This window comes from Salvelinus namaycush, chromosome 19, assembly GCF_016432855.1.
Source record: "Salvelinus namaycush isolate Seneca chromosome 19, SaNama_1.0, whole genome shotgun sequence".
NCBI lineage: Eukaryota > Metazoa > Chordata > Actinopteri > Salmoniformes > Salmonidae > Salvelinus > Salvelinus namaycush.
Window position 1 is genome coordinate 41,781,150 of NC_052325.1, and position 132,399 is coordinate 41,913,548.

At 42.1% G+C, this 132,399-nt stretch overlaps 2 protein-coding genes and 1 pseudogene across 2 annotated transcripts; all 3 read left to right on the forward strand.

Annotated features, from left to right (window-relative positions):
- Positions 1-477: 477 nt before the first annotated feature.
- Positions 478-24,514, forward strand: LOC120063851 (protein Wnt-6-like). The gene is made up of 4 exons (XM_039014168.1): positions 478-557; positions 4,805-5,025; positions 22,386-22,696; positions 24,053-24,514. Exons 1-4 carry the CDS (start codon positions 478-480, stop codon positions 24,512-24,514), a joined length of 1,074 nt encoding a protein of 357 aa, XP_038870096.1.
- Positions 24,515-35,184: 10,670 nt separating this feature from the next.
- LOC120063852 (protein Wnt-10a) lies at positions 35,185-50,602 on the forward strand. Its single transcript, XM_039014169.1, has 4 exons — positions 35,185-35,246; positions 36,629-36,894; positions 41,635-42,008; positions 50,132-50,602. The coding sequence occupies exons 1-4, from the start codon at positions 35,185-35,187 to the stop codon at positions 50,600-50,602; spliced, it is 1,173 nt and encodes a 390-aa protein (XP_038870097.1).
- Positions 50,603-131,856: 81,254 nt separating this feature from the next.
- The window catches only part of LOC120064028, an 888-nt pseudogene continuing 345 nt past the window's right edge, over positions 131,857-132,399 (forward strand).

The following is a 132,399-nucleotide window of genomic DNA, read 5'->3' on the forward strand; positions in this document are numbered from 1 at the left end:
AGGCCAATACAATTTATTACTTTTGCGTTATAACGTCAACATTAATTGTCCACACGGAATCTGCTGGGTCATTGGGTTTACTTTTCTGCCCAAGGTCTGGCTGCATCCCATCATCCCCGGGCTGTAGTATCCTTGCTGCCAGATTAAAATCGCTGTGCTATTGGAATTTGTGTGTTTTAGTTAAGACGTGCTTGTCACTTCTTCCTCTGGCATTTGAGCTTTGAATCTGTCTGCCAGAGAGAGGACTATGAAGAGGTTAACACATTTCACCACGGATGTTTCTTCCCTCTTGACCGAGTAATCGAACGTTAGTGATGCACCCAAAGAGGAGTTCAATGGATTTTTTGCGCGTTTCGTGGAGGTTCTAAATCCTGCAGATCACCAATTCTGCAGGACGTCCCAAGAAAACAACAACACATTAATTGACGGCTCTAATTTTTGGACGTAACTTTTTTTTTTTGGTAGGATACTCTCATCATGACGATTCTATTATCTCGGACTCAACTTGCCCTGTTTTTCATTCTCCTATGTCCGGTCAATATCATTGGGTTATGGTGGTAAGTCATGCTACATACAATTAACATGTGCTTCCAGTTTAGTTGCAAATGGAAATTAGGTTTCTCAGAATAAAGTGTTTCTGTCATCTGATGTTTTGTAGGCTAGGTTATGCACGCGTGTCCATGTTTTTTGATGTTGTGTCCACTGCATATTGCACTAAAATACAATTCTGGATCCGACTCTATTGATACAACCACTATTCAAATAGCCTTGTATTGACAAGTGTAATAACATGGTAACACGTTCGATGACCTTGACCGCATTGTGAAGCTTTGTCTTCAATTACCTTCCAATTAAAGATTCTGGTTTTCTTAACCTCTCACCATATTGCAACCTTACTCAAATAAATTGTAACGATTGACAAAACAATCTCTGTCAGTCTCCCAACATTTCTTAATTTACCACACAATATTTTTCTAACCCGCATTTGTATTGTTGATAACAAACGAATCTATAAAATGTGGTTAATAAGTAAATAAAAAAGTTAAATAAAAACGAAAGACCCTGATGTTATGCCTTGGCTAGACAGAAAGATGCAGCTGCAACTTTTGGAGGTCTGCCTTTGTCTGTAGTAAAAAAAAAAAAGAGAAGATATTAGTGCTGTCAGAGATGGAATTTTAGGTGGACCTTGAGGCAGTGCCTATATGTCATCATAAAACAATTCTTTGTTCAGCACTCTGAGATATATGAGACTTAAAAAGACAGAGCCAGATTTGTTATTAAGTATAATACAGTCATTTGAGACATGCACATCTGAAGAGGGATGTTAAGATAAATCAAACCATTTCAAGTTTGCATCTCATCCAATCTCGATAATGGCCAGCTATTAGTACTGCTGAACTGTGAACATCTCTCCTCTAAGACAACATTGGAGCACTCAGGTGAGCACACCTGGAGGTCCTGCAGTTTGACAGGACAAAGATCCTTTCTGTTGAGAGCTGGGCATGCCATCACACTCCTGTCTCTCTACCCCTTGTCTTTTGAAGCAAATGATTGTCAGCGTGACCAGACAGACAGGATGTCATTTATGGGGAAGATGAAACGTCCAGAGATAAACCCATTTTTTCAGAGCTTCTTTGATTAGGCTCTAATCATTTGAACAGAGAGCAGTGAGACCAGAGAGTGTGGAATGCCTTTGCAGGTTTCAGGACAAGTAACCTCCTGATCCTCCTGGGTAAGTGTGGGTCATAGTCTGGCAGGCAGCCAGGAGCGTGGCCCACAGGTATGCATATAGCGTGTGCCATTCCCACTCACCTGGCTTGGAATGGGTCCTGGGCCAGTCTACAGCTCTGCATCACCTGCAGAGAAGCACTTCATTATACCAGATATTTATTGTTCTCACTCCCATTTCAAAGCAATACATCTTTCTGGAAAATTGCATGATTTCCAATCCAGGCCAGAGGGATGGGATCAGATAAAGATTCAATGAGAAGGCTTGGCCAGGGATACTATGTACACTGTTTAACCACAGAGTATGTGGCCTCTGCCGATTTCCAGACGTTAGGATTTTTCAGTGCACACGTAGGCCTCATGCTATCCTCACTTATTGCAAGACAAACATGTGACAGACAGCAGCGGTGCATCGGTGTCATGCAGGACCCCGGGTTCCAGTCACTTGATTTAGTGTTGAGTTCTAGCGATGATTGGGCCATGGCTCTGAGCCACGGACCACAGAGCTGAACCCAAGCCACTCTCTAGCTAGCGATCCAGCCCTGTCGTGACTGACTTCATATCCAGCATACTTAGAGGATTAAGGAGGATGAAATTCACTCGTTTGCAAATTGAAAAAAGGCCACATATCTACGGCCATGCAATTCATAATGTAACTTGAGGTACACATACAGCTAGAAGAACGGCTTATCTCCAAAGGATCATGTCGGCCTACATTGAGACTGATTATTTGGATACTTGTCCTTTTATCAGTGTTTCCCGCTCTATTTTGGTCTCTGGTTATCTCTATGCTATTTAATGCGAGGCGCTGCTTAGAGGGCTCTTGATTGCATAGATAGCGATACATCCTCATTTATGTTATGATTGTTTCAACGTTATCATGTCCAGGAGCTTTACTGTGACTGATAAATCAAAGGAATACAGACACATGGGCATGGACAGGGAAGATTGATTGCTTGATTTTGTAGTTCCTTTTACGTGTGCTTATAAAGAGCCCTATCCTTTATATTCAACACTAATAGCATCATGTTCCTCTTAGGGTCCTGTTCAGGTTAGTGCTGGTTTGGATTAACGCTAGAACACAGTATGGTGGTCAAGACAGACAAATGTCTTCATCTACATATTGCTGGAACCATACTCAGACTTGGTCAATGCCAGTGTTCCGGGCCGGCCCCACGGTTGCTATAGGGGGCCCGACAAAATTTTTGTATTGATTAATATTATTTTACAAAAAATGTTGAACTCAGTCCGTGTCTCAATTTACTGTTGAGAGTTAGAATAGTAGACTACACAAGGTGCAATTTGGAAATTTGGTTACGCAGCAGTTTTTCCCTTGTTATATCAGCAACATATCACTCAATTAGCCCATGTCAGCAACATTTTTGTAGATTGGTAAGTTAGTTTAGCCAGCTATTAAAACTTGACCCATGGCAAAATGAGCAGAATTGCATGAAGTTTGTTATAAAATAGCAAAACTTTCTCCGCACCATGGAAAAATGGGGGGGGGGCACACAACAACATTTTGCCTAGGGCCCCCAAAAAGCTAGGCACGGCCCTGTCATTGTTCAAGCTGCATCAGCTGCTCATGTGATATTCAAGCGTTTCTTTTGAATTGGGCTAGGAGGGTTTGCCTTTGACTTTAACAATGACACAGGACTTAGAGAAGAAACTCTGTCCAACATGGGCTGCTATTTTTTACGAGTCTACACCTACTGCAGTAAATCCTGGTCCCTTATTTTTGTGAGCAGCTCGCCGAGCCAATTTCAAAGCTGTGATCCTAGCATACAGATTCACGCAGGTTTGAAGGCCATGACACATCAGATAATCAGGGGTTGTAAAGACCCGGGGTGTCTGCTAAGTACTGCATCTGCAGATCTTAATTACACAGGGGTGTGGATTCATTGGAGTCAGATCTGTGTAGGAACACTAGAGCGTGCTTGAGATGTATTCCCCTGTAATTCGTTTCTATGGAGACGTTGTCAATACATTGAAGGATGTAGTCGTTGACGCTGGACTGTCGGAGTCAAGTTCTCACACTTCAGCGAAGATAACTCACATTGTGGGCATTAAGTTGCTTTTCACTCCCCACTTTTAGGACAATGTGAATTATTAGGCTTTTAAGAATTTCTATTTGCTTAATCTGTGCAGCCATTATGCTATTTTTCAGTCTTTCAAGGACAAGTGTACAGCATGTTGGCAGTTCAGTTTGTAGTTTTCCATGACGCTATAACTAAAAAAGGTACATCTAACTGTACAAGTAATTGGTATTTTGATTGAATCACAGATATACAGGGACATTTCAGACATTGATATATAAATGGTTTCTACTTCAATAAAGTAATTGACTTACTGGAGATGGGATGCATTCCATTTTAAGAGCAGCGGTCCCGTGTCTCATGCTTCTTATCAGACCGCCATGCTAGGGATTGGAAAGAGCGCTTGTTTGACTTGTTAAAACAAACTCACGAGGCAGATGAATGTTATTACTTAGAAAGATTAGCTGTGACAGGGGTGAGTGAAAAGCAATGAGGTATTCTCACTCACTCCTACTCCCACATAATGATAAAAATGGACTCGAGGTTTACGGATCACACCAGCTGAACTGGAGTCAGATGCAGAGTTGTTGAATAGAGGGAACAGGGGGATAGGGCTGTTCTCACATTATGTCATAGCAACTGTCATGGGAAGTACTGGTGAGAGTTCACAGTGTTGGACCTGAGGCCCGTACTCCCATTAGGAATTGAAATAAACAATTGACCTAAGTGTAAACATACATCTGTCAACGCGATGTAAGAAACACAGCAATTAAGATGCAACTTTCTCTCTCTTTTCTATGTTCCCCGACGATCAGCACAGCTTTACTATTTCTCTCCACACCTGAAATGTCTTTTTTGCACAACTATGTGATGTCAAGTAACCAAACTGCCTGATAGAAGAACACGTTCATTTAACTTTAGTGCTACTTCTAGGTAAGATACTTCTCTGAAATGTAACAAGACCTCATGATAATGTTATGCCACTGTAGTATGACACGGGAGTTGTAGTCACAGTCTATGTGTTGTGTGCTTCCCTGTAGGGCAGTGGGGAGCCCTCTGGTTATGGATCCCAACAGTATCTGCAGGAAGACCAAGCGACTAGCGGGAAAGCAGGCCGAGCTGTGCCAGACCCAGCCAGAGATCGTCCACGAGGTCGCCAAGGGTGCCAAGCTGGGTGTACGGGAGTGCCAGTACCAGTTTCGCTTTCGCCGCTGGAATTGCACCAGTCAGAACAAGTACTTTGGCAAAATACTCCAACAAGGTGAGTGAGGACTTGTCGTAATGGAAATAAATAGGAACCTTTAATAATTACCCCCTAGTTTTTCTAATACCTCAACACACATGCTGCCTGACATGGAGAATGATCATCTAAGTGCCTTTCTCATGGTTCAAAAGTGTATCACTTAGGATGTGACCCCTTGACCCTTTGAGAGCACAGCCAATGGCCTCACTTCAATTTCAGGTCTGATCCCAAGTACAGTGGAGAACAAGGCCATCTGTTGTACGTTAACAAGACAGATTTACACTTGACTGCTCCTCTTTTGCATTAAATTGCACACTCCAAATTGATCTCCTAAATTGCTTCTCATAACCATTGATCTCTCACATCAACTGTGCTCTTTGAAGTCAGAAATAAAAACGAATGTAGGGTCCTGCTACTATGCAACTATTGTCCTGCTTTTTGTACGATGTCTCGTCCTTTTTCACCTTTCAGTTCGCGGTTCATAGAGACCATTTTGTGTGTACCAACAAGGAAGTGTTTTGTCAACAAGCCACCGTTTAGATCCAATACAGTTTATCCTTTATCAGTTGTATCTTCTTAACTGTTTAGCTAATACATGGCCTTTAGAGGATGTCGTTCATCTTCAAAACAATTAGAGTACTAACGTACCGCTGACACTGACAAAATTCCTGTTCTTCATCGTCAGTAATCTGATAACAAGAAATGCCTATTCTAACTTTCACTTAAAGATTTTCTGTCTCAAAGAACCTCTACTTAGTTCTTAAGACTAAATTCTGAGTTAAACATATCTCATGCCATAGTCGAGCCATATAGGCAATTCCAGACGAAGCCTGTAATCTCCTGTGGCAAAGCTAAGTATTCTGCGGGTGCTTTAACATAATTTTGGTCGCACAATGAGGAAGATCTGGGTATTAAGATGATGCCTCCTAAAGTGCTAGATTACATATGTCATCTTCCTGTAAACTCTGGTTTGTAACTTTCCTGTTTTGTTGCTGAAGGCCAGCAGAGGGCAGAGTGCCTGTGGTGTGGTATGTGACCACTTATTGGACTGATCAGTTCATAGACAGTCTGATCTGAGTAGCATCTTTCTGGCTTTAGTTGAGTGTAAATTGAGTGAAGAGATTTTGCTGTCAGGATTAGGCTACAACATTAGCAACTCCTTTCACTGAGAACTAGAGAACTCTGTGAAACTGCTAGGTAAAATGGTAATTAATCGTAAATTCCTCCATGTCTTTAGGTAAGGCTTAAGTGCTCCTCTGTTTTGAAGCATTCAGCACAATTATCAAGATGTACCACTAATGACCATTTGTCAGTGCAGGGAGATCTGCAAAGACAGGTTCACTTTCTCACATGCACGCGGTGGGCTGGGGCTGCTGCACAAAGTAGCTTACATTTTTCTCCCTTTGCAAAAATAACTTGAGGCTATTTTTTTCTATATTTAAATTTATAATCCAGAGCTGTTGTTGTGTTGCCTTCTCGATGCCAGAGGTTAACTGCTATCCCTGCTGGCTGCTTCGACATGTTGTCTCATGGTTATAATGAAGTAGTTAGATGTGCTCGGAGACAATATGTGGTTGTGATTAGATATAATAATCATAATGTAGTCTGAATGTAATTTCTATTGCCACCTCAGGAATGCAACTCAATATTCCTTTGTCAGAATGTTCCTGCTCAATCATCATTTGGGAGCTTTGCATCGCCTGGCTTGGCAGAGATATTTTCTCCAGACTCCTGGAGAGAAAACAACCACCGCACGTTCTAGGTCCTTCAGTAGTCCTTCCTTATGAATGTGACACACTTAGTCTGAGTCCAAAATGGCATCCTATTCCCTATATAGTGCAATACCTTTGGGAAAAAGGTGTAATTTGGGATGCATACTTATTATTATTATTAGTACCCATTGCCTTGATGACAGCTTTGCACATGCTTGGCATTCTCTCAACCAGCTTCACCTGGAATGCTTTTCCAACACTCTTGAAGGAGTTCCCACATATGCTGAGCCCTTGTTGGCTGCTTTTCCTTCACTCTGCGATCCACCTCATCTCTAACCATCTCAATTAGGTTGAGGTTGGGTGATTGTGGAGGCCAGGTCACCTGATGTAGCACTCCATCACTGTCCTTCTTGGTCAAATAGCCCTTACACAGCCTGGAGGTTTGTTGGGTCATTGTCCATTTGGCCACTTTGAAGAATCTCAAATATAAAATATATTTTAATTTGTTTAACACCTTTTGGTTACTACATGATTCCACATGTGTTTTTAATAGTTTTGATGTCTTCACTATTATTCTACAATTTAGAAAATATAAAAAATAAGGAAAAAGCCTTGAATGAGTAGGTGTGTCCAAACTTTTGAGTACATTCGGAAAGTCTTCAGACCCCTTGACTTTTCCACATTTTGTTACGTTATGGCCTTATTCTAAAATAGATTAAATAGTTTTCTTTCTTCATCAATCTACACAGAATACCCCATAATGACAAAGAAAAAAGTTTTTTTGAAAATGTTGCAAATATATTAAAAAGAAAAAACACAATCACAAAGTATTCAGACCATTTACTCAGTACATTGTTGAAGCGCCTTTGGCAGGGTATGACGCTACAAGCTTGGCACACCTGTATTTGGGTAGTTTCTCCCATTTTTCTCTGCAGATCCTCTCAATCTCTGTCAGGTTGGATGGGGAGTGTCGCTGCACAGCTATTTTTAGGTCTCTCCAGAGATTTTTGATCGGTTTCAAGTCCGGGCTATGGCTGGGTCACTCAAGGACATTCAGAGACTTGTCCCGAAGCCACTCCTGCGTTGTCTTGGCTGTGTGTTTGGGGTCGTTGGCCTGTTGGGAAGTGAACCTTCACCCCAGGCTGAGGTTCTGAGCACTCTGGCGCAGGTTTTCATCTTTCCCTTGATCCTGACTAGTCTCCCAGTCCCTGCCTCTGAAAAGCATCCCCACAGCATGATGCTGCCACCACCATGCTTCACCATAGGGATGGTGCCAGGTTTCCTCAAGACGTGACGATTGGCATTCAGGCCAAAGAGTTCAATCTTGGTGTCATCAGACCAGAGAATATTTCTCATGGTCTGAGAATCCTTTAGGTACCTTTTGGCAAACTCCAAGTGGGGTGTCATGTACCTTATACTGAGGAGGGGCTTCAGTCTGGCCTCTACCATAAAGGTCTGATTTGTGGAGTGCTGCAGAGATGGTTGTCCTTCTGGAAGGTTCTCCCATCTCCACAGAGGAACTCTGGAGCTCTGTCAGAGTGACCATCGGGTTCTTGGTCACCTCCCTGACCAAGGCCCTTTCTCCCTGATTGCTCCATTTGGCAGGGCGGCCAGCTCTAGGAAGATATTGGTGGTTCCAAACATCTTCCATTTAAGAGTGATGGAGGCCACTGTGTTCTTGGGGACCTTAAATGCTGCAGACATTTTTTGGTTTCCTTCCTCAGATCTGAGCTTTATGGACAATTCCTTTGACCTCATGGCTTGGTTTTTGCTCTGACATGCACTGTCAACTGTGGGACCTTATATAGACAGGTGTGTGCCTTTCCAAATCATGTCCAATCAATTGAATTTACCACAGGTGGACTCCAATCAAGTTGTAGAAACATCTCAAGGATATTCAATGGAAAGAATGCACCTGAGCTCAATTTCGAGGGTCTGAATACTATTGCAAACAAGGTATATATAGTTTTAGTTGTTGCTAAAATAAAAAAAATAACTTTTTCCGCTTTATCATTATGGGGTATTGTGTGTCAATTGATATGGACATGTTTTTATTTTATCCATTTTAGAACAAGGCTGTAACGTAACAAAATGTGGAAAACGGGAAGGGATCTGAATACTTTCCGAATGCACTGTACCTTGACTTGGAAGAGTTTCAGTGTTGGATAGTCATAGCCAGCTAGCTAACATAGCATCCCTCTATGTTTGACCCGGGTGTTTGAGTAGGTTAAACTTGCTAGCTGCATTTGCTAGCTAATTAAGTGAAAGTGACAAAAATTACAAAATCTCTCTCTCGCTCTCTCTTGCTCCTCCATTTTTGAATGAATGAATTTGTTCAAAACTGTTCAACTATTGTCTTTCTCTCTCTTTGAGTCAACTACTCACCACATTTGATGCAGTGCAGTGCTAGCTGGCTGTAGTTTATGCTTTCAGTACTATATTCATTCTTTGATCCTTTGATTGGGTGGACAACATGTCAGTTCATGCTGCAAGAGCTCTGATAGGTTGGAGGTTGGAGTTGATATAATTACTGTGTAAGTCTATGGAAAGGGGTGAGAACCATGAGCCGCCTAGGTTTTGTATTGAAGTCATTGTGCCCAGAGATGGACGGAAGCTAGCTGTCCTCCAGCTACACCATGTTGCTACCCTACAGAGTGCTGTTGAGGCTACTGTAGACCTTCATTGCAAAGAAAATCATGTGTTTTAATCAATTATTTGGTGACATTAATATATTTTGTATCGTTTTATCAAAAAAATTATATGTATTATATATTTATGAAATTCGCTGAAGAGGATGGTCCTCCCCTTCCTCTGAGGAGCCTCCACTGATATACAGTACCAGTCAAAAGTTTGGACACACCTACTCACCTACTCATTAATAAAGAAGGTTTTTCTTTATTTGTACTATTTTCTACATTGTAGAATAATAGTGAAGACATCAAAACTATGAAATAACACATGGAATTATGTAGTAACCAAAAAAGTTTTAAACATCAAAATATATTTTAGATTCTTCAAAGTAGCCACCCTTTGCCTTGATGACAGCTTTGCACACGCTTGGCATTCTCTCAACCAGCTTCACGAGGTAGTCACCTGGAATGCATTTCAATTAGCAGGTGTGCCTTGTTAAAAGTAAATTTGTGGAATTTCTTTCCTTAATACTTTTGAGCCAATCAGTTGTGTTGTGACAAGCAAGGTAGGGGGCCCCATTTGGTAAAAGAGCAAGTCCATATTATGGCAAGAACAACTCAAATAAGCAAAGAGAAACAACAGGCCATCATTACTTTAAGACATGAAGGTCTGTCAATGCAGAACATTTCAAGAACTTTGAAAGTTTCTTCAAGTGCAGTCGCAAAAACCATCAAGCGCTATGATGAAACTGGCTCTCATGAGAACCACCACAGGAAAGGAAGACCCAGAGTTACCTCTGCTGCAGAGGATAAATTCATTAGGGTTAACTGCACCTCAGATTGCAGCACCAAATAAATGCTTCACAGAGTTCAATTAACAGTCACATCTCAAGATCGACTGTTCAGAGGAGACTGTGTGAATCAGGCCTTTATGTTCGAATTGCTGCAAAGAAACCACTACTAAAGGACACCAATAATAAGAAGAGACTTGCTTGGGCCAAGAAACACGAGCAAAGACCGGTGGATATCTGTCCTTTGGTCTGATGAGTCCAAATGTGAGATTTTTGGTTCCAACCCCCGTGTCTTTGTGAGACGCAGAGCAACACATGCGGACGATCTCCGCATGTGTGGTTCCCACCTGAAGCATGGAGGAGAAGGTGTGATGGTGTGGTGCTTTTCTGGTGACAGTGTCTGATTTATTTAGAATTCAAGGCACACATAACCAGCATGGCTACCACAGCATTCTGCAGCGATACACCTTCCCATCTGGTTTGCACTTAGTGGGACTATCATTGGTTTTTCAACAGGACAATGATCCAACACACCTCCAGGCTGAGTAAGGGCTATTTGACCAAGAAGAAGAGTGATGGAGAGCTGCATCAGATGACCTGGCCTACACAATCACCTAACCTCAACCTAATTGAGATGGTTTGGGATGAGGTGGAGGAAAAGCAGCCAACAAGGGCTCAGCATATGTGGGAACATCTTCAAGACTTTTGGAAAAGCATTCCTCATGAAGCTGGTTGAGAGTGTTAGGTTCTGAAACATGGAGTGAAAAACTAACGGACAACTAGTCAAAGCTCAAACCAAGTTTATTCACCCAATGGTTCAAACAGCTGAAAGACAAAGACATTTACACAAGCCCATATATTTATACCTTCCTCCTTTGCTTCGTCTCCTCCTTACACATCTGGACAGCCAATGCATCTCTGTTGCTAAACAGAATTTAGTGATGCGTGTTCTTTCTCACTTCATCTGACCTGACCTTGGCCCAAATTCCTCACTCCTCACCAACTCACGACTGTCCTGTTTACTGGAACCATACTGTGGCCCTCTCCATAGGATACCTGATATCTAACAATAACATGTTCTGACAGAATGTAAACTTTCTGCATTCCCCTCTCTCACTCAGTAGATTTCTATACCCTCGGTTCTAATATGATAACATGAATAGGGATATTTCATATTTCAAGTTTAGAATTTAGTACCCAACAGTCCCCCCTTCTGAACATTAACTCCATAACTTTCAACTCATTTAAACTTGGAATTACTTATAAACGAACAGGAAATTAAACATGATTAACATTCACAGTTGATTATTATGTTTACACCTCCGAGGCTTATGGCCTCTGATCTATAATTACACTATGCATCCTGCTATTTCCATCTCTCGTCGTTCAACTGAGAATGACATTTCAGCTGAAGCTTTTGACTTCCTCCATTTCAGATGGACCTTTTTACTTTCTCCACTTCCTCCTTCTGGTTCCTAAGAGAGTGATAGCACAAGACTTGAAAAGCAGAAAGAAACACAAAACATAACAAGTATTAATAATGTGCTACGCTATGCATAATTATATATGCAAAGACAAACTGAAGTTTGATAACATTACTTTTCCCACTCGCTCTTCACCTGACTCTATGCCTTTGGGATAATTTCCTGCCGGGTTCCTCAAAAATGAAGGCCCTAAAATACCTCCTCATGCCTCACCCAGACTTCCCCCTGTCAGGCCACAGGTTACAAGAGGTGTTCCCAAGCCATGTCATTTTCACTTCGCTCCCCATCTCCTTCTCGAGATACACGTGCGGTGGCCCTAATCAACTTTATCTCATCCTGAGGTAAATCAGCACTGTATATACGTTTCAACATCAACGCCTTCAGAAGATGATATCCCAACAATGCACTGATCGATCTAGGACTGAACCTTTCAGATACTCCCTACATGTCTCCCAACTCATACCCGGTTCCCTAGCCACCAACATCTCCAATGACCTCCTATATTCTGCTACAGTCGGTACCGTGGGTAATACTTTCCTGTGCTCCGGTTAGGTACACATCGCTCATCCCAAGGCCGATCCACACCCACCCCTTTGTGAACACCCTCGTTACAGTGTTTATTTTGGGTTCCAACGGTTGATAAGCAGCCACCTTCTAACACTTTCTGTTTACCGTCAATCCGTCTCAATCTTCTGGGAGAAATGTCAAGTGTTTGCTGGCTGTTAGAAATGTGGGAGATATTAGTGGAGTTGGAAGAGTATCCAACCTTACAAAACTCTGAGTCACATGAATCTTAATCACACACTGCAGGAGATGTGATGATACTACTTCAGTGAACTTCCCTTCCGGTGAGATGGCCTCCTGTATACAGGGATCTGGAGCTATTCTTTCAAGCGTTGTACCTTCTTTGACAAACGTCTCACTGAAAGTTGACAATAGTGTCTGAAATGACAACACTATCTCTGCTACTCTCACCATGATCTGGGTATGTGTGATGTTCAGTTAAACTTCATAGTAGTCTCTATATTGTGCACAGCTGTCATTCCTCCCCTACGAGCTATCCCCTGTAACAATATACAGAGTGGTATCGTTCACCAGAGACTCGATTACCCACTTCCTTAATTTATTAGCCACACAAATCTCCACCCCAGTCATATTAAATTCTGCTCTTCCAATTCCCTGTAACGTCAACGCCTTGGATTTTGGGACGCCTGTTACGGCTCTCGTTGGTGGAAGGAAGAGTGGACCAAAGCGCAGCGTGGAAAGTGTTCATGATATTTATTTTCAAAAACACTCAAACAAAATAACCAAAGTGAAAACGAAAGCGCACAGTTCTGTCAGGTACAGACACGAAACAGAAAACAAGATCCCACAAAACCCAAACGGAAAATGACAACTTATATATGATCTCCAATCAGAGACAACGATCAGAGACAACAGCTGCCTCTGATTGGGAACCACACTTGGCCAAAACAAAGAAATAGAAAACATAGACTTTCCCACCCGAGTCACACCCTGACCTAACCAAACATAGAGAATAATAGGGATCTCTAAGGTCAGGGCGTGACAACGCCATAAAATGCAGTGATATCGGTCCTGACAGAATCTGCAACTAACACTCCGTAGGACTGACCCTTGACCCCCTCATCATACCATTTACACTGACGGATTTCTATCTCAGTCACTAGTTCAGCCCCTAAATGTAAGTATGCCTTCATTTACTCATATGCATCTTCTTCACCCTGTCGCTTGACCATAAGAATAGTTTGGTTGTCATATTCACCCCTTAGGATGTTGTCCAGAGTATAATTACTCCAACAAGCTATCTTTCCCCAGGTTTGTGGTCTGCTGGTGTCTAAAAATTTCCCTGACCACATTTTGATCGTATCTAGCCCCCATTGTCAGATTAGTACTGTGACGTGGTAAGGTTGGACCCAGGTGCAGAGAAGAGACCAGACAAGGAATCAGTGGTTAAGGATAAGCATAATACTTTACAGAGAAACAGAAGCCGCAGGATCAAAGTACACTAGAAAGCCAACAAACACTAAGTCTCACAAACTCACTCAGGTAACAACCGCACACAGTAAACAATTCAAGCTTCTGCAAAGGACCACAGAAAACACACCTCTTTTAAGAGGGACATCATTAAAATAATAAGACACACCTGAGTAAAATAAAAGTCTCTAGTCTGGTGCCAGGAGAAACCATGACAAGTATGTAACGCTTCATCCATCCGATCCACATAATCGCGTATTCCTTCTTTCAGTTGCAAATTTTACTCGCATCCGTCTAAACAATACATTCCCAACTGTAGTTAAGAATCCCTGAATTTCATAATTTGCTGTCGCTGGGTCACATGCTTCGCGTCCCAAGGATCAAGCCGACGTTCGATATCCCTGTGCGAGTGCTGGTAACATGACCCTTGGCAAAAGCGAGCGTACAATATGATTGTAATCACCAGCATGGAACCCAAAAATTCCGCCCTGTTTCCTCAGACAACTGATAAATTCCTGTCCCTCCCTTACTGGATCTGGTGTCTCTTTCATAATACTACGCAATTTGCTCATTGGCTGATGGTGATGCTGAATTTGGATCTGTACTTGGGGATGTGCGTCATCAGGAATAGAGTTGTCCTCCCCTGGTAGTATTTGTCACGGATAATATGCAACTGGGGTCGCGTGTGTTCATACTGGGTGCACATCTCTACGATTACCTGGATAATGCTAATCACTGTCCAGTCCGGTACTACTATATCCAGACTCGTAATTTGCCTGTCCTCTGCCTCTCGCAACTCATATCGCTCTTTTGCCTCTTCTGTGACCTGTTTCACCTTATAGCATGTGGTGAACGGTGGATGAGGTGCAATTACATATACTCCTCCACACGTATTTTGATACTGTTGAAGCGCAACCATGAGTTGTTTTATTTGTTTTTGTCTATCCTCAAGGGCACCCTCTAATTCCTGGTTTAGGTTTTGACTCTTTTCTAGCGCAATGGCCAATTCCTGCTTTTGCTCATCTAATCCAGGGCTCTCCAACCCTGTTCCTGGAGAGCTACCATCCTGTAGGTTTTCACTCCAACCCTAATCTAGCACACCTGATTCTAATAATTAGCTGGTTGATAAGCTGAACCAGGTTAGTTACAACTGGGGTTGGAGCGAAAACATACAGGAAGGTAGCTCTCCAGGAACAGGGTTGGACACCCCTGATCTAATCTATGCGCACGGCCTTCAGATATGCCTCGTTTTTTATTTGTCGCCTCATTCTTGTCCACTGCCTGCTCCATTTTACCTCGCAAGTCTCTATTTTTCCCTTTTTCCAGTTTTATCCTCTGCTGATAAAATGCCATGGTTAGGATGCCTGTGTATTGTAGTTTGGACCGTTCTCTGATTTCAATATTCCACACTACGATTGCATCCATACACTCTTGGCTGGTTTTAAACTTTCCATCTACGGGATAATGTGTACCAATTTGGCTAATTTCCCCCACCGTTTATTTGGTTCTTGGTGCTGGTCATATGCCTTTCTTTTGCGCTTCTAATGCTTTGGTAACATTTTGCCCTTCTACCCATCCCACTCCAGGAGTCTCCTGGCTTCTAAAAGCCATATCCATTATCACTGACTGAGCGTCACCCCTCAACGGTGTTGAGTAGTAACAGCTTAGGCTATCAATAGTTTGATCACTACTCCATACTCCACCTTTTGGTGCTGGATGATACATTTGTGTCTGTCAATTCACCTAATCTGTCACATTTCCCCGAGGCACTAAGGCATAAACCAATCTCTCTTTACTGCTACTGCTAATACACATGAATCATCTTCAAATGTCCATACACACACACACACCCTTCGGCTTCATGGCCACTGTGGCTGGGACTTTCGTCCCTCTTTCAGAATTCCCCCACTAGGGACCTGTCCTTCACGGAACCTACCCTACACTGTAGTGACACTCATGGATCTCGCAGAGGAACACCCCCACTCGGGACCTATCCTTACGGAACCTACCCTACACCATATATTTACATGGATCCCGCAGAGGAACACCCCCACTGGACCTATCCTTACGGAACCTACCCTACACCATATATTTACATGGATCTCGCAGAGGAACACCCCCACTCGGGACCTATCCTTACGGAACCTACCCTACACCATATATTTACATGGATCCCGCAGAGGAACACCCCCACTCGGGACCTATCCTTACGGAACCTACCCTACACCATATATTTACATGGATCCCGCAGAGGAACACCCCCACTCGGGACCTATCCTTATGGAACCTACCCTACACCATATATTTACATGGATCCCGCAGAGGAACACCCCCACTCGGGACCTATCCTTACGGAACCTACCCTACACCATATATTTACATGGATCTCGCAGAGGAACACCCCCACTCGGGACCTATCCTTACGGAACCTACCCTACACCATATATTTACAACCGGTTGTAACACAATGGGACTTCTAAATATACTCAGGCTTTCTAGGTCCGTAGCCTATTATTGTTCAGCCTACGATTCTCATCTCCCGAAGATGTCAAAATGAGTGGTAACACAGTGCCTTTCAAAAGTATTCATCCCCCTTGGCGTTTTTCCTATTTTGTTGCATTACAACCTGTATTTTAAATAGATTTTTATTTGAATTTCATGTAATGGACATACATAAAATAGTCCAAATTGTCCAAATTGGTGAAGTGAAATGAAAAAAATAACTTGTTTCAAAAAATTAAAAAAAAAAAAAAAAATGGAAAAGTAGTGCGTGCATATGTATTCACCCCCTTTGCTATGAAGCCCCTAAATAAGATCTGGTGCAACCAATTACCTTCAGAAGTCACATAATTAGTTAAATAAAGTCCACCTGTGTGCAATCTAAGTATCACATGATCTGTCACATGATCTCATTATATATACACCTGTTCTGAAAGGCCCCAGAGTCTGCAACACCATTAAGCAAGGTGCATCACCAAGCAAGCGGCACCATGAAGACCAAGGAGCTCTCCAAACAGGTCATGGACAAAGTTGTGGAGAAGTACAGATCAGGGTTGGGTTATTAAAAAATATCTGAAACTTTGAACATCCCACGGAGCACCATTAAATCCATTATAACATTTTTTAATGAATATGGCACCACAATAAACCTGCCAAGAGAGGGTCGCCCACCAAAACTCACAGACCAGGCAAGGAGGGCATTAACCAGAGAGGCAACAAAGAGACCAAAGATAACCCTAAAGGAGCTGCAAAGCTCCACAGCAGAGATTGGAGTATCTGTCCATAGAACCACTTTAAGCCGTACACTCCACAGAGCTGGGCTTTACGGAAGAGTGGCCAGAAAAAAGCTATTGCTTAAAGAAAAAAATAAGCAAACACGTTTGGTGTTCGCCAAAAGGCATGTGGGAGACTCCCCAAACATATGGAAGAAGGTACTCTGGTAAGATGAGACTAAAATGTAGCTTTTTGGCCATCAAGGAAAACACTATGTCTTGCACAAACCCAACTCCTCTCATCACCTTGAGAACACCATCCCCACAGTGAAGCATGGTGGTGTCAGCGTCATGCTGTGTGGATGTTTTTCATCGGCGGGGACTGGGAAACTGCTCAGAATTGAAGAAATTATGGATGGCACTAAATACAGGGAAATTCTTGAGGGAAACTTGTTTCAGTCTTCCAGAGATTTGAGACTGGGACGGAAGTTCACCTTCCAGCAGGACAATGATGCTAAGCATACTGCTAAAGCAACACTCGAGTGGTTTAAGGGGAAACATTTAAATGTCTTGGAATGGCCTAGTCAAAGCCCAGACCTCAATCCAATTGAGAATCTGTGGTATGACTTAAAGATTGCTGTACACCAGCGGAACCCATCCAACTTAAAGGAGCTAGAGCAGTTTTGCCATGAAGAATGGGCAAAAATCCCAGTTGCTAGATGTACAAAGCTTATAGAGACGTACCCAAAGAGACTTGCCGCTGTAATTGCTGCAAAAGGTGGCTCTACAAAATATTGACTTTGGGACTTTTGGGGGGGGTGAATAGTTATGCTCGCTCAAGTTTCTTGTTTGTTTCACATTAAAAAATATTTTGCATCTTAAAAGTGGTAGGCATGTGTAAATCAAATGATACAAACCCCCCCCCCCCCCCCCCAAATCAATTTTAATTCCCGGTTGTACGGCAACAAAATAGAAAAAATGGCAAGGGGGTGAATACTTTCGCAAGCCACTGTAGGTGTAGGAACTGTGCCTACCTTGTTATTTTTTGTGCCGGTTCCTGCTCCACTGATTTGGACTCTCCAGTTTGACAAAAAATTGTGGTGAATCCTCCCGACAACACCAACTGTTAGGTTCTGACAAACGGAGTGAAAAACTAACGGACAACTAGTCAGAACTCAAACCAAGTTTATTCACCCATTTGGTCAAACAGCTGAAAAGAGAAAGACATATTTACACAAGCCTATATATTTATACCTTCCTCCTATGCTGAGTCTCCTGCTTACACATATGGACAGAAAATAGTAAAAAGAAAACTTGAATGAAAAGGTGTGTCCAAACTTTTGACTGGTACTGTATAAATATACACTACCAGTCAAAAGTTTTAGAACACATACTCATTCTAGGGTTTTTCTTTATTTTTACTAATTTCTACATTGTAGAATAATAGTGAAGACATCAAAACTATGATAGAAAATAGTAAAAATAAAGAAAACCCTGGAATGAGTAGGTGTATCAAAACGTTTGACTGGTACTTGCTTAATTAATTTGTTTAATATTATGGTGTTTCTATTCCAAGAAAAATGTAAAACCCTCTGGGTTTCCGTTAGGATGGAATGGAAAATATGACGATGTACAACGTGACGGTCGGGAGTACAGTACTGGGCTATTTAGCTAAAGAATCCCTGTTTTGTGCGGGAGACCGGGGTTCGATTCCCTGACGTTGAGGAAGGAGTAGGCTGTCCTTGTAAATAAGAATTTGTTCTTAACTGACTTGCCTAGTGAAATAAAGGTTACACTAACTTCAATATGCTCTTTAAATAAATAAGACCTACACCACTTTTAACAGCACATTACTCAACACTAGTGAGACTCATGTCGCCTATGGTAGGCCTACAGTATATCGAAAACTATGACGTGACTGTCCACCAATAATTACATATAGAGGATTGGAGGATATATCTGTAATTCAGTGATATTTATTCCCACAGTTTTGATGTGTTCACTATTATTCTACAATGTAGGAAATAGTAAAAACAAAGAAAAACCCTTGAATGAGTAGGTGTGGCCAAGCTTTTTACTGGTACTGTATATACAAAAACAAATGATTTAAAAACATACTTATTTAACATTGCACACATTCCTCTCTGAATGAGATGAGACATTGTGACATAATGTCATAATAATGTCAATGAAATTATCCCAGTTGGACATGGGATAAATTGGACAAATATAAATGAACATTCATACATTTTCCATACCACCAACACTTAAAGTTGTGTACTATTTCAACCTCTCACTGCTCCACTGAGGCAGACAAATCAAATCAAATCAAATGTATTTATATAGCCCTTCGTACATCAGCTGATATCTCAAAGTGCTGTACAGAAACCCAGCCTAAAACTCCAAACAGCAAGCAATGCAGGTGTAGAAGCACGGTGGCTAGGAAAAACTCCATAGAAAGGCTAAAACCTAGGAAGAAACCTAGAGAGGAACCAGGCTATGAGGGGTGGCCAGTCCTCTTCTGGCTGTGCCAGGTGGAGATTATAACAGAACATGGCCAAGATGTTCAAATGTTCATAAATGACCAGCATGGTCAAATAATAATAATCACAGTAGTTGTCGAGGGTGCAGCAAGTCAGCATCTCAGGAGTAAATGTCAGTTGGCTTTTCATAGCCGATCATTAAGAGTATCTCTACCGCTCCTGCGGTCTCTAGAGAGTTGAAAACAGCAGGTCTGGGACAGGTAGCACGTCCGGTGAACAGGTCAGGGTTCCATAGCCGCAGGCAGAACAGTTGAAACTGGAGCAGCAGCACGGCCAGACAGTTGTTAAGCTTACTGATTTTTCATGTATTTTCAATATAATAATTTTTTCACACCTGTGTTAAGGCACAGTGTGCATCCAGTGAACACCAATGTCCAGCTACAGTCAGAATACTCTTGAACATTCCTCTGGCTCGAAGTTGAGAGCTTGAGAGGAGCTTATGGCCTTGGACTCTGCATGATGAAAGAAATATGTTTTTTCGCCATTCAGAGATCAACAGAGCAGCTGCATTGAGTCAATTATCAGATTATAGTAAAAGCTATGCAATATAAGGCTATGCATAATTTTTAAGGTGGAATGTGTATAGTTTTGGAGTAAGTGTATTCGCCTATTTTGTGAATCTTTAGGGATTACTTGGTGTGCTCACTGTTCTATGACTTAATAGAATGGATTTCAGGTATTCTATTAGATATGTGCTGTACGAGACTTGACTGCGACACATGGAAGCAAAATCAATCAATGAAAAGTATTCACACTCGTCAGGCTTTGTCACATGTACTGCTACAGAGAGGGGCCCTGGGTTCCCTCCATTTTTTTTTTACCTGAACCCATGCGTCATTGACTCAAAGATTGAGTATTAAAAAAAGATTAGCTAATTCCTCGTGAAGCCCCTTCTGGCACCAAGTGATCTCCCAGGCAAGCCCAGGCATAGGCTGCTGGAGAAGTTTGGAATTTGTGTCTTGGAGGAAATTATAAAAGGGTGTTCAAATCAAGACATATACATTTTCATAATCTCCTCTCTCTCGTAGTCATGTAACTGGGGTTTTAGCATCTTAGTCAAGAGGGTCGGTCACATTGTACAACTGAACAGACACACTTTTTGATTGTGTTTGTAATAAAGTTTCGTTTAACTTTATGAATTGAACGTCTTCTATCCAATATAGATATGATTGCATTACACATTGGTGTAGTAGCTAAAGACAAGCGAAGCTAAGGGACATTAACTGAAACAACACTGTAACTTGTCTAGACATTGAACTCTTTAGAGATTCGGGGGGGGGGGGGGGGGGGGGGGCTAAACAGTTGTCTGCAGTTGTTTTCTCTAGTTCCACCTCTCCTGCTGAAACAGTAAACAGGTGGGACTGTTAGACGTCTCCCTTCAATCCCTCTATGGATGCTTCTAAAATGGCACCCTATTCCCTATGCAGTGCATTACTTTTGACCAGAGCCTTATGGGCCCTGGTGAAAAGTAGTGCTCTTTAAAGGAAATAGGGTGCCATTTGGGACACAGGCTATATGAAACCTCCTGCAACAGCAGCTGATGTGACTGGCCTGTCTAAGAGGAGTCTCAACAGAAGTTATTGAGTTAGTCAGCTCTACCCCTTCTGTACACTCAATTGGCCTGGGAGGAGAACATTTGTTTTCCCCCCAGATCTATACAGCTGGTTGAACCTGAGAACAAACAGTGATGGTGTGTGATAGGGAATGGCCTGCACAATGCACATGACAGGCAGGCAGGGAGGGGCTTTATTGGAGCAGTATGTAGGGAGGACTGAGGAGGAATCAGGATGAGGTGTGTTCAGGTGGGATGTTCTAGGGCTGGAGCTGGGCTGGGGCCGTTCAGGTGACTGTCAAAGCTGAGCTAGGCTGGGGCTGGACTGGGCTCAGGCTGGGGCTGGGATGGGCTGAGGCTGGGCTGGGGCAAGGCTCGGGCTGAGCTGGGGCTGGCAGGGAGACGCCATACACACAGAACAGGCCTGTATGGAGCCATCACTGGGTGTGCAGACAGACAGCTGTTATTCATATCACAGGGTGCTGGTCTGCAGGGCCCTCGCACAGCACCGATTCTGTTTCACTAGATTTAATGAATCCCATTCACTGAATCATGCGATATGGAATTGGCACAGGGCAGAGCGGTGACTGCACGCTCGTGTCTTCCAGCTCCAGAAAATAAGTCATTCATTTTAGCTTCGACACAATGGACTGCTAACTGCCTACCTCCCTTCCCCCAGTTCCTGAAAATATAGCAGCTAGAAACAGTGAATAGAGATGTTGTCGACAACTGGCCTAAAATACACCTGGATCTTTTCCAAAGTAACAAAGAACAGGGGAATCTGCAGTTGCAGCTGTACATCCCTCTGGGCCAGGGTGGTAAGCCCCCCTTCTACAGAAATAGCCCTGCAGCTGTGTCTGAGATACCAGGGGTATTGAGGATGTACCCCAGTGTTTTACCCAAAAGGATCCGACCTTTCTGTTTCCATCTACGCGGGCCGGCACCCGTGTCTCACTGGGCCTTGGCTCCAGCGGACCTGCTCTAAGTTGGAGCCAAGGCCAGGCCGTGGGTACTTTTCTGCTAGGATTAACATATCAATGGCTAACTGTGAACACCTTCGCACAAAGCAACAGTCTTGAATGCTGCAGAGGTTGTTGGTTCTTCTCGCCACAAGTCTGTAGTGTCACACTCTGGATTGAAACACAATAACACTAGTGCCAACATTAACATAAAACACTGGCGGCCCACTCATTTGTAGGCCGTCATTGTAAATAAGAATTTGTTCTTAACTGACTTGCCTAGTTAAATAAAGGTTAAATACAAAATAAATTAAAATTGGAAAAGCACTAAGTGCCCTGGGTCACTCTTTGTTCACTCCTCTGATGACACCCCTGTGTGTGTGTGTGTGTGTGTGTGTGTGTGTGTGTGTGTGTGTGTGTGTGTGTGTGTGTGTGTGTGTGTGTGTGTGTGTGTGTGTGTGTGTGTGTGTGTGTGTGTGTGTGTGTGTGATATCTTTCAGACATCCGGGAGACAGCGTTTGTGTACGCCATCACGGCGGCTGGGGTGACCCACGCGGTAACGCAGGCCTGCAGTATGGGGGAGCTGCTGCAGTGTGGCTGTGAGGCGACCAGGAGCAGGGCTCCCCCCCGGCCTGCCTCCTCCTCCACCACCACCTCTGGCGAGGGAGTCAAGTGGGAGTGGGGCGGCTGCGGAGACGACGTGGAGTTTGGCTACGAGAAGTCCAAGCAGTTCATGGATGCCAAGAGGAAAAAGGGCAAGAGTGACATCAGGACGTTGATCGATCTCCACAACAACGAAGCAGGACGACTGGTACAGTGAAACTTTTCTTTTTTTAATAACGGGTGTGGCAGTCCCACTCCTTTCGTACTTCTTCATGCTTTATTACAATGGATATATATAGGTAGGAAAGAACAGTGGGTCGAATTCGAACCCATCCTTGCAGTTGCACAATGTTAATGTGCCCCAGAGGCAGTAGCTTATAGAGCTCTAGACCTCCCCAGGCGGTGAGCTAACTTTTTATCATTCACTCCAAACACACTTCATCTCCTATGTTTTATTTGATCTGTGCTGATATAAGAAAAAGTACAGGCAATGATACTTCAGAAATGTTTTGGATTATGTTCACCTGATACATACTTTTAGAAACAACGGTGAAAATGAGGTTTAGATGCTGATAGTCTTAATTGTCTGACTGTTCCTCCTTTCATCCAATGCATCATCCAAGACAGCCTCTAGCCATAGTTCTATAACACCGTAAACTGATACTTGAACAAAAATCATGTTTCTGAACAAGGAAACAAGTGTGTGCCACACAGTTTGTTTTCAAGCCTTTAAGGCAAGCTTAAAGCTGCTAATATTTCTCCTTATAACGGTGATTTTCCCAGCTCTTTATGAAGGACTAAGTACATGTATGTTGACAAAGTGAAATATTGAAATACAATGACTTTCTTGTTGATAGGGAGAGAGGAACATTGCAACATTGATCCCGTAGTATTTTTTTCAGCAATGGTGGCAAGGGTGTGTGTGGGGTGGGGTGCATTGCTACTAGCGTTAGCGCAATGACATGCTAGCTGTTCCCATATACTTCCAGTCATTGAGCCAACGACTATCCATTTAAAAACGAGTCTCGGCAGAAGCGGTGGAAAGAATTTAGCAGCGGTGGTCCATCGCTGCTAAATGAATATAGGGGAAACACTGACTCAGTTTGGAGGTTGTCTGCTCTTGAGAAGGTAATTACAGGTTATTGCTCTGAATTTCCTGGGACTTGCTCACCCTTGTCAGTATTGCTTCATCACAGTATGTTACAATGTCACACAAGCCAAAACCTTTTCAAGGGGTCAGAGACAGGTAAATGGGGAGGAGTGGCTGTGTAGTTGGGCCAATTATAGTCTCAGGAGGACATCTTTGGAAAAATAACATACAAGAAGCAAAGGGAGCCCAAATGTAGAAACAACAACGTGATCTTAAAGAGCTACTGAGAGGTTAGGACAGTGCATGCTGCCAGAATGGGTTAATTAGCTCAAGTATAATTGAATGATCTCTGTTCTGTTCTGTTGTCAAGGTCTGGGAGCTCTGTGAAGGCCAGAGGCAGGAGGGGGAGGGTAAATTCCTTCTGTATAGCGTCTGCTTTTATCTCACCTATCTATCTCTGTGTCTTTACTACAGGCGGTGAGGAATTATATGAGGACTGAATGTAAATGTCATGGCCTGTCCGGGTCTTGCACACTCCGGACCTGTTGGAAAAAGATGCCTCACTTTCGGGAGGTGGGTGACCGCCTGCTGGAGAGGTTCAATGGAGCTTCCAAGGTGATGGGAGGCAACGATGGCAAGACCCTGGTTCCTGTGGGCCAGAACATCAAGCCTCCGGACAAACAGGACCTGATCTACTCGGCCGAATCGCCCGACTTCTGCTCACCCAACAGGAAGACAGGCTCGCTGGGCACGCGGGGCCGCATGTGCAACAGCACAGCCATGGACGTGAGCGGCTGTGACCTGCTGTGCTGTGAGCGTGGCTACCGGGACGAGACGGTGGTGTTCGAGGAGAACTGCCTCTGCCGCTTCCACTGGTGCTGCGTGGTGCAGTGTAAGAAGTGCTCAGTGAGGAAAGAGCTCAGTCTCTGTCACTAGCATTACCACAGAGGAACTTGGTTGGTTTCAGGCCTCTTCAGCCTCACAGGAATGATGCACTGAGATCAGGCTCCCACAGTTCCCTTCAGGAGCACGCTGAAAGAAGAATGTCTTATCTAGGATCATCTTGGACAGACAGCTGCAGTAACTCTCCTCTCAAGCTGTAGGAACAGTCCAGAATGGCCACTACTTCAGTGCTCACCACATAGAGCTCTATGACCCTGAACTTAGGCTCTTTTTAAAAGTTACATTTACAGCTCCCAGAACTTTCTAGAGCAGAATGCCGGGTCCCATGTCATATAAGACAATCAGAAAGTTTGGTACTATTCTCAGTCATCTGTACAGAGCTGTTAGCCTCTAAAGCAGTGGTTCCCAAACATGTTTGCACAGTGAACCACCCACCACAAGTCTTTAGAATTAGCCATTTACCCAGAAAATAGCATACCAACTGTTTCTAGCCTCAAACCCAATGCTAAGACCCAATAAGAACATGGGGCCTACAACCCACCATTAGGGAAACACTTTGCATAGTCAGTTAACCATGTAACTACGAGGGGTGACTATTGTAAAGAAACCATAATGACTTTGCATGTGGAAAATAAAAAATATGGTCATGGTGATAAATGATTTTCCTATGTAACATAAATGTCCTTCATGTGAAAGGTGAATGGACATGTTCAACATGGAATACAGGTTTTTTGGATCTAGCACAAAGTGTATAAAAAAGGGAAATGTGGGGTTGTGTTTTTGGAAGACGAACCCCATCTTGTTTCATGGTGAGGAGCTGAACTGACACCCGAGACTATTATTTATGAACATTTTATGACAAGACTACTCATAGTGATACGGTGAGGAACGTGCCTACTATCTCTCTGAAAAGCACTTTGGACATGGGAGCAATCTATGTAAACCATATGTTACATTTTGGTTTTGTTTGTTTGAGTAGTTTGCAAATTGAAAAATATGTTCAGACTTTCTTTTTTTGTTTTTGTATGAGGTGCAGTATCGAGAAAAGTATGATATTATGTTTATCTGTTTAATATAAAGGGCTTTTGTAATGCACTTTCAATTAAAGCATTTGTTACGTTAAGCTTTTTACTTATAGTCATGTTGTGCAGAATAGCCAGTCACAATCACATACAATGCTGACAATGAATCCATACATTTATTTGTCTCTTTGATAAGTCAACTTGCTGAAGTGAGTTGGAAATTAGAAAGACCATTTATTTTTACTCTCTCCCTACATTCTTTAGAATAGGCAGATAAGATCTTCTTGCTTGTTTTTGGGGGAAATAAAGCATTCACTGTGATTAATAATGATAACGATTCCTCGTGAGTTGTGTTGTACCCAAACACGCTGTACATTTTCTGTTGATGTGCATAGCTATAAGTTATTCAAATGTACTGTGTCGTACCCTTCTTTTAGAGTACGTTTTTTGTTGCAACTTACCTTTCAGGGGTCTGTAAGACAAGAAACCGTTGGCGAAACAAAGAGAGAGTACGATGAGAGATCACATCGCTATAATTTATTGCCAATATACCATGGTTTATGACCAGATGATTTCTTGCCAGAGGGTTCATAGTTAATATTGTTACCATGACAGTGACTACACACTGTACAGGATCACTCTATTCTCAGAGCTACTAGCTCTATCTGTGGAATCAGCAACATTTTGTGTTTAATTTAATCTATATACAGTTTTTGTACAAAAAGAATATCACTTTAAGGGAGAAAGACTTGGTAAAACCGAACTATTCTGAGATTTACTACAATATTAGGCATTCTTTACATACAGTTATGTTAGCAGTAGAATTGATCACTTTACCATGTTAAGTTTGGGTTGTAGTTGACCAAATTATGAAATCAGACCAAATGTGACATTTCATATGTGAGATTATATGCATGACTAAGCAAGATATTGGCCTATCCATTCCCCATAGAACAACTTTTGGACTTGTTGGGCTGCCAGGAGCGTTTTACTGTTACTGTATGTATGTTTAAACAGCCCTTGTCAAAATGGACGAAGGTTGTTTTGTTGTTTTCTGGATTCAAAGCAAGAGACAAGTTTAGAAAACATGATTTTGTCATGGAAATGTTGAATGATTTAAAGATAATTTCTTAGCATTTGTTTGGATTCACAGACATAATTTTGATATTCTCATACTTAGTTGTTCATTGATTAAACTTTTATTATTCTACAAAGTTCATTTCATGTCCATTTAGTTACTTTCCAGTTACAGTATTTATATACATTTTAATAAATTGACAATTGAGTTTCTGCATTTACTATACAAATAAAAAGTAAACTGTTCACTCTAGTTTTCATTTATTTGTATTTTTTGTTTTCTGGTCTGTGTAGCAATGAATTCAAATGTCATTTTTTTGTCTTGTTTTAGTGCCTTTCTTTGTTAGACCAAGACAAATCAGAGATTTAAATGCATAACCCTTTATAAACGGGTAGATTTATAGAAACGTATGTCACTTTTGCCTTCCGTTGACCTTCGACACGTTGTGTAAGTGTTATTCATATTAATTGTCTTCATGCTGGGTCAGGGTGGAGGGTTTCACCTCACTCCCTTCCAATGACCATTCTGGAAGATATATTTTCAACACTTCTGCTTCAACTATATCATTTTGCCACCCAACAAAAAATGTGTTATGAGTTATTTATGATGTAAAAATAAAAAAAACTCCTGCTGTATTAGTTTGAGCCTTGCAAGTTGACACAAGTACATTTTTTCCAGGAATTCACATTTCAGTGGAGCCAGCAGTGTTTAATACAGAGGTAGGCCACAGACAGGGAAAGCGCCAGGAGCGCTCTCTCCTCAAGCTGCCATGGTTCAGCGTGGGTAAAGCCAGAGGAACTGCATAGACAGTGGATAGATTTATAGAAGCCCTGGTATTAATGTGGCTGCCTCTCTCTGCCTGCCTGCCGTCTTTCAATGGAGAGGTGTACTTTTCCACGTCTCCCTCCGAACAGTGCCCTGAGGAATGTGGTGTATTCGGATATGTGTCTGCCTTTGCCCGTTGATTGTAAAACACACAGAGACGTTAATGAAGGCCTGCCACTCTAAGTGGCTATATGTCATGAGGCAGACACATTTCCTTGGATCAATCAGACCAATATGACTCCTCCTGGGGTAATGTCTGACTATCATAAGGGAAATGATGAATGAACTCCCGGTGGTCTAGTCACTGAGCTTAGAGGTTCTCATTAAAAGTGCATATTCTAGATACTGGAACCTTTGGCAATGTCCCAAATGGCAACCTATTCCCTATTTCCAACCCTACTTTTGACCAGGGGCCACATAGCTCTGGTCAAAAGTAATGCACTAAATGGGGAATAGGGTGCGATATGGGATGCAGGTTTGTCACAGAGTGTAACGGTTGACACGAGAACAATTGAAAGCCAGTTATCACGACTTAGACGTGAATCTCTTCTCGTTGGCTCCTTTCCTTGGGGAGATCGTTCTCTGTTGTCAGTCAGCTTGAATCTTGACCAGGAACAAAGGCGAGAGTAAGAGCAAGAGTAACTGTTATAGGTAATGTAACACCCATAATGTTCTGTGAACTTCTCTTGATCTTCACTGAGAGGCTCTCGACTCTATTCCCAAGCATTGTGTGAGGTTTGACCCGATCGTAATCCGTCTAATTATAACCCACATAGTGTAAACCTCTGCTCTAGTCATGTGTGAGCACAGTGTTTGGATGAAGCAATGATATTTACGAGAGACACGTGCCGCTGGAGATGGAAGTTCAGCTGTTGTCTGCCTGGTGGACTGACTGAGAGGGGCCCACCAAGGTAGGTGGCAATAGAGTACGTGAGTAGCGCAATTACCTCCAGTGTATCATTACTTTGTCCGGATGAACTCTCTGTGTAGTAAAAGTAGACCTCCTTGTTATCCTTCACAGTAAAAAAAAAAATTGCTGCTTGGTCGGGGAGCGATTGAGGAACCTGCTGTTTTAGGTTGAACCTGCTGTTTTAGGTTGTGTGTCATTTCAGGTTGACTTGGCAATGCCGGTTCAACAGAAAACAGGCTTCAGGACAGTCCCTCCATTGTCAATAAACACTTTTGCTTGCCAACACTCCATACGGGAATTTCCTAAATGCTGTTAAGTCTATGTCCCCAATCAAATGTTGATTTCGCTGTTTGAACACAGGCCTCTTGTTGAGTGTTTATTATATATGGTTCAATTTGATAGAGTCCTGGGGCTGTATGTATCAAGCGTCTCAGAGTAGGTGGGCTTAACTAGGATCCTGTTCCCCGTTTTCCATGTAAAAAAAGAAAGATACTAAATCAGCAGCAAGATGCAGTGCCAGCTCAGAGGACGGTATGATCTTTTAACACAAGATGGCGATGTTTGAACAGGGTGTTTTTTTTTCTCTCCCAGCTGTACCGTGCTTCAAAGACAATTCCTTGAAATGTTGTGTCATGAAACAGCTGGTTAATTGTAAGAGGGTTGACTTACAACACTAACACGTATGGGTTTGGAGCTTCTTGTTGACTGTTATGGGGCTTTCAAATACTCGACAGTATAGTTCTCTGTTTAAGGCCACTGGCAAGCCACAGTAATCTGTTTTTGCCTGGTCAGCTCAGTGCACTCACTGGTTGCCTCCCAAATGGCACCCTGATTCTCTATATAGTGCACTACATTGACCATAGGAGCCCTATGGGCCCTGGTTAAAAAGTAGTGCAGGGGATAGGATGGCATTTGAGACACGCAACCACTGTCCCGGTGGGCCAGGTGCTTCAACAGACTGAACTCCCTGCTTTCTCTCTCATCCTTATCTTCATCTCTGTGACCTGAGACCACTCCACTTAGAGGTCGTTTTGAAGGAAGCCCATGCATAGCATCTCTTCAGATCTCCATCTCCAACCCATTTCTCTCCTCAGATTGTTTATCAATAATGCCTCGAGCGACTCCTTTCTCCTTCCTCCGGTAACTTTCTGCACTTTATGTGCAGTTTACCTAAAGTTGTAAAAGTGCCAATCCTTATTTTGATGTGATCCTTGTCTTGATAAACAAGACGTTGGTGGATGATTCACAGGAAGCCGTGGAGAGAGACAGAGTCCAGATGGTCGGGTCAGCACAGCCCACTGTCTATAGCAGAGAGAGAGAGAGAGAGAGAGAGAGGGAGAGATAGAAAGACCACCATCTACAGCAGAGAGAGAGAGAGAGCTCACACTGTTCAACAACAGAGCAAAGCTCGGAGAGACTGTGCTCACGCATGTGTTTGTCATTTCAGTTACAATACTTATGCATTTAGCCAGCTACTATACTGGAAATCTTTGCGTAATTGCACAGCAATAAACATCAACATTATTGTACCTCTTATGTTTTCGACCCTACATACCTCTCTGGTTGTATCACCAGCATTGCTCAGATGTTCTTACACAATAACAATAGCACACAAACATAGTGTAATTATGTCAAATTAGGGAAACCCCGGATTAATTCAAGCTTTAAAGAAAATAAGTGATGCTCAGACTTTCCTCAATGGGTTGTAGAGTGCCTGAGCCAGCTGGTAGGTAAACCCCAGCACAGAGGATTCCCTGCTTGTTGCCCTCCAGTAATTAATACCACAGTCAATGCTATGTTCAAACCACAAACAACTACCTGGTCATGGGATGCCTTTGAATAGCTTGAGGATACCCAGACACAAGGCTTCAGAAAATAATAGAATAGAATAGAATAGAATTGAATAAACAAATAATAGAAGAGAATGAAATAGAATAGTGGAAATCGTTGCTTTTTTCCCCAAGAACATTTCACTTTAATAATTTGTGGACTGCATTCTGGATGACAGATATCCCAAAATGGCTTAGGTTATATTCTGTCTTACTCTACTGTCCAGAAGAGGGAGCCTCGGTTTTCACAACAGCAACTTTCCCAAAGTCCATTGTGTCCCCAGTCTTTTTGTAACTCACGGATGTAAAGACACTGTAACACCATGAGCTCTATGTATCTAGATACAGTTGAAGTCGGAAGTTTACATACACTTAGGTTGGAGTCATTAAAACTCGTTTTTCAACCACTCCACAAATTTCTTGTTAACAAACTATAGTTTTGGCAAGTCGGTTAGGACATCTACTTTGTGCTAAGTAATCTACCAAGTAATTTTTCCAACAATTGTTTACAGACAGATTATTTCACTTATAATTCACTGTATCACAATTCCAGTGGGTCAGAAGTTGACATACACTAAGTTGACTGCCTTTAAACAGCGTGTTGAAAATTCCAGAAAATGACGTCGTGGCTTAAGAAGCTTCTGATAGGCTAATTGACATAATTTGAATCAATTGGAGGTGTACCTGTGGATGTATTTCAAGGCCCACCTTCAAACTCAGTGCCTCTTTACTTGACATCATAGGAAAATCAAAAGAAATCAGCCAAGACCTCAGAAAATAAATTGTAGACCTCCACAAGTCTGGTTCATCCTTGGGAGCAATTTCCAAACGCCTGAAGGTACCACGTTCATCTGTACAAACAATAGTACGCAAGTATAAACACCATGGGACCACACAGCTGTCATACCTCTCAGGTAGGAGACGTGTTCTGTCTCCTAGAGATGAATGTACTTTGGTGAGAAAAGTGCAAATCAATCCCAGAACAACAGCAAAGGACCTTGTGAAGAAGCCGGAGGAAACAGGTACAAAAGTATCTATATCCACAGTAAAACCAGTCCTATAGCGACATAACCTGAAAGGCCGCTCAGCAAGGAAGAAGCCACTGCTCCAAAACCGCCATAAAAAAGCCAGACTACGGTTTTCAACTGCACATGGGGACAAAGATCGTACTTTTTGGAGAAATGTCCTCTGGTCTGATGAAACAAAAATAGAACTGTTTGGCCATAATGACCATCGTTATGTTTGGAGGAAAAAGGGGGAGGCTTGCAAGCCAAAGAACACCATCCCAACCGTGAAGCATGGGGGTGGCAGCATCATGTTGTGGGGGTGCTTTGTTGCAGGAGGGACTGTTGCACTTCACAAAATAGATGGCATCATGAGGCAGGAATATTATGTGGCTATATTGAAGCAACATCTCAAGACATCAGTCAGGAAGTTAAAGCTTGGTCGCAAATGGGTCTTCCAAATGGACAATGACCCCAAGCATACCTCCAAAGTTGTGGCAAAATGGCTTAAGGACAACAAAGTCAAGGTATTGGAGTGGCCATCACAAAGCCCTGACCTCAATCCTTTAGAAAATTTGTGGGCAGGACTGAAAAGCGTGTGCGAGCGAGGAGGCCTACAAACCTGACTCAGTTACACCAGCTCTGTCAAGAGGAATGGGCCAAATTTCACCCAACTTATTGTGGGAAACTTGTGGAAGGCTACCCGAAACGTTTGACCCAAGTTAAACAATTTAAAGGCAATGCTACCAAATACTAATTGAGTGTATGTAAACTTCTGACCCATTGGGAATGTGATGAAAGAAATAAAAGCTGAAATAAATCATTCTCTCTACTATTATTCTGACATTTCACATTCTTTAAATAAAGTGGTGATCCTAATTGACCTAAGACAGGGAATTTTTACTCTGATTAAATGTCAGGAATTGTGAAAAAATTTGTTTTAATGTATTTGGCTACGGTATATGTAAACTTCCGACTTCAACTGTAGCTATTCACACATTCTACAGTCAGTATAGGTACAACCCAAATAAATAGCACCCTTTTTCCTGTATAGTGCACTGCTTTTGTAGCCTGGTTTAAAGTAGTGCACTATAAACGGTATAGGGTGCCATTGGGAAAGCAGATTATATCTTCCCATGGAAACATGGGAACAACAAAAGGCAAAAGGCAATGTCACATGAAGGACTGCACTTGTATCTTCCTGTGCTCTTATGCATGTCAGACATTAGAGAGAGGCAGAGAGCGGCAATCTACGTCCCAAATGGCACCCTATTCCCTATATTGTGTACTGCTTTTGACCAGGGCCCATAGGACCGTGATTTGCGACACACCCTATTTCAGCCTGACCTCCAGCATGTCCTTTCCAGATAAATACACTGCATAGACACCACACTCTTTCTGCATCATTTCACCACACTTCTGACTCTCTTCGCTATAATCAAAACAAAACAAGCCACATTTTTCAAAAGCCCATAAAAAGTTTAAACCCTCCCCGAGGCGACAGATTAGTGTACCTTCTGTGAGTTGTTAAGACCGTCCAAAATAAAGTTCCACTCATCCCCAAACTATTTTCAGTCCCACAATGACTAGTTAATTGAAAACCATACTGTTCTTCCTCCCAGAAGATTGCAACATAGATACAGAGGAACAACAAGATCGGCCTAAACTTTCTATTGCACTATGCATCTGTTGAACAGTGCAGTTTCAATAAACATGATTATAACTATAATGTCTTGGCTTTTCATGAACTAAAAAAGTTCATTCCCAGCTTTGAAGTGTCCCTGTACACTGTAAGTCTCTTTATTTTTATTTGTATAGAACTTCTACAGAATTTTACTGTACCATAATCACTCAATTTCTGTAGTGGTTGTTACTATGGAGATGTACAGTAGTGTAGATGGGTATTCTCCAACTAGTAGAATGGCTTATTCTTCTATATATATTCACTAAATGTGTTTAATACTGTGAATAGTGGTAATGTAGTGCAAAAGTAATGAAGCAGTGTTTTCACAGTACGGGGACTGAAATTCACTCTGGGAAAAATCAAGTTATTCTATTCTATTCTAATATGATCGTTTTTTCACCGTCTGTCCATTTTTCGACTGGAAGGGAGAACATTCTTAGAAAAGGGATGTTCATTTGATAGCAAGAGTTACCATAGCATCCCTTCTGCTATTTGAGCGACAATGCAGTACAACCTTTCACTCAAATTCATGGCAGATTTTCCCCCTCTCCTCTGAGCCTCTGAACACAAGGGGCTTCTCCCAACAGAGACTGGTCGTACATTTCTAACGAGGGACATAAATACAAGCACAACTACTTATCTTCAAGAGAATGGTAGGTGGACAGAAAAGTTGGAATGTAAATATAACTGACAAGAAAGTATATTGGTGAATTTTCATATTGGTGAATTCATAGTGCCTATCCTGATATATGAATATAGTGTCAACTGAATTAACATAATAATAATATAATGATATAATCTACTGTATAAGCCTTTAGATACATGCTATTGGTAGGAAATAGCCATGGTTGGTCCCTGGACAGGACACTGTAAAGCATACTAAGTTTTAACTCAAATGACTTGAGGAAACTAATTGCCATGACTCATTTGAGAAAAGCAACACATTTTTTGTAAGTTAGAACTGGCCTACCCTTGGTTGACTTGGGACCGATCAATTTAAATGAACAGCAAATGGATTCCCCAGTGAACAATGGGAAACAATTAGGCTCCTTGTGTGAGAGTCCTGAGAGTCCTGACTGCAGATCTTCTTGGCAAAACCCCACGGCACACCAGATGGAAGCAGTATTTATTTTTTCTTGAGCTTCTAACATTTTGCTATTAATTCTCTGAGAGGAAATGTGTATATTGTAATGTATGTTACCCGAGGAAAGCAATAAGTGAGTAATTTAAGCAGAACAGTGACTCAGTCGTAATGGCTCACAGTGGTGGTTATCTGCAGTAGTATGAAGCAGAGAGTGGGACAATTGCCATGTATCTACTCCCAGTCAAGTAGAGAGGTTCAGACCATATGAGCTCAGGTTGTGACTTCACATTGTCAGAATGCACTTTACATTGATGGCGGTGGCTAAAGGTTATATGGTTTCATTTCTTCATCCCACCCGCTCTCTTAAAAGCCTAATATGCGTAATCACATGGCTTGGAACAACTTCGTATTTAGACAATACAGCTCTTAGGAAAATAAATCAATGGACATTCAAATTAGGGTTGAACAACTATAAAGTAACTCTAGTCAGGAAGAAAAGTTACAATGTCATCATATTTATTAATAGTATTATTGAATGTTATTCATAAAAGTGCAGTCCGATCACTTCCATGTCAACTCATTCTCTGACTGAAAGTAAGTCAATGAACTTTTTTTGTATCATCCTCCTCAATCTCATCATCATCATAAGAAAAGAGGACTAAAAGTATTTGCTGCTGTCCCAGACGGCCCCATTTAGACCTCTTATCTGGGAATCTCCATATCCCCTAACAAGACACTTGCGCTCTTCTGCCGCTTTTCTTTGCTCTGAGTGACGTCGAAGTGGGCTGGCAAAGTGCTAGGTGGTGTAGTTAGAATGCTATCAGTAGGCTATAAGAAAAACATCACAAGTCAACGAGACTCAAGATAGTGCGCGTTAGTACACCCACTGCTTTCGGATGTATTCCAATGCGTATATCTTGGCTTAGCTATCGTACAATTGCGCAGATGTGAGATGAAAGAGTGTTCAGTCAACTCACTTCCAACTTATCTTCATTCAATAAGTTCTAAGAAAGTGCAGTCAAACTTTTTCGTTCTTTAAATCACTTGTCCTGCAGTAGTTAGGAAACATCCAGCACTTTGTCTGCCTTTTATCAGATCTCAAATCAGATACACACTTGAACCCAGGACCTGTCATCCTCAAACTCCGTCGCCTGGGAACTCTGGAGTGGACGAGCCTTTGATAAAGCTGTCAGATTTTAGGGGGACATAAAACGTGTTATACGCGCTCTATCTCTGCACGTATCTTTTGTAAAAAACGAGCCATACAATGGATTTCTCATTCTGCCGCCTAATATGTCTTCTGATGGCTATCACTCTGTTCAATCAAAGGTGAGTTGAGAAGTTTAATTTACTTACTTTAATATTTTACCTGAACATTTATTTGAATAGTAGCTGGATGCCTTTTACTTTCACTGATGTAGTTATTAAATCTTCAAGATTTACTCATACATAAGTTAATAAAATAAATAATTGTGCCAGTGTTTATATAAAGTTTGTATCACAAGTATTTATACAGTTGCTACATTATTCAGGTGTGTTTTAATTACATAACCTAGCTACAGTTAACCCAGGCTGGTCTATGAAGGCGCAATCAGGTTCATTGTAGGCATTGCTTTTGTTTGCAAATCATATTGTGCAATTATAGTACTGTAAAATAAATAACTCAAAACAAGTTTTAGCTTTGCAAATCCTGCTCTTCTAACATTAGAGGGGTTCAGTTTGTTATAATCACATAATAAGTATAATATTGCAGATAAAACAGTCTTTGTTCCATGTTGGGTCAGTGTAGGTAGCTACTTTGGATACTGTAATAACCCAAAATTGAATGAAAGGGTTATTAAATATGTATTCATGCATACCTGTTTAATGATCAGGATGCTGTATCACAGATAGACTACATTTCAATCATAATAGACATACATGTTCCCAAGTACTTTTCTAGGATTTTTCTTTGACTTGAAAAGTTATCCCACACTTGTGGGATAAGTGTTTATTTTTTTATTCTTGCCAACATGTGGTTCCATCCTCTGTTGTGACATGCCCCTTCATTCAATACCACATTTCAAGTTTATTGTCACAGAGTGCTTTGAGACATGGTCAAAATGTGTTGGAAAAATGCAATCTGTTATTTGTTTTATTGGTGTTTTATTGGTACATGTTTATACATGTTTTATTGGTCAATGCTATGCTTACAGTAACAACTCAGCAAATATGAATGATTGCACAAATGGAATTTGATGTAATGAACTTCATGCCTTTGTGTGTGTGTGTGTGTGTGTGTGTGTGTGTGTGTGTGTGTGTGTGTGTGTGTGTGTGTGTGTGTGTGTGTGTGTGTGTGTGTGTGTGTGTGTGTGTGTGTGTGTGTGTGTGTGTGTGTGTTAGTGTGTGTGTGTGAGTTAGTGTGCGTGTGTGTGTGTGTGTGTGTGTGTGCAGGAGGCAATATATTTAAGAATGCATAACAAAATAATAATAAAACAAATATGTTTTATTTCCTCACTGTACAATGTACCGCTTTCAGACCTTCAAACGCTTCCTGACTCAATATTGTCAGAAACAATTTACAACCATAAACTCTCAGAAGTGTAATACTGTTAAACACCTGACTCCTGTCTTGTGAATGATGGTTGTTACACATGATTTACAGGGCACAGAAGTATCAATCATGTACTACAGAACAGGCACACCTTAACATCAAACCTTCTGTGTTCCAGGGTAGATTCCAACGAGATTCTAGGGCTGAAAATCCCCAATATTGACCCCATTCTCAACGCCAACACCGTGTGCTTGACCCTGCCTGGACTGAACCGCAGACAACTGGAGGTGTGCATGAGAAACCCAGACGTCACCGCCTCGGCCATCCAAGGGATCCAGATCGCCATCCATGAGTGCCAGCATCAGTTCAGAGGACACAGGTGGAACTGCTCCAGCCTGGAGACCAGGAATAAGATCCCATACGATAGTGTGGTTTTCAAACGAGGTGAGTCACCTTACAGAAAGTACGGGGTAGGGAACCCCCTTAGTTAAAAAGGGTGCTAATGATTATCACGCCTGCATCTAAAATGGCACCCTATTCTCTACAGAATGCCCTTCTTGTAAAAGGTATTGCACTATAAAAGGAATAGGGCTACCTTTTGGGACGTATACCACAGGTCCCCTTTACTCATTCACTTCACACACTGACTCACAAAGCTGTTTGTGATTGTTATTATTGGAAGAGTTGTTGGTTTTCTGGCATTTGGTTATGGATGGGTATGTTTTGCCTGAGGCATAGAAACTCTAAATGATAGATATTAACAGTCACTTTTAAATGAGGGGATTCATCCGCTAAGAAATGCATACTGAATTAATATTTTGTTACATAGTTGCAGATACATTAAAATATATTTTCTTGTACTACGTTTTATTTGAACTGGGCACCAACAAACATACAGCAAGTCCACTAGCCGATGGCAGAAATAAAGCTATTAAGCTAATGTGAGTCTTTGTTAATTTAGATGCTTTTATGAGTGGGTTTTACAAATGCAGCATATTATGCATGCCCTAACTAATTGTTTGTTTGGATATCTAATTTTACTACAGGAAACGGATGTCATATCCTCTTTACCTCAAACATATATCTGCTTGTTGATTTATTCTGACATACTTTATGGGGCCATATTTCTACATTAACCGGAATTAAAGCTAAGCTAAAAAGCCAATGAGACACATAAAGTGAGCCTTCTCGAGGCCTGGCTAATGCTTTTACTCTCTGCCAGTGCAAGTGCTGTGAATTTGCTCTCAGCACTTTCCCAACTCTCAGTGGCAATACATAAACCTGTTTAGTTGGTTTCTGTAAGACAAAGTGACAGTTTTCTTTAATCTTTAATTAATTTTCCCACTTCCTCAGCCATCAGTTCAGCCGGGCGTGCCTCTCATTTTAAATTATTTGTTAGACTGATTTGTTCCAGGTCTCTCGCCTCAGCCTGCTTGGGAGGAAATCTAAAACAGCATTTTCATGTCTGTGTCTCTGAACTGCATCTAAGTGCTGTCCTCCGCTCCCCATGGAATCATGGCAAGATGGAGAGGGAGAAAAAGTACTCTGTGTGTGCGTGCCTGCATGCATGTGTACGTGTGTGTACGTGCGTGTGCGTGAATAGGGGATGATCAATGAAACATCATCGACTATATCTTATGTATCTAAACCAGCGGTTCCAAAACTAGGGGTCGCAACCCCATGTGGGGTTGCCTGATTTGAAAATGGGGTCGTGAGAGATGGTCTTGAAAAAAATAAATAATTTGAGCTTGGTTCATAGAGCCAGGGTTACATCAGTAACCTCCGGTAGCCGCTAGATGCGGTTGTAGTAAACAGAGCGGTTTCTGTTTTCTTCCTTCAAATTTGGCTCTATCTTTTGAATTGTTTAACCTTTTACTGCAGTGGGCTAAATCAGGGCCATACCGAGTGATTCTTGGTAGTCTTAAACAAATCTACTTTGAAACAAAAGTATACATCTCACTCACGGATATGAGCTTAAAAAAAGAAGATACCTATACCATGTCAGATATAGAGTTGAAATGTTTTAAATTTTTGGTTTGCATCCCAATATTACACTTTATATACATCACAGAAGACTGAAATATAACAAAACCATTTGACAAAGAAAAAACACATTTTTGTAGTATTTAAAAAATAATCTTTATTCATTAGAAAATTAGGAAAAATATTACTAAGGCCAAAGATGGCACTTTTGGTCATCGACTATATTATGACAATCACTGAAAGATTAGACTCTCTGTTTCCCTACACAATCGCCACAAACCTCATTAGAAGAAACCAGGCACCCCCAGACTGGAGGGAGAAGATCATACAAGATCATACAAGAAGATCATACAAAATTATTACCTGAATACTTCCCAATACCTTTCTGATGCATTTCAATACTGTCAAAATTACTGTCAGACTGATTTGTACTAGACTGTCATAGCCCCAATTAAAAAAGTAAACATTGGCCGTTGACTCCATCATTTTTTTTACATGGTGGTGTCGTAAATTTTATGGGGGATCAAAATGGGGTCGCGGCCCAAAAAAGTTTCAGAACCCCTGCCTAAACCCTTTGGATGCATTTCTTTTAGGCATGGTAGCATTTTTAAAAACATGTTTTGTGAATAGTGCAAATTTCAGACATAACCGGTTCACACCCGATTGAACAGTGCAGTTTTTCATTAATCATGTGCTCCATCTAAGGTAGACAAAAAAGGGGACAGAGGTGAGGCAGCTTTCAAAGGTCTAATGAATCAAGCTCAAATCTGCAATGAACTCGGGTCATGGCCAGTTTAGGACTTGGGTCTGAGCATCTCTTTTTTTAAATGCTTTTATTTTTTGTAGTACTTTTAACCCCCTTTTCTCCCCAATTTCGTGATCTCCAATTGGTAGTTACAGTCTTGTCCCATCACTGCAACTCCCGTACGGACTCGGGAGAGGCGAATGCCTCGGGAAAGTCGAAGAACTCGGGTCTGTAGTGACGCATCAAGCACTGCAATGCAGTGCCTTGGAGGCCGAACTGAGCATCTCTACAATAGTGACAAATAGGGCTGTTTGGCTGTAAGATTTTGAATCAAACTGTAAGCTTTAAAGGGCAAATCAGCTGTTGAAACAATCTCAAATCGTTTATCCCGCCCCTGTTTCGGTAAAAAGCTGAAGGTTGGGTCTGGAGAAATGCAACCACTCTCAAGTTCATAGACAGAGCTATGGATGCAAGGACTGACCATCCATGACATCACATTATAGTTTTAACCATGTTTTGAGGCTATAGTGTTTATTTACATTTACTTTGTTTACAAACATTTAAGCAAAACAAGCCTATTCTTTGGGTTCTGATCGGGTATGCCAGTTTAACTAAGCTCATGAGGCATTACTAAGTTATATTATTCAAGAATCAATGGGTACATATCACTAATTAAGCCCCAAAATGGGTGTCTCAACTGCGGATTGCCCCTTTAAAGTCTTGAATTTAACAATTTATTTGACATATTCTAAGCATGTTTGTTTAATAACACAACATTTCTCTTCAGTAAGTTATTCTGAGAAGGGATGGTTTTACAGGAACTCAGGGAGTCATGGTTGCAGGCTATTAAGTCTGACCGGCACTAAGGAGAGTGCAGTATAGACAGATACTGTCTGTATGTTACCCTGTTACCCTGTAATTGGGGAGCACTGGACAGAGAAAGTCTAGGCCCATTAACTTGGTGTAACAATGTTAAGATTCTCTAGCACAGCTGGAGAAAAACCCTCAGAATCACCTTACACACGTGTGGATCCACTGTCAAAGATGTGTGGAATTATGACATATGTATATACAGTACGTGGGACAGATCCCTGCCCTGGGCATAAGCAACATAAGCTAGTGGCCTAGTTACAATTTTGACTTAAATCGGCTTGAAAATCTATGGCAAGACTTGAAAATGGCTGGCATTTATTTTTACGAATAATGTGCAAATATTGTACATTCCAGGTGTGCAAAGCTCTTAGAGGTTTACTCAGAAAGACTCACATCTGTAATAGCTGCAAAATGTGAATCTAACATGTATTGACTCAGGGGTGAGAATACTTATGTACATTTAGATTTTTTTTGTATTTCAATAAATGTGCAAAAATTTCTAGAAACGTATTCACGTATTCACATTATGGGGTATTGTTTGTAGATGGGTGAGCAAAAAATATATTTAATCCATTTTGAATTCAGGCTGTAACAACAATATGTGGAATAAGTAAAGGGGTATGAACACTTTCTGAAAGCACTGTACAGTATGTGTATTTACAATCCCCTTCTCCAAATAGATTACTAATTTACCTAGCTCTTATCAATAGCTCTTATCAATTTATCAATTACAGTACATGGAGAATGCTGTTATTTCTATCGGGAAATAATGAAGAAGGTGCTTTTTGGAACCGGCAGGTTCCCTCGACCTTATTCGTGGAATCTTTGTGCGTTAAGGTGGTGGAATTATGAGGGAATGAAATCAAGGTCAGAATACAGTGTATCTGTAGACACACCGCTGCTACACCTTCATTTCTTTGATCTCCCCCTCGAACGAATAGCGGTTGAATAGCATGCTGTTCTCATGCTTAGGTTCAAGGTCAGAATATGCATAGAGAGAAAAATGCATAAAAAGGGAATTGCCTTCCATTTACCCATGCTTAACTTGAATCGGAATCCCCCCGCCCCCCCCCCCCCCCCCCCCCCCCCATTTGAAAAGGCAGGCAGATCAAACGGCTGCCAACAGTAGCCAGGCTAATTGTAAACATGCTGGAGAGCTCAATAAAAGGAGAGCTTTAAAGGGGATTAACATTACGGTGCTCATATCTTCTGCACCACCATCGGCCACTTCCATCCCTGCTTATGATCACTGTCAGATCCTTGTGTTGAAAGGATGGTTGATGGTGGGGGTCGGTTCACATTCAGCCTCTGAGCCTGGAGACATGCAAGTTTTTGGGCTTAATTGCTATTGTCCCAGATGTTTCTCTGCCTCTGTTGTGAGGCACGGCGGGGGTTCATACTGGTACTGCAGTCTATGTCATCAACCCATCAGGGCTCATTGGACTTCTCCTCAGCTCAACAGATAGTCACCTGCTGCACTGTACTGTATATGCAGTAGGAATCAAACGGTGTACAGCAGGATCCTATCTCGATCTTAAACATGACCCCTTGTTTTTTTCTCCCCCCACCCCCCACACCCCCAGGTTTCCGTGAGAGTGCTTTTGCATACGCCATCGCAGCGGCGGGCGTGGTCCACGCCGTGTCCAACGCCTGCTCCATGGGGAAGCTGAAGGCGTGCGGCTGTGATGAGAAGCGGAGAGGCGACGAGGAGGCCTTCCGCGTCAAACTGAACCGGCTGCAACTGGAGGCCATCCACCGCGGGAAGGGCATGGTGCACGGTGTCATGGAGCATTTCCCTGCAGATCTGCCCGGGTCTCAGGACTCCTGGGAGTGGGGAGGCTGCAGCCCCGATGTGGACTTTGGGGAGAAGTTCTCCCGGGAATTCCTGGATTCGCGCGAGACCTACAAGGACATCCATGCCAGGATGAGGCTCCACAACAACAGAGTTGGCAGGCAGGTGAGAGGAGGCGTTTCAGCTACTGAAGGGGGCTGTTTGGAGGTGGTGGGTGGTGGGAGTTATGAATGTGTAGAGGGGTTTACAGTACAGCTCTCTTCTCTCTAGAGAAAATACTATTTGGGAAGGTCCGGTCACACAAATTTCCTAGGTGGCAAGGTCTGAATGCGTAGTAACAAACCCCCACCTTGCAACCCATGCGATCCCAAACTTTTCAAACCGTTCACACCCCTCTTGTTGGTGGAGAGAAATGGCTAATTTCCTGCAATTGTGCCCATTTTGCCACGAATAATGTGTGTTCATATGATACCAAGCGTCGAAGTCCGACTGAGCTCCAATTTATTTTACATTTTTTTGCCGGGATCCGTGGTCCGTACTGACCCCGTTCTCTGGGTCTGGATCCGGCCTGTAGACCACCTGTTGAGTATCGAGGACTTAGTTTGTGGGGGCCCATAGGGCTATGGTCAAAAGCAGTGCACTTAGATCACCATTTGGGACACATTCTTAGTTCACGGAGGAGTTTTTTATGGAAAAGACACAGTAATGCAGGTACAAAATGAGAGGATTACGACTCGAGTCCTAACGATAACGTCATTTTGAGGCACATGCTCTGATTTTATTGGCTCGGTTGTCAGTAGTGACCTATCAATACAGATTACTCAGTGATTTCTCCACATGATGCAATTGCCTTGCATCTGTGGTCTTTTGAGCCAGGCTTCCTCTCCCACTCAGTTCGTAATCAGGCGTTTGTAGCCTACAATAACAACCATGGAAGCAGCTGCGTATGCTGTTTGAAAGTACTCATAGTTTTAGTATGGTTTTTCAGATATCAATATAGGAAATCGTTAATGGATTGATATGAAATAAATGTCATAGCTGACATTTATTGGCAATGAAGGTGTCGTCACCACCCCTCACCATATACATTTTCCTACCATTATTACGTTTCAAAGCAAGAGGCCTAATTATGCTTTTTGTGGACAACATAGGCAGTTCTCCTGCCTATGTGATCTTGCAATTTTTACATGCTCAGTTTACTCTACTTATGTGTTCCTATGGGCAGTGTAGCATTTGGCTAATAAAGAAGCTTGGTTATGATGGCCATATAGCAGTGGTTGGGAATTCAAACGTAAACATTGACAGTTTCCTTCTAAAAAACATGCTTATCCTTAACTCTAGTTTAATTTGGTTGATGTTATGATACCATAAGTGATCAATTGAATAACATTAGCATGGTATTCCACGGGTATTTTCCCAGCATATAGTTGATTTCGTGGACAGATGGGGTTGCCATGGGGTTGCCATGGTGTTATTGGTCTAGTGTTAGACTAATTGGATAATATGAGTCAGATTTGTGTTGCTCCAGATGACAGGAAGAGTAGCAGGAGCATGGGATTGGTTTAGGGTTAGTCAAGTATGTTTTATGAAATAAGCAGAGAAGAGAAAGTGCCCAAATAGGAATTAGTTAACAGTAGAAATGTTGATATACTACAGTTACTACGTACCACTCCTACTCATACTCCTACTGCTTCTACTACTACTACTACTACTACTACTGCTACTGCTACTGCTACTGCTACTGCTACTACTACTGCTTCTGCTACTACTACTGCTACTGCTACTGCTACTACCACTGCTACTACTACGGCTACTGCTACTGCTACTACTACTGCTACTGCTACTACCACTGCTACTGCTACTGCAATTGCTACTGCTACTACTACTACTACTACTACTACTACTACTACTGCTACTACTACTGCTACTACTACTCCTGCTACTACAATTACTATTACTATTACTATAACTACTACTATTACTACTACTACTAGTAGTATTACTACTACTACTACTACTACACATACTACTACTACTACTACTACTACTACTACTACTACTACTACTACTACTACTACTACTATTAATATTGATATTACTACTACTACTACGATAATTATTACTACTGCTATTACTATTATTACCACTACTACTATTAATATTGCTATTACTACTACTACTACTATTAATATTGCTACTACTACTACTACTACTAATACTACTACTGCTACTACTACTATTAATATTGCTATTACTACTACTATTACTACTACTACTACTACTATTAATATTGTTTTTACTACTACTACTACTACTACTACTACTACTATTAATATTACTATTACTACTACTATTGCTATTACTACTACAACTCCTACTCCTACTGCTGCTACTACTACTACTACTACTGCTACTACTACTACTAATATTACTATTAATACAACTACTACTATAACTATTATTACTATTATTACTACTACTGCTACTCCTGCTCCTGCTCCTGTTACTACTGCTGCTACTACTGCTACTACTGCTACTACTACTACTACTACTACTACTACTACTACTACTACTACCTATTGTTACTGTAGATGATCACTCCCAGGCAGCACTGTTGTCATACACAAAAGTAGCAGTAAATTTCACATTGTTCAACGCTTCCTCCTGAGTAATTTGGTCTTGTATCTTTTCATCCGTTTACTTCTGGTTTCCTTGATTATTCAGACAAAACACAAATGTGGAGTTACTCAGCCAAGGAAAGAGAGAGAGAGACTCAGATGATTGTCCTGCTTTTCATGTGCAGCAGGGCCAGCAATAAAGCCATGCTCTGCCCAACACAGTGACCCATTCGTGTGTCCATAGTATAGGCACAATGAGCCATAAAAGGATTTGATTCTTGGCCAGTGATATACTGTAAAATCAGATGACATACATTGAAAAAAACCGAATGTCATTTCTAAATCAACAGTCCATTTAATCCTCTTAAGAATTTCAGAGTTTCTATGTCACGTACCACAAGGCTAATGTTGTTAGTTGGATGAGAAGACCAATGATATATGATCATTGTTACACCCCTTTGTTTTAGGAAGTTGCAGTGTTATGACAAAAGTATATCAACATAGGGAAGATAGAGAGGCATAGCTAGCTACTGACTTCTGATCTATTTGACAACCAGGGTGATAAGTTGCAGGGAAGATTCATAGTTTGGGCACATTGAAGCTCTGTTTTTGACAAGAGGCCTATTTGGCAGCAATAGCTGGTTGTGCTAGAAACGTACCTGCTGCTACTGGGAAATGCTTTGAAACTGACAAAACCGCTTTTGGAGACAGCTTCTTGAAGGAGAGCCAAGAAAACCGGAACTATTAACACACGCATTGGTTGAAACAAAAGCTATCCAAACTGATATCCAATTACCCTGTACAACAGTTGCAACTGTGTAATTAACAGGAAGTTTATCATCAAATGTATTTCAGTATGGCACAATTACATTTTGCTGGAATGTATATGCAGTTTATTGGGAGCAGTTTTAATGAACTCAATGTACATTATCTGACCTGTGTTTTGATACAGATTTGACCACAGTTGCGTTCAAAGCTGCAGAGTCTGTGCATCTGCTAGTCGTCTCTCAGATCAGGTTGCACAATGCTCTGGGTATGTGGAGTGCAGTTCTCTTAGCACACTTCATATATCAATGCTTTAATGAGTTCTAAGCTCGGAGAAGAAAACAACTGAAGGTGCAAATGGAATATACTAAAGCACTGTACAGAGACATCAGAGGTACAGTATGACTCATGGAGGTATGCATCGTTAGAAGAACACAGCCAGAGCAGCACCTTGATAACTTCAAACAGAGCAGAAAGCCCCTCCCCCCAAATCAAAATGAAAACACTGACAGGTGAGGTCTCAAATAATACCTCCACCCTCCTCCACCTCCCCCAACCCCTCCCCTTAAAAAGGAGCTGTCTTTTATAGAGGAATGTGGCGGTTTTAGTGGGGTATACATGTCGCCTCATGCCCACCCTCTGGTTGTCACGACGTTCAGTCTTGTTAAAAGCTCTAATTAGTGGCTGTTGGCTCTTTGGAAACAGATGTTTAAACCCAGCGAAAGATTTTAGACATCAAACACGACGGAAAGTAGAAAGAGATTCGCCCTTCCTTCCTCCCAAATACAGATCTCAGAGAAGTTGATCAGGGGAGAAAAGTCCCAGAACAAAATTCAATTTTTTAACCAAAGCACATCCCTCTCATTCCAACAATTTTCTCTGAGTTAATTTTAAGCAAATGTTTAGTGTACAGCAGTGTGTTGTGTATAATTATGTGATGATTGATTGGAACATGGTTTTTTCGAGGTTCCCGCTGCATGATTAAATGTTTACAGTGTCTGTCGATAACATGGAGACATTTGCAAGGGTAGTAAATTATTTTATGTTGTATATTTTGATTAATGAGGTCTCTCTCGCTCGTATGTAGCAGAGCTTATTACACATTGACTGGGCCTTGTGACTGCTTGGTCTGGCCTTTATGCAGCCTTTATGGTGGCCTGTTGGATCTCCATTAGAGATTTGTAGCATCTAAGGAGAGGAAGCATTCCATTGGGCCGGCAGTGGATCAGTTTCACCACCCTGGTCTAGGGTCTCACAGGGGCACCACCACAACAAATGCTCAACACTGTTTAAGGCACAGCATGTGGAAGCTATCAATGTAATAACGTTTATTAAAGGGCCCAAATTGGATCTGTGAATGTTGTGTACAATTAACTGAGAGTAATACTGCATGTGATTGTTGTGTAGTGAACGGTTCTCATTAGGTTGTTACTTTAAGATGAAATCCTTGTTCACTGTCGGTTATTGTGTGGCCACGTTTTAATCATTCTTTGATGACGTGTTTAAATGACTTACTTGATGCTGAAACTTAATGTGTTGTGGGTTTGTTTATATTCTTTGAAATCTTGGCTTTGTGTCCCTTTATGGTTGTTATACATGTCTTTGAAATTAACTACACAAAGCAGTGTGCAATGTTACTTTGTTCATAAAAACTGGCGTTTGACATTCCAGGACAGATTTATCTCCCACAAATATCTAAGTTATAACCCACAGGATGTAGCTAACTTCATAATTTAACGTCATATTTGCTAAACATTGAGTCATTATAGTACTCTAAATGAAGATAGACAACATACCAGTAACAATCCACAAACAAGACAGTCAACAGAAGTCATTTAGGCCATAACATTTTAATAGACTATTCAATAAAAAATAATTATGACACAATAAGGATGAGAGGAATAGGGGATTAAGCACGGTGACAATATTAAACAGACACACCATTGATAGAGGAAGGAACATGGTTTGCGTCCCAAACGCCACTAAATAGGGAATAGGAAGTCATTTGGGAGGCAAACATAGCGAAGTATTTAAGCGTTCTGAACACCATGTAATACCTAGTATTGCCTGTGGTCCTAATCTGCTACCAATATGTCTTATTTGATCTCAGTCTGGGGCTGGTTTATAGAGGAGTCTGTCTCACTCTTCCCCAATTAAAACAGCCCAGATGTGTGTTTTTAACGGTGGTCTGCCAATGAATTTGAGGGCAATTACTTCTAAAGAAGTTTTTTTCCCCCTTTGCATAACTACAATGTTAGTTTCTAAGACCTACATATGTAGTCCACAGTTTTCATTGAGACTGACAGTCAAAGTGCTGAGACAGAGGCCTTTGGAGGATATGACCATGTGTAGTTGAACATGCACATCTCCTCATACAGTATAACAGGCTATTCAAATCAAGACGATACGCTAGGGAAAAAAAGGGGTTCTTCGGCTGTCCCCATGGGAGAACCCTTTGAAGAATCCTTTTGGGTTCCAAAAGAGGTTCTACCTGGAACCCAAAAGGGTTTCTTTAAAGGGTTATCCTGTGGGGACAGCCAAAGAATCCTTGTATGCAGTTTTTTTCTAAGACGATACAGTTGTAATACCGAGGTACCAGTCTTTGCTAAATATTGTAAGTATTGTTTGTTTATATCTGACAGTTACCATGTATAATATGCTTTGTGAACACGAGGGAGTATTGTGTGAATACACTGTAGAGTGAGACCTGTACACGACAGGCAGTATTAGCAGTGTAATGAGGCTATGGTTGCATTCAAAATGGCACCCTATTCCCTATATACACTGTATATCCCATAGGCCATAGGGTTCTAGTCAAAAGTAGTGCACTACATAGGGAATAGGGCGCTATTTGGGTTGGAGACTAGGAGATGCTAATCAGTGGATGGCAGACACAGACACGGCCATCAGATAGTTCCTGTACTCTGCTCTCTGTTCCCCCCTCCAGGCCTGTCTAGCCTCTGGGCCTATGAGTGAGATTCTAAAACCCAGTCAGTTCCGCTTCCAAAAGGGCACCATAAATCACTGCCATATCAGCGTCTCTCGTCAGTCAGTCACTTCCAGGAGAGCTCAGCTCGGCAGCGGCTCACACACTCTTCCTCCCGGTGCCACAGGCACACCCACATCGACTCAGCTCATGCCCCCAGGTGCACCCTGGGACACGGCTTGGAGGAAAGGGAACAATCTTCCTGATCTGATCATCATCACCGCAGTCATGTCAGAACAGGCCACTTATGGTAAGAGCAGGCAGGTCCCATTTCCTAAACTGTGACAGCTCTGAGGTTTTATGCCAGTTTTGGTTTCAGTCGTCTCTCGTTTGAGTGTGTCATTTTTGTGTCCCCCGCTTACAGGCTTCAGGATATTGCTTCGTCACGATTTTTTTGTTGTAGTAAATAAAAAACCTACTAGTAAGACAGTTGATTATGAGAATTCATGAAAACAACTACAGTAGGGGATACAATTAGACCGGCCAGTTCAGTGTGTATCTAAAGGGTTACGTGGGTTACTGTTGCATAATTACAGGGTGTATATATAGCCAGAAGGATGCAGTTCAGGGACGTAAGTTGGTCTGATGTAAAAAACGAAGCTTAAAGGCCTGAAAGTATTTCCCCAGGTTTGTGATGGTGGTCTGATTGGCTTGTGATCGATAGTTGTTAGCTTCGGCCCCAGTGAGATCAAGAGTGTTGTTTCTCTTTCCCTGTCATTCCTAATGGATGACTCAAGTGGTCCATTTATCACTCTCCCACTCTACCAATTCACACAGAATATCACTTTCTCTCTATTCAATGGGAACACATACGAGAGGCCCTGGAATGGAAACCCACAGCACGCAAACCCAAGCCTTAAACAATTCATGCTCCTCCACAAAGTATATCTGCTTTTGGCAACTGTTCAAAATGACCTTTAGTCATAGAGTGGCTAAGACGAGCCCTTGGCTCAAACCGTCAGAGCGCTCTGTTTAATGGATCAGAACACAGCTGAATAATAGATTGGGTTTCGACTCGTTTCGACCGAGGGAAAACACGTTTCAGGGTCTCCTCACTCTTCATCCGATTCTATCTCAAAACAAAGAAAGAGAACACAACACATGAGATAGTGCAGTTTCATCTCAGCTCGTATTAGCTCTGACTCACTCACATACTGTAGTAGTAGAAACGTAATCTTTTAGCAATCGACAGACTAAACTTGACTTCTCTCAAAGGTTTTGAACGTCTTCGTGTGTGTGTGTGTGTGTCCCAGGGCAGCTACGTAGAGGCCTAGGAGAGAGTAGAATGTGTGAGTGCTGAAGGTGTGTGTTTGTGCTCGTGCTGTTGATAGGGGTGGGTGTAGGAGCATCTGTCAGTGCTGAGGGTGGCCCCTTTTCCTGTTGGTAATTGGATCTAAAAGTTTATAACTCAGGCTGACAGATGAGTGCATTGTTGAGAAAATGGGAGGTCTGGGAGTGTGGGAGGGACATCCTCATTCGGGATGTGAACTTGGCATTGTCCTGAACGAGCACTACTACAGTACAGCGTCTTCGAAGTCAGTTATTCCAGGCAAAACATCTCAATAGTAGGCTAGTGCTACCTACATACTTTTGATGCCTAATTGGTCACTCAGCAATATGAAGCACCCACACACAGCCCATGTTAGGAGCAGGGGCCAGGATCAAGTGGAAGGGAGTTCCACCGCCTTAGAGTGAGAAATAGTTTAAATAAAGTGTATTTCTGTTGAACATTACTGTAGAACACTTAAGCCAATTATTGTAGTGACAATTATGTGATAAATGTTAACAGCTGTGGAATGAAAGAGGAGTCTAATCACAGTCTATATGATTTGCCTAATTTGATGAGGGAACATGTGTCCTACTACAGGATGGGATGAAGGAGGATGCTAACGTGCAGTTCCCTGTTCCTCTCTGTGCAGGTGGTGATGGACCACATGAGACGGAAATGCAAATGCCACGGGACATCAGGAAGTTGCCAACTGAAGACCTGCTGGCAAGTCACACCAGAGTTCAGGGTGGTAGGCTCGCTGCTCAAGGAACGTTTCCACATAGCCACCCTCATCAAAGCCCACAACAGGAACACGGGCCAGCTGGAGCATGCCCACCACCCCACACACAGACGCAGATCCAACCTCAACGAGCTGGTTTACTTTGAGAAGTCCCCGGACTTCTGCGAGAGGGATCTGCGGTCCGACTCGGCCGGCACGCAAGGGAGGATCTGTAACAAGACGAGTCCAGAGATGGACAACTGTGAAAGCCTCTGCTGCGGGCGAGGACATAACATCTTACAGCAGACCCGCAGTGAACGATGCAACTGCAAGTTCCACTGGTGCTGTTACGTGGTCTGCGAAGAGTGTCGAATAACAGAGTGGGTCAGTGTCTGCAAATGAAGAAATGCAGAAATTAAATAATATACCTTTTTTAAAACAGGGAAAGACTGCAAAACACCCATTCCCTTTGCAGTGGATTGCCATTTCCATTAGTAGAATGGAACGCACGAAAACAAGACTGGAATATAGCCAGTTCAAAGAGGTGTACAATCAGAGTGTGCACAGCATGTGTCCAACCACCATAGTTCAGAGCATCTGGAGCTGCACTGCCTTTCATCTCAGAAAGTGTTTTTAGATTAAAGATAGTGAAATACTATGGACAATATTAATAAATGAGCACTCATGAATTTAAACTAGGGTTCTGAAAATGACAAATGGCGGATTTTGTTATCTATAGATGTAAAACAACTGTCTGGGATTCCGGTAATTTAAGAAGAAGAAGAAGAAGAAAACAAACAGCAGATATATGAAAGAAAGAGGTTGTTCCAGAATGTTATGTCTGCTCTTGCTTTATACTCCGAGCCACAAGTTAATGATGTTAACTCATATGGGTTGTTCAGTAATGCTTCAGGTTACAAAATGTGCCAATTCAATATGTCAATCTGCAAAATGGCTACCATGTGCCTCAAAAAATATATATTTGTCCATACTGGTAAAAAGAAAGGAAATGTGGACTATGTTGACGGTTGCGGGTGTTCTATTGCAAGGATGGAGTTGTGAAGACAGAGGGTCAAGTGATCGAGACATGAGTAGTTATACAGAATGGACAGCCTGAGGGCAATGGTGGAGCTGACAATGAAAAGACGGGGCCAATTGGTCTGTGCTGCTCTTGGTACAGTTAACTGTTGCAAACTCTGGTAATCTATAGCCCTACCTTCACACGACTAACTGTTACGATATAGTCAATGTAATAAAGCACTACAATTATCTCATAGGTTTGACTCAATTAAGTTTAAAACTATCGTAAAACCACCATTAGAATTTGTACAGATAAATGATTCAAACTCAATGCAAATATATGGTTGTATATATCCTTGCTTGCCAATAGGTCCATTGTTTGTCTGTGTTGTGTGTTTTATTAGGAAAAAGATTATTTCCCCATAGAATATATCTAAATGCATTTCATCAAATACCTTGTCAGTCAGGGTAAATTATTATGAGCAAACACATTGTGTCTGTGTTTAAAAAACTGATAATGTGTTACTGGTATATTGGCACAGGTTATTTTGATGCAGATTCGTAGTTTGCACATTTTATTGTATTTTGGGGATATAACATAGCTATATGCAATTTGTTATAAATGCATTATTTTTCATGTTCGATGGTCATGGTTATTTTCTAAGTTATTTTATTTTTTGTGGATAACTTAATATTTGTGAAGCAATAAAGAACTAAAGTATAAAAGGGAATTTAATGTGATGGAAAAAATGAGAAAAGTACATTTATTTAAAAAATAAAGTGTAAAAATATATCTTGTCATGAGTCAGCAGGTTTACCGGCAGTGTACATCATCACGACTTGTTTGCCTTCCATAGACGTTTGCGTGCAGCACCACTGTGCCATCCTGGCTCAGTGATGCATTCTCAGTTCCCTAGTGTAGGATGAAGTTACCAAGTCAAGTGTAAGAATGTGAGAGATATGCTTTCAAAGTAAATAGATGTGCACTATTAATGTGCAAAGTCATACAGACCTATTCTTATCTAAACACACAAGCTGAGAAGAAAAGCTCTCCCTCTTTCCTGAGCTATAGTAGTAGCTTGGCATCCAGTACAACGTTCAGTGAATTTTTGCCTTGGTGACGACTGCTTGCACTGTGAGAACATGTTGTGCCTCAAACCCCTAGGTTGAAGTTTGACATGTATGTTTTGCATTCTGGACAGAGATATCCCCAGGCCTTTTGTCAGTCTACAGTGAGCCTCATCAGCAGCCAAATTGCAGCGAGCTGATCATTTCAGCCTTATATAAACAGGCAGAACATTTACAAACAGTACATGTAGAAGATGATTTTAAGCTTCCCTTTGATAATTCCTTTTGTCTCTCGTTCTTTAAAAAAATAACCTGTGACATTAACATTTGAATCATGAATAGGTATAATCATTCAGATAAATACTTGGTAAATACCAAATGACAAAGAAATGGACAGCAATCAATCATTGGCACTAACTGGTGCATGCATCCAGGTCTGGACTTGTGCAGTTCATTAGAATAGTATCTCCTATTGGTCTTGAGTGTATATCCCAAAGTTATTCTAAACGTAAGTACCTAACATTAGGTTGGTGATTGAGATTTTGATTCTTGATCCAATTGCATGAACTGGCAGGTCTTTTATAAAAAATAAAAACATTCTGATGCTGCAATAATTTGTTGAGAACACACTGGACCTACAGTAAACACATACTCATCTTAGCACAAATTCACTATCCAATAGTGCACCCTCGCCAGCCTATTCCAGCGAAATAGCAGAAAAACTTTCAATAGCATTTTAATCAGTGTTTTTAAACATCAGAAAACACTGCTGCCCGATGTCTGACCTTGGGGTATAGAACGTACATGCTCTGAATTAAAAAACATCAACTGTGTCACCAACCATATATTTAAAGAGTCGGCAAATTTAGGTGACCAAAAATGTAAGCAACCGAAAATGCTAGTACATTACTCTCCGCAAACAAGCGTTGCTCCTTGTGGTGTAAACGACAGCAGGAAAAGCCAGAAGTCATAAAGAAGGGCAGAGGAGAGCAGGCCTTAGAGCTAGCAGATGGGAAAAAGGCAGTGCACTGCCAAAGCCTGATGGGAAATAAAAGTTCTCTGTGCATATTTCCCGAAGGGTGGATCGCGTAAAGCAGATCCGGGGGACCAGTCCATACAAGCAAGGTACCAAACTGAGAGAGTACACACAACACGTGAACTTCTGAGCGAGTTTTTATTGCGAGAAGAAATTAGTCATTGTGATTTTCTTTGTTGACGTCCATAGTCAATAACCATAGCATGTCTATTGAAAATATTACATGAGTCATTCATGCTTGTTTGCCCATACACTAAGGAGGAATTATTATCACAAGAGACCCATTTCAAACTTGTTCTTCTAATTTTTCTTTGAATTAGATATCATTATTTTTGACACGAAGATCACATGTGAGCGCTGTTACAGGCATAGGATTACTGGTCTCTTTGACATGTCTGACATGAGCAAGCTCTGCTGAAGACTGACAAATTATGAACATACATGATTGGTTTATTAGAATCCTTCATAAAATGTAACCATTTCTCCAATGTTTAGACATCCAGTGCATGGCCTACCCACCATATCTGAGCACAGGTGTCCATATTAGGACAGACTCAGTAAACTCCTGCTGAGACTAAAGCTGTCCAAGTATGAACGCCATACCAACGTACAGTACTGTGGCTACAGGGAAGGAGGAGATCAAGGGGCAGTAGTGTTCCCTCTGCTCCTTGCTATCAGTACCATTCATCTGGGGAAAGGGCTTGGTGATTACCAGACCCATTGTTTACAGACACCCTTCCTATGGGCGGTAGGTCTGTAGTCCTGTCTGTGTGGCTGTACGGGGCCACGGGCCACCTTCTCTAGAGACCCATATTGGTCCGTAACGGAATGCCACACTGGCTATTCCAGTGACTCGATGGTTAATTACAGATTAGGGTTGCAAAATTCCAGTAGATTTCCCCAAATTCACAGGTTTTCCAGAAATCCTGTCTGAATCTTCAAAAAACCTGGGAATTTTTGGAAAGCTACCAGAATTTTGCAACCCTATCACAGATCAAGCTCATAAGTAACAGTGGGAAATAAAACGTTTGTTTGCCTGGGGATGTCTTGACAATGGAAAATATGATACCCCATTGAGTTTACACGGAACCCTCCCAGCAATCATGAGTGGGCTGTAGGTTGCTTATAAATGGCCTGTAAATTGCTTGTAAATGGACCATATGAACAATCCATAATTGAAAGTCAACCCCTGCAAACAATGAGCCTAGAGACAGTTTTAGGATGTTGCCTCAAGGTCCCCTGGAGGTTGAATGTCTAGTTCCCGGTTGGTCCCAGGGACGTCACCTTATGGCCGCAAAGAAACGTTCTCCCTACCCAAGGCACGTGCAACCTAGTTTCATTACACATTACCCCTTGTTACTGTTGCCAAGTCCATCAAAGCCCTGATTGGTGGACCACTGATCCAGTCACAGCTCTTGGTCTTTTGGCAATGTTAGGGACACCCACAGTGCTTTAAAAAATACAGTGTTTTACAACTTACATATTTGACAAACATGATTACATTGTGTATGTTTATTCGTATAGTAAGTATTATTTAACATTTCCTCACCTGGGATTTGAACTCACAACCACTTGTTCACAGTATTCTAATCTTCCTGCTACGCCACCATGTCTGTATCAATGACTGATTTCACCTGTAGGCCTATTCCTATACTTTGCACTTCAAAGTACATCTCAGTGCTGTTAAAAAAATTATATATTTATCGTTGTGACTCAGAAGTAACATTAAAAGAGAATAATATGCCCCACCAACAATAGACAATTATACTGAAAACCCGAATTCAAAGTGCTGAAATAAGTAAAGATCCTAAGGACTATTCAAATGAACGTCCTAAAAAGTTTCTAAAAGGTCCCCAGTGACGTCCTGGGAACTTACAGGGAACTAGACAAAGGTCCCCCTGAGAACGTTCTCAGAATGTCAGTGGGATAACGTCGCACCGAAACCCTTAAGGGACCTAATGGGATCGTCGCCAAACGTTCTCAGGACGTCCTCTGTTTGCTGGGATGTCTGAACTCAGGGTTTGAATGGGGGTATCCAGTTTGCTCATGCAATCTGTTTAACACCAAGCAGTTGATCATATTAGTTTGGCCAAACATGCTATAATACTTTATGTAATCATAATGCCTGAGCGGGCGATGTTCAAAGACATTCATGAGATGGGCAGTTGTGTGAATCCGCCTGATTCTGTTATAGGTGATTATAGACTGTTGCCTACTGTAGCTGACCAGTGGTCTGAAAGATGCCACAGTCAGCAGAGATGTAACAGCTCAGGTCAGATCAGACGAGAACTCACATATAGACGCTTAATCCCATCAAGGCCCTATTTCTCCCTGAGATTACACCGTGATACATCACTTTGATGCACCTTTATTATTGGATTTGTTCTATGGTTAATATGATAATACTCCGGACTATCATCCTGCTTTGGTGAAAACATCCTAATCCTTACTTCTAATTCAGCTTGAGTTTTGAGAAATGTTTTTCCCCTTAGGTTCTTACCCAGCAAATTGGAAGCATTTCCAAAACATTAGCTAAGATTCCCATTAAGTTCTAGGTAGGGTTTAATTTAACATTAGGATCATAACATCCCAATAACATTCAAAGAATGTTTTTGATAATTATTATATACACTGCTCAAAAAAATAAAGGGAACACTTAAACAACACAATGTAACTCCAAGTCAATCACACTTCTGTGAAATCAAACTGTCCACTTAGGAAGCAACACTGATTGACAATAAATTTCACATGCTGTTGTGCAAATGGAATAGACAAAATGTGGAAATTATAGGCAATTAGCATGACACCCCGAATAAAGGAGTGATTCTGCAGGTGGTGACCACAGACCAATTCTTCGTTCCTATGCTTCCTGGCTGATGTTTTGGTCACTTTTGAATGCTGGCGGTGCTCTCACTCTAGTGGTAGCATGAGACGGAGTCTACAACCCACACAAGTGGCTCAGGTAGTGCAGCTCATCCAGGATGGCACATCAATGCGAGCTGTGGCAAGAAGGTTTGCTGTGTCTGTCAGCGTAGTGTCCAGAGCATGGAGGCGCTACCAGGAGACAGGCCAGTACATCAGGAGACGTGGAGGAGGCCGTAGGAGGGCAACAACCCAGCAGCAGGACCGCTACCTCCGCCTTTGTGCAAGGAGGAGCACTGCCAGAGCCCTGCAAAATGACCTCCAGCAGGCCACAAATGTGCATGTGTCAGCATATGGTCTCACAAGGGGTCTGAGGATCTCATCTCGGTACCTAATGGCAGTCAGGCTACCTCTGGCGAGCACATGGAGGGCTGTGCGGCCCCACAAAGAAATGCCACCCCACACCATGACTGACCCACCGCCAAACCGGTCATGCTGGAGGATGTTGCAGGCAGCAGAACGTTCTCCACGGCGTCTCCAGACTCTGTCACGTCTGTCACATGTGCTCATGTGCTCAGTGTGAACCTGCTTTCATCTGTGAAGAGCACAGGGCGCCAGTGGCGAATTTGCCAATCTTTGTGTTCTCTGGCAAATGCCAAACGTCCTGCACGGTGTTGGGCTGTAAGCACAACCCCCACCTGTGGACGTCGGGCCCTCATACCACCCTCATGGAGTCTGTTTCTGACCGTTTGAGCAGACACATGCACATTTGTGGCCTGCTGGAGGTCATTTTGCAGGGCTCTCCTTGCACTTCCTCCTTGCACAAAGGCGGAGGTAGCGGTCCTGCTGCTGGGTTGTTGCCCTCCTACGGCCTCCTCCACGTCTCCTGATGTACTGGCCTGTCTCCTGGTAGCGCCTCCATGCTCTGGACACTACGCTGACAGACACAGCAAACCTTCTTGCCACAGCTCGCATTGATGTGCCATCCTGGATGAGCTGCACTACCTGAGCCACTTGTGTGGGTTGTAGACTCCATCTCATGCTACCACTAGAGTGAAAGCACCGCCAGCATTCAAAAGTGAACAAAACATCAGCCAGGAAGCATAGGAACTGAGAAGTGGTCTGTGGTCACCACCTGCAGAACCACTCCTTTATTGGGGGTGTCTTGCTAATTGCCTATAATTTCCACCTTTTGTCTATTCCATTTGCACAACAGCATGTGAAATTTATTGTCAATCAGTGTTGCTTCCTAAGTGGACAGTTTGATTTCACAGAAGTGTGATTGACTTGGAGTTACATTGTGTTGTTTAAGTGTTCCCTTTATTTTTTTGAGCAGTGTATATTTTTTTAATTAAATATCCTTGGAATGTTCTCCTAACATTTACCAAAATGTTGTGCACTACATCTGTAACAACCACCACAGAACATTCCCCAAGTTCTCATTAGGTTTCCAGGTAATGCACACAATATACGAGTAAAAATGTCCCAGCATACTAAAATGAGTTCTGTGAAAGTTCCCAGGACATTCATTAGGTTGCAGCAAACGTTCTCATAATAAAACTGTCCAGACATGCTAATTAGTATACAATGTTTGTATAAAACATTAACCTGATGTTGCAAGAAAGGATGTGGGAACAGTCTGGTGGGAACATTGTTGGGACATCACAAAAGACATGTTCCCAAAACATTCACCTGATGTTCCAGAACATTCTTTTTTCTTTAAAAGTTCCTAACACATTTTTTTTAGGTTGTACTAACATTGTGGGACATGACAAGAGATATGTTCCCATAACACTAAAACTGTCACTTTGTGCTGACATTCAGAACCTTTTTGTATAAGAATGCACAAAACATTATTTTGATGTTGCAAGAATGTTGACAGAACAGCCTTCATGAGTTCTTTAAAGGTTCCCAGAACATTTAATAGGTTGTGGGAACAGTCTGGGTACATTACAAGAGATAGGTTCCCAAAACACAAAATATGCTCAGTTGTGATGACATTCATACAATTTTTAAGTTAGGTTGCACATGACATTCCCTTAATGTTGTAAAAATGTTGATGGAACACCTGGTCTAAGTTCTTTAAAGGCTCCCAGAACATTTCATTAAGTTATGTGAGTTGTCTGGGATGTTGCAAGAATATTATTGTGATATTCACGAAGGTTGTACAGAACAATGTTTCGCGATGTTCCACAGTTTCCAAATTAGTCCGTTTTTATGACATTTATAGCATATTTGTTTTAGGTTTAACATAATATTCCATTGCTGTTCACACAATCTACTTTAAAAAAAATTATAAACAGTCCATTTTTACACAATGTTTTATTTTTTTACAGTTAGTCTAAATTCTGCATTTCTGACTGGATTTATACAACTGGACAAAATAAAAGAAATCCTCTCTTTTAGTAGATGATATGTGAGGCTCAATCCAGCGATAGACATGACCTTGCAGGGTTTATGATTTAGCTCTTTGCCTTTGCGTTAAAAAAAGAATAATACCATTTTAGTTGAAAGCAATCAGAGTAAGGTAATGAATTGTTACACAGAAATTATTTGATATTGAGATTTAAAAATGTCAGCATTGGACCTTTAAATCAATAAAAGATTATTGCATTGAACCTGAATTTGTTTTTGTATATTTATTATGTATCATCATTTTTCAGAATGGGTATTGCATGCATTTGTATGTGATGAAGAAAATAATTATTTTTAAAAATCATCACAGAGTGTTACAATTACACAGCATATGAAAGGGATAGGAACATTTCAATAACTCAGAAATTGTGTTCTGTGTCCTGATTGAACATATTAGGACAAAAAAAACTGCAAGTCTATTGTTTTCCCCTGGTGATGCAGAGGGTTAATGATCTGGCTATAGTGCTGAAGCTTGCAGGTTCACTCCCACATATTCTCCAACCATGTTTGTTGAAATAAATATATGTACTCTACTGAAAGAGAGAATGTCTTTATTTCATCCAGATATATAAATACAGCCAGAAATGCAGAATTTAGACTAACTGTAAAAAAGGAAGCATTTTGCAAAAATGTACAGGTCAATTTGAAAAAACTCACACAATATAATTCCTACTTTGAGACGCTTGATATTGTCTTATTTTTCATGATAGATCAGCACTCATATTATTGGATGCATTGTGAATATGGGCCCAGAGGTGATGGTTAATAACCCAGTTACCAGTATTTCCCAGGGATATATTCAGTGCCTTCAGAAAGTATTCACACCCCTTGACTTATTCCACAATTTGTTGTGTTACAGCCTGAATTCAAAATGTATTAAATATATTTTCTTCTCACGCATCTACACACAATACCCCAGAATGACAAACTGAAAACATATTTTTAGACATGTTTGCATGTTTATTGAAATGAAATACAGAAATATATCATTTACATAAGTATTCACACCACTGAGTCAATACTTTGTAGAAGCACCTTTGGCAGTGATTACAGCTCTGAGTCTTTCTGGGTAAGTCTCTAAGAGCTTTCCACACCTGGATTGTGCAACATTTGCACATTATTCAAAAAAATATTATTCAAGCTCTGTCAAATTGGTTGTTGATCATTGCTAGACATCCATTTTCAGGTCTTGCCACAGATTTTCAAGTAGATTTACAGTGTCTTCGGAAATATTCAGACGCCTTGACTTTTTCCACATTTTGTTACATTACAGCCTTATTCTAAAATGGATTTAAATTAATGAAAACCCCAGCAATCTACACACAATACCCCATAACAACAAAGTAAAAACCTTATTTACCTTATTTACATAAGTATTCAGACCCTTTGCTGTGAGATTCAAAATTAAGCTTAGGTGCATCATGTTTCCATTGATCATCCTTGAGATGTTTCTACAACTTGATTGAAGTCCACCTGTGGTAAATTCAATTGATTGGACATGATTTGGAAAGGCACACACCTGTCTACAGTATATAAGGTCCCACAGTTGACAGTGCATGTCAGAGCAAAAACCAAGCCATGAGGTTGAAGGAATTGTCCGTAGAGCTCTGAGACAGGATTGAGTCAAGGCACAGATCTGGGGAAGGGTACCAACAAATTTCTGCACTATTGAAGGTCCCCAAGAAAACAGTGGCCTCCATCATTCTTAAATGGAAGAAGTTTGGAACCACCAAGACTCCTCCTAGAGCTGGCCACCCAGCCAAACTGAGCAATCGGGGTAGAAGGGCCTTGGTCAGGGAGGTGACCAAGAACCCGGGGTCACTCTGACAGAGCTCTAGAGTTCCTCTGTGGAGATGGGAGAACCTTCCAGAAGGACACCCATCTTTGCAGCACTCCATCAATCAAGCCTTTATGGTAGCGTGACCAGACAGAAGCCACTCCTCAGCAAAAGACACATCACAGCCTGCTTGGAGTTTGCCAAAAGGCACCTAAAGACTCCCAGACCATGAGAAACAAGATTCTCTGGTCTGATGAAACCAAGATTGAACTCTTTGGCTTGAACGCCAAGCGTCACATTTGGAGGAAACCTGGCACCATCCTTACGGTGAAGTATGGTGGTGGCAGGATCATGCTGTGGGTATGTTTTCAGCAGCAGGGACTGGGAGACTAATCAGGATCGAGGCAAAGATGAACATAGCGAAGTACAGGGAGATCCTTGATGAAAACCTGGTCCAGAGTGAGCAGGTCATCAGACTGGGGTGAAGTTTCACCTTCCAACAGGACAACGATCCTAAGCACACAGCCAAGACAACGTAGGAGTGGCCTCGGGACAAGTCTCTGAATGTCCTTGAGTGGCCCAGCCAGAGCCCGAACTTGAACCCGATCGAACATCTCTGGAGAGACCTGAAAATAGCTGTGCAGCAACGCTCCCCATCCAACCTGACAGAGCTTGAGAGGATCTGCAGAGAAGAATGGGAGAAACTCCCCAAATGCAGGTGTACCAAGCTTGTAGTGTCATACCCAGAAGAAAATAAGAAAATATGCTGTAATATCTCCCAAATGTGTTTCAACAAAGTACTGAATACTTATCTAAATGTAATAATAAAAAATAAAAAAATAAAAATAAAACATGATGTAGCCACCACTATGAAAAGTGGAACTCGGTAATGTTTTGTATTGGATTTGTATTTTCCCCAAACATAATGCTTTGTACTCAGGACAAAGAGTGAATTGCTTTGCCACATTTTTTGCAGTATTCATTTAGTGCTTTGTTAAAAACAGGATGCGTGTTTTGGAATATTTTTATTCTGTACAGGCTTCCTTCTTTCACTCTGTCATTTAGACTAGTATTGTGGATTAAATACAATGTTTTTGATCCGTCCTCAGTTTTCTCTTATCACAGCCATTAACCCTTGTTTGGTGTTCATGTTTTTGTTGTTCACCCAATGTTTCTCGGGTCTGATGGACTGAGTTTTTAAAACAATACAGCCATTACAATTTACATAAAAATACTTCATACTTAATAAGTAGATGCTGACTTATATCAATTACAAGCAATATAGTCAGCTTACATGGTTAATATTTGCCATTTACCTCTGCTAGATCACATTAATCAATAGAAGCTTTTTTCTTTTATAAAACAAAAATCTATAATAATCAAGACATGGGTGGAATAAATCATGTTTATATTGAACAAATATTAATGAAACAAGGTTTTCTTTTTACCCCTTTCTCATGGTATCCAATTGGTAGTTACAGTCTTGTCCCATCACTGCAACTCCTGTATAGGTCAAGAGCTGTGCGTCCTCTGAAACAAGAACCCCACCAAGCCACACTACTTCTTTGACACAATGCCCACTTAACCTGAAGCACCGATGTGTCAGAGGAAACACTGTGTTGGCGTGCATGCGCCCAGCCTGCCACAGGAGTTGCTAGAGCGCGATGGGACAAGGACATCCCAGCTGGCCAAACCCTCCCCTAACCCAGACAACTGTGCACTACCTCAGGAGTCTCCCGGTCACAGCCAGCTGCAACACAGCCTGGAATCAAACCAGGATATGTAGTGACGCAGACAGCACTGTGATGCAGTGCCTTAGACCTCTGCGCCACTTGGGACACCCACTATGAAACAAGATGTTCATCAGTATTGATGTTTATTGCTTTGAACTGAACAGATTGTAAGGACAAATTTGACATACAGTATTTTATGGAAAATGCTCATGCTAAAAAAAATAAAAAATAAAAACAATAATATCTCACTCACGTACAGTTGAAGTCGAAAGTTTACATATACTTATGTTGGAGTCATTAAAACTTGTTTTTCAACCACTCCACAAATTTCTTGTTAACAAACTATAGTTTTGGCAAGTCGGTTAGGACATCTACTTTGTGCATGACACAAGTCATTTTTCCAACAATTGCTGGAAATTATTATTTCACTTATAATTCACTGTATCTGTCATGTTCGTTATAAGGATTGGACCAAGGTGCAGCGTGGTATGCGTACAATCTTATTTATTTAAAGAATGAACACTGAACAAACTAACTAAATGAAACGTGAAGCTATACAAACGAGTGCTGACAGGCAACTACACATAGACAAGATTCCACAACAGAAAGTGGGAAACAGGGCTGCCTAAATATGATCCCCAATCAGAGACAACGATAAACAGCTGTCTCTGATTGGGAACCATATCAGGCCAATATAGAAATACAAAACCCCTAGACCTACAACAACCCTAGACATACAAAACCCTAGACATACAAAACCCTAGACATACAACACTAGAGTACCCACCTTAGTCACACCCTGACCTAACCAAAATATATAGAAAACAGAGATATCTAACGTCAGGGCGTGACAGTATCACAATTCCAGTGGGTCAGAAGTTGACATACACTAAGTTGACTGTGCCTTTAAACAGCTTGGAAAATTCCAGAAAATTATGTAATGGCTTTAGAAGCTTCTGATAGGCTAATTGACATCATTTGAGTCAGTTGGAGGTGTACCTGTGGATGTATTTCAAGGCATACCTTCAAACTCAGTGCCTCTTTGCTTGACATCATGGGAAAATCAAAAGAAATCAGCCAAGACCTCAGAAAATAGATTGTAGACCTCCACAAATCTGGTTCATCCTTGGGAGCAATTTCCAAACGCCTGTAGGTACCACGTTCATCTGTACAAACAATAGTACACAAGTAAAAACACCATGGGACCACGCAGCCGTCATACCACTTAGGAAGGAGACACGTTCTGTGGCCTAGAGATGAATGTACTTTGGTGCGAAAAGTGCAAATTAATCCCAGAACAACAGCAAAGGACCTTTGGTACAAAAGTATCTATATCCACAGTAAAACAAGTCCTATATCGACATAACCTGAAAGGCCGCTCAGCAAGGAAGAAGCCACTGCTCCAAAAACCCCATAAAAAAGCCAGACTACGGTTTGTAAATTTTCTGCTCGACTGAGGGACCTTAAAGATAATTGTATGTGTGGGGTAGAGAGAGAAGGTAGTCATTCAAAAATCAAAAATCTACTTCACACATGCATTTATCTGTAAGTTCCCTCAGTCGAGCAGTGAATTTCAAACACAGATTCAACCACAAAGACCAGGGAGGTATTCCAATGCCTCGCAAAGTAGGGCACCTATTGGTAGATGGGTAAAATGAAAATAAAAGCAGACACTGAGTATCCCTTAGAGTATGTTGAAGTTATTAATTACACTTTGGATGGTGTATCAATACACCCAGTCACTACAAAGATACAGGTGTCCTTCCTAACTCAGTTGGAGGAGAGGAAGGAAACCTCTCAGGGATTTCACCATGAGGATAATGGTAACTTTAAAAAAAATTAATGGCTGTGATAGGAGAAAACTGAGGATGGATCAACAACATTGTAGTTACTCCACAATACTAACTTAAATGACAGAGTGAAAAGAATGAAGCCTGTAAAGAATAAAAAATATTCCAAAACATGCATCCTGTTTGCAACAAGGAACGAAAGTAAAACTGTAAAAAAATTGCCAATACATGAACTTTATGTTCTGAATACAAAGCATTATGTTTTGGGTAAATCCAACACAACACATTACTGAGTATCGCTCTTCATATTTTCAAGCATGGTGGTGGCTGTGCATCTTGTTATGGGTATGCTTGTCATAGGCAAGGACTAGGGAGTTTTTTAGGATAAAAATAAACAGAATAGAGTTAAGCACAGGCTGTCGTAGTGGCTAACCTTCCATCAGGCACTGCGAGACAAGTTCACCTTCCAGCAGGACAATAACCTAAAACAAACACATGGCCAAAGATACACTGGTGAGAAAATTAAAACAACATGAGTGAGAAAAAAATTATATTTAATACATTTTAAATTCAGGCTGTAACACAACAAAATGTGGAATAAGTCAAGGGGTATGAATACTTTCTGAAGGCACTGTAAGTGTGAAGCTATAACTGAAAGTATTCCAGAGAAAGGTACTGCAATTGGCATAATACCTTTTACAGTCCTTTACATATAGTATCTTTGATGCTGAAAGCTATCCTTTTTCATATTTTTCAGTCAGCACGGAGGGAGGGGAGGCCACAGCTGTATCCTGGAAGTGGTTTGCAGTGATTGATTAGGTAAATATGAGGAAAACGCTACCGAAATTCTATCAACACATCTGTGCTACACGTGCAACATGGACCATGGATCATGTCTCCCTTCCGGGATGGCTACAAGGCCCTCCCCCGCCCTCCCGTCGGCAAATCAGATTAATTCTGCTCCTCCTCACCTATAGGCAGAAACTTAAACAGGAAGCTCCCGTGGTAAGGACTGTTCAACGTTGGTCTGACCAATCGGAATCCACATATGCCTCAAGATTGTTTGCAAGCAGACTGGAAAATGTTCCGGGTTCCTCTGAGAATTGTATCAATGTATACACTGACTCGGTGACTAGGTTCATCAGGAAGTACATAGAGGATGTTGTTCCCACTGTGACGATTAGAACTTATTCAAACCAAAAGCGTGGATTGCTGACAGAGCATCATGTCGGGCAGTATTACCGCCTGATACGGCAATTGCACTGTCCGCAGCTGCAGGTCTCTCCAGAAGGTGGTGCGGTCAGCCCACCACCCGGGGCACATTGCCTGCCCTCTAGGACATCTACAGCACCCGGTGTCACAGGAAAAGGGTTTAGAGCATGCAAAAAAGGCATTTCACTGTACTTGTGCACATGACATTAAAACTTGAAACTTGAAGACCAAGAAGATCATCAAGGACCTCGCCGTGAGGTATGGCCTGTTCACCCCGCTACCATCTAGAAGGCAGAGACAGTGCAGACGTATCAAAGCTAGAGAGAGACTGAGAAACAGCTTCTATCTCCAGGCCATTGAACTGTTAAACAGACACTACTAGCCGGCCTCCGCCCAGTACCCCGCCCTGAACCTTAGTCACTGTTCTAGCCGGCTACCACCCGGTACTCTACCCTGCTGCTTAGAGACTGCTGCCATACAGTATGTCCATAAAGTCATAGAACACTGGTCACTTTAATAATGTTTACATACTGTTTCACCCACTTTATATATATACATACTTCAGAAAGTATTCAGACACCTTGATTTTTTCCCCACATTTTGTTACATTACAGCCTTTTTCTAAAATGGATTACACAGTTTTAAAAATCCTCAGCAATTGACACACAGTACCCCATAATGACAAAGTGAAAACAGTTTTTTCTAAATTTGAGCAAATGTATTAGAAATAAAAAACGGAAATATCTTAGTTACAAAAGTATTCAGACCCTTTGCTATGAGACTCAAAATTGATCTCAGGTGCATCCTGTTTCCATCCTTGAGATGTTTCTACAACTTGATTGTAGTCCACCTGTGGTAAATTCAATTGATTAGAAATTATTTGGAAATTATCAATTTTAGAATAAGACTGTAACGTAACACAATGTAAAAAAAGTCAAGGGGTCTGAATACTCCCTCCCAGAAGGATGCAGTTGTGGAGGTGGGAGAAGGACGTGACTGCCAGAGAGACATTTTAGAGGCCATAATTAAGTCATTTTATGTATTTTTCTACTGTTCTACTCTTTCTTGTCCTTTTTTTTTTAACCCAAAGTGAATTTCTGTTTTCTAATTGAAAGGTGTTTCTTGTTTGTAATAAACATTGTTATTTCATACCAGTACATTTACTGTTGGTGTGTTTTACTTTCAACATTTCAACATTCAAAAATGTTCTCTCACATCTGAGCTATCTTGTTGTATGGTAACAATTAGAAGTTGAAGGAAAAAAGAAACCCGCACACTGCTCTTGATATCATTTTTATTGATGCTTACGTGTCGACCTCTTGGCCTTAGTTCGAGCTTTTTGCTCCACTAAACCATATTTGGTATATACTGAAGTAAAATATAAACGCAACAAGCAACAATTATAAAGCTTTTACTTAGTTACAGTTCATGTAAGGAAATCACTAAATTGAAATTAATTCATTAGGCCCTAATCTATGGATTTCACATAACTGGGAATACAGATATGCATCTGTTGGTCACAGATATACCCCCCCAAAAAGTAGGGTCTTGGATCAGAAAACCAGTCAGTATCTGGTGTGACCACCATTTGCCTCATGCTGCGCGAAACATTGTCTTTGCATAGAGTTGGTCAGGCGTTGATCAGTGGCCTACGGAATGTTGTCCCAGTTCTCTTCAATGGCTGTGCGAAGTTGCTGGATATTGGCGGGAACTGGAATACACTGTCGTACACATCGATCCAGAGCATCCCAAACATACTCAATGGGTGACATGTCTGGTGAGTATGCAGGCCATGGAAGAACTGGGACATTTTCAGCTTCCAGGAATTGTGTACAGATCCTTGCGATATGGGACTGTGCATTATCATGCTGAAACATGAGTCGATGGCAGCGGATGAATGGCACAACAATGGGCCTCGGGATCTCGTCACAATATCTCTGTGCGTTCAAATCTATAAAATGCAATTGTGTTCGTTGTCTGCAGGGTTGGGTAGGTTACTTTCTAAATGTAATCCGTTACAGTTACTAGTTACCTGTCCAAAATTTTTATCCGTAACATAACTTTTGGATTACCCAAACCCAGTAACATAATCTGATTACATTCAGTTACTTTTAGACTACTTTCCCCTTAAGAGGCATTAGAAGAAGACAAAAATGTATGTAACCAATTGAACAACATCTATTGCAGGATAAATCCATGTAAAAGTTTACATAGCTGGCCTTATATGGATTTTATGGGTTGATTATGTAGCATTCTTCTAACCCATCGCATTCTACTACATATAATAATAGGATTAGTCGTCCAGGTTGGGCTGGAGTAGGCCGTCATTGTAAATAAGAATTTGATCTTAACTGGCTTGCCTGGTTAAATAAAACATTTTTAAAAACTAAGATCATGAGGCATTTATAAGTTATATTATTCAAGAATCAATGGATATATATATATAATTTATGAGTCCAAAAATGGATGTAGCAACTACAGATTGGCCCTTTAAGTCAATCAAAAGTGTGAACGTTTGAGCATGTGTCCAGTAGGCCTCTGGATTTTTTTTTATCAGCATGAATTAGATTGAGCAATAAAAGCCCCACTTTTATTCCATAGGCTAGGATCCGCACTATGCAGCTGCTGCAAGAGCTCATTTTTCACTGGCTGTTCACTGGTTTCAAAAACAATGATTGATAGGCAGCTTAAACTTAATGAATTCAACCATTATTGTCTTCAAATACACTTTAAGATTTCTGAACAGCCATCCACAACAACAACAATTCATAAGGCGCAAATAGCTAAATGAGAGAGCAGCAGAGTGATTCACATCAATGCACTATGTAGATATCAATAATAAGTGATATCTGTGTCGCCGTAGACTACACCACTGCTGTCATCCTTACCTCCAAGCGTTTATTCAACAAAAGCCTTTTCCTGCGCTTTTCCCGCGATCCATCAAACACATTTGGTGTGTCATCATAGTGGTCTCTGACTTGTGGTCAGACTAGCCCAGGTGGAACAAACTTGAACTTGCTCCTTTTTTCAATGCTGATTTGAATGTCATTGAGAAAACAGAGAAGTGTTAAAGATTTTTTTCCGCAAACATCATTTCTGAATATTAAAGTAATCCTCAAAGTAATCATCTAGTTTTTCAGAAGTATCTGTAATCCGATTACAATATTTTTGCTGGTAACGTAACGGATTCTAGTTACCGTTTTTTTGTAATCACTTTCATATAACTAACTGATTACATGTAATCCGTTACTCCTCAACCCTGGTTGCCTGTAACTTATGCCTGCCCATACCATAACCCCACCGCCATACATGTGTTCTGCGGTTGTGAGGACGTACTGCCAAATTCTCTAAAACGATGGTAGATAAATTAACATTCAATTCTCTGGCAACAGTTCTGGTGGACATTCCTGCAGTCAGCATGCCATTTCCACGCTCCCTCAAAACGTGTAACATCTGTGGCATTGTGTTTGTGTGACAAAACTGCACATTTTGGAGTGGCCTTTTATTGTCCCCCGGCACAAGGTGCACCTGTGTAATGATCATGCTGTTTAATCTTGATATGCCACACGTGGAATGATTATCTTGGCAAAGGAGAAATGCTCACTAACAGGGACGTAAACACATTTGTGAATAAAATCTGAGAGAAATAAGCTTTTTGTGCGTATGGATCATTTCTGGGATCTTTTATTTCATCTCATGAAATGTGGGACCAACACTTTACATGTTGCGTTTATGTTTTTGTTCAGGGTAACAATAATTGATTACCCTGCTATAGCGCTTTTCAAAACAATCTCAAAGCTCATCAAAAGCAAAAAAACTAACAACAACATGAGTAGCCTAGCTACAGTTGACTAGGTCAATCAATAGATGCCAAGTCTTTGAGTTCATGCAGCCTCCAAAGATGGAAAGGGCCAATTAATGGCTTGATCAGAGGAAAGTGGTCAGGGAGATGGTTCATGAAGATGGAGTCTGGTGAAGATCTTGTAGAGGGCTAGCTACTCTGGGAACTAGACTGAGTCATGTAGCCACTGGACTTCTCCTTCACAATGTATGGTACCCACTTGGGTGATGCCTCAGCAGGTCTGGGCTCCAGAAAGCTCACCACTCACAGTTCAGAGTAGCAGCCAGTCATCATCATTTTGGTCCCTCTGCCTAGCCTCTGCATTCCTCTACTCTGCATCTCCCATTCCTCTCAATCTTCAGGTGACTCTTCAATTGATACATGCGTAGGCCTACGGTACACTGAAGTTTACACCAAATACTTTATTCCAAACGCTAGCTACTTAGCTAACGTTAGCCCAAAACAACAACAAGAACGGTCACTGGGTGGGGCTACAGATGAACCTTTCTGGTTCATAAGAAGCTTTAACTGATGGTGCGTTCAAGACAACAGGGAAGTCAACAACAAAAAAGCGCTCCAACATGGAAAAATCATTTTGAAACTCGGGTATCATCCTAGAGTTCCGACTTCTACGACCTGAAGATCGCCGAGGTCACGGTTTTGTTTCCGAATTCCCAGTTGTCTTGAGTGCACCAACAGTAGCATGTTTCGTCCGTGACATACTGCATACTTTTTTACTAAACGGTACATGCTATATAGTACGTAGTACGATTAGTACACAGTGTGCAGTTTAAGTAAGCCAGATTTCGGACACAGACTTTATCTCGTAGGACCTCATACCTCATTCTGTCAGCTTCTTCACAAATACTTGATCTGTGCTAACATTACAGTTTGATCCTTATTACTTTTTAATGGCCTGTACCAGCATGAACGCTGTTGACGAGGAAAGAAGGATAATTTGTGGGCCGTATTCATGAAATATTGAGAGCAAGCCAGCAAGTACATGCTTTTAACACCATTTGCAACATGTTCCGAGAGACCCAAGCCGACACCACGGGTGGATTTAGTTAGATTTTCTTGAAGGCTCTGCGAAAAGGGAGTTATGAAGCCTGCTCACCCAAGTGACTGTTCCCACATTATACTAGCTTAGGCTCTATGGCCATGTCTTTTACAATGTAGGAGATGGGGAGTGACACAGAGCAATCCACTGAAATATTGATCAACGGGGTTAAATATTTCCTCGCCACGAGTGCTATAAATGGATAGAAGCCAGAAGCCATGGGTCCAGCTAGGTCCCCATGAGGGAGAGTCTTCGACTCACAGCTGGCCCACTCCACCTCCCAGGGTCCCCCATCTGTCATTAGAGCAAATCTGTTCCCTATTTAAGTGCGCCCTCTCTATTGTGACTTCTTAAATACTTCATGAGTTCTGTTTAAAAGGGCTCCTTAAGTCACTTGTTGCATCTTTCATAAAACATCATGTACTTAGGCCATGCTGAGTGGGGGCTGAACATGATCTAATGGAGGTTGTGCAAAGTTTTGGGAATATTTTGTTAGTTAAGCGTTAGTTATTTAAAGAGAGCGTGTTTGAAACATACCTAATGTCTTGGAACTCTGGAGTGAATTGGAGAAATGAATTGAGGAAGCACGCAGTTTTCCAACTCACTAACAGAGTTAGGAAAATATTTAAATAGCATCTTTTTCTTTATCAGCGTGGTCATTTGATCACTTTTCCTGATGGGTGACATTTCTATACAGATTCTATTTTATCCATCAATATCTTTGGCTTCTCCTCAAGGGCTGAGAATTGTTTTAGGTTGATTTTAGGACAGTATCATCCATGATTGCCCTTAAACAAAGGAATGTACTTAAAACGCCATTAGGAAACAGTCTTTTATCTGTGCTAGGATGCATATTTTGGTCATCTGTTTTGCATTCTCCCGAACAGAGACAGCTGTGAGTATTGGTGTAGCGGGCCCCCTCGCCTCCATGAGACGTCTCCTGGAGAATTTTAGATATACTATTTCAAAATGTTTACACTTGGTCATCATGGAAATCAAATGTCCCTGCCTGTGCCCCTGGAATTACCTCCTAAGTCCTGGCACACTCCCACCACTGACTCTGGGCCCCTACAGTTCTGATCAAAGTTATCTGCACTAAATTAGTTCAATTGCTGCATCATCAACCAACCATTCAAAAGTTCTAAAGAGTATAATTAGCAATTTCAGCAGTTAATAACATAAAACGTACAAGCTACGTTCTCCTTTTATCTCAGGCTATTCAGCTTTTTTTTGTGTGCTTTTTTTTCAGTTGCTGACCCACCAACCCATAAGCCATGGTTTATGGTTACCTAATATTAAATCTCAGAGCTGTGGATAGTAAAGTGGTTTTATTGACTGGTATGAGGAGCAATGGTGGAACAACAACAGAGCCAAGCACTTGTGAATAAATGGAGTACTTCAGGAGTTTATAGATTGTTTTAGACCTGAACTGTCGAAGTAAAAACAATGTCCCATAGTAAAACTGTAATTTAAAGTTTCTAGAGAAGATTCCAGAGAAGTAGAGCTGGGAATAGGTATCACAGATACAGGACAATGTGACAATTTTTGTACTTTAAATATTTTTGTGTGTTTAAAAAAAGATATATTAAAGAAATTCAAGCAATTTCTGTATAAATCTTTACCATCTACTCCATTGCACGGCCAAACAGATGGCTGTCTTAACCTAAGAAAAATATTAAATGGTATTTATCATATGTATCAATAAAGCATTGCTAAATGGACATGGCACCAAGCTAGATAGGCTAGATAAACAGGTAACTGCCAAAATAAAGGAAAAAGTAAATGAGGGATACAAAGTATATTGAAGGCAGGCGTTTCCACACAGGTGTGGTTCTTGAGTTAATTAAGCAATTAACATCCCATCATGCTTGGGGTTATGCATAAAATTACCCAGTTGCTTATTATTATGGTGACCATGGCTAGAAGAAGAGATCTCAGAGATTTTGAAAGAGAGGTCTCAAAGGAGCATAGGGGGTTTAAAGGGACATTTTTTTTAAACTAAGAACTTCATATTCATCATCTCCTACACCACCCCAAAATCAACATATGTGAAACTGGCGTGTTTCTATGTTTTGTAGTATAAAAGATAGAATATAAGTGTTTCAAATTACATCATCAACCAATTCGTAGGCAATGCCTACTCATAATTGGTTAAAATCACACGATGCACACTGATGATGTCATTGGAAACACTTATTTTCCTCTATATTTTTTACTACAAAACATAAAAACGTGCAATTTCCACGTATGTTGGGGTGGTGTTGGATATGATGAATATGAAGGGTGTGGGTGCGTGTGTATGTGTATGTGTGTGTGTGTGTGTGTGTGTGTGTGTGTGTGTGTGTGTGTGTGTGTGTGTGTGTGTGTGTGTGTGTGTGTGTGTGTGTGTGTGTGTGTGTGTGTGTCTCAGTCACCAGATCTCAACCCAATTGACACTTATGAGAGATTCTGGAGCGGCGCCTGAGACAGCGTTTTCCACCACCATCAACAGAGCACCAAATTATGGAATTTCTTGTGGAAGGATGGTGTCGCATCTCTCCAAAAGAGTTCCAAACACTTATAGAATCTATGCCACGGTGCATTGAAGCTGTTCTGGCGGCTCGTGGTGGCCCAATGCCCTATCAATACACTTTATGTTGGAGTTTCCTTTATTTTGGCAGTTACCTGTAAGTTAATCAGTAACTGCTCTTGTTCAGAAAAAAACAAAGCCCCAGGGGATTTTGGCTACCTTAAACAAAAGTTCAATATGCTCTGCAGAGACCTGTAGAACTGAGCTCAGAGATCATTCCAGACATTTTTCCGTCCTTCCACCCTGCGGATCCTGCCCGGGAAATATATCTAGTACTGCTTGTGGTACACTATACAAGTATGCTGTGAACAAGTTGAATCAGCTGCGTACATTAGCTGTCCCCTGTAGTTAACCAGAAATGTCCTGGACAGGAATGTGCTCCACTTTCAGTCGAAGTCTCACAGGTGCCCTGTGAAGTCCATGACAAATGACACGCTAGTAAGTGTGTCCTCTACCACAACATCTTCTTGTTTTATTTAATAGGTCAGAAAAGTAATCAGATAAGATTCAGCAGCACTAGAAATTACTTGGGCGAGACAGATTAGAACATGTCTGAAGGGCAGTGCCAAAGCTTGACTGTTCCCTAAAGTTGAAACCTGCCTGCTGATGTGTGCGTCAGACATTACCCGCACCAAAGATAATCAATAATATTGACAAGATAGTCGAGTGACCACTCTAACAATGGAAATTCATGTCATCAAAGATGGAAGGCAGGCGGGAGGAGGCAAGATCATGTGGGATCATTCTAGCCAACGATAGGGCAGATATTGGCGTGAACAACAGGCACAACTCTGATAGACAGGAAAGTATTTATTTTCCAAGTTGGCGAAATGCCACATGCGCCCATTTATATCAGTGCAGTCATAACAACCATTCCGAAACTTCTATACAGTCAGTTAAGCCTCATGTAGCAAATGATCAATTCCATTTTTTTGTTCAGCTCTCTCTCATTGACCTCCATATAAAAATACCTCACTTCGTAGTCTTATTTTCATGGAAAACGTGTGGGCAGAGTAAACCCTCTCACTTCGCCTCTTCCTCTCTGCCCGCACCAAACACAACACCTGAATTAAATTACATAATCTTGGACATGTGACATCGGCATTCTACTTTGTCTTATTGGCAGCATTATATTTTAACCCACCAACCTTTTGAAGATCTTGATGCTGTACCTTTTGGAGAGGTAGGGGGGTTGGGGGTGGGAGGAGGGGGACTGAGGAGATGTCTTCTCTCTGATGTGCTATATTTCTTGCGCGAATCGGCCGAGATAGTGACGCACGCTTTTTTGAAACAGTACAGGGGGACATCTGGAACAGGCAACTTTTATACGACATCAGGGTGCTCTCTTACACAGACAAACAGAACACAAGAGCCAGTAAAGGGGTACCTTGCAGGCGCTACAAACAGCCAGTGTCATAGGTATACTCTTCATCTCGATGTGGAAACCACAACTGAGCACCTGGAAGGCTTCTGTGTCATCTGACTGATGGAAGACACTTAGCTTCAATTGACATTTGACTTGGGGGGCTATGGAGTCAAAGTCAGCTCTGATATTTAATTAAATTGCTGTATTTGTATCAAGAAAAGACCCTTCACTCTTATTCACCCGGACTGAATGTTTAATTGTTGGCACTCAACATAAAAGTGACAGTTTCTCTAGGCACTTTAGTGAAGAAGGCATTGTGTGTTCTACTGAAAACTATTACAGAGCAAATGTCTGCCAGAGACAGGTAATTGTCCAATCTTCTCCAAGCAGGAATCCCTCTCCCTTTCCTTTCTGTGGTGATGTTGCCAGGTTGATGGTTTCAAATGAAGACAAGTGAGTCACTCATTACACATTCTTTGGAAGTTCAGTAAGAAGGAGACAATAATGGCATGCTGCATGCATGAAACAGCCATAAACCAAGGAGAGCATGAGCCTTGCCCCGACTAAAAAGAGCCCTCGGTGAAATCTGATGTGGAGCCGAAAACACATCCGAGCCTTTGATGATTTGAATCAGTAGTAATGCATTGTCAAATGAGTTGTAAGGAAACCTTAGGAATCCCACAAGAAAGACCTGCACTGGTGGTGTGCTCTTCCCTCTTTCCTTTGAGTGATGGAGTTTCCTTGTGGTCCTGCTGCTGCAGTGAAACGTGATATCAGGTGAAATACTGTATGGGAATGCGGTGTCCATATTAGGACTGCTTCATTAGAAAAGGTGAAAGGTGTGCAGCAGGAGACATGCATTGAGGATCTTACAGTGAGTGGCCCTTTAGTGAGTGGCCAGCTTAGCCGGCATGGGGACACAGGGCAGAGAGAGTCACACAGCGTGGAGCAGAACGGAGCGATGCGGCAGTGCAGAGCACATCAGTTAGACGAGCAATAAACGCAGGTCTTTAATCTGGCTAGAGCAGCTGGCCTCGGCTGACAGCACTGAGGTTCTCATTATCTCCGTATTCCTCCAGTGAGCCCTCTCATGTGGTCATGCAGCTGCAAGTGGCGTGCCTCTACTCCATCGCTCCCGAGCAGGGGGACTTTCCAAGTAGAAGAGGTAGAGAGAGAAAGAGAGGGAGAGAAAGAGAGAGAGAGGGTAAGAGGGGAGAGAGGGAGAGAGAGAGGGGGGGTGAGGGGAGAGGGAGAGAGAGAGAGAGAGGGAGGGAGGGAGAGAGAGAGAGAGAGAGGGTAAAAGGGGATAGAGGGAGAGAGAGGGGGGGGTGAGGGGAGAGGGAGAGAGAGAGAGAGAGAGAGAGAGAGAGAGAGAGAGAGAGAGAGAGAGAGGGAGGGAGAGAGAGAGAGAGAGAGAGGGTGAGAGAGGGTGAGGGAGTGAGGGCCTGTGAGAGAGAAAGAAAGAGAGAGAAAGAGAAATAGAGTAATCCTAACCTTGGAGTTACAGTACACAGTTTGAGAGGAAAAGAGACAATTTAGCTCTGTGCAGAAACAGAAAACACCATCTTGAGATTTGAAATGGTTTCCTGTAATTTATTTCCAACCTGTTTATGTCACAACAGTAACCTATCAACATAGAAAGAATGAGAAAACCTTACAGAGTACACAGTTATTCAAGGTAATGTTTTGGAGGTAATGTCAATGTTAAGGTTTGTGCTTTTTGCATCAGTCGTTTAGACAGGGGTTGAGAGGGAGCTGCTGTGCTGCATAAAACAATTATAATGCTCCCTTACAAATGTGCCCCAGGCAGTAGTGGAAAAACAACTAGATTTTCATACTTGAGTAAAAGTAAAGATACCTTCATAGAAAATGACTCAAGTAAAAGTGAAAGTCACCCAGTGAAATACTACTTGAGTAAAAGTCTAAAAGTATCTGGTTTCAAGTGTACTTAAGTACAATGATGGAAAAAGTACTAAATTGTCACACTTGAGTAAAACTGATGAAAACTGGAGATGAATGTCGACTACAGAAAAAGGAGGACCGAGTACACCCCCATTCTCATAGACGGGGCTGTAGTGGAGCAGGTTGAGAGCTTCAAGTTCCTTGCTGTCCACATCACTAACAAACTATCATGGTCCAAACACACCAAGACAGTCGTGAAGAGGGCACGGCAACGTCTATTCCCCCTCAGGAGACTGAAAAGATTTGGCATGGGGTCCTCAGAGCCTCAAAACGTTCTACAGCTGCACCATCGAGAGCATCCTGACTGGTTGCATCACCGCCTGGTATGGCAACTACTCGGCATCCGAACAAAATTGCCAAGAACTCCAGCCACCCTAGTCATAGACTGTTCTTTCTGTTACCGCATGACAAGCGGTACCGGAGTGGCAAGTCTAGGTCAAAAAGGCTTCTAAACAGCTTCCACCCCCAAGCCATAATTGAAATAAAAAATTCAAGACTTATATAACCCCGAATTAAAGAGAAAACAAAGAGTTAGATTGAAGAGAGGACAGAAGGTAAATGGACAACCTGTAGTTGAGAACACAGTTTATCATCATAGGCAAACGCAAATATGGAGGTCCATTGAATAACTAAAGGCTCTTGATTACAGAACTGGCTTTGGTACTGGAAAAGCTGAAGAGGTGTTAGCCACTCAAAAAGGGAATAGTTCATCAAATGGCTACCTGGACTATTTGCATTGTCTCCACCCCAGCCCCCATTTTTATGCTGCTGCTACTCTCTGTTTATTGTCCATGCATAGTCACTTTACCTCTACCTACCTACATGTACATATTACCTCAATTACCTCGACTAACCGGTGCTCCCGCAAATTGACTCTGTACCGGAACCCCCTGTATATTGCCTCGCTACTGTTATTTTATTTTTGCTCCTTAATTATTAATTATATTTCTATTTTCTTTTTTTTTCATTATTATTATTATTTTATGTATATATTTTATTGTATTATTTTTTAAACAGCATTGTTGGTTATGGGATTACGTAAGCATTTCACTGTAAGAGCTACACCTGTAGCTTGATTTGATTCTAAACTAAAAAGTTCAAGTATATGCTATATATCAAATTCATTATATTAAGCAAACCAGATGGAAAAATTTGTTTTGTTTTTTTATTTAAAAGAGTACGTATAAGTAAAAAGTACATATTTTCTATAGGAATGTAGTGCGTAAAAGTTCAATAGTAAAGTAAAGTACCGATACCTAAAAAAAGTCATTCTTCAAAGTATTTTTACTCAGTTACTTTACACCACTGGTCTCAGGTGATACAGTAGGGGATCGCAGGAATATGTCTTAGCAAAGCAGTATACCTCACGTGAGAGGAATGAAAGTGTTTACCTTATACATACAAAGAAGTTGTGCTCTATATCAAAGTTCATGAGATACCATGAGATACATACCACAACTTCAATAGTTATAGGTATCTAATATTACATATAACAATATACAATTATATGTTATGTAATTAACTGACAATGCCAGAGAAGCCGGTGTTTGGAGGATATATTGGCACGGGGTGTTCTTAGGTCCGAGACTAAGTGAAAAGTGATCTCACTGATCATCCCAAAAGCCAACACCTCATTTGGCCGCCTTTCCTTCCAGTTCTCTGCTGCCTGTGACTGGAACGAATTGCAAAAATCGCTGAATTTGGAGACTTTTATTTCCCTCACCAACTTTAAACATCTGCTATCTGAGCAGCTAACCGATCGCTGCAGCTGTACATAGTCCATCTGTAAACAGCCCACCCAATTTACCTACCTCATCCCCTTACTGTTTTTATTTATTCACTTTTCTGCTCTTTTGCACACCAGTATCTCTACTTGCACACAATCATCTGATGATTTATCACTCCAGTGTTAATCTGCTAAATTGTAATTATTCGCTCCTATGGCCTATTTATTGCCTACCTCCTCATGCCTTTTGCACACAATGTATATAGACAAAAAAAAAATCCCTACTGTGTTATTGACTTGTTTATTGTTTACTCCATGTGTAACTCTGTGTTGTTGTCTGTTCACACTGCTATGCTTTATCTTGGCCAGGTCGCAGTTGTAAATGAGAACTTGTTCTCAACTAGCCTACCTGGTTAAATAAAGGTGAAATAAAAATAAATAAAATAAAAAATCAGGTGAAATACTGTATAGTAATACGGTGTCCATATTAGGACTACTTTATTAGAAAAGGTGAAAGGTGTGCAGCAGGAGACATGCATTGAGGGTCTTACAGTGAGTGGCCCTTTATACACCAGCTTCAAGGACATTATCACTTTTACCAACATATAAAAATATTGATATACATATTTTCAATAAAAAATGTATTTTGAATAATTTATTCATACTATTTCATCCTTCCCCACGGTATAGTCCCAACACAAATCTAGGGTTGCTACCAAAGCCGGCTGGTCATTAGTTCTATCGGTTCGGTTGCCAGAGACGCGACCCAGTCGTTCAGTCTTTTTGTTGTGTATCTATGGACACAACCTAGTCATTCAGTCTTTTTGTTGTGTATCTATGGACGCGACCCAGTCGTTCGTTCTGAATGTCCTATTGCCATAGTGGCTGGCAACGTTCTTATCCCTTGCTTGCCAACTACGGCTAACTTACAGCCATGTCAAACAGTGCAGCCAGTCTAGCAACAGTAGCTGCATTTGCATTTGTTTAAGCTGTTTTCTAGTGACATTTATTTGGATACATCCATAACAATGAGCAAATTAAGTGCGATTTCACCTGGCATACAAAATGTGCTCGCTTGCCACGACATTGTTGTTCAGAGGATCTAGCCAACAACACAGCGGACACAATCACTTCAAACTGAAGCTGGAAAGACTGCAAACTAGCTGCACTTTGTTTCGTTTGATTTTTTTTTCAATTGACATTTCTTTGTTTATATCCATAAAAATGATGCCAGCTGTTTCATGATTTCAACTGGCTGAGAAGTGCTGCCTGTCTGTCTCGTCCCACTCCCGTGACATTCATTACTAAGGTACATCTGGAGATGGAATTTGAATATTGAAACAATGTTGTAAATGTCGGAGAGACAGACAGCAAGGTTTATATAAATATCCACTGTTGAAAACAAAATGTTAATCTAAAAAAAAAGTGAGATAATGTCTAGATGCTTTTTATAGTGGAGATCAAGTTTGTAAATTGCTTGGCTGGGCTGATGGAACAGTGGATTGCACAGTCAGATGGAACAGAGTAAATAGGCATTTTAATGTCATAGATTTAGTCCGGTGGTAACTTGTGGAATAGACACCAGCTGTAAGGTGGTTTTAACCAATCAGCATTCAGGGTTAGACCCACTCGTTGTATAATATAATATACTTTTATATGTTATCTAATCAAGAGCTTGGGTTCCATCTCCATCTTTGTCAAAATGTAGTTATTACATATCCTTGTTCTGTTCAATATTCTCTACTCATATAGTACTCTAAATACTCCAATTCATGTTGTTAAATTCAAAATAATACTAGATATTGGGAATATCGGAACTTTAAAGCCAATTATCCCAGAATCATCTTTTTGCAGATCTAACTTTATATTCCCATGCTCTCGTAATATTGTAATTTCTATTTTTGTTATATATTTCAGGAGGGAGTCACAGTTATCTCTGAAGACAGTAGTCTGGTATTGCACAAGGTGTGGTTGATACTGGGTATTTTAATTGGTTGGGTAGTCAAGGTCAAATCTGACAGGAAGTTTCATGTTCTGGTCTGAATCAATGGAAGTAATCTGATAGGGTTGTGAGTAGATGACAATAAATAGGCATGTACGTAAACAAATCAATAACAGGAAATGAAGGAAGGACATTCAGGTGTGGTCTTCCCTCCTTTCTGACTCATGCATGATGCATCATGTGTATTTCTACTGTTTAACTTAAGGATCCAACCCATTTTTTAAATTTTCGCCTAAAATGACATACCCAAATCTAACTGCCTGTAGCAACGATTTTTTAAAATTAATTTTACCTTTATTTAACTAGGCAAGTCAGTTAAGAACAAATTCTAATTTTCAATGATGGCCTAGGAACAGTGGGTTAACTGCTTTGTTCAGGGGGAGAATGACAGATTTTTACCTTGTCAGCTCAGGGATTCAATCTTGCAACTTTTCGGTTACTAGTCCAGCGCTCTAACCACGAGGCTACCTGCCGCCCAGATATGGATATTCTTGATACCATTTGAAAGGAAACACTTTGAAGTTTGTGGAAATGTGAAATTAATGTAGGAGAATATAACACATTAGATCTGGTAAAAGATAAAACAAAGGGGAAAAAAAATGTTTTTGTTTTTTGCACCATCATCTTTGAAATGCAAGATAAAGGCCATAATGCATTATTCCAGCCCAGGCGCTATTTAAAATTTGGCCGCTAAGTGGCAGGAGTGTATGTGCAAAGTTTTAGACTGATGCAATAAACCATTGCATATCTGTTCAAAATGTTGTATCAAGACTGCCCAAATGTGCCTAATTGGTTTATTAAAGTAACTGTCCAGTGTTTCTAGATTTCTATGAAATATGACCTATAATTAATTACAATATGAGTGAAATAGTTTTCCTTCACAAAATGTTTTAATACTTATGTTAAAAATGTGCTTTTCTGTCTTGGAATGGTGTGATTATAACCCAACAAGAGAATGGTGTGAGCATATACTGGTCATTAAACATATTCATGCGAGTAGACTGCTGATTGGCCACATCATCCTCTAGTCTATGAGGACATAGCAAGCATTTTTTAAATGGTCTGTTTGAGATACGAGTTTGAGGTGGGGTTTTTTAAGTGTTTTTATTTTTCTCCAATTTATGCTTTGGTCACAAATACAAGTATAGGATGAGTCAACAACAATATTTGGGTATGAGTCAACAGAATAGGAACTTTTTAAAGTGAGTGTTTAGTCATATCCAGAAAAACATCTCTATGATAATCCCAATGCATCCCACTGCTGGCTCACTTCTGAAGCTAAGCAGGGCTGGTCCCTGTTGGGGCCAGTAGGAGGCACCCTTTCCTCTGGTCCAAAAAAATATCCCAATACCCCAGGGCAGTGATTGGGGACGTTGCCCTGTGTAGGGTGATGTCTTTCGGTTGGGACGTTAAACGGGTGTCCTGACTCTCTGTGGTCACTAAAAAGCCCATGGCACTTATTGTAAGAGTAGGGGTGTTAACCCCGGTGTCCTGGATAAATTCCCAATCTGACCATCATGGCCACCTAATCATCCCCAGTTCGCAATTGGCTCATTCATCTCCCCTGTAACTATTCCCCAGGTTGTTGCTGTGAATGAGAATGTGTTCTCAGTCAACTTACCTGGTTAAAATAAATATAAAATATTCTTTCTCTCCCAGACTCAGTCAGCACATTGATCCTTATCTGAGTCTTCACCACTAATAGGGAGATTTCCCAATCACCAAACTGATCTTGGATCATAAATCTAAGTTTTTATAAACTGCTGGCCAGTGATTAATTTAGTGTGATAATCACAATTGCATTGATTAGAAGGATGAGTGGTAGTTCATCAGTATCAGATTATTTCACCTCACAATGAGTCAGGATATTCACTCCATGACCAAAAGTATGTGGACACAAAAGTATGTGGACTGCTCATCGAACATCTCATTCCAAAATCATGTACATTAATATGGGATTGGTCCCCCCTTTGTTGCTAGAACAGCCTCAACTCTTCTGGGAAGGCTTTCCACTAGATGTTGGAACATTGCTGTGGGGACTTGCTTCCATTCAGCCACAAGAGCATTAATAAGGTTGGGGGCTGAAACAGGAAAGGGCCTTCCCCCGAACTGTTGCCACAAAGTTGGAATCACAGAATTGTCTATCTTGTCATTGTATGCTGTAGCGTTAACATATCCCTTCACTGGAACTAAGCGGCATAGCCCGAACCATGAAAAACATGGTTTGGGCTATACTCCACCAAAGCTTGCAGTTGGCACTATGCATTCGGGCAAACCGAGATTAATCCGTCGGACTGCCAGATGGTGAAGCGTAATTCATCACTCCATAGAACGTGTTTCCACTGCTCCAGAGTCCACTTGGCATTGTGCATGGTGATCTTAGGCTTGTGTGTGGCTGCTCGGCCATGGAAACCCATTTCATGAAGCTCCCGACGAACAGTTCTTGTGCTGACGTTCATTACAGAGGCAGTTGGAAACTTGTTAGTGAGTGTCGCAACCAAGGACTGACAATTTTTACGTGCAGCGTGCTTCAGCACTCGGCGGTCCCATTCTGTGAGCTTGTGTGACCTACCACTTCGTTGCTGAGCCTAGATGTTTACACTTCACAATAACAGCACTTACATTGGACCAGGGCAACTCTAGCAGGGCAGACATTTGACGAACTGACTTGTTGGAAAGGTGGCATGCTATGAAAGTTACTGAGCTCTTGAGCAAGGCCATTCTACTACCAATGTTTGTCTATGGAGATTGCATGGCTGTGTGCTTGATTTTATACACCTGTCAGCAACAGGTCTGGCTGAAAGAGCCGAATCTACTATTTTGAAGGGGCACCCACATACTTTTGTTAATATATAGTGTATGTTGTGACAAAAAGTCTTGACTGTAAAAATCATAAAATATACAGTGGGGTCCGGAATTATTAGATCTCTTGATAAAGATGAGCATAAGAGACTGTATATTGAGCTTCACTCTTAGAAAAAAAGGGTTCCTAAATGGTTCTTCAGTATAGTAAAAAAGCATGGCTTCCGGCCCTATCGATACACGCCCATCATTTTCGTGACGTTGTCAGCCAACCCGTCTATAGGAGAACCGTTTGAAGAACCTTTTTGGTTCCAGGTAGAACCCTGTGTGAAAAGGATTCTACCTGGAAGATTCACTTGCAGCCAAAGTTTCGGCCTCCTAGCAGAGGCAACCAGGTTTTTAGCTAAAATGTCCTGGTACTTGGGGCAGCAGGTACCCTAGTGGTTAGAGCGCTGGACTAGTAACCGAAAGGTTGCAAGATCAAATCCCTGAGCTGATAAGGTAAAAATCTAGCGTTCTACCCCTGAACAAGGCAGTTAAACCACTGTTCCTAGGCTGTCATTGAAAATAAAAATGTGTTCTTAACTGATTTGCCTAGTTAAATAAAGGTACAATTTAAAAATATATATTAAACTTTGTAAAGTGAATGATGCAGTTGACCTTAACAAGGGCCTCAGTACCAGTGTAAGCAAAATAGCCCCATAACATCAAAGATCCACCACCATATTTTACAGTAGATATTAGGTATTTTTTGCATATGCATTGTTCTTTCGAAGGCCACACCCACCATTGGTGTGCGTGGCCAAAGATCTCTATTTTCATGTCATCAGACCATAGCACTGCCTTGAGTTTGCTAAACGGCATTGGCACTTGGATTGGAACCGGTGCTAAGGTCATATGACACAAAAATAGAGGTCTTTGGCCATGCACACCAGCGGTGGGTTAGTCCTTCGAGGGAACAATGCACATGCAGAAAATACCTCACCCCTACTGTAAAGTATGGTGGTTATTAAACGGTTATTGAAACCAGGGGATCCTGGTTTGACCCCTATCTTTTTGAGATTTGTTTTTATTACTTGTTAAACAAAATCTCTTTATTTGAGCAATGTATTAGTATAAAATAATATAATTGATAAAAAAAATGTAGTATACAATATAGCTCAGTATTTGTATTGTTCATTTTATACAGTCTTTTCCCCTCGTCTTTATGAAGGGATCCAATAATTCCGGACCCAACTGTACAGTAGCTGTTACATAATATCTTTATAGTAACCAAAGCCATTATCCAGATGAACTCTTCACAAGTTTACATCATATCGTTTTGGCAATAAGCACATACTTTAACGGTCCAATGCTAATCCGTTAGCTAATGTAAACTGTCCTAATCCATTTCCAAAAATGGCTTCATTTGCAGATGGTCTCATCAATAGTGGCAACCACAGCAGCCGTGAGCCTTAAGCTCTGCCTGGCTGCATGAACATCTGGCCCTGAGGTCAGTGATCTCCTCATATTTGGTAACTTGAGGATGATGGATGCAATGGGCTCATAGGGCTCTGTGGTTTCTCCCAGAGTTCAGATGCTCTCAGGTTTGAGGCCAACAGGGCTATATAAAGAAGAAGGGCTATAATATCTATCACATGTTCAGATGTTCTCCAGTGGAAGCCAAGTCATTGGGAAGAAGCAACGGTCAAGTTGCCTTTCTACTTCTTTGATATGTCCAAAAACATGCATATTTTTACATTTCACACTTATCTTACCAGGAAGTCCCACTGAGGTCAGAAGACCTCTTTTACAAGGGAAACCTGAAGTTACATGTTCAGGGGTGCTGTAGGGTAATGAAGCGCTAAACTGGTCCCAGATATGTTTGTGCTTTCATGTCAAACATGTGACAAGAAGTTGACATTATAGCACAAACAGATCTGGGACCAGGCTAATGAAATGTCAGTATCGGCTATAAGATTTGTTTGGTGAGTACTATTTCTGTTTCCTTGGTGTTCATGTGGCTATGAAAACCAATGAGGATTGATGTCCCTGTATGTTCCACATTCCAATGGGCTGTCGTGATGCTTACAGTTGAGTTTAAAATGCATAAGAGACCTCTACATCTGGTGATAAAGATGGGTGTGACACAGTGTGTGAATTTATAAACGAGCATCCTTGCTCATTAATGCATAAAAGACACTGTTCGGTTTCGCAGAACACAAGGATCACATCTCAGTGTGCAGTGTGCTGCTCCTGAAAACAAGAACAATTAACATTATCAGTCATTATATCTGCGGATTTACAGTATGCGATGTGGGGGAAGTTCTTATTAAACAAAGGCTATCTTTGGACAGATTTCAAAATGCCCTGGGAACTATTAGCAAACAACTACTCGATATGACCTGATACATTTCACACTTAGAATGTACATGTCATCACTGTATACCCATGTTTGTCCAAAAAGTCGTCATAGAAAAGAGGCAGGGGCTTTCTACAGAATGACCTTAAGGTTCATTGGACGTCTGAGTACATATCACGTCAATACTATATGTAAGCCACAGTGGCGTACGGTGTACTCTGTACGGTGTCCATATTAGGACAGCCTCCGTCTCAGCAGGAGTTGTTTCAATCCACACCGTACGGGTCTTTATTCCGGGGACGTGATCAGAACAAGGCCAGCCATCCCATACAAAACGTCAGGAGGATGGTGTTAATCAGTTAGCAGCCCTGCTACTGAAACTGGAATGGAAAGAAAGAAAGCAAACAACCCAGTCCTCCTCATGGCACAGGCAATGTACTAATTAAACCAATGTGCACATGCTGCTAGTGGGTGACGGTGCCAGAACTTCCGCCTGCAGTTCAAATGCTCAAATGGTAGCTACACTTGTGTAGTCTGGAACAGCTAGATGGCAGGTTTGACATTGTTGTTTTTGAGAGTGAGGCTGTCCTAACATGCCTGTCTTTCTGCTGATCATTTTTGCTGAATCGTTTGGAATAATTCAGCTGATATCCACAAGAATAGATAAGAATAGATAACTAAGATTCCAGGTTTAAGTTGAGCTGACTTCCCGATCACGCACCTGCAGGCCACACGGATGGAATCACACCACACAATTAGCTCCGCCTCTGTCACACAATGCTTGATTTGTTTCCCATCCATCATGACATCCCCTCCAATCTGCATATCTAGATTACAGAGTGCTGTGACAGGAGTAAACTGTTAACTCAGACAATTACTGGTTGAGGTCCTTGGAGGTAAGATGTCAAACATCGTGCAGGGGAGTCAATTAGTCTGCATGCAGTTAGGCCTTTGATTTCAGGCTAAGTTATGACCACAAGCTAAAGTGTAATAAGCGTGTCCTGTCTGATGGTGAGGGATGAGACAACTTGAAGCTAAATAACAGGGTGATGTTATTCGCAGGGCTAGAGAATGAACAGTTGCCACCCTCTGAGGATAAAGAGAAAATAAGCTATTTAATTAGTCATTAAAGGCAGGATATAAGATTCTGTAAGGGGGGAAATGACAAAGACCTATTTGAAGTATATTGTGATGAGGTAACGGCTACTTAACTCAATTCTCAGGTGTGACTTGAAACCTTTAGACATATTGTACTCAAAAGACCCGAAATGTAGTTAAAATTAAAATGAGCTGGTCTGCCGTAAATCAAATAATTGAGTCATCATCACCTTCCGCATAGAATGGGCTAAATTAAAATTCATGAATTTCTCTTGAGGGGAAAATTGCAGGCATTTGTGGGACAAGTAGTTCAGGTTTAGTTTTCATAGGGAATTTAGAAAATATGTGAAGGCTGGTGAATAGAACAGTCTTTGCAGAAGCATATTTGTCTGATGTTGTGATTTCTCCAAGGTTTGTTGGAATGGGAAGTAGATTGCAATGGATTCCTCTGATATTTTAGTAATACCGACAAGTGATCTCTTACTTGCTCTGTTTTCAAGGACTTACCAAACATAGTTAAACGTAGATGACTGTTTGTCCAATTAAAACATTACGGGAAGGAGTGAGCTGAGTTACGGTAACTGTCTGTGTGCCCCAGTGGTTAGTCATTGCTCCTGAACCACTCACAGACAAGAGGTCAGAGATCAAAGTAGGTCCAACTCACTTGGACTGCAGGCTCCCCATTTCCTGCAGTCACGACTTGTGTGGCTTCAGTGATTGGTTTGAGTTTGAAGGGGAATGGGGGGTATTTCAGTCGTTATCGTCGGGGTATTTACCATCCCCACACTTACAGACAGAAGTAAGCTGTAATGACACAATTGTATCCAGATGATAATCCAGCCCTTTAAAGTCACCCGCCACAGACTGCCACACTCTGCATACACTCTGGTGCCAATTTACGAGCGGGGCAAGTAAACCTAACAGACCATCTTGAACCACATCAGTGAGATATGAATCACAAAACACAGACTTTCATCTTCAGCTCTGTGCTCTGTGCTCCACCAGTGGTGGCTGAATCAGGGAGCAGTTGAAACATGGCTTGATATGGCCATTGTACTGTGTACCCTGCCGCCATTTTCTGCTTAATCACAATGATACAACCTCCTCAGTCTGGCTTTGTTATTTTTTTAAATGGATATGATGAAATAGGGAAGACACTTAGTAAACAAACAAGTTCCTCACGGTCGGCTCAGAGAAAAGATGATGTAATTGTCATCCTGGGTATGTTTGTAGACAGGGGGACTATTTTGGCCACAAGTCCAGGGCAATAAGGTGACAAATCAATTAATATTTTCAGATTGTTAAATGTTATTTGTCTTATGCTAATAATGTAACATTTTAGTGCCAATTGCATACTCTTAGAATAAAATAGAATATAATTACTTTATTATATTATTTTTTATTCAGTTGTGGCAAGTGGGAAGAGATAAAGATATACATTATAGTAAACATACATAAATATTCACACATGACAGATACAAATGCTATACAAAGTATTTATAAAATAAAAGTAAGTCAACAAATGTTTTATTGCCGTCAATGCATTGCATCTTTGTTCCTGGAGAGCTGCCAGCTATAGAGACAACCAGATACCAGAGAAAGCATGTTATTGCCTCATAAAGTAACTAACACCCTGTTGCAATAATTAAGTATTTACTACTTTAATTATGGGTAGCAAAGCTGACAGAAGTGGTTTATAACCAGCAAACAGCTCCACGGTTCCTTTGAGGGTCAAAATAGTTCTTCACAATGGCATTCTACAGGCCTTCCATTCACATTGGGCACCGACACAATTTTTCCTAGTGGTTTTCTCAATTAAAATATAAAAAGTATAGCAATACCTTCTGTTTTACCATAGGTATAGTTAGTATTCATTTCTCAAATTAGCCGTGGAAGATGTTATCTTGTTTGAGAGAGAGAAGGAAAAACAGTTTGTTTTGGATTGTGTTATTTTTATTCAGGTAAACCTCAATTTATTTCCTTTTTTTTGTTGCAGTTTGTTGACGTTGACTGAACAACAGAAATTGTCCTGGGTGATAAGCATCAAGGGGCCTGGGTTCTATTTCATGTCTATATGGAATGATATGGAAGGTTTTAACACAGTATGTGTTCTAGGATAGGCCACACCAGAGCCACATATTATCTAAATATATGACTCTGGACCACACCAGCACTAATGACCGTGACAGAGATTGACAAACACCGTGTCACATTGATGGGATGGGAGTATGGGACTGTGTCCCAAATGGCACTATGTACCGTAGGTAGGGAATAGGGTGCCATTTGGGATGCCTGTGGTGTTTCATTCCACAACACCCCCAGAGTTTCCATGATAAATCAAGTGTCGTATTTTCAACTTTCACTCAATGAAAGCACTGTCTTTCCATGAGACACATACAATAATCTCAATCTAGAATAGTTCAGAGAGTGACAGAATGCATTAGACAATATGAGAAATGTATTATAAGTACTGTAATAAGAGCACACTCTTTAATCGTTTAAATCATACTGCTTTCCCATACAGACACACACCACAATCATATCAACCCGATTCTGAAAATGTGTTTTTGACAAATCCGATGTGACTGTCCTGCATGGTTCCATATGCCAGGCCTGTTTCTGTGTATTTAATGGTCATTGCTAGGGAGGGGCCTGTTGGATTCCTATCTGGTGTGTGACTAGGAGCTGTGGGATAACTGGGCAGGGCCGGCACATGATGTGGTTCCCATGTGCTACTTCACACATGGCGATGAGCGATGCACATCAGGATGACTCCATGGGAATGTCAGGGCCCAGTCCACCGCCATCAGTGAAAGCTCTGCTGTGGTCACACACACAGATGATTACACTCCACAAGTTTGCAGATGGGCAAAGCACCTTGCCAGTACCTATGACCAGCCTATGATCCCCTCTCTTTAATAGCTATATCAAATCGTGATCGTATCTTCTTTTCAACATTGGACCCATAATTCAAGGTGATTGTCAGTGATATTCAGTGTATAACTTAGTTTTAAAACTCTTAGAAAAAGGGTTCCAAAAGGATTCTTCGGCTTTCCCCATAGGAGAACCCTTTTTGGTTCCAAGTAGAACCCCTTTTGGTTCCACGTAGAACCCTTTAGGGTTCCATGTAGGACGCTCTGTGGAAATAGTCCTACATGGAACCCAAAAGTGTTCTACCTGGAACCTGGACCTTTTTTTCTAAGAGTGTAGTCTTGTCTTGTCTATGTAAAGATTTTTTTTATGGTGGGGTCCCAAATGGCAACCTGTTCCCTTATGGTTCCTTAAATAGGCTCTGGTAGTGCACTATAAAGAGAATAGGGTGCTATTTGGGACTTATCCACGGTCTGTCCTGGTTTCTTACTGTCTTAAAATGTAATGGGGCCCTAAACATTTTTTGTTATGTTTTCTAAACCTCTCTAATTCCATCCACCATTGTTTTGTTGGGCTTTCTCATTGGACCCGTTAAGATATTAGCAACAGGCCCTCTGCATCTTGTCTTCGTTTGGGTGGTGGGGGAATTCCATGTTATGAACTCTACTATAACTATGTTTATTCTCTTCATGCCATGCTCTACTCTCCAACCCGAACCTTTGACCCTTTCAGATAATCAGAGGCAAGGCCTAAATAGTGAGCATCCATTTTAGATCTTTTGAAGCTCCCCACCTTCCAGTCACCTTTCCCCAATGCCAGCTGTGTATCAGCCTGTATCGACTAATCATCTGTCGGATGTGAGATCTTCCCAATGGCAGCGGGCCTAGGACTTCTTACCATTTCCAAAATAACTTTGTAAGTACTATGGTATCGTATATCTGTTTCACAACACAGCTCTCGGTAAATTGTGGCTATGACACATGTCGAGGTTCTCGAGTGGTTCTCAAGTGGTTCTTGAGCGGTTCCCGTGGTAGAGCAGTGTGCAGCTGAGGAGAATCAGGGCCAGTCCACTGCTGACTTGACTGTAATGCTTCCAGCAGGCGACCCAGAGCATCTGAACTCTCTGGGGAAGAGAACGTTCAGTGTTTCCAGGGAATCCGGCTCAGGGATCAAACAACCTATGGACTACAGCCACCACTGCTGGGCTGCTGGCCCCTGCTCCAACGGGAACACCCTCTCTGTGGCTTCCTTTACAAATATTAAAGACCTATACTTTCGTTTGGACATTTCTGCTCTTTATTTGTGTACCATTTTGTGGTTGCATAAATAAAAAACTGCCATGCACTCATTCATTTGTGCATTTAATATCTGAGAATCTAGTGAAATCCAAAAATACACAAGAAAACATGCACATGTTCAGTTCACCATCTGCAGAAATACTTCCAATAGCTGCCACTCTGTTTTTTTTCTCTTTTTTCTTCTAACAGTCAAAATATGGAGGCGCATTCTTGTGTCGAGAGTCCGATGGAATTCAACACTGATGTTGATCACAGAAGTGTGTGAATGTATTATTGGAGTTTCGATTCGATACTATTGTAGGTAGTTTCTCTGTCTCTATGGGCTCTATTTGAAGAAACCTACTGAAATGGTGAATCTTAGTCCTGGCGGTAGCGTTATAGGTTCGGGGGTGTGTCCAATTTTTTTGTTGCTATTTTCACAACCAGAATTATGGGTACAGTAGCTGGCGGTTGCACAAAAAGACTGGGTTTTGATGAATAAACAAGTGGTGCATGTGTCGAGGCATGGCCCATCACTGGCCAATGAGAACACGATCCATGGCTAAATATGCGGTTGCTTCAAGCGGTGTATTAAGGTCTTTTATGTATTGTATTGTGATCAACTCTAATTCGAATGTTATTCCGTTATGCCTAGTTTGTTAAATTGCCTGCCATATATTGGCTAAATACTGTGTGTGGAACATGTTTGCAGTCTAAATTGTTCTAATTGCATTTCTTTAATATGGAAATGCATTGTTAAACATAGGCTATACAGCATTCATACTGATATAGGGGCTAGGCCTACTGTGAATTGCAGTCTGGACATGGACATGCCAAACGTAGTAAATAAGTCAAATTAAATTCACTAGGCTATTGATAAGGGCTAAAAAGACAGTTCTAATAAAAACCAAACAAAAACGTGTTTTAAATAGGCTATGTAAATACAGTTACAGGCACCATAATTTCTCCCCTGGGCGTATAATAATCATGGTAATCAAATGAGGGGTGCTCTTTGAAAATGGGGATGTATAGCTTTCTTGAACAAGTGAAATGCAGGCGTGTGAATTGTGAATAAGGAAAAAGCATATGGCCAAAAACCTCCAAAATATTTCAACGCACACTCAGTAGACCAGGGTTCCCCAATTGGCGGCCCGTGGGTGATTCTATTTGGCCCCAAAAGTTTTCTGAGGCCCAAAAATACCTATGTTTTTGCATTTCTATTGTTGGACATAAAAGATTGTAAAAACACCAGCAAATCAGCTCCAAGTGATTTTCATTTTGGAAATCTGTTCCAAAGTATGTCCATGCATAATAGAGAGATATATGTGATGTTATTATGTATAATTCAAATAGTATATCTGTTTGGGCTTCTTGTGGTCAATTTGCAGTCTACAAATTATTTGCAAATATCTTCCGGCCCCCTGTCCATCTGCTCAAGAAAAAATTGTCCCACGGGGGAATCTAGTTGATAATCCCTGCAGTAGACCATTAAAACCATTTATTCATAGGCTACTTTTGGTTAATGGCCAGAATAAAAAGATGCACATATGCGATGCTACTAAACCAGCCTTGATTAATGGGAGGGTGTGCTATGCTTGATTTTTTTTAATCAAATGAAACTAAATGAGGGGAAACCAATCGTTTCTAAATACGAGATTCACTGGCGAAAAAGGCACATCTCTCCCTCCGTGGGCCTTGTGTACGCTGGCAGACATACCATTAGGCAGAAGAGGCAATTGCCTCAGGCCTCACATCGTCAAGGGGGCCCATGAGCTGGGCATAAATAAAACATAATAATAATTTCTCCGCTCAAGCCTTAATAAACAAATCCCAATCAAAATCTGCCCGTTAAAACTAGAGATTGGGAGCCACTCGGGAGCCAAAAGGTAATTCCACTGTAAAATAAATATTAAAAAATCAGGAGCTTTTCTTATATCTCTCAGATACAGGACAAACATTTTGGACGTTTTAATTTTGGACTATCTGTTTTTCCGTGTATTCAGCAGTAAGGCCAAATTCAATGTTTCATCAAATGTTATACCTACAGTACAGGGGTCATAAAATGTAAAATCAATTAGCTAAATGATCCTTTTAAAACAATTCCATATGTTAGCTTAGTAGAAACCCAGAACCGTCCCTTAGACTCTAGGAGGATACAATACACATTTATTTAGTAAAAAGACAGGTGCTGCTGATAATACTACCATCGTCATCGAGGTAGAGGACATGTATGTGTAGCCCATGTATGTGATGCTGTCTGGGCTAAAAGATTTTGGCAAATCATAATCGTTTTGGCCAAACAGCATCAGATACATGGGCTACGTATACAAAGACAGAGGGACGCTGTTTCGCTCGCTTGGATGCTTTGTCCGGTGAAATAGTTTCAACCACTTGTGAATTTAAGGAAAGTTGGTGGGTGAACATGGCTCTGTTCAGATGCTGGAATTATTTTAAGATGAACGTGTGAAGGTAACCTACTTTTTGAGTTGATTTGTTTGACAATCAGATGAAAACACCATGACTAGTTGTGTTCATTGCACATTAAAATGGGGGGTAGACAGGAAAATTTACGAACCTGGCGTTAGTGCTGGAAAATACCAGTGCACCAGTTTTTACATGACGAAATCGCAAACAAATGTGCGTTTGACACTTGCGCCTCCTTAGCGCCAGCCGGAAATAGAGCTCTCTCTCTCTCCAGCTGACAGGTTGGGGATTAGCAGGCCTGCCTTCAAAGCCAGATCTAAGTGTGTGCAGATTTACTCAGAACACAGGGGATAATTAAGCCAAGGCCCTGCTTTACACTGCAACCACCTACAACCAAAACACCTTTTACCTGCAGTTAAGACACGATTGAAGAGACCACAATGTTACCCTAAGCATTTGTATACAGCTTGTCATGCAGGTTAGACATTTATAAATTATGTATCTCCATTTGCAAGTCAGCACTAAAATGTTATGACGTTTTTGACCTCTGAATCACTAACATACACTAAATAAAGTAGAGCATTGACATTCTGCCTACCACCCCCCCCCCCCCCCCCCCCCCCCCCCCCGCCCCGTCTACCCAAACAAGAAGCACACTAACTACACCATTCAACAGCATGCAGTTATGTGCTGAAGCATATAAAAGAGGTCTTAAAATCAAATATTTCATCGCAGAACTCAGTTTCATATGGCATGACCGTGCTGCCTAAGGAGTGGGTGACGTGGTCGGGATTCCCCATTGCCTGCTGTCCTGGAGCTGTCCTGGAGCTTTCCAACACCTTACCTTCTTCTACGTTAATCTGTGCTTGTGTAAACATACTCTGGCCGGGGAAAGAGAAATGATGTAACTGGCCAGTATAAGAAAAACTGGTGAAAAAAAGAAGTTCCACGAAACTACGAACTCAAACTAATTTTCTCCTCTATGACATCTGGCTAACAGGTGGGTAACCAGCTGTGGCGGCAGGGTCGGCTGAGACTGGAGATCTACTTCCCCTATAGGACAGAACAGGAAGCACACCCTCAGGACGGGGCTGAGGTACAGATAGGCCTACACATGATAGGGCTCATGATCTCAACAGAAATCTACTACACGGACAACAGATGTCAGAAAACAGAGTGTGTGCAGTACTACTGTCAATTATTTCTCGGTTTATTGATTTTGGGATCAATGACAGCAGAGATCTCTAGGTGAAAACCATAATAGCTAGCTGTTGAGATGGTCAGCTGGTCAGAGTTAGGGTTTCAAAGGGAGGGTATATTATTGGAAACTTTCAAAGTTTCCCAGTAAACTACCAAAAATGTGGTAACTTTCAAGGTATTTTATTTTATTTTATCAGATGACAGATGGTCTTTTTGGAACTTCAGATTAGCACCGGTGTCTGTAATTATCTCTGATCCTTTATGTGACCTTATCACATGTAAAATATATACAATAATTAAGTAAGATGATTTTAAAATACAAAATAGACTGACAAAGCTGTAAAACATTATCCTAAATATAAACCATCAAACACTAGTGTTTAATATGAGGGTTTCATCATGAAATATCCCTTTTTGTTTTATGAAGACATTTTCATTAGAATCTAGCTTCTCTTTAATAACTAGAACCAGTAGCAAGGCGGTGTCCCAAATACCACCCTATTACCTTATAGTGAATTACTTTTGGCCAGGGCACATAGGGGATAGGGTGCCATTTTAAGGGAATAGGTTACCATTTGGGATGCAGGCCAAGCCTTGGAGCTCAACATTCTATAGATCATATGTTGTAGGCTCTCAGTGTGTTAACGTCTCTGTGTCGTTGGGAGACCACACACAAATCATCCGGCGGATAAACCATTCAACACCTCCAATCTGCATAATGCATTCCCTTAACACATTTTCTAGTAGAAGCATGCCGCAAACAAAGCTCAATGCAATGGGAGCAAGCTGTGAGCCAGATCATAACATATAGACATAGTCCATTGATTGAAGGGGCAATCCAGGATTCAAAGAATAAGAAAGGCACTTGAACTAAGTTCACAAGGCATTTATACGTTATATTATTCACAAATCAAAAGCTTCAGTATATATCATTAATTTAAGAGTAAAAAAAAGATGTGTGTACCAATCCCATGAACCAATAACGATGACCCTGGAATGATAGACATTAGGCTCTGTATTCTTTATAAACACAACTCTATACGTGTATATTAATACAGTTATGTTGTCCATATGGGGGGCAATTAAGTATCACCAAATAGAGTGGATTGTTTAGATGAACTCTTTTTAACACATCATTGCCAAATTTAGTTTGGACCTAATGCTTTGGAAAATTAAATGAACCATATTGGTTAACATAGTGACTTATTCATCGATTTTCTTCACTGTTCTATTCTACTAACGCCTGACATTATGTTCCTCTGGCAGCCACCGGGCGACCTAAGTATTTCACCTTGATGTCTTTGTAAAAGACCATCCACCGTCTGCGCACTGCAGAGATCCTGTCTAGAATAAATCTCTTTAAGGCAGTGATTTATATCTGGCTGCGTTACTTTCCCACCACTGTTCCTTTCTGAATTGGCATTCTTTAAAGATTACACCTTTTACAGGCGTTGAGGAGCGGTCTCCATCAGAGACAGTGGGACTATCCCAGGGCCTTGGGGCCCTGGTGGTCAGACAGACAGCTGGCAAACACAGACGGATGGTAGCAGGGTATCCCCGCTGGGGCTCTCACATCACACTACCTAACTACACACTTAATGGGGAAATCTGGAATTGATTCATCCATTTTTGGACTTTTAAATTAATTATATATAGCCATTGATTATGGAAGAAAAAAATTATAGATACCTCCATGAGCTTTTATCCCATCAGAACCCAAAATACAAGCTTGTTTAACTCCACTGTTTGGACTAAAAGCATGGTTAAAACTATAATTTTGATCTTATGGCTGGTCAGTCCTTGAATCCATAGTGCCGTCGTTAACTTGAGAGTGGTTACATTTCTCCATCCCCTCAGCTCTTTACCAAAAAAGTTTCGGGATGACCTATTTGTTGTTGTTTGAATCCCAGACTGCCAATTTAACCCCATGGTATGGACCAGCTTAAAGACCAGCACTAGCACTAGGACTTGCATCAACAGCACTGTTTCTCCATGTTCAGTAATGTTTGCAGTGGGGGGTTCTTGGAATCAAGTGGGAGACTAAATTAAACAAAATGATCCTCCAAATACATGTTGGGTCCCTGACAACTCAAATTAAATCATTAACTTCCAAACAAAAACACCCAGCTAAGTGGTTTGGGCTCTTGGTGGCCCTGACCAGTTATTCACATACCTTTTTGATTTGATTTATTAGAATCCCCATTAGCCGACGCCAATTGCGACAGCTAGTCTTACTGGGATCCAACATATAACGAAAAAGACACCACAGACAAAATACTAAACAAATGACATACATTTAAAAACATTAACATGTAGGTGTGTGTGCATCTATCAGTTACACATACATGTCAGTACATACACACAAAAAGAAGGTCACATGGGGGAGAGACGTTGTGCAGTGAGGTGTTACTTTATTCGTTTTTTAAAACCAGGTTTGCTGTTAACTTGTGCTTTATAAGATGGACATGGGGACTGTGAAAAGACCCCTGATGGCATGTCTGGTGGGGTACGTGTGTGTGTCAGCACTGTGTGTAAGCTAATCTTTCCTCAACTCTTAGCCAAAACAGACTGGCATGCATAGTATTAATGTTAGCCCTCTGATTAAAATGAAGAGCAAGACGAGCTGTTCTGGGCCAGCTGCAGCTTAACTAGGTCTTTCTAATCATAATAAGATACAACTAGAGCCTGCAAGACTTACTTTGTGGAGTGTGGTGTCAAAAAACAGAGCATCTCTTTATTTCGGGCAGACCTCTCCCCATCTTTACAACCGTTGAATCTATATGCTTTGACCATGACAGTTTACAATCTAAGGTAACACCAAGTAATTGAGTCACCTCAACTTGTTCAACAGCCACACCATGCATTTCCAGATTCAGCTGAGGTCCAGAACTTAGGGAATGATTTGTAACAAATACAATTCTCTCTGGCCACCCGTTCCAAAACAGACTGCAACTCTTAAAGGGTTTCAGTGACTTTAATAGCAATGGTTGCTGATGCGTATACAGAGCATTCAGAAAGTATTCAGACCCCTTGACTTTTTCCACATTTTGTTACGTTACAGCTTTATTCTAAAATGGAATAAATCGTTTTTCCCCTTGTCAATCTACACACAATACCCAATGATGACAAAACATAAACAGGTTTTTAGAAATTTACATTTACATAAGTATTCAGACTCTTTACTCAGTACTTTGTTGAAGCACATTTGGCAATGCTTACAACCTTGAGTCTTCTTGGGCATGACACTACAAGCTTGGCACACCTGTATTTGGGGAGTTTCTCCGATTCTTCACTCTAGATCCGCTCAAGCTCTGTCAGGTTGGATGGGGAGCATCACTGCGCAGCTATTTTCATGTCTCTCCAGAGATGTTCAATTGGGTTCAAGTTCGGGCTCTGGCTGGGTCACTCAAGGACATTCAGAGACTTGTCCCGAAGCCACTCCTGCATTGTCTTTACTGCGTGCTTAGGGTCGTTGTCCTTCTCCCCAGTCTGAGGTCATGAGCGCTCTGGAGAAGGTTTTAATCAAGGATCTCTCTGTACTTTGCTCCTTTAATCTTTCCCTCGATCCTGACTAGTCTCCCTGCTGCTGAAAACATCTCGATTGCATGATGCTACCACCACCATTCTTCACCGTAGGGATGGTGCCTGCCTTCCTCAAGACGGATGCTTGGCATTCCTGCATTCAGGCCAAAGAGTTCAATCTTGGTTTCATCAGACCAGAGAATCTTGTTTCTCATGGTCTGAGAGTCTTTAGGTGCCCTTTGGCAAACTACAAGTGGGCTGTCATGTGCCTTTTACTGAGGAGTGGTTTTTGTCTGGCCTCTCGACCATAAAGGCCTGATTGGTGGAGTGCTGCAGAGATGGTTGTCCTTATGGAAGGTTTTCCCATCTCCACAGAGGAACTCTGGAGCTCTGTCATGACTGACCATTGGGTTCTTGGTCCTTCCTGACCAAGGCCCTTCTCCCTCGATTGTTCAGTTTGGCTGGGTGGCCAGCTCTAGGAAGAGTCTTGGTAATTCCAAACTTCTTCTATTTAACCTGTTTGGGCTGCAGGGGCAGTATTGAGTAGCCAGATAAAAGGTGCCCATTTCAAACGGCCTCGTACTCAATTCTTGCTCGTACAATATGCATATTATTATTACTATTGGATAGAAAACACTCTCTAGTTTCTAAAACCGTTTGAATTATATCTGTGAGTCAAACAGAACTCATTTGGCACAAACTTCCTGACCAGGAAGTGGAAAGTCTGAAATCGATGCTCTGTTCTACTTCCTGCCTATAAATGGGCATGATACGTATGAGTATACATGCACGTCATACACCTTCCCCTGGATGTCAAGAGGCGGTGAGAGAAGAAATTTAGTGTTTATCTTGGTCTGAAGTGGAATACAAGCTCTTTGTATGACGTGTCCCCCATTTCCGGTTTTCTGGAGAGCGCGAGGTGGTTCCTGGATTTGCCTTCTGTTTAGCTGCCGTTATAGGCGACTACTATCTCCGGCTTTGATTTTATTTGATACATGTGACCATATCATCGTAAAGTATGTTTTTTCAATATAGTTTAATCAGATTATTGAAATTTTTTCGGGAGTTTTGCCGTGTTCTGTTCTCTGACTTTGTTGACGATGGAGCGATTCGTGCCACTTGGCTAGTGCGCTTGCTAAATCGAGAGGGAAAGTGGCCGTTCTAAATCCAAACAACGACTGTTCTGGACAAAGGACCCCTTGTCCAACATTCTGATGAAAGATCAGCAAAAGTAAGAAACATTTTATGATGCTATTTCATATATCTGTCGTGCATGTGAACTAGTCGTCGGCGCCCAACGTTTGGGTACTCTAGCTATACCGAAGCTGGATGTCGTAATGAAATTATTTTTTAGAATTCTAACACTGCGATTTCATTAAGAACTAATGGATCTATCATTTCCTATACAACATGTATTTTTTAGTTATGTTTATGAATAGCTATTTGGTCAGAATATGTGTGTCAGAAAAAGTGTCAGAAAAATATCCGAACGTTGTGGGAAATAGTAGCTACGTTAGCAGAATGTATAACCACTGATTTCAGCTCTAAATATGCACATTTTCGAAAACAAACCATAAGTGTATGTATAACCTGATGTTATAGGACTGTCATCTGATGAAGAATATCAAGGTTAGTCAAAAATTATATATCTTTTACTGGTTTGTTACGATCGCTAACCTTTTGCAACTGGGAAATGGCATGTGTTTCTGGCTATTGTGGTAAGCTAATATAATGCTATATTGTGTTTTCGCTGTAAAACACTTAATAAATCGGAAATATTGGCTGGAATCACAAGATGCGTGTCTTTCATTTGCTGTACACTATGTATTTTTCAGAAATGTTTTATGATGAGTATTTAGGTATTTGACGTTGGTGTCTGTAATTATTCTGGCTGCTTTCGGTGCAATTTCTGATTGTAGCTGCAATGTAAACTATGATTTATACCTGAAATATGCACATTTTTCGAACAAAACATAGATTTATTGAATAACATGTTATAAGACTGTCATCTGATGAAGTTGTTTGTTGGTTAGTTTGGTTGGTTCTTGGTTAGTTAGGTTGGCTTTGTGCATGCTACCTGTGCTGTGAAAAATGTCTGTCCTTTTTTGTATTTGGTGGTGAGCTAACATAAATATACGTGCTGTTTTTGCTGTAAAACATTTTAAAAATCGGACGTGTTGGCTGGATTCACAAGATGTGTACCTTTCATTTGCTGTATTGGACTTGTTAATGTGTGAAAGTTAAATATTAAAAAAAAAATATCTTTTGAATTTCGCGCCCTGCACTTGAAGTGGCTGTTGTCATAAGTGTACCGACGCCGGGCTGCAGCCATAAGAAGAATGATGGAGGCCACTGTGTTCTTGGTGACCTTCAATGCTGCAGACATTTTTGGTACCCCTCCCCAGATCTGTGTCTCGACACAACCCTGTCTCAGAGCTCTACGGACAATTCCTTCCAACTCATGGCTTTGTTTTTTATCTGACATGCACTGTAAACTGTGAGACCTTATATAGACAGGTGTGTGCCTTTCCAAGCAACTGAATTTACCATAGGTGTACTCCAATCAAGTTGTGGAAAGATTTCAAGGATGTTTTAATGGAAACAAGATGCACCTGAGCTCAATTTTGAGTCTCATAGCAAAAGGTCTGAATACTTAAGTAAATAAGTTATTTCTGTTTTTTATTTTTAATAAATGTGCAAAAATGTCAAAAAAAACTGTTTTTGATATGTCATTGTGGGGTATTGTGTGTAGATTGATGAGGACATTTTTTTATTTAAGCCATTTTAGATTAAGGCTGTAACATAACAAAATGTGGGAAAAGTCCTTGTGTCTGAGTACATTCTGAATGCACTATCTGGTTGAATCATCAGCATACATGGACACAAATGCTTTATTTAATGGCAGTGGCAGGTCTTTGGTAAAAATAGAAAAGAGTAGAGGGCCTAGAGAGCTGCCCTGCGGTACATCACTCTTTACATTAGAGGAGCTTCCATTAAAGAAAACCCTTTGAGTTCTATTAGATAGATAGCTCTGAATCCACAATATGGCAGAGGTTGAAAAACCATAACACATAAGTTGTCTCAACAACAGGTTATGGTCAAAGGCTGCACAGAAATCTAACAGTACAGCTCCAACAATCTTATTATTATCAAGTAGCATTGTATTTGGTCAATACAATACAAGGGCTGGCAGCAAGCTGATAAAGTCTGCTGTTAGAACAAGTAAATGTCGTTTTACCACTCTTGGGTAGCGGAATTACTTTAGCTTCCCTCCAGGCCTGAGGACAAAGACTTTCCTCTAGGTTCAGATTAAAGATTAATTAAACAAATTAAACTTTGTTCAGCAAATACACACAAAACATCTGAATTTAATCCATATTTTGACATGTTATGTGAGGCTGTCTGATGTGGATTTCAATTCACACTTAGATTAAGCGTACAATTTGTTGTAACACAATCAGCGTCTTGGACTCATTACTTATATTCTTAATTTATTTGAGAGAACATACAGTTAGAACCCAACTCACCAAAAAATTTATGAAATATCTTATTTCACGAGTGGAGAGATATTGAATTGTGAATGTTGAACTCCGCAGATAATCACTTAGATCTCCTCAATAATTTATTGTGTTCGATTTTTTTATTTGTTTAGGACATAATTGAACCCTTGTGCAACGTTCTCCAATGTATGCCTGTCTTCATATTCCTACTGTATTATCATGAATAGTCTGGGGCTTTATCCTATTACATTATGCCTGTAGACAGACCCCCCCCCCCCCCCACACACACACACACACACACACACACACACACACACACACACAAAGAAGGAGAAGATCTGTCCGCATACCTAGAAAAGGCCTCCTGCCTAATTTAGGTAATGAGCTTTAGGCAGCATGCCCTGAAAATGAACTGGAATCAGCTCTGTTTTACTAATTCGATTTTGGCATTTCTGCCATTCACCATCAAGTGTTGCACTCCCAGAGACATCAGTTGGCCTCTGCAGATCTTCTCTGGCCATCTGAATCAAATCTGTTTCATATGACTTAGCTACCAGAGGTCCCACAGAGTTTATCCTGAACCTCTGATCTGCTCTTTGACTCCTGAGTGGTTTTACTTTGGTTCATCTCTTCAAATAATCTCCCAAATTATTATCATTCTGGTATCTACTAGTTGTAAAATGACAGTTGATAAAATGCTTAGCCTACTATGAATCACTGTGTGGTCTTTTTTATGTACAGCCGACAATCAGAAATGCTTGAATCAGAAATGTCAAGACCGTGTACATTGAGGGGTTTAACTTTAGTTTGGTACCCTCAGATTGGAAGTTTCCAATGAATGTTTGTAAAGGAGCTTGATTTTCTCCTCCCTCAAATTGATATCATGCTTGTCTATTTTGTTTTTGTCTACCAGAGGGTGGGAATGGAAGCTAATAGTTGGATTGCCATGTTGCAAAAGGCTAAAGGTGATGGAATATCTCTCCCTCTGACAGTGTTTTCCCGTGTGGCTCAGTTTGTAGACCATGGCTCTTGCAACACCAGGGTTGTGGGTTTGATTCCCACGAGGGACCAGTACGGAAAAAAAGTATGGAAATGTATGCACTGTAAGTCGCTCTGGATAAGAGTGTCTACTAAGTAACACTGAATAACACAGTCCTAAATGTAAAAAAAGACAGTAAATAAATGTATCATAAGGAATAAGGTTTTGAAGTGTCTGTCTTATCTAGGCGAAATAAGACAGCTCAGGAAATATTTTGGGACACATATTTAACCCCTTATTTTTGATGCCACAAATCTACCTCCATACTTCCATTCAAATGAATTTGTATGGGTTACCTTCAGACGAGTCCCCTGACACTTGCTCCCGTCAAGCTCTATAACTACCATTTCCTGTTTTTGTCTATCACTGCCTCCAGGCTCCCGCAATGCAATGTCAGCTTGTACCGGAGCGCTCTCGACAGCTGTACTGTCACCTCTCCACCGGCAGGGTGTCCCTCGCCTGCGACCTCTACTGTTTTCACTGACCCATGACCGCCACCCTTGCAGCGTCTCACCTTCCATCCATACCAGCAATTAACTCCCACACCCCAGCCAGTTATGCACCAACTGCTCCTGCAGGGGTTCGGCCCCTGGTCTTCCCAGCTTCAAAGCTCTCCTAGATCAGTGAGCCTACTGCCTCTGTTCAAGACTTCAACAGCTGGCCGTATCCCAGCCTCGCGGAAGTCCGCCACCCCCCTCCGTCTGCCTGCATCCAGATGCTGAGATCAGGTTACATCTCCATTACAGTCTCTCCAAGCTGGGATTTATTTTTCTATTGACGTCCTTTTGCTCCCTGTGATGTTCAAAGGTTACATCCCCATTGTCTACCTACTTCCATTATTTTATTATTTAACCTTTATTTAACCAGGCAAGTCAGTTAAGAACAAATTCTCATTTTCAATGACGGCCTAGCAACAGTGGGTTAACTGCCTTGTTCAGGGGCAGAACGACAGATTTTTACCTTATCAACTCGGGGATTCAAACTTGCAACCTTTCGGTTACTATTCCAATAATCTAACCACTAGGCTACCTGCCACCCATTTATTTTCTCATCATGTCTGACATCACTGTCCTCCAAAGATACCCTCATCTACACAATCAAACACAGGAAATCGATCAGTTTGGCACAACCACACAAGTCTACCTATTCTAGCTACCATCTACCCTCAGCCCTTACGAACTACTCACCTACTTCCTAAAGCTCAATCTCAACATGCCTCTACATCTGATCCATTATTCTGATCTGGCTCCTTGCCTCTCGCAAATGGTTCCATTCCCATCTAAGACAAATATTATCCCAGTCCAGCTATCTTGCCGACCAATTCTCCAGACACTCCTTCAGCATCAGAGCTGCCTCCATGGCATCTCGGCACGGCATCCCAGACCACACCGTACAACTCCTCTGAGGCTGGTCCTCTCAAGTTTATTGCTCCTACATCCACTCTGACATCAACAACATCAGGACAGCCCAGAACATGCTCAACTCTAAAAACCTGCATTAACTCAATCACAGTCCTCCAGTCCCTACCTCATTTCATGGACACCATCCACCTCACACACTGAATCCAACCCAACCAGCCAAAAGAGGATTGTCTCCCCAGCTGAGCCTGGTCCCTCTCAAGTTGTTTCCTTGCCATCGTCGCTTCTGCTTGCTCTTCTGGTGTCAATAGTTGGGTCACTCTGTGGGCATCTATATGCCTGGACTACCTCAACTATATCGCCAGTCATTCTGCACCTGAAGTCCAGAACAGCTCACTTCCTCTCCAGGGTGTGACTAACTTGGAGTTCTCTTTTTGGGGATTGCCATCCCCACAGCAGCCTACCTACCACGTCTACCAATGATGTCTACCTGTGACTATAAGCCAAACTCTGCTGAGTCCACCCCCTGGATCCTTCATCTGCAGCCCTTGGCTCATCTGGTCCATTCTAATTCCTCTCCTGAATCATCATTCTTGCATCCATTCCATTCCTCACCAAATATTCTAAACCCATTTCAATGTCTGGTCCATAAATTTGTGAAATAGTGTTAAAAATGTACAGAAATTCAGGAGAGAGCACCAGACTTGAATGCAACACTTTAACTAGTTGCCTTGAACCCAGCTCCATAGCAACTCAACAAGCACCAGCTGCTACGAATTGCCAATCAGCTCCACGCCTGTTTGCAACACTTTAACTAGTTGCCTTGAAGGCAGCTCCTCAACAAGCATCAGCTGCTACCCATTGCTAATCAGCCGCCACACTTGTCCTCACTCTCCTCAATCACCACTACCACCACTGACCAAATGAACATTCCTCCTCTTTGTTCTACAGTGCATGTTATAAATTCTTTATTACATGGTGTTATTATAAAGTGTTTCCCTTGTTTCCTTTGATATGGGTTCTGTTTGCATCGACTAAAATGAACAGCTTTGTATTTTACATTGCATGCTAGCTCCATCGTGTTGGCGCAGGGGGCTAATTTCATGGATAGAGAACAAAAGATCAAACGTTCAAATATTACTGACGCTGTACCGCAATAAAAAATACATGTATTTATTATTAATGCCTAAGCAAATGAATTTCATGCATCCTATTGGTACTTGGCGTTCAAAACAATTAAACTAAGCTGGCAGTGTTTTTGAAAATCTTATTGAAACATTCAGGGAAAGTTTTAAGGAAGTTATTCAAAAACCTCCAAATAACCTTTACATTTAGTTCAAAACATTTCACAACATTTAGAGACTCTTCTCTTCTTTTAATCTATAATTTCCATTCTCAAAACGTGAATAAAAACTCACAGGAGAACTTTCAGGGAACCATAGTAAAACATTCTCAGAACCTTCTTGTAACCTAAACATGTACGTTCCCAGAAGAGGCTACATTTCCACTTCCATTCTCAGAACGTTTAAAAAAACGCTCAGTTTTACCGGTCAGTAAACGTATGGTTCCATTCCCAGAACCAATAGGAAACCAAATAAGTACTTTCTCACCTTCCAAGGAACCAAATGTGCTAGCTGGGCTATAATCTGGAATGCTTTACCAGTTGGTATGGGCTATACAATGTGTGAAAAGAAACATTTATATCCAACTTTACCTGAGTTTACCAAATTGACACCCTATCTCCCTAAAGGTGCTCTGTCATCTGGGATCACACGGGAATCTCGCGTTGCAACTACTACTGAGTATGGTGACTAGGGAGTAAACTTCGGGAAATTCAGATTTAAACATTTATTTTTTACACACATTGTCTAGCCCGTACCGACTGATAAGGCATTCCAGTTTGTAGGTTTGCATTTGGCTTCAGGTAAATTTGATTTGATATAGGTAAACCAGAGTGCAGGTAAATCTGTTTTTGTGGTACGGGATGTCGCCTTCAGTGACGAGAGATCAATGTGTACAGGTCTCCCAGAGCAAAGAGGCTACAAAATCCCAGTTTTTTGTTTTATCGTAGACAAGACAACACTACCCCCCAACACAAATACACACACACCAGGGTTGGGGTCAATAAAATGTAAATTCCAATCAATTCAAAAAGTAAACCAAATTCCAATTATTATTATTTTTTTTAAAGATTATTGGAATTGGAATTTCAGTGAACTTCCTGAATTGTCTGGAATTTAAATGGAGTTGACCCCAACCCTGACATACACCCACACACACTCCCAAATGCCCTCTCCCGTGTCTGGAGTCCCTCGTCAGCACAGGTGTGACCGTTGTGACAGCATTCACACATTATGCCCTGTCATCGGCTGGTTTATTTTCTGACCAGTGGCCACCCTTCTCTCACTTCTGTACCTCTGACTTTGCTTCTTCTATAAACAAATATATTTGGAAATGTTCTGTCACTGTTTATAGGGATGTGTGTGTGTGTGTGTGTGTGCGAGGCGAATGTTTAAGCCCATATCGTGGAAACAAGTGATGTTTAGATCTGATAATCCCTTTTATTGCGGGAAATGGGTTTCAGATGTTGCTCTCTGGCTGATCACTTTGGGCCTGAGCTCCCTCGTCATGTCTTATAAAACTACTTCAAGGGGAGGCTGATGTGGGATGATAGCGGCTTCGGAGATGGAGGCTCAGGAGTTAGCCTAAATGCTCCCCTGGGTCCCTCTGAAATAACAACTGCAATATTAGCAGTAGCAGTGTGATCTATTAGCCCATGGTGGGATAATAAAACAATAACAAACTAAACATTTAACCATGTTCAATACAGATGCTAAAACCAATAGCTTTTAGGATTTATTCATTGGATGTTAAAAAGGCCACTTCCTTAGCATTTAACGGGGCTATATAAAACAAATTAACACAACATTTACTATAATTCATTTTCGACACCTGTTGGAGGGATCCAATACGAAGCCTGTGGATGTCACAACCACTATTCCAGTAATAGGATGATTCTGTTTATTTTCTTTGGATGACTTTTTTCTACTGGGGTGAAGACTTTGGTAATTCACTAGGGAGACTTGGGAGTTGATGTCATGGTGAGAGGGAGAGAAGGTTGAGAGAGAGAGAGAGAGAGAGAGAGAGAGAGAGAGAGAGAGAGAGAGAGAGAGAGAGAGAGAGAGAGAGAGAGAGAGAGAGAGAGAGAGAGAGAGAGAGAGAGAGAGAGAGGGGGGAGATTCAGTTCGAGAAAGAGACCACCATCTATACCAGAGAGAGAGAAAGAGAGAGAGAGACGGAGGGATGGTGGGCGGCGGGGGGGGGGGGGGGGGGGGGGGGGGGGGTGCAGAGAGAGAGATTTGGTATCCTTTGTTGCCCTCTGTTGGAGGTTACACAAGGAGATGCTCAGACAGTGCCCGTATACAGCAATGGAACTCTCCAAGATAAACTCAGAACCAATTATATTCATAAGTATATTTTGACCCTGTATCTGATATCTCACACCTAGATGATTGCAAACTTCTATGAGGGGATGAGTGTTTTCTTTAATATATTTGTCAAATCTGTCTACTTTTTGCACATAATGCCAGATCAGGGAGCAGAACAGGGTCTGTTCTGATATCCTATAACGATGTTCTTATGTTCATCAACAGGTGGAACACCTCTCTCCGGAGACCACCGCCTCTCAAAGATGCTTTCCCCAAGACAGAAACAGTGACCTTATTACTTCCAGAGGGAATACTTCTTTCTCTGTGGCTTTTTCTCTTTAATTTGACAAGTCATAGTGTTGTGCTATAGTGGGATGGAATTACATCATCCCCTGCATGGAACAGAGCAGAGCTAGGCACTGCTAGGCCTTTTCAACATGTGCTGTTGATCTTGGCCAAGGTGTCTGGAGCAGTGCAAGGCCCGGTGCGAGGTCCGGGAAACAAGGGGTCCCTCTCAGACTAGGAGGAGAGGGTCGGTAGGAGGGATGCAGTGATAGCAGACCTCTACAACCACCTGTCGATAAGAATGCACCTACCAGTCGGCCTTGAAGCTCTCCCTTACTGCTGGCTTCTGGGTCAAAGAGATAAACCCAATGGCTACATCCCGAATGGCACCCTGTTCCCTATATAGTGCACTACTTTTGACCGGGGCCCATAGGGCTCTGTTCAAAGTAGTGTGCTGCATATGGAATAGGGTGCCATTTGGGACTCAGACCAATTTTACAGTACCACACACAGTCATATGAATGAATTCTCTCATTGTGTAACAGCGCACCTATATCTGTGTCATAACTACTCTACAATACGTATTCAAGGACAGTTGAAGACGTGAACACGGTACACAAGCGACAATATGGAGCTACTTAAAGTAGGTTTTCACATGATTTTCTTCCCTCAGAAAGAAGTGTGAGACAGCTCTCTGAATGGTGAAACATCTCTGAACATCAAAGGTGCTAGAATGTGGGCCTGGGGTGAAGGAATCCTCCCACTGTGAACACAGGGTTAAGACAGGCCCCACTCTGCTGTTCACTCCTGTCATAAAAACAACAGGCAACCAAGTGATGATCATACAAATATATTTATCTGCCCTGAAATCAAGCATTGCGAATCTTTCCAGTCAATTGGATGTTCGAGTGTGATTCCCAGGGCCGGGGAGGAAGAGGGTTTATTTTGGGAAGGAGAGGGCTGGCCCATCAAAGAGCAGGCTGATGACAACAGGAGTTGTGTGTAATGTATTTATCTGCTGGGTTCTGCCTTTCATGACGCGCTTCTTGTTAATAAATGTAATCAGGGCTCTGTGTGTTTGTCATGGCAGGGCCTGAACATTAAGGACAACCCTGTCTTACCATACAGGGCTAGCATTGTCGACTGATATACAGTAGTCGACATGCACAGATCACAGAAAACGGGCAAGGGCGCCACCTGTCAGGCATTAAGGGTACTGCACTGACTGTTAGGCACAGGTAATGTTTTATCATGACATGCCAGACAACCCAAGCATTTTTTGCTACAGGTTATTGTGGTTTTGATAATTAGGACTCATACTCGTCTGATACGAAGTATGAAAATGGTTCAAAAATCCCCAAAATGGTCGCTATTACTGCTGTCATACCAATCACATTATATCGTGCCTCAGAATTTATTTTAAAAAACGTTAGAAAAATATATATTTCACAAAACCAGGTGAAATATTAGCTGGAAGATAAGTGTGTGTTGTGAATGGATTGTTTTGAGGAGAGCCGACAGAGCTGTAATGTCCAAATCAAAGACTCTATTTAGTCAGTTATCTCCTTGGACAGAACACATCTGTCAAGGCCAGCAGGAGAACCCCCATTCTTCACATTGCTGTCCCATCTCTTCTCTTTTTCAATGTCTATGTCCCAAATGACACCCTATTCCCTCTATTGTGCATCAGTTTTGAACAGTGCTCTGGTCAAAAGTAGTGCACTATAAAGGGAACAGGGTGACATTTGGGATGCACTTTTTCGATCAGTTTCTTGTTCATGAAAATGTTATCGCTGTTTTGTTTTTATAAGTTATTTGATAAAGAGTAACGGCTATAGGAGAATGAAGAAGGACATCTGCAAATTACTGTTATTTGTATTCTCTGAATGTTTCTTTGACCAAAGAGAGTCAAAAGTTGAGTTTAGAATGAATCACATGATCAATGAGACAGAATCACGTAAATAGTTATCCAGATGGAATTCATTTGGTCATCCTGTCTGCATACCTCGACTGAGATGGCTGAGCACTCATTGTTCAGGTTCACACTAAAGGGGCTAGTATTTATCTTACCAAGCAGTTGCTTTATCAAACACTTATCTAACCAAGTAATATATTTTCCAACAATATAGTCAATGTACAAAAATGAAGAAAGATGTTTTTCTCACTATTTTGTTACAATTAATGGGATCTATATTATAGTCATAGTGTCACGTCCCTGACCTGTTTTCTCTTGTTTTTGTATGTGTTTAGTTGGTCAGGGCGTGAGTTGGGGTGGGCATTCTATGTTATGTGTTTCTATGTTTAGGTTCATTGTCATTTAGCCTGATATGGTTCTCAATCAGGGACAGGTGTTTTACGTTTCCTCTGATTGAGAACCATATTAAGGTAGGTTGTTCACACTGTTTGTTTGTGGGTGGTTGTCTTCCGTGTTTGTGTCTGTGCACCACACGGGACTGTTTCGTTTGTTCGTTCGTTTGTGTAGTCTGTACCTGTTCATGCGTTCTTCGTGTTTATGTAAGTTCTCTAGTTCAGGTCTGTCTACATCGTTTATTTGTTTTATAGTTTGTTGAAGTATTTTCGTGTTTCGTCTTTACTTTAATAAATATTATTATGTCATATAACAACGCTGCGCTTTGGTCTAATCCCTACTCCTCCTCTTCGGACGAAGAGGAGGAGGACAACCGTTACACATAGGAATCACCTTCATGTGCAGGTGATAGATATTTTTTTTTTTAAGAATCATAATTAAAAAAGAACCCCCTTCATGTCCACTATGAGAGATACCTTGTGGATGTGTGCGTGTGGGCGTGTGTGTGCAGTGCCGCCCCTAGCCTTCTGGGAACCTTAAGTGAGATTTGGTTCGCGGCCTCTCTCCTGACAACGGAAAGAAGCATTTTAAGTTTTAAAGTTAATTTGCTGCAATTCTACACATTTTGCCTTGAGGTGTAGAGAACATGTTGCAGTTCTATAACTCATTTCATGCAATTCTACTCATTTTGTCATGGGGCAGAGAGTATAGTTAGCAGTTTTACAACTCATTTCCATCAATTCTATACATTTTGCCATGGGTGTAGATTTGGTTTTGCAGTTTTAAAGCTAAATTGAAAAAATTCTAAGACATTTTGCCATGACCGCTTATGTCGCTTATGCCGTCCCTGTGTGTGTGTGTGTGTGTGTGTGTGTGTGTGTGATGTTCCCTGACAAACTTGATAAGCACGTCAGAGCCTTTTAACTGAGATCTGCTCTGCGCCTCCCTAAATCCCTAAATATAGCAGCTGGTTTGTTTGCATGACAGGAGTCTGTGTGTGGCAGCAGGCGTTGTGGCTTTCAAATGGCAGCCTTAGATCACCTGCTACTCCACAGAAAGAATGCTTGATTTCATTGATGTGTTTGATCTCTGTTTTATCCCCAGGCCACAAACAAACATTTCTCTATTACTGTACTATTTAGGCTTAGCCCCAAATGAAACACTATTTCCTATGTAGTACAGTACTTCTGACCTGGGCCCAGGGTGCTACGTAGGGTACAGGATGTAATTTGGGACGCAAGCCCTGCTATGGAATTCTGGCCCTTGACCTTGAAAGCTTTGTAGACTGGTTGGCGTTTTTCTCAATGAGAAATCTGAAATACTCCTAACACTGCAGTCTTTCAGTTCTTGTGTTGCTTGAAACTCCTCTATGATGGCCCAAACAATCTCTCCTATTCAAGGATGGGAAATATAGAACAAATGTGAACGCCTGTGATGTCTGATGTGGTGGGAGTGTGTTGGCGTGCGTGCGTGCGTGCGTGCGTGCGTGCGTGCGTGCGTGCGTGCGTGCGTGCGTGCGTGCGTGCGTGCGTGCGTGCGTGCGTGCGTGCGTGCGTGCACATGCACATGCACATGTGTGGGAGTGTATGTGCTGTGTTTCTCATGTCCCTTCTCTCTAGCCGTGGTTTCACCTTGCAATAACATGTGGTTGTCGTCATCCGATCAAGATGATCGGATCACTATCTGATTGAGATTTGTTGCGTCTACACAATAAAATGTGTCTATTGCTGCACACTGCATCTGTATTGTGACCAGATTCTCCGGTCCCTCCCTATATACAAATGAATCCAACCTGCCTCGACTCTCCCCTTATGACACAAGTTATATAAACCGACAGAAAACAGCGCACTTTTATAGCCAATAGTTTTATAGTCTCATCATTACAGCTTACTTTTCTTATCCAATGATTTAAGACTGAGCATAATGGACTAGGATCCGATATCCTCGACCTGTCCACAGCCGTACAAATAAATATTCAGATAATCTTTCTGATCCTTAAAAAAGTATCTGGATGTGTGTACAAAATACAATGACACTTAGGCCCTAATGCCCATCAGCCAGCTAGCTAATGTTAGCGTTAGCCCCCTAGCAAACGTTAGCCACAATGAATTGGAATTCGTAACATATCAAACGTTTTGGAAAATGTAATATATTGTACATTTAAAACATTCATAAAATATTGTACGTTTTGCAAATTCGTAACATATGATGGACAACCACAAATTAATACATAACATACTGTCTCGGATTTACGTACAGAGCAATAGGAAATGCTCTGAGACCAGATTGAATTTTTCACTCAGGCCCCCCTTCCAACATTTCCTACACGAAAAGAAAGATATCGCCATATACACCGCTCAAAAAAATAAAGGGAACACTAAAATAACACATCCTAGATCTGAATGAATGAAATATTCTTATTAAATACTTTTTTCTTTACATAGTTGAATGTGCTGACAACAAAATCACACAAAAATTATCAATGGAAATCAAATTTATCAACCCATGGAGGTCTGGATTTGGAGTCACACTCAAAATTAAAGTGGAAAACCACACTACAGGCTGATCCAACTTTGATGTAATGTCCTTAAAACAAGTCAAAATGAGGCTCAGTAGTGTGTGTGGCCTCAACGTGCCTGTATGACCTCCCTACAACGCCTGGGCATGCTGCTGATGAGGTGGCGGATGGTCTCCTGAGGGATCTCCTCCCAGACCTGGACTAAAGCATCCGCCAACTCCTGGACAGTCTGTGGTGCAACGTGGCGTTGGTGGATGGAGCGAGACATGATGTCCCAGATGTGCTCAATTGGATTCAGGTCTGGGGAATGGGCGGGCCAGTCCATAGCATCAATGCCTTCCTCTTGCAGGAACTGCTGACACACTCCAGCCACATGAGGTCTAGCATTGTCTTGCATTAGGAGGAACCCAGGGCCAACCGCACCAGCATATGGTCTCACAAGGGGTCTGAGGATCTCATCTCGGGTACCTAATGGCAGTCAGGCTACCTCTGGCGAGCACATGGAGGGCTGTGCGGCCCCCCAAAGAAATGCCACCCAACACCATGACTGACCCACCGCCAAACCGGTCATGCTGGAGGATGTTGCAGGCAGCAGAACGTTCTCCACGGCGTCTCCAGACTCTGTCACGTCTGTCACATGTGCTCATGTGCTCAGTGTGAACCTGCTTTCATCTGTGAAGAGCACAGGGCGCCAGTGGCGAATTTGCCAATCTTGGTGTTCTCTGGCAAATGCCAAACGTCCTGCACGGTGTTGGGCTGTAAGCACAACCCCCACCTGTGGACGTCGGGCCCTCATACCACCCTCATGGAGTCTGTTTCTGACCGTTTGAGCAGACACATGCACATTTGTGGCCTGCTGGAGGTCATTTTGCAGGGCTCTGGCAGTGCTCCACCTGCTCCTCCTTGCACAAAGGCGGAGGTAGCGGTCCTGCTGCTGGGTTGTTGCCCTCCTACGGCCTCCTCCACGTCTCCTGATGTACTGGCCTGTCTCCTGGTAGCGCCTCCATGCTTTGGACACTACGCTGACAGACACAGCAAACCTTCTTGCCACAGCTCGCATTGATGTGCCATCCTGGATGAGCTGCACTACCTGAGCCACTTGTGTGGGTTGTAGACTCCGTCTCATGCTACCACTAGAGTGAAAGCACCGCCAGCATTCAAAAGTGACCAAAACATCAGCCAGGAAGCATAGGAACTGAGAAGTGGTCTATGGTCACCACCTGCAGAACCACTCCTTTATTGGGGGTGTCTTGCTAATTGCCTATAATTTCCACCTTTTGTCTATTCCATTTGCACAACAGCATGTGAAATTTATTGTCAATCAGTGTTGCTTCCTAAGTGGACAGTTTGATTTCACAGAAGTGTGATTGACTTGGAGTTACATTGTGTTGTTTAAGTGTTCCCTTTATTTTTTTGAGCAGTGTATATCAAAGAACGAGACATATATTTTAAAATATATCATCATATATTTTAATAACATATACTGCATGACCGACAGTATGTGGACACCTGCTCGTCGAACATCTCATTCCAAAATCAGGGGCATTAATATGGAATTGTTCCCCCCTTTGCTGCTAGAACACCCTCCACTCACCCGGAAGGGCTTTCCACTAGATGATGGAACATTGCTGCGAGGACTTGCTTCCATTCAGCCACAAGAGCATTAGTGAGGTCGGGCACTTATGTTGGGAGATTAGGCCTGGCTCGCAGGCGGCGTTCCAATTCATCCCAAAGGTGTTCAATGAGGTTGAGGTCAGGGCTCTGTGCAGGCCAGTCAAGTTCTTCCACACCGTTATAGACAAATCATTTCTGAATGGTCCTCGCTTTGTGCTAGGGGGCATTGTCATGCTGAAACAGGAAAGGGCCTTCCCCAAACTGTTGCCACAAAGTTGGAAGCACAGAATCATCTAGAATGTCATTGTATGCTGTAGCGTTAAGATTTCCCTTCACTGGAACTAAGGGGCCTTGCCCAAATCATGAAAAGCTGCCCCAGACCATTATTCCTTCTCCAACAAGCTTTACACTTGGCACTATGCATTGGAGCAGGTAGCGTTCACCTGGGATCCGCCAAACCCAGATTCGTCCGTCGTACTGCAAGATGGTGAAGCGTGATTCATCACTCCAGAGAATACGTTTCCACTGCTCCAGAGTCCAAAGGCAGCCAGCTTTACACCACACACGCGTTGGGGCTCCTGACTGGCGCAGCGGCCTAAGGCACTGCATCTTAGTGCTAGAGGCATCACTACAGAACCTGGTTCGGTTCCAGGCTGTATCACAACTGGCTGTGATTAGGAGTCCCATAGGGCGACGCACAATTGGCCCAGCGTCGTCCGAGTTAGGGTTTGGCAGGGGTATGCCGTCATTGTAAATATGAATTTGTCCTTAACTGACTTCCCTAGTTAAATAAAGGTTACACCTGTGTTCAGTGCTTAATTTATAAATCGGGAGGTGCCGGAACAAAAAGTGAGCGTGGGGGGGGGGGGGGGGGGGTGACCTGGGTAGCTCTGAGGTACCGAAGCACATTATATATTTTTTTACCAAATAAAGCATTGCATGCATATCATCACATATGCTTAGTGGCATAAAGCAGTAGAGGTGCTTACAGATACTATACTTGCTTGTTTTGTCACATAAACTGAAATTAGCCGAACTGTTAGAACTGTTGCAACCAGGAAATGTCTGGCAGTTTCTGCATAGAGTACCTTAAAACTCACAGTATTGTTTCTGTTCGACACTATTATTAATCTAGAGTTAATTCCTATTAGTGTTTTGCAAAATAATTGTTACAGTAAGTGATTTTGGGTGTTGTTTTAACACTATATGGTGTTAAGCCTAATCTGCATATTTCCTATGGTGCCTTTTCTTTCCCAGAGGTAATTTTAGAGTTACCACCCATGAGTGCATTTGTTAGTGACAAAGACATGGTTGTTGAATTATTTCCTTTATAAGGCCTGTGCTTTCACCAAATGAGTACCTCGGTGAATGTTATTGTTAGCAGCTGACAATGCATTACACATATCATAAGGCCTTACTTTGATGACCTAGTTTTACCCTAACACAGTGGTGTTAGGAAAATCCTGCTTTACATGTTACACAGGCTACATCAGGCCTGCAAGTTACATTATGCTGCTGGCAAAGCGATTTGTAATTCCTTTTGGAATCCAGCCAGAGTTAGGATATCCAACATTTGGAGTTTGTATTCACCCGCTACCTGCTTTCAGCAATCTACCAGGGGTTAGAAAAATGTATGTTATTTATCTTTGTGTAGCATAAGATTAATCATAAGATTAATCAGCCTTCAGAAAGTATTCACACCCCTTAACTTTTTTCAATTATTTTTGTCTAACAGCCTGAATTGAAAATAGTTTAAATGTCCCCCAAAAATTCACTGGACTACACACAGTACCCCATGGAATTCGTTTTTTAAAACATTTTTCCAAGTTAATTCAAAATGAAAAGCTGAGTCAATAATTATTCATGCTTAAATACTGTAAGTTCAGGAGGAAAAATGTGCTTAACAAGTCACGTAAGTTGCATGGACTCACTCTGTGTGCAATAATAGTGTTTAACATGATTTTTGAATAACTACCTCATCTCTATACCCCACACATACAATTATCTGTAAGGTCCCGCATTCGAGCAGTGAAGTATAAACACAGATTTAACCACCAAGACCAGGGAGGTTTTCCAATGCCTCGGAAATGCCTCTACCTTTTGGTAGATGGGTGCAAATAAAAAAAGCAGACATTGAATAGCCCTTAGACCATGGTAAAGTTATTAATTACACTTTGTATGGGGAATCAATACATCCAGTCACTACAAAGATACAGGAGTACTTCCGAACACAGTTGCTGGAGAGGAAGGAAACTGCTAAGGGATTTCACCATAAGGTCAAGGGTGACTTTAAAACAGTTTTCTCCGTGATAGGAGAAAACTGAGGATGAATCAATAATTAACCTAATTGAAAAGAGAGAAAAGAAGAAGGCCTGTACAGAAGAAAAATATTTAAAAAATTGCATACTGTTTGCAACAAGGCACTAAAGTAATACTGCAAAATATGTGGCAAAGCAATTCACTTTTTGTCCTGAATACAAGTGTTATGTTTGGTGCATATCCAATACAACACATTACTGAGTACCACTCTCCATATTTTCAAGCGTAGTGATGGCTGCATCATGTTATGGGTATGCTTGTAATCGTTAAGAACTGGGGAGTTCTTCAGGATAAAAATAAACGGAATGGAGCAAAGCACCGGTAAAATCCTAGAGGAAAACCTGCTTCAGTCTGCTTTCCACCAGACACTAGGATACAAATTCACCTTTCAGCAGGACAATAACCTAACTCTAGCAGAGTTACACTGAAAAATCAACACTGGCCAATTTGCTGTGTAGGGACTGGGCCTTTTAGAAACACATTTCATGCAATTGTCATTTCATATGACTGGAGACTCTCCTGTGAGGATCCAAAGATCAGGACAGTGGATCAGCGTCTATAGAGCCCTCTCACCTGCAAAGAGGGGGGGGTTGATGTGGGGTTTTTTTTACATCTCATGTCGATCGTAAATTGTAATGCATGACGACTCCTTTCTGGTCTCTAGTATGGTATTAGGGTTACTGTGAGCATAGTTCCCAAAAGTATCCAAATGTGGCTTCTCTTTCTCTCAAGCTTTCTCTCTTTTTCTCACTCCATCTTATGTAACAAGTGTCATATTGTGTTAGTCCGCTAGGGACTTGTTGTCATCGTATTAAGTTTCTAATCAATAACCTATGTGGGTAACATAAATAATCAAATCAATTTGTGTGGTACGGGATGATTACTAACACTCTTTTTTTTGCAGATTCACGAAGTATGCGACGTTCAGAATGAGACTAATATGAGGAAATTATTAATTCGTGTCTGGTATCAAAATATATATTATTGAATTCATTCGGGAGACGGTAACTCGGTAAACAACTTCTCCCGTGGTGCCCCAAATTTCCTGAGTTGATTGTGACATGATTCATTTAATCGAGTAACAATTAAACATAGTTAGTTTGATTTGATAAATAACAGTCATCAGATTAATGATAGTCACGTCACTACGAAGCCTTTGGCAGAAACTTTTTTAATACCGCACAAATGATCGAAATGACAGGCTACTTTGACACTGACAAACTGAGAATAAATAAAAACGACCTCGTCTTGAGTCCATCAATAGCTTTCCATTTCTCTGACTCACCCAATGATCACTTACTGTACCGGTGATGGCCGATGCGCTCATGCTAAAAGGCTACCAATCTGGTGTTGCCAAATTGTTTCTTCACCAACAAGAGGGGTGTGAATAGTTCGTGTTATGAACAGTGCTTGTGTTGTGCCCATAGAAATAGATATGGAGCGCGGGATGTTCCCCACCCATACCAAAAAGTAATATATGGCAATATATGTATATATAGGCATGTATGGTGGAAACATATACACTATATATAGAAAATTATGTGGACACCCCTTCAAATTGGTGAATTTGTCTATTTCAACCACACCCGTTGCTGACAGGTGTATAAAATCGAGCACACAGCCATGCAATCTCCATAGACAGACATTGACAATAGAACTGCCTTATTGAACATCTCAATGACTTTTAACGTGGCACTGTCATAGGATTCCAAGATGTGAGTTAGTCAAATTTCTGCCCTACTAGAGCTGACCCGGCCAACTGTAAGTGCTATTATTGTGAAGTGGAAACATCTAGGAGCAACAACAGCTCAGCTGTATATTGGTAGGCCACACAAGCTCACAGAATCGGACCGCCGAGTGCTGAAGTACGTAGTATGTAAAAATTGTCAGTCCTTGGTTGCAACACTCACTACCAAGTTCCAAACTACCTTTGGAAGTAACATCAGCATAAGATCAGTTCGTTAGGAGCTTCATGAAATGGGTTTCCATGGCCGAGCAGCCGCACTGTCACGGTGTGCGCTACTGGTGGAGAAGTCAGGTGCAGGAGAGCAGAGAGTTGTGAACAGGCGCACACTTTATTAAGGCAGAGGCCAATAAAACAGACAGACGCCACTGCGTCAAAACCTCTAGCCAAAGGTAAAAGTGCTATGCGCGAAACAGTCGCAAAAATTGAGCAAATGTTGTACAATAAACATCCCTCGTGAAAAGCCACGGAATAACTGGGAAAAACCCAGCCTGGCGCGTACACACGAACATGTAACAAAAACTATTTCACACAAAGACATGGAGGGGAACAGAGGAATAAATACATGCAGTGTGATTAGGGAATGAAAACCAGGTGTGCAGGGAACAAGACAAAACAAATGGAACAATGGAAAAATGGAGCGGCGATGGCTAAAAAGCCGGTGACGTCGACCGCCGAACGCCACCCGAACAAGGAGAGGAGCCGAATTCGGCGGAAGTCGTGACACGAACACAAAGGTAAGATAACCATGCACCATTTACATTTTTTATTTAACCTTTATTTAACTAGGCATGTCAGTTAAGAACAAATTCTTATTTACAATGACGGCCAACACCGGCCAAACCCGGACGACGCTGGGCCAATTGTCCACCGCCCTATGGGACTCCCAATCACTAGGTAGTCTAGAATCTAGCTAACCACCATATACTAAAATATCCACACAAACCACCAGCCAGCCACCCATATATAATGAGTTAGAAGAGTATGAATATTAAGCTATATTATGAAGTTATTATTGAAGACCATCGAAGATAAATCACAACCTGTAAAAAAAAAATGAACTAGCTAACTAGCATATTTACATCACTCATCCACATCAATGATCAACTGATAGCCTAAACTCATTTCCTGATGTCAATCATGTCTTTAGGGGGCACTGGTGCTAACTAGCTCGCTTACAATTTGTAATGAATGAGTGTGTTGTTGCAGAAATAAATAGGCCAATCCAAAAATATATATAATACTGTCACTTCAGAGGCAGTTAGTATGTTATGAATTTCGAGATCTGAATAATTTTTTTATTTCACTTTTATTTAACCAGGTAGGCTAATTGATAACAAGTTCTCATTTACAACTGCAACCTGGCCAAGATAACGCAAAGCAGTGCATCACAAACAACAACACAAAGTTACACATGGAATAAACAAACATACAGTCAATAATACAATAGAAAAAGGGTATATACAGTGTGTGCAAATGAGGTAGGATAAGGAAGGCAAGGCAACAAATAAGCCATAGTGGCGAAATAAATACAATATAGCAATTAAACACTGGAGTGAAAGATGTGCAGAAGATGAATGTGCAAGTAGAAACACGGGGGTGCAAAGGAGCAAAATAAATAAAATAAATAACAGTATGGGGGTGAGGTAGTTGGATGGACTGTTTACAGATGGGCTATTTACATGTGCAGTGATCTGTGAGCTGCTCTGACAGCAGCTGCTCTGACAGCTGTGAACTGCTCTGACAGTTCGTTCCAGTCATTGGCAGCAGAGAACTGGAAGGAAAGGCGGCCAAATGAGGATTTGGCTTTGGGGGTGACCAGTGAAATATACCTGCTGGAGCATGTGCTACGGGTGGGTGCTGCTATGGTGACCAGTGAGCTGAGATAAGACGGGGCTTTACCTAGCAAAGACTTATAGATGACCTGGAGCCAGTGGGTTTGGCGACGAATATGAAGCGAGGGCCGGCCAACGAGAGCATACAGGTCGCAGTGGTGGGTAGTATATGGGGCTTTGGTGACAAAACGGATGGCACTGTGATAGACTACATCCAGTTTGCTGAGTAGAGTGTTGGAGGCTATTTTGTAAATGACATCGCCGAAGTCGAGGATCGGTAGAATAGTCCGTTTTACGAGGTTATGTTTAGCAGCATGAGTGAAGGATGCTTTGTTGCGAAATAGGAAGCTGATTCTAGATTTAATTTTGGATTGGAGATGCTTAATGTGAGTCTGGAAGGAGAGTTTACAGTCTAACCAGACACCTAGGTATTTGTAGTTGTCCACATATTCTTAATCAGAACCGTCCAGAATAGTGATGCTGGACCGGAGGGCAGGTGTGGGAAGCAATCGGTTGAAGAGCATGCATTTAGTTTAACTTGCATTTAAGAGCAGTTGGAGGCCACGGAAGAAGAGTTGTATGGCATTGAAGCTCGTCTGGTGGTTAGTTAACACAGTGTCCAAAGAAGGGCTAGAAGTATACAGAATGCTGTCGTCTGCGTAGAGGTGGATCAGAGAATCACCAACAGCAAGAGCGACATCATTGATGTATACAGAGAAGAGAGTCGGCACGAGAATTGAACCCTGTGGCACCCCCATAGAGACTACCAGAGGTCCGGACAACAGGTCCTCCGATTTGACACACTGAACTCTATCTGAGAAGCAGTTGGTGAACCAGGCGAGGAAGTCATTTGAGAAACCAAGGCTATTGAGTCTGCCGATAAGAATTGAGGTGATTGACAGAGTCAAAAGCCTTGGCCAGGTTGATGAATACAGCTGCACACTATTGTCTCTTATCGATTGCGGTTATGATATCGTTTAGGACCTTGAGCGTGGCTGAGGTGCACCCATGACCAGCTCGGAAACCAGATTGCATAGCGGAGAAGGTACGGTGGAATTCGAAATGGTCGGTGATCTGTTTGTTAACTTGGCTTTCGAAGACCTTAGAAAGGCAGGGTAGGATAGATATAGGTCTGTAGCAATTTGGGTCTAGAGTGTTTCCCCCTTTGAAGAGGGGGATGACCGCGGCAGCTTTCCAATCTTCGGGGATCTCAGACGATACGAAAGAGAGGTTGAACAGGCTAGTAATACAATTTCGACGGATAATTTTAGAAAGAGAGGGTCCAGATTGTTTAGCCCGGGTGATTTGTAGTGGTCCAGATTTTGCTGCGCTTTCAGAACATCAGCTATCTGCATTTGGGTGAAGGAGAAATGGGGGAGGCTTGGGCAAGTTGCTGTGGGGGTGCAGGGCTGTTGACCGAGGTAGGGGTAGTAGCCTGGTGGAAAGCATGGCCAGCCGTAGAAAAATGCTTATTGAAGTTCTCAATTATTGTGGATTTATCGGTGGTGACAGTGTTTCCTAGCCTCAGTGCAGTGGCCAGTTGGGAGGAGGTGCTCTTAATCTCCATGGACTTTACAGTGTCGCAGAACTTTACAGTGTCGCAGAACTTTTTGGAGTTTGTGCTACAGGATGCAAATTTCTGTTTGAAAAAGCTAGCCTTTGCTTTCCTAACTGACTGTGTATATTGGTTCCTAACTTTCCTGAAAAGTTGCACATCGCGGGGGCTATTCAATCCTAATGCAGTACGCCACAGGATGTTTTTGTGCTGGTCAAGGGCAGTCAGGTCTGGAGTGAACCAAGGGCTTTATCTGTTCCTGGTTCTACATTTTTTGAATGGGGCATGCTTATTTAAGATGGTGAGGAAAGCACTTTTAAAGAATAACCAGGCATCCTCTACTAACGGAATGAGGTCAATATCCTTCCAGGATACCCAGGCCAGGTCGATTAGAAAGGCCTGCTCGCTGAAGTGTTTTAGGGAGCGTTTGACAGTGATGAGGAGTGGTCGTTTGACAGCAGACCCATTACGGACGCAGGCAATGAGGCTTTGATCGCTGAGATCCTGGTTGAAGACAGCAGAGGTGTATTTGGAGGGCAGATTGGTCAGGATGATATCTATGAGGGTGCCTGTGTTTACGGATTTGGGGTTGTACCTGGTGGGTTCATTGATCATTTGTGTGAGATTGAGGGCATCAAGCTTACATTGCAGGATGGCTGGGGTGTTAAGCATGTCCCAGTTTAGGTCACCTAACAGCACAAGCTCTGAAGATAGATGGGGCGCAATCAATTCACATATGGTGTCCAGGGCACAGCTGGGGGCAGAAGGTGTTCTATAGCAAGCGGCAACAGTGAGAGACTTGTTTCTGGAAAGGTGGATTTTTTAAAAGTAGAAGCTCAAATTGTTTGGGCACAGACCTGGATAGTAAGACAGAACTCTGCAGGCTATCTCTGCAGTAGATTGCAACTCTGCCCCCTTTGGCAGTTCTATCTTGTCAGAAAATGTTGTAGTTAGGGAAGGAAATTTCAGGGGTTTTGTTGGTCTTCCTAAGCCAGGATTCAGACACGGCTAGGACATCCGAGTTGGCAGAGTGTGCTAAAGCCGTGAATAAAACAAACTTAGGGAGGAGGCTTCTAATGTTCAGATGCATGAAACCAAGGCTTTTACGGTTACAGAAGTCAACAAATGCGAGCGCCTGGGGAATGGGAGTGGAGCTAGGCAGGGCCTGGATTAAACTCTACATCACCAGAGGAACAGAGGAGGAGTAGGATAAGGGTACCGCTAAAGGCTATAAGAACTGGTCGTCTAGTACGTTCGGAACAGAGAGTAAAAGGAGCAGGTTTCTGGGCACGGTAGAGTAGATTCAAGGCATAATTATGAAAGTCTTCTACTATTCTTTCAAACAGGGGATTTTTTTCATTTTGAGCACCTTTCCCCTGAAAGGTCTGTGCACGGCCCTGTGTAGGTTTATGTTTTCAAATATTTGGTTTTAAGCTGGCATTGGACGTGGGAACGGGAGAACCCTTTTTCCCTAAATCGCAACTTCATATGCTTGGTTTAATTCTGATTGGACTGTGGAATCAATCACTTGCTTTCTAATGACGACCAGTAATTACTTCTGGATGAATTGTAGTCCAATAATGGACTAAAGGAGCCTAACGTTACTCCTTATAGTCCAAGGACCTTACATGTTCTGTTTAGAGGTGAATTGGCTCTGGCAGCCAAAACAGCCAAATAATCAGTGGCAATTTTAGCATGTAAATCTTATTGGGGGAGGATGCATGCCAGCAAAGCCACGACACAACACAACACAACACTAAACAATACATTAAGTGCTCTATAACGGTGACAAACGGTGCCCACAAACTGTTAGGGCCTACATAAAGCTGTCCCAACAGCAGTCCCAACATCTTACCACTGCTACACCTGGCTATCAGCGAAGCCTTTTCTGGCAATGAAACCGTTCATTGATTTAATGCCTTAAAAAAAAGATAGCTGACGTGGCTGACTTGCTTAAACAAATGTGGTTTTTAATGACAATTGAGATGTACAAGCTATGGCATAAGGGGACAACAAGAGGAAAGGAGGTAATCTGTAATTTTGATAAAGACATTAATGAGCGAACTAGGACAGACGTAGTCAATATAATAATTTTTTCAGCACTTTTGGAATGTACAGGTACAGAATTCAGAACATGGGCCATTCTTACAGTGTTCTCCCTGTACATCAAGTCAGAACGGTAGTATATAAATAAAGGGGACATATAATCAGACAATGAAAGCTCTTACAATATTCGATGATTCCATTTCAATAAGACAGTTTATAGGCTACATGTGCACCACCAAGTCATACGTTCCATATGTTTCCAAAACTGTACAGCAAGCAATGCGTTTTAACATTCAGAACAAGCGCCGGAGCTCTCAACAAAACCAGACGATACTTGTCAATAGGCGCAAAAGGTAGTTAGCGTCTATGAATGTTTTAGAAGAATTGTAGAGGTATCATTGTCCGTAATTATCCCTCAACAGGCTGGTGTGATACATTTTTTGAGGGCAGGACAACATTGACGTTGGCCGAATGTATATGATTTTGCTTTCAGGATTTGTTTACACTTCAAGGATATCCGTACAAGATACGTATTCGACCACCTCCATAGGTGGTTTGGATGATCTAATCACAATCAGATCACAATGCATCTTTTGACTGTCTACACCTGTCAACAAATGTGGGCATAATCAAAATGTGGACAAGATCAGGACAACAGACACATGTCAGAGCCAGGTATAAACAGGGCTTTTGTTGTGCTGCTGTGTGTCTTATCAGGCTGTCTATGGCCAGCTGCAGTGGCAGGCAGACAGCTCCCCCATGGAAGGACCTGTGATCTGGCTTGCCTGCCTGCCACCCCCTTCCCCCTCCCTCCCTCCATCATGCCTCTGGCCACAGTGCTGTGCAAAGCCCCTGCTGAAGGCCTTGATGGACAAGTCCTCGATAAGACAGGATACCTGATCCCTCTGTTTGCTTTTGATGTGCTCCACGACAACAGCCAGACAGATTCTTCTTGTAGAGAGAATGGGCTGAGGGTATAGGCTAGTGGGAAAGTGAGAGGCTTCATCTTTCTGGGAATGAGTGCTGAATGATTTCAGTGTGGTAGTTCAATTAAATGTATTGTATTATTTCTTACTACTTGTCCTATACAATAGCATAGCATGGTAACTGTATGGGATTTATTTATTTATTTATATCTAACTATTTGTGAATAGTTTCACTCTCAAGCTTTACGAGCACTTGTCTTGCCATAAAAAATGGTTGTGTCTGAACCTTAAATGAAGAACAATTAAGTTAATGTATTTAGCAGAGAAAGAGCTTTTCCTGTAGTAGTAGTTGGTACAGGCAGGTTGTTTCCATTGGTTGTGTGACTAGACTCCTGGCAGTGGCAGATGGGTTGAAAGGAGGATTCTGTCATGATGGGCAATATTACCCTGATAGAGGCATTGGGGTCTACCATTTCACCGTCTGGACTAATTAAAATGCTTGCTTGAAGTGGTGAAGACTTGCTGACAGAATAGATCAACAAGCTGCCTCCATAGATAGGGCATATACTCACTATTGGGACACATTCACTGTATGTCTGACTGAGGGACGAGCCTGCACCCTGGTGTTCGTTTTCAATAGTTCAGAAACAACTAGCACTTAGTTCCTGATGCACTACAAGAATACAAAAAATACTCAATTGAATCTGTGTAACCCTACAGTTAAAAGTTTGCACTGTATAATAACAATTTTCAAAATGACATGACCCTCTCTTTCTAAATTAGTAAATGCAATTAAAACATAATGTAAAGTTTTGTTACATTGTCATAAAAACTGAAAATAGGAATAGACACTTTTATTATGACATTTTGGAACACAGGTTGGTACTCTGCACTATCACTAGCACTAAATGACCACAAGGTGGAAGAATGCAACTGTGAGAATGGAAAGCACAGCAAGTGCTCGACCATTGAGTTAATCAAGACGCTTAAATAATAATGTAAACTTGATTGAGAACTCATCAAAATTACAATAACCACAATAAATGTAAAATAAATGTTGATGTTCATTTCGTTTTGTCTGTGCAACTTCACTATTTTCCTATTATGTGCTATTGGTTGTCATGAATAGTATTGTGGTGCAAGTTGCGTTTTACTTCCAACCGATATTCTACATCTGGTGGATTTGGACACAAGCCATTTCCTCCACCCAACTCCAATTGTTGTTAGTGAACAGATGTGATGTGAAGCCTGTCACTTCTCTCTACTCTCACACCCACTCACTCACTCCCCCTCCCTCTCTTTCCCTCTCTCTCTTTCCTTCTTTCGCTCTCTCTCTCTCTCTCCCTCTCCATCCCTCCCTCTCTTTTGCTCTCTCTCTAACCCCCCTCCCCCTTTTCCTGACAGCAGTCATCTCTCTACGGCAGACTGACAGTATGAGGCAGCTCCTGCCCGGACCCCGCTGAGACTGAATCAAACTTTCACAGGAATCACTTTGCATATTCCCACGTCCAGTGCCAGCGCAAAACCAAATATTTGAAACACTATCAAATCTGCCCCTTCTGCAACACTGTCACTTTCCTCCCTCTGCGCACATGTGTTAGTGTTCCAAAAGGATCATCAGCTTGAAGCATGGCCAACTGTTTGCTCATATCTGCCTGAACATCATTTTTTGAGAGGGGGAAGTCAATACACATTGATAAGTTTTAATAAAAATGGATTGATTAGCCCCAGACTGAGAATATTCAATAGCAGGAAATGGAATAAACGTATTAACAGTTTCTAAAACAAGAGCTGATCAGTGATTGATTTGATCATTCCCCATCATCAATATTCATTGAAGTCTTGTTAGTTAAGAGCACCTTTCACCTGACACCACTTCACACTTCTACTGTCTGTCTTATCAATTCACTGCCCTGCAAAAGTATTCATCCCCCTTGGCGTTTTTCCCGATTTTGTTGCATTACAACCTGTAATTTAAATAGATTTTTATTTGGATTTCATGTAATGGACATACACAAAATAGTCAGAAATTGAAAAAAGAACTTGTTAAAAAATATATATTAAAAAAAGGAAGAGTGGTGCGTGCATATGTATTCACCCCCTTTGTTATGAAGCCCCTAAATAATATCTGGTGCAACCAATTACCTTCAGAAGTCACATAATTAGTTAAATAAAGTCCACCTGTGTGCAATCTAAGTGTCACATGATCTGTCACATAATCTTAGTATATATACACCTGTTCTGAAAGGCCCCAGAGTCTGCAACACCACCAAGCAAGCGGCACCATGAAAACCAAGGAGCTCTCTAAACAGGTCAGGGACAAAGTTGTGGAGAAGTACATATCAGGGTTGGGTTAGAAAGAAATATCAGAAACTTTGAACATCGCACAGAGCACCATTAAATCCATTATTAACAAATTGAAAGAATGGGGGAGCACGTGATGCCGCAGAGCTGAGCAGACGTTGACAAACCGAGCTCTTCAAAGTTATTCCATTATTACCTAAATAACAACGTTGAAACAATATTCTAACATCGGCTGATAAATTGTCAAGTACTTACCTTCCCAAAGAGCCATGGACCTCCGACCGAGAGGCAAGAAGGACGATCAAAACGTCATTGATTCCCAAGATAACGATAACGCTACAGCTAGCAAGATTAGCATTAGCCCTCATAACTCAGACGACAGTTCCAGACTGTTGCTCTCGGCAGGCTCGTACATGCTGGCTACTCTCCTCCGGGAAATTCAGGATGGTAACAAAGGTCTTTCTCTGAAAATTGACAAGAAATCGGCTGCACTCCATTCTTCCATTGACGACCTGAAATCCTCCATGAATGATCTCCTTTTGAGAACGACTGAGGCTGAGTTGCGCATTAGCACAGTTGAAGATACCATCACTCGACATGACCAGGTTCTGATACAACTGCAGAAGGACAATGCCTACCTCAAAAACAAGGTAGACCAGATGGAGAAACAGAACAGACGTAACAATATCCGTGTGGTGGGATTGAAAGAGGACAGCGAGGGCCGTGACTCGGTCCGTTTCTTCACTCAATGGATCCCTGATGTCCTAGGCATAATCAACTTCACCAAGCCGTTGCAAATCGAAAGCGCCCACAGAACATAAGCGCCAAAACCCCGGCCAGATGAGCCCCCACGGGCCGTCCTGATCAGGTTCCTCCGTTTCCAGGACAGAGAGAAGATACTGCAACTCGCAAGAGCCAAAGGGGACATCACCATCGATGGCAAGAGGGTCAGGCTTTTCCCGGATATGAGCGCGGATCTCGCCAGACGTCGCAAACAGTTCATGTTCTTAACCTCTTCCGGTGTGAAGTAATTGCTACTGTAGCTTGGTAAACTTAACTCAGCAAAAAAAAGAAACGTCTCTTTTTCAGGACCCTGTCTTTCAAAGATAATTCGTAAAAATCTAAGTAACTTTCAGATCTTCATTATAAAGGGTTTAAAGACTGTTTCCCATGCTTGTTCAATGAACCATAAGCAAATAATGAACATGCACCTGTGGAACTGTTACGTTCTGACCATAGTTCTTGTGTGTTGTGCTTGTTTTAGTGTTGGTCAGGACGTGAGCTGGGTGGGCATTCTATGTTGTGTGTCTAGTTTGTCCGTTTCTATGTTTGGCCTAATATGGTTCTCAATCAGAGGCAGATGTTTTGTGTTGTCTCTGATTGGGAATCATATATAGGTGGCTTGTTTTGTGTTGGGGTTTTGTGGGTGGTTGTTTCCTGTCTCTGTGTTTTCTTTGCACCAGCTAGGACTGTATCGGTTTGCCACTTTTTGTTATTTTGTATTTGTAAGTGTTCTCTGTTTATCATTTAATTAAACATGTTGAGCACTGGCTACGCTGCGTGTTGGTCCGATCCCTGCTACACCTCCTCTTCTCTTGAAGAGAAGGAAGGCTGCCGTTACAGAACCACCCACCAATCTCGGACCAAGCAGCGTGGCTACGGGCAGCAGCAGCAGCAGCGGCCCACTACACAGGACTCCTGGACATGGGAGGACATTTTGGAGGGAAAAGGACACTGGGCTCACATTGGAGAATATCGCCGCTCTCGTGAAGAGATGGAGGCAGCTAAAGCCCAGGAGCGGTGGTATGAGGAGGCAGCACGGAAGCGTGGCTGGAAGGCCGAGAAGAAACCCCAAAAATGTCTTGGGGGGGGGGGCTAAAGGGTAGTGTGGCGAAGTCAGGTAGGAAACCTGCGCCCACTTCCCATGCTTACCGTGGAGAGCGGGAGTACGGGCAGACACCGTGTTATGCGGAAGAGCGCACGGTGTCTCCTGTACGTGTGCTAAGCCCGGTGTGGTACATTCCAGCTCCACGTATCGGCCGGGCTAGAGTGAGCATTGAGCCAGGTGCCATGAAGCCGGCTCAACGCGTCTGGTCTCCAGTGCGTCTCCTCGGGCCGGCATACATGGCACCAGCCTTACGCATGGTGTCCCCGGTTCGCCAACACAGCCCAGTGCGGGTTATTCCACCTCCCCGCACTGGTCGGGCTACGGGGAGCATTCAACCAGGTAAGGTTGGGCAGGCTCGGTGCTCAAGGGAGCCAGTACGCCTGCACGGTCCGGTATATCCGGCGCCACCTTCCCGCCCCAGCCCAGTACCACCAGTGCCTACACCACGCACCAGGCTTCCTGTGCGTCTCCAGAACTCTGTTCCTTCTCCACGCACTCTCCCTATGGTGCGTGTCTCCAGCCCAGTACCTCCAGTTCCGGCACCACGCCCCAAGCCTATAGTGCGCCTCGAGAGTCCAGTGTGCCCTGTTCCTGCTCCCCGCACTAGCCTTGAGGTGCGTGTCTCCAGTCCGGTACTACCAGTTCCGGTACCACGCACCAGGCCTATAGTGCGCCTCGAGAGTCCAGTGTGCCCTGTTCCTGCTCCCCGCACTAGCCTTGAGGTGCGTGTCTCCAGTCCGGTACCACCAGTTCCGGCACCACGCACCAGGCCTACTGTGCGCCTCAGCAGGTCAGAGTCGGCCGTTTGTCCAACGCCGCCTGCACTGCCTGTCTGCCCAGCGCCGTCTGAGCTGCCTGCCTGCCCAGCGCCGTCTGAGCCACCCGTCTGCCCAGCGCCGTCTGAGCCGCCCGTCTGTCCCGAGCCATTAGAGCCGTCCGTCAGTCAGGAGCCGCTAGAGCCGTCCGTCAGTCAGGAGCCGCTAGAGCCGTCCGTCAGTCAGGAGCTGCCAGAGCCGTCAGCCAGTCAGGAGCTGCCAGAGCCGCCAGCCAGTCAGGTGCTGCCAGAGCCGCCCGCCAGTCAGGAGCGGCCAGAGCCGCCCGCCAGTCAGGAGCGGCCAGAGCCGCCCGCCAGTCAGGAGCTGCCAGAGCCGCCCGCCAGTCAGGAGCTGCCAGACCTGCCTGACAGTCATGAGCTGCCTGCCAGTCATGAGCTGCCTGCCAGTCATGAGCTGCCCTCCAGTCATGAGCTGCCCTCCAGTCATGAGCTGCCCTCCAGTCATGAGCTGCCCCTCAGCCCGGAGCTGCCCCTCAGTCCGGAGCTGCCCCTCAGTCCGGAGCTGCCCTTCAGTCCAGAGCTGCCTCTCTGTCCGGAGCTGCCCTTCAGTCCGGAGCTGCCCCTCTGTCCTGAGCTACCTCTCTATCCTGAGCTGTCTCCTCAGTTTAGTGGGGACCTTGGTGAGGATTCCTAGGCCAAGGATGGGGGCGAGGGTCGCCACTCAAAAGACGCTAAGGAGGGGGACAAAGACAATGGTGGAGTGGTGGCCTCGTCCTGCGCCGGAGCCGCCACCGCGGACAGATGCCCACCCAGACCCTCCCCTTGAGTTTTAGGGGTGCGTTCGGAGTCCGCACCTCAGGAGGGGGGTACTGTCACGTTCTGACCATAGTTCTTGTGTGTTGTGCTTGTTTTAGTGTTGGTCAGGACGTGAGCTGGGTGGGCATTCTATGTTGTGTGTCTAGTTTGTCCGTTTCTATGTTTGGCCTAATATGGTTCTCAATCAGAGGCAGATGTTTTGTGTTGTCTCTGATTGGGAATCATATATAGGTGGCTTGTTTTGTGTTGGGGTTTTGTGGGTGGTTGTTTCCTGTCTCTGTGTTTTCTCTGCACCAGCTAGGACTGTATCGGTTTGCCACTTTTTGTTATTTTGTATTTGTAAGTGTTCTCTGTTTATCATTTAATTAAACATGTTGAGCACTGGCTACGCTGCGTGTTGGTCCGATCCCTGCTACACCTCCTCTTCTCTTGAAGAGAAGGAAGGCTGCCGTTACAGGAACGGTTGTTAAGACACTAATAGCTTACAGACGGTAGGCAATTAAGGTCACAGTTATGAAAATTTAGGACACTAAAGAGGCCTTTCTACTGACTCTGAAAAACACTAAAAGAAAGATGCCCTGCTCATCTGCGTGAACGTGCCTTAGGCATTCTGCAAGGAGGCATGAGGACTGCAGATGTGGCCAGGGCAATAAATTGCAATGTCCGTACTGTGAGACGCCTAAGACAGCACTACAGGGAGACAGGATGGACAGCTGATCGTCCTCGCAGTGGCAGACCACATGTAACAACACCTGCACAGGATCGGTACATCTGAACATCACACCTGCGGGACAGGTACAGGATGGTAGCAACAACAACTGCCTGAGTTACACCAGGAACGCACAATCCCTCCATCAGTGCTCAGACTGTCCACAATAGGCTGAGAGAGGCTGGACTGAGGACTTGTAGGCCTGTTGTAAGGCAGGTCCTCACCAAACATCACCGGCAACAACGTCACCTATGGGCCCAAACCCACCTTCGCTGGACCAGACTGGACTGGCAAAAAGTGCTCTTCACTGACGAGTTGTGGTTTTGTCTCACCAGGGGTGATGGTCGGATTCGTGTTTATCGTTGAAGGAAGGAGCATTACACCGAGGCCTGTACTCTAGAGTGGGATCGATTTGGAGGTGGAGGGTCACAGCATCATTGGACTGAGCTTGTTGTCATTGCAGGCAATCTCAACGCTGTGCATTACAGAGAAGACATCCTCTTCCCTCATGTGGTACCCTTCCTGCAGGCTCATCCTGACATGACCCTCCAGCATGACAATGCCCCCAGCCATACTGCTCGTTCTGTGTGTGATTTCCTGCAAGACAGGAATGTCAGTGTTCTGCCATGGCCAGCGAAGAGCCTGGATCTTAATCCCATTGAGCACGTTTGGGACCTGTTGGATCGGGGGGTGAGAGCTAGGGCCATTCCCCACAGAAATGTCCGGGAACATGCAGGTGCCTTGCTAGAAGAGTGGGGTAAAATCTCACAGCAAGAACTGGCAAATCTGGTGCAGTCCATGAGGAGGAGATGCACTGCAGTACTTAATGCAGCTGGTGGCCACACCAGATACTGACTGTTACTTTTGATTTTGACCCCCCCTCCACCTTTGTTCAGGGACACATTATTCCATGTCTGTTAGTCACATGTCTGTGGAACTTGTTCAGTTTATGTCTCAGTTGTTGAATCTTATGTTCATAGAAATATTTACACATGTTAAGTTTGCTGAAAATAAACGCAGTTGATAGTGAGAGGACGTTTCTTTTTTTGCTGAGTTTATATTTTCAGAGTAGCTTTCCCAACACTGGTTGTACATTATATAATGTACTTACTTTAAAAGCCCTAAATTCCCATGAAAGTATGCCTTCCCCTGTAGGCCCTTTCAATACCTTTCATTTGCTCAAATTATTCATATTGCTTTGCACAATGTAAGTCTAGATGTTTAAAGTCTTCTTAATGAGGTTATCTATCAATGGAAGCTTGTTCTCGAAAATTATATCCAATGAAATGTAATGTGTTCACTGATTATCTCTCTCATTGGTCCAACCAGCTGACAGTCTTTCCCTATGTATGGGGGTTGGCTAATTCTTCAGATTTGAACAACTAAGCCTTGTTTACAGAATTATCCCTGCTGCTTTTGACTGTCTCTAAATCCCTCACTGAGTGTAAAGTTCTGTCTGTTTACTGTTGAGTGTTTGTGGGGAAGTGTGTTCTACAGAGTGGTGATGTAAGAGGCGAGCGCCACCTTCTGGAATTTCACCCATCAATATCCACTTGATTCCTAGCAGCATTTCCACTGTCTACGATATGGATCCGCATAGTCAATGGATTTAAATCTGCTGCTCTGACTTGACCGCCACCGTATCCCAGAGTGAATTCTCTGCAGGGGAGGAACGTCATCTCTCCAGGCCGTAGCTGTGAAGAGAAGGTTATAGGATGGGAACAGTGCTCTCCATATACCCAACATCAAAGAAGGAGGCTATTCTGGGTGACAGAAAAGAGGGGGACCATGGAATCAAAACGGGGAGCGTAAAAAAGCAGTCCATGCTTGTCTCAGCTCTCACATTTAAGAAAATGGTTGTCGACTCGACCAAGAAAAAGAGTTGCAAGAAAGTCAACCCAAACGCCTCACAGGTGAACAACAGCCACGTAAATCAGCTTAATAATGAAAATAACAAGAAATCCCAGCAATCGAGTACAGATGGTAAGAAAGGACCACTCACTGTACCAGTGCCGATGGTTACTACCCAAAGTCTTCAACCCTAGGTCCCCTCTGAGAATGTGAAACTCTTAGCTGTCCAAAAGCAACCTAGCAAAGTAGACCTCCTCTCACCGAGGTGTGTGATTATCCAGGCATCGACCGGCGAGCTGTTGCGCTGTCTGGGAGAATTGACATGCCGGAGATGCTATAAAGTGAAGCTCACTTACAGTGAGGTCATTATATGGTTCCGTAATGTCGACCAAACCCTTCTCCTCCAA

What these genes read in the sequence shown, in the direction of transcription:
- LOC120063851 (XM_039014168.1), top strand. Translation starts at nt 478, where the DNA reads ATGACGATTCTATTATCTCGGACTCAACTTGCCCTGTTTTTCATTCTC. An exon ending in AATATCATTGGGTTATGGTG is followed by an intron (nt 558 to 4,804) that starts GTAAGTCATGCT and finishes GCTTCCCTGTAG; the next exon opens with GGCAGTGGGGAGCCCTCTGG. An exon ending in TGGCAAAATACTCCAACAAG is followed by an intron (nt 5,026 to 22,385) that starts GTGAGTGAGGAC and finishes GATATCTTTCAG; the next exon opens with ACATCCGGGAGACAGCGTTT.
- LOC120063852 (XM_039014169.1), top strand. Translation starts at nt 35,185, where the DNA reads ATGGATTTCTCATTCTGCCGCCTAATATGTCTTCTGATGGCTATCACT. An exon ending in ATCACTCTGTTCAATCAAAG is followed by an intron (nt 35,247 to 36,628) that starts GTGAGTTGAGAA and finishes TCTGTGTTCCAG; the next exon opens with GGTAGATTCCAACGAGATTC. An exon ending in ACAACAGAGTTGGCAGGCAG is followed by an intron (nt 42,009 to 50,131) that starts GTGAGAGGAGGC and finishes CTCTCTGTGCAG; the next exon opens with GTGGTGATGGACCACATGAG.